The 128,977-nt window shown below is 40.5% G+C and overlaps 2 protein-coding genes across 2 annotated transcripts; one reads left to right on the top strand and one right to left on the bottom strand.

The window, feature by feature from the left end:
- Positions 1–11,146: 11,146 nt before the first annotated feature.
- LOC142152200 (zinc-regulated GTPase metalloprotein activator 1B-like) lies at positions 11,147–88,616 on the top strand. Its single transcript, XM_075208566.1, has 16 exons — positions 11,147–11,247; positions 21,861–21,986; positions 22,772–22,858; positions 23,631–23,727; positions 24,708–24,799; positions 33,307–33,366; positions 34,115–34,152; positions 38,573–38,619; positions 42,625–42,711; positions 43,829–43,873; positions 48,393–48,449; positions 63,129–63,177; positions 80,454–80,522; positions 80,816–80,881; positions 86,708–86,831; positions 87,632–88,616. Exons 2-16 carry the CDS (start codon positions 21,881–21,883, stop codon positions 87,697–87,699), a joined length of 1,092 nt encoding a protein of 363 aa, XP_075064667.1. The 5' UTR covers positions 11,147–11,247; positions 21,861–21,880; the 3' UTR covers positions 87,700–88,616.
- Positions 88,617–89,318: 702 nt separating this feature from the next.
- On the bottom strand, positions 89,319–126,145 carry LOC142107673 (cytochrome P450 2J4-like). The gene is made up of 9 exons (XM_075191246.1): positions 125,975–126,145; positions 125,370–125,532; positions 124,211–124,360; positions 123,158–123,318; positions 116,568–116,744; positions 97,027–97,168; positions 96,635–96,822; positions 92,680–92,821; positions 89,319–89,513 (listed from the first exon to the last, which is right to left on the bottom strand). The coding sequence occupies exons 1-9, from the start codon at positions 126,143–126,145 to the stop codon at positions 89,335–89,337; spliced, it is 1,473 nt and encodes a 490-aa protein (XP_075047347.1). The 3' UTR covers positions 89,319–89,334.
- Positions 126,146–128,977: the final 2,832 nt, after the last annotated feature.

Raw genomic sequence — 128,977 nt, 5'->3', positions numbered from 1 at the left:
GTGTTTTGTGTTTGGGATCCGGATTTTCTCGATGTTTTGGGTTCGGATTTGTTTTGCAAAACACCTGCCGAAACGTTTTGGTTCGGATTTAAGGTTTTGGATTCGGATTTTTTTTGAAAAAAAACTAAAAAGTGTAAAAATCAAGTTTTTGGGCTTATTTTCACTCCTACGCTATTATTAACCTCAATAACATTCAATAACAATAATTTACACTAATTTAAAGGCTATTCTGAACACCTAACACCTCACAATAATTATTTTTTTTTAGTACAAAACGTTGCAATGAGGTATCTTTCTGGACTGCGTAGAGGAGTGTTCCCCACAATACAATTAAAAACCCATCAACTGGTCTGAACTACACCCAAAAATAGTATCTGGACTGCGTAGAGGACTGGCCACTGGCCACCACAATATAATATATAGAAAACCTTCAACAGGTCTGAATTACACCCAAAAATAGTATCTGGACTGCGTAGAGGACTGGCCACTGGCCACCACAATATAATATATAGAAAACCTTCAACAGGTCTGCATTACACCCAAAAATAGTATCTGGACTGCGTAGAGGACTGGCCACTGGCCACCACAATATAATATATAGAAAACCTTCAACAGGTCTGAATTACACCCAAAAATAGTATCTGGACTGCGTAGAGTAGTGGACACTGGGCACCACAATGAAAAATATATAGAGAACCTTCAACAGGTCTGAATTACACCTAAAAATAGTATCTGGACTGCGTAGAGCAGTGGACACTGGGCACCACAATAAAAAATATATAGAAAATCTTCAACAGGTCTGAATTACACCCAAAAATAGTATCTGGACTGCGTAGAGGACTGGCCACTGGCCACCACAATATAATATATAGAAAACCTTCAACAGGTCTGCATTACACCCAAAAATAGTATCTGGACTGCATAGAGGACTGGCCACTGGCCACCACAATATAATATATAGAAAACCTTCAACAGGTCAGAATTACACCCAAAAATAGTATCTGGACTGCGTAGAGTAGTGGGCACTGGGCACCACAATAAAAAATATATAGAAAACCTTCAACAGGTCTGAATTACACCCAAAAATAGTATCTGGACTGCGTAGAGGACTGGCCACTGGCCATCACAATATAATATATAGAAAACCTTCAACAGGTCTGCATTACACCCAAAAATAGTATCTGGACTGCGTAGAGGACTGGCCACTGACCACCACAATATAATTTATAGAAAACCTTCAACAGGTCTGCATTACACCCAAAAATAGTATCTGGACTGCGTAGAGGACTGGCCACCACAATATAATATATAGAAAACCTTCAACAGGTCTGCATTACACCCAAAAATAGTATCTGGACTGCGTAGAGGACTGGCCACTGGCCACCACAATATAATATATAGAAAACCTTCAACAGGTCAGAATTACACCCAAAAATAGTATCTGGACTGTGTAGAGTAGTGGGCACTGGGCACCATAATAAAATATATAGAAAACCTTCAACAGGTCTGAATTACACCCAAAAGTAGTATCTGGACTGCGTAGAGTAGTGGGCACTGGGCACTGCTATAAAAAATATATAGAAAACCTTCAACAGGTCTGAATTACACCCAAAAGTAGTATCTGGACTGCGTAGAGTAGTGGGCACTGGGCACCACAATAAAATATATAAAAAACCTTCAACAGGTCTGCATTACACTGCACATACGGCTGCTCCTCCATCCTCTCCATCATATACATGTTGGAGTTTCAGCGTATGAAAACCTCTTGTTTTTGATAATGTCAGTGCATTTTGAATATTTTTCAATTTGCCCCACAACACTGAATGTACTTTATCTATGATACGCATCTATCTATCTTGACTGCGTAGTGTGGTGGCCCCGGTACACAATTTGGTACCGAGGCCACAATATAATTAAAAAACCCTCCACGGGTCAGAATTCCACCAAAAAAGGGTATGGACTGCGTAGTGTGGTGTGCCCGGAACACAATTTTTTACAGCGCCAACAATATAATTAAAAAATTGGGCATCAACTGTCACCGTTGTTTAATATCTGATACACCTAAATATGGACTGCACAGTGGAGTGGCCCCGGTAGTAAATTTGGTGCCGGCGTCACAATACCTCCTCCAACTTCCAAGTGTAGTGTTTATAAAGACAGACAGCGTCAAAGTGTTATTAGTTGACTTTCTTAACCCTAAAATTGTCCCTGTTGCAAATATTCGTGCAATGGACAGTTACTTTTTCATTGAAAGACTCAAGCTTTTAAGTGTAGTGTTTATAAAATATAAACAACAATACAGTAGTTTTAGAGCACGTCAATACCTCTTGTTTTAAATTATGACAGGGCATTTTACTTTTGGTTTAATTTCTTGACTTTGTTTAAATTTGGTTTTACTTTTTGAACATGGCAAACGACTGTTGATTGGTCATATAATGCAAAAAAAAAAATCCAAGATGGAATTGTCCTTGGGCCCTCACACCCACCCTTATGTTGTTGAAATAGGACATGCACACTTTAACAAACCAATCTTTTCAGCGACAGGGCCTACCAAACAACTTTGGCTGAAATGATTGGTTTGTTTGGGCCCCCACACCAAAAAAGCTATTCATCTCTCCCTGTACAGACTAAACAGTCTCTACTGAGGCAAGATGTCGTCCTCATCCTCAACCTCTGATTCCTCTCCCCCTACAGTGTGTACTTCCTCCTCATCACACATTATCAATTCGTCCCCGCTGGACTTCACAACCACAGGTCCCTCTGTACTATCTGGAGGGCAGAGCTGTACTTCATTGAGGAATTGATTATTCATTTTTATAAACATCATTTTTTCAACGTTATGAGGAAGCAACCTCCTTCGCCGCTCACTGACCAGGTTCCCCGCTGCACTAAAAACTCTTTCCGAGTACACACTGGAGGGTGGACAACTCAGGTAAAATAGAGCCAGTTTGTACAGGGGCTTCCAAACTGCCTTTTTTCCTGCCAGTAACAATATGGACTGTCTGACATGTCTACTTGGATGGTGTCAGCAAAGTAATCATCCACAATTTTTTCTATTGTGACAGCATCCAATGCAGCGAGAGTAGACATGTCTGCAATGGTTGGCAGGTCCTTCAGTCCGGATCAGATGTTATCAGCATCCCCGCCAGCGCCTCTTTTGGGAAAACTGAGCTTTTTCCTCGCAGCCATAGATGTGGAAGAAAATGAGGGTGGAGCTGTTGGCATGTCACTGTCCTCGTCAGAGGACAAACTCCTGACCAGCAGGTCTTTGCACCGCTGTAGACTTGTGTCCGCCGGAAACAGAGACACAACATACGCTTTAAACCGAGGATCGAGCACGGTGGCCAGAATGTATTCCTCTGACTTTAAAAGAGTGACCACCCTCGGATCCTGGCAAAGCGTACGAAGGGCTACATCCACAAGAGCTACATGCTTGGTGTAATCGCAATGGCTTACCAGCTCCTCCCTCACTTTCTCCAGCTGCTTCTGCAACAGCCTGATCAGGGGAATGACCTAACTCAAGCTGGCAGTGTCGGAACTGACTTCTCATGTGGCAAGTTCAAATGGCTGCAGAACCTTGCACAACACGGAAATCAGTCTCCACTGCGCTTGACTGAGGCGCATCCCCACTCCTTTGCCTATGTCATAGGTGGCTGTGTAGGCCTGAATGGCCTTTTGCTGCTCCTCCATCCTCTGCAGCATATAGAGGGTGGAGTTCCAGCGCGTCACAACCTCTTGTTTGAGGTGATGGCAGGGCAGGTTCATGGTTTTTTGATGTGCCTCTAGTCTGCGGTAGGCACTGGCTGAATGCCGAAAGTGTCCAGCAATTTCGCGCGCCACCGCAAGCATCTCCTGCACACCCCTGTCACTCTTGAGGTAATGCTGCACCACCAAATTAATGGTGTGGGCAAAACATGGGACGTGCTGGAAATTGCCCATATTTAATGCCCGCACAATGTTACTGGCATTGTCTGACACCACAAATCCCCATGAGAGTCTAAGTGGGGTAAGCCACTGGGAGATAATTTCCCTCAGTTTCTCTAATATGTTGTCAGCGTTGTGCCTCTTATTAAAGCCTGTAATACACAATGTTGCCTGCCTTTGCACGAGCAGCCATTTTGTAGATGCTGCTACTGATGCAGCTGTTGCTGCGGAAGGGGATGCATCTACCCAGTGGGCTGTCACAGTCATATAGTCCTTCGTTTGCCCAGAACCACTTGTCCACATGTCCGTGGTTAAGTGGACAGTGGGTACAACCGCATTTTTTAGAGCACTGAGGACACTTGATCGTACTTCTCTGTACATTTTTGGTATCGCCTGCCTAGTGAAGTGGAATCTCGACGGGATTTGGTACCGGGGACACAATACCTCCATCAACCCTCTAAATCCCACTCCACTGATGGTGGACACCGGGCGCACGTCTAACACCAACATTGCAGTTACAGCTGCAGTTATACGCGATGCAATAGGGTGACTACTATCGTATTTTGTGGTCATGGCAAACGACTGTTGGACGGTCAATTGTTTTGTGAAAGACTTAGCGGTCTTACGACTTCCCCTCTGGGAAGATGACCGACTAACAGCAGCAACAGCAGCAGTGGCAGTAGTAGGCGTACCGCTGCAGGATTCCTCGGATGAATCCCGTATTGAGGAGGACTCAGTCTGGCTGCTGACTTGGGCTGCAGGACTGAATCTGATGGAGATTGTGGAGGAAGTTGACGAGGAGGGTGTTGCTAATGTGTGCATCCAACTGGACCACGGGATTTAGGTGTCCCTGTACCGATGAGGGTCCTAGCCCCAGTTCCTGAACTAACCACTGAACTATGAAGGTTATTCAGGTGACGTATAAGGGAGGATGTTCCTAGGTGGGCAAGATCCTTACCCCTGCTTATTTGAGCTTTACATAAGCTACATATGGCTATAAATTGGTTGTCTGGATTTGGATAAAAATAACTCCAGACCGAAGAGGTGTATTTTTTGGTCTTCTGACCAGGCATGACGATGGGCTTTTTCATCCCATGGACATCAGCTGTTTCCCCCCCTGGTGCCTCATTTACAATAACCATATCACCATCCTCATCATCAAGTTCCTCCACAGCGCCAGCTACATCATCAATAGGCTCCTCCCGAGCCACCTCTTCCCGTACAGTGATGGGAAGGTCAGGCTTGACAACCACCAACACCCTTGGACTCGCCTTGAGGATTTGTGATAATTTCTCTTTAGAAGGCAGAGTTATTTGCTGTTTTGTTGCTGACAGCATAACTCTCTTCAATTTTTTGTGGGGGGGGGGAGGAGGAGGAGGGATAAGATCCGTGGGTGAAGCTGAACCACTAGTCATGAACACGGGCCAGGGCCTAAGCCGTTCCTTGCCACTCCGTGTCGTAAATGGCATATTGGCAACTTTACGTTTCTCCTCAGATGATTTTAAGTTTCTCTTTTTGCTACTTTTTCTTAACTTGGGCTTTTTGGATTTTACATGCCCAGTACTACGAGATTGGGCATCGGGCTTGGAAGACGACGTTGATGGCATTTCATCGTCTATGTCATGACTAGTGGCAGCAGCTTTAGCATTAGGAGGAAGTGAGTCTTGATCTTTCCCTACTTTATCCTCCAAATTTTTGGTCTCCATTATATGTAGCACAAGATACTGCAGAATGTGTGAACTTGGTAATATTGCAGTACCAATGGACTTATACTGCTGGATTGGTTTTGCAAATTTGGTTATAATTATTTTTTTAAAAAAATTTTTAGTTTTATTTTTTTTATAACTTTTTTTTTATTTTTTTAAAACTTGGGAATAATGGGGAAATAACTATGCCCTTACAAGCACAGAGCACAGGACACAGCACCACTGGACTGAACAGGACACAGCACAGGACCCAGCAGCACTACGGAACTCAGCAGGACAGAGCACAGGACACAGCACCACTGGACTGATACTGCAGAATGTGTGAACTTTGTAATATTGCAGTACCACTGGACTTTTACTGCTGAATGTGTGAACTTGGTAATATTGCAGTACCAATGGGCTTATACTGCTGGATTGGTTGTGCAAATTTTGTGGTAATTAAAAAAAATGTAAATTAGTTTTTGGTATTTTTTTAAATAACTTTTTTTTATTTTTTTAAACACAGGGGAATATTGGGGAAATAACTATGCCCTTAGAAGCACAGAGCCCAGGACACAGCACCACTGGACTGAACAGCACACAGCACAGGACCCAGCAGCACCACTGACCTCAGAAGGACAGAGCACAGGACACAGCACCACTGGACTGAGCACAGCACAGCACAGCACTAAACTGAACAGCACGAGATATAGCAGGACAGAGGACCACCTAACACACCCTCCCTCTACCCTGATCAATGCCCGAGTGAAGATGGCGGCGACTAGCGGGGAATTTATAGGATCCGAGTATCGCGAGATCCGACAACGGGATTATGAGTCAGAGCCTCAGTTTCAGATTTGAATTTGGCGCCAATACCCGGATCTGTCTCGGATCCGACTCGGATCGGCAACGTTCGGGTGGGCTCGGATTTCATAAATCCGAGTGCGCTCATCTCTAAACGGTAGAGCAATAACAAGTGATTGCTAAAGATTTTGAAAGTCTTTGGAATTTCCCAAACTGTGGCGGTGCCACCCTCAAACAGTGGATCCAAATTACAACTATAAAGGATTCTTCAGTATTATTATAATGGCCGTAGTAGATGCCAACTATGGATTCCTAGTTGTGGGCATTGTAAAAAATGGGATGGTGTCAAATGGAGGCGCATTGGAGCAGACTTTTTCCCATGAGAAACTTAAAAACAACTCAATTTACCATCACGAAGTGACACAAAATATGGACAATATTTTGTATGTGTGGCAGATGAAACGTTTGCGTTTCACAGTAATGTATTGAAACCTTACCCACAATGCAATCTGTCAACAGAAAGGAGGATCTTTTATTATAGGATGTCAAGGGCTAGGCGTGTTGTGGAAATGCGTTTGGTATTTTGAGCAACAGGTTCAGAATTTTTCATTCAGCTATAAATCTACGCCTAGACAAGGTGATGGCTTGTTGTGTCCTATACAGCTTTCTTAGACGTAAAAGCCCCACTGTGCCTAGTACGCTTACCAATTTATGGACAACATTGTAGAAATGGCGGAAGTTGTTGGGTTGATTTCACTAGAGTAAGGACAGACAAGAAATAGCAGTCACATGGCAAAATTAAACAGGGAGATCTATTTACAATATTTTAATGGTGAGGGTGCTGTGCCGTGGTAGAATGACATAGTGTAATGTATGGACAGTAGCACTGTATGCTTGGTAACTGTATTGTGAGGTATATTTAAGTGAATAAAAATGTTACGCATTTACAATATTGAATGTTTCACTTACTGTTCCACTTGGCAGTATGTCATCTGTTGGCACTGCTTCAGATGGAGAACTGCTGTCCGTCTCCATGTTGCAGGTGGACTGTCTAGCAATTTCCTGATCACTGGTGAAGCGAAGGAGGTCAAAGTGTCACAACTTAGGCACATACACATCCTCAGCCGCTGAATCAGAGTTTTTGGAGGCCTCTATTTTGTTTAATTCCTTTTTGAATACAGTCCTCAGGTTCTGTATCTTTCCCTTTGCCCATTCTACATTTTCTCTGGGATTAATTGTAAGACATGCTTTCACAAGCTCTTCCATAGCCACACTCCACTTCTGCCTGTTTGAATATTCTTTTGATTTAGTTTCCCACAGGCAGGGATGGGATCTGTAGGCCTCAGTGAAGTCCTTCATGAGCTCCTCATTTCGGTCAGATGCCAAGGCAATATATTTTCTAAACAAAATTAAAAATTTTAAAGGAATTATATTGTCATATATATATATATATATATATATATATATATATATATATATATATATATAAGGTTAGCAACATGAATGTGTATCAATAATAAATGCAGGCTGCACATTCATTTCCTCCTTTCTGGTAGTAATTCCTTTTTGTGCAAGCGTTGCCTAAAGGCTGCACATGCACAGTGAATAGGCCGGGACAGAAGCCGGAAGTATAGTGATAGCTATCACATTAGCTGAGACAGCCTCTTATCAGAGGCGCTGGCCGGTATGGATTTTATGATAAAAAGTTACCAAAAAGCATCTCTTACCGCTGCAATAAGCGACTATAAGAGATGTTAGTAAACTGGGAAAAAATGAAAGTTTTAAAAAATAGGCCCCTAAAAGTCAAAGCAGGGCCGGTGGGACACTGTAAACACGGCAGTAGGGCGCCACGTTTACCAGGGTGCACAGCACACATAAATAAATGATGATGATGATGATCCCGTCCATGGTGAGAAATTATTGGAATGGCGCCTTGGTCATGGGCGAAATTCCATGCAGGGTGGTGCTGGAAATGTAGCTGCCTGCCCTGAGACAAAATGTAGTTGGTTGTTATGGCTTACTGCATACTTTTGTAGTTTGTTAGTAAATACCGATCAATGATGATTAAGGGTCTAATGGGGCTAGATTTGGACTCATGGTTCATGTAGTTCAAGAACAATTACTTTAATGATAGTGTAGTGGATGTATGCAACAAATGTTCAACATTGACATTAAATATTTTGTAATGTGTTTATTAAAAGAAAATAAGCAATTCAGCCATCCTAGAATAAAATGTGTGTGTGTGTGGGGGGGTTATATTCATGGGTCATGACAGGAAAGAGAGCATTTTATAAATATTTTACCCTTTTTTGCATCAGACAATCTAGGACAGTTGTGGTGTATAGCATAGTGATTTTCTTGTCATCTGCATAACCAGTTAGTAAGTCATGTATTAAGGTGACTTTTGTGAACTCTGCTCACTGTTGATTTTATGCCATGATGCAGGATATATTGCCACAGTCACATAGCGTACACATACAACACGGCCTTTGACCCTACACTGCAAATGTAATGACTAGCTGCCACTTGTCCCAGATATACAGGGAAAAACGATTGGACCCTGCAAGCTTTTGTCCCTGATAATAACTCTAAATTTCTATGATGAACACAATTGTCAGTAAGTGTTCTTATTATATATGCTATTCTGTATAATTGATGTATATGTGAAATATGACATGTACAATTAACATACCTCCCAACTACTTAAATTGGGAAAGGGGGAATGGTCATGTCACAATGTCCTAGCGCTTTTAAAGTGCTATGCTGCCTCTTACGTCCCTCCCTCCAAACACTGATTGCTGTGTGTACCCGTGACAGGTGCGCTGTGCCACTCACTGCTGTTCTGATATACAGAGCAATGGTGACCCGGACATACTTCTCAACATTCAGGGCAGCAGGACAAAGATGTTCGTGGGCAGGATAGTGGACAGAGCTCTCAAATCTGGACTCGCCCGCCTAAAATCGTGAAAGGTGGGCGGAATGAATTTATGACCATATACCATACCACTGCAGATAGATTACATATAATCATTAAATCATATGCTAGAGCAGCGGTTCCCAAAGTGTGCACCGCGGCTTCCAGGGGTGCCACGGCGCTGTCCCAGGGGTGCCGCGGCCAGGAAGAAAAACCCCCCACAAAACTTAACAATCCGACGGCGCCCCTGACCCGACATCCTCCTCCTTCCTCGCTTCTCATTGAATGTCGGGCGTGACATCATCACGTCCGACATATTAAGTGAGATGCGACAAGAGAGAGGAGGATGCCAGGTCCCAGGCGCCGCCGAATTGGTAAGTTTTGTGTTTTTTTTTTCTTCCTGGCCGCGGCACTCCTGTTAAGAAAGAAGACCAAGAGTGGCAAGTAAAGAAAGGGAAGGAGGGGGCAGAGTGAGGATGAAGGTGGGCACAGAGTGTGTGGATGAAGGGGGGCACAGAGTGATTGTGAAGGGGCACAGTATGATGATTTTTGTACGTGTTGTCTTATTTTGTTTCATCTTATTCCTCTTAATATTAGCTGTAAATTATTCTTCGACAGAAATATAATTTAAAAAAAAATATCAAAATATTATTTTCCCTTGGATTCATGTGTATTATTTTTGCAAATAACTTACTAAGTATTTCTGTCCTGACCTAAATACTTATTACGTTATTTTGACCCAACTACTTATAAAATGGGACTGATCGGTAATTATTTTGGGGGGGTGTCTTGAAACAATTATGGGTGTCGCAAACTGAAAAAGTTTGGGAACCTCTGTGCTAGAGAATGTTATGCCAAATTAAGCTGACAAACTAAGGGGAAGAATACTTGACACATAAGGAAGTGGTAGCAGCGGCAGCTGCTGGTTATGTAATACATTCATAGACACATACATGACTATTACTGTATGTTGTTTTGTTTTGTATTGAACCTACACTGCACCACGACTGTTGTGTGGAGAAATGCATCAGCGTAATATGTTCTAATAACTGTATAGCATAACCACAAATTAACAAACTTCCTCTGTGATCTTCTGCTCTCATTTACCACTGATAATTAGACTGAATGTAATTGAGCTGAATTTAATAACTTATGTTATACCTCAGTTTCTTTATTTGTTGCATGTTTTGCAAAATATTTGAGGAGAACGGAAGTAGAATATTACATCTGAGGTGAAATGAGTCATGCTGGGAAGTATGGTATTCTGACTATGTCATTTTGGTCATCTTGTACAGCAGTGTTGGCTAACCTGTGACACTCCAGGCGTTATGAAACTACAAGTCCCAGCATACCCTTCCAGCAATAAGCTGCTATATATTGGCAAAGCATGCTGGGACTTGTAGTTTCACAAACACCTGGAATGTCACAGGTTAGCCAACACTTGTACAGGCAAGAACCACATATGATGTCTCCTGAAATGATAAGTGACAAAAGCCTATAATATAACCAAACATTTGTTTTTACGATATCATTTCAGAATATGCCCATCAGTATTAAACTCCTTAATTCTACAAAGTTATTTCCTCCCAAAATCTAAAAATGACATAATTTATATATTCACTGTGCACTGATAATGGTATTATTAGCTTTGATCTCAGAATCCTGATACGTTTTTCATAGATATATTGTTCTGCAGTGCTGATTTATGCAGAAACAGGCAAGCCAAAGATATCTACCTTGCTCATTGAATGCAGCCTACTAGTCTTGTTACTAGTTATTGCTGTCAGGGTGACAGAATGTGGATCGTGTTGCAGTAGGAAGCATTTAGCTGCTGCACAGGAAGACGCTGTGTGATTGTGTTCTGCACATGGGTTGTGGACTGTGATCATTGAATACTGCAGTGATCATCTTGGGGGTGATGTATGTAGTCATTTATTACGGTAGTGGGAGAACTATAATCACTTGTTAAAGACCCGTAGGGATCATAGCTATTCGAAACGTTTAACTTATTTTGCTCAACATACTAGCTCAGCATACTAAAAACAAGGATCTGTTGACTTTTTCTTTGTATGTCTTGAAAATGTCAACATTTGTAACATCTATTGTAATTGTTGCCAATCTTGCACCAATAAAGATACTATTGGAACTTTGGTAACAGATTGAGAAAGGTTACCTACCATATTTTGTGGATTTATTTAATATTCTTATCAATTTACACATTACATAAATACATCATTTTTAGACAGGGGTTGCTCTAAATGAACAGATGAGTATTTTATGTGCAAATCAGTTTTGTGATATGTGCCTAGTTTGTATTGAGGACACTCGTGTGAATATTTTAAGCACAATTGCAAAATTAGGCATTTAAATAAGAGTGCAGGTGTGTATGTGCTCCCTGTTTAGTAGGGGGCCTCAATGTTTTTTTTTACCCTGGCAACTATACTTTTTTTCAGTGGTATAGTATACCTTGTGCACCTTTCAGGCACACTTTATGTAGGAAAATGCATTTATAGGCGTATTTCTACCATTGTAAAAAACAAACCAAAAAATAACCAAACATTTCCAATGCACAAATGTATTAAGTGCAGATCTGATGTCCCCTTACTGTCTTGATTTATTTAACACATAGCCTATCTATTTAAGATAAATATTGAAAACATTTATGAAAGAGGTGGTAGTAGTCTGGACTTTGAAGTAACGTTTTTACTCTTTCTGCCATACGCAATTGTAGCCGAAACTGCAATCTCACAAAAGTAGAATAATGATTATTCAGAGGTTGTTCCAAAAACAGAAATTGTTTCATGCCCCTATGTATGCAGAAACAATTGGGGTCCATTTGTGCAAAACTAGATGCGCTGGGAGGGTGTATTTTTTAGGTTAGAAAATGTCCTTTACTGTCAGGAAAGCGTTGTGCTTTTATTTTTGTAAACAATACTAGCCAAAATGATCTGGCTATTAAGTTTGTGTTGGTTGCAATGTGATTTTGGTAACATATGCAAATGATTGTGGTATGGGTGAATATGCATTTAATAGTTAAGCATTCAACTACACGGAACGGCTGTTAACTGCAACAAAGTACTCCAAGGAGCATTTGCTTGCAGTTAACATTTTTTCCTGCATTCCGTGTGTACTTCTCCATAGAGAACAATTTACCCTATTTCACAGGAATCTAGCTATGTTCAGCAAGTGGCAGAATAGCAGCTCAATATTACTGTATAGTAGCCACTGAAGCAGTGCTGTGTAAATGCAGTCTTTATGTAATGGGCCAACACCAACGTAGGAAGAGGAGAGACACACTAAGGGGTATTACTAAATACTGGATATTTACTAAACTGTGGGTTTGAAAGAGTGGAGATGTTGCCTATAGTAACCAATCGGATTCCAGCTGTCATTTTGTAGAATGTACTAAATAAATGATAACTAGATTCTGATTGGCTACTATAGGCAACATCTCCACTTTTTCAAACCTGCAGTTTAGTAAATATACCCCTAAGACATTTTTAAAACTATGTGCCTCTTGCACCTCATATTGATTCATGTTGATTCAGTGTAAAATATTGGCACTTTAGTTTAATAGTGGATAATAATAATAATAATAATAATAATAATAAAACTTGTGCACAGGAAAAAGGGGGCGCAGCAATAATAACCAACCAGGTTCAGACTTATATTATTCTAGTACAAACTAGTTTGATTGGTTTCTACAAGTTTTCATGTGCACTGGACTTCATATATGTCCCAGACAGAATTGGGATCATACATACATACATACATACATACATACATACATGACAAGAGATGAGAATAGGTGCAAGCAAACAAAAAGAAAAAAAAATTAGGATTGTGCAGCTCAGGATAACACAATGTTTGGGGTCATTCAGACGAGTGTTTAATAAAAAATTTCTCATTTGATGTTCCAAATAGAATGTAATATGAGCAAACTGCTCAGAATATCACACAGGCATTTAGATCACTGATCCCTGTGCCTCCATGACTCTAGTTTTTTGATGAGGTATATGCTTGGTGTATTCATTCATGTGGACAGAAGAGTCCAGACATAGCGATAAATAGTACCAAAAACTGCTAATGTCTCCAGGGGGTATGGTAATTCCTCTCCCTTCTGTCATACATGTGAAGGAGGCTACCGTTCAGCCTATTGCTGCACTACACTGCTCACCTTCTAACAAGCCACGGTGCAAACAAGTATATGCAGCTGACAGGTATAGTTTTAATCCAAAGTCAAGCACTTAGTAGGTACTAAAGGCTGAAGAGTAGTCACCTGATATCACAAAACCAGTCTTTTAGTTTGTAAGCACTTGCTACTTCAGCAATTTTGCTGTTCTGTGTTTTTTATTTTTTGCACATTTCTCTACCTCACTGTACAGTCATGGCCAACAGTTTTGAGAATGATACAAATATTATTTTTCACAAAGTCTGCTGCCTCAGTTTTTATGATGCCAATTTGCATATTCTCCAGAATGTCATGAAGAGTGATCAGATGAATTGCAATTCATTTCAAAGTCCCTCTTTGCCATGACAATGAACTTTATCCCAAAAACAACATTTCCACTGCATTTCAGCCCTGCCACAAAAGGACCAGCTGACATCAGGTCAGTGATTCTCTCGTTAACACAGGTGAGAGTGTTGGACAAGGCTCTGGAGATCACTCTCTCATGCTGATTGAGTTAGAATAACAGACTGGAAGCTTTAAGGAGGGTGGTGCTTGAAATCATTGTTCTTCTTCTGTTAACCATGGTTACCTGCAAGGAAACACGTGCAGTCATAATCGCTTTGCACAAAAATGGCTTCACAGGTAAGGATATTGCTGCTAGTAAGATTGCACCTAAATGAACCATTTATCATATCATCAAGAATTTCAAGGAGAGAGGTTCAATAGATGTGAAAAAGACTTCAGGGTGCCCAAGAACGTCCAGCAAACGCCATGACCGTCTCCTAAAGTTGATTCAGCTGCGAGATCGGGGCAGCAGGCAGGTGTGAGTGCATCTGCATGCACAGTGAGGCGAAGACTTTTGGAGGATGGCCTGGTGTCAAGAAGGCCAGCAAAGAAGCCACTTCTTTTTAGGAAAAACATCAGGGACAGACTGATATTCTGCAAAAGGTACAGGGACTGCTGAGGACTGGGGTAAAGTCATTTTCTCTGATGAATCCCCTTTCAGATTGTTTGGGGCATCTGGAAAAACGCTTGTCCAGAAAAGGAAAGGTGAGCGCTACCATCAGTCCTATGCTATGCCAACAGTAAAGCATCCTAAGACCATTGATGTGTGTTGTTGCTTCTCAGCCAAGGGAGAGGACTTACTCACAATTTTGCCTAAGAGCACAGCCATGAATAAAGAATTGTACCAAACATCCTCCAAGAGCAATTTCTCCCAACCATCCAAGAACAGTTTGGTGACGAGCAATGCCTTTATTCAGCATGATGGAGCACCTTGCCAAAAGGCAAAAGTGATAACTAATTGGCTCGGGGATCAAAACATCGAAACTTTGTGTCCATGGCCAGGAAAAACCCCCCCACAAATTCTGACCAGCTCCAAGCATTGATTAGGCAAGAATTTTATCATCCATCGATCAGTATGTGGCCCAAAAGTTGATAGACAGCATGCCAGTGCGAATTGCAGAGATCTTCAAAAAGAAGACACACCAGCCTGCGCAAATATTGACTCTTTGCATAAACTTAATGTAAACTTAATGTAATTGTCAATAAAAGCCTTTGACACTTATGAAATGCTTGTAATTTTACTTCAGTATACCATAGCAACATCTGACAATAAGGTCTAAAAACACTGAAGCAGCAAATTTTGTGAAAAACAATACTTTTGTGATTCTCAAATCTTTTGGCCGTGACTGTAGAATAATACATCATTATCCAATAGTTTTATGCTCAGTAGAAACTCTCATATTTCATGACCATAGCACACAGGAGTATTGGGGATAGTACGTACGGCACTGTTCTCAGAAACATCATGGGGAAGCACAATTGTAGTTACTTTTAGTAGGCACTTCCCCTATAAATTGTCTTGGTTTGACTGTCACCGGGTTTTACTCCCAACCTTATCTTATTTAACAAAAGAAATATTGCCTTCTCAGTAACACTGGCGTGTAGTGTAGTTTATTTAAAATAAAAAGTATTTTTTATTGGTATTACTGTTGTCGCCATCTAGAGACCGCAATAAACAGGTGTTGTGGTACGAGTACTGCTGTGATATTAAGTAGGATTCCTCATGCAAGCATTTAGAAATCCTGCATTTGCCCCTGGAGAGCAGACACTTTGGTTTCCATTTATATTAAACAGTGGCGAACAGAACTTAGCAAGAGGTTACCTCAATACCCCAAAAAGGTGTTTTCACCTGCGGAGGGGTCTGAATAACACAATGGAGGCCTTTCACCTTCCCTTACTGATTGTTTCATTAATGCTAAAGTATTAAGACATAGAAGGCAAAAAATAACACCAAAGCTAGCAGTAGCTATGTGTACCATACAGTTTACTGAAAAGCTAATGACGTGATATAAGCCGAATAACAAAAAACATCTGCTTTGTTGTTATGTTAACCACCTTGACGGAAAACACATTGGCCAAACCACAAACTATGGGAGTGTCTTCTTGGCATAATACATTTTCTCTGAATACATTCTATGCTACTGTGCCTCACACAAATATTGTTTATTCGATTTAAGAACGTTTTTATATTAAGTAATTCTGAAAGCATATATTTCTTTAACAATAGTTAACGAAATTAAGTATTTTACATTAAATATTTTCTTAAATTTCACACATTAAAGGATGGTTAAAGAATATATTGGTGCAGCAGTTAGGAAATTGAAACACTTGTTCCTGTACCCTGGTTAGTTTTATTTTGTAAGATCACGGAGACCTTAGACAAGTCTCTGTCTCCTTGTCTCGTCACTACTTTCATAGTTTGATAGAGTTGTGAGCAGCAACCATGAGACTGTGACTTATTATGTCTGGGTGTTTTATGAAAGTAATCTGTTGGCTTTTCTTGAGCATTGAAAGAATGAATTCAGCATTTCTATAGCAGACATGGATATTACTTATTTAATATCTATTCGCTGTGGAATATATATTAAAATGCATTGCAATTAAAAACAAAATAATTCAAGTTTAGGGAATACTTGAATCAAGTTAAGTAATTTTTTTGTTATAATATTTGAAAGTCTGTGTACTAGTAAGCTGATAATACATTTGATGTTTTTATACTTCTGCTTAGTAATTGTAAAAATATGTCCAACTTGCTGTCCTAAAATAGACATGATGATTCTCCCCGATCTTGCAGCAATGCAAAGACAGAGATAGTTGGATTAGCTTACATGTCTCCAAGGTAACTACAATGCTTCGTATAGGCTGCACATTAATGGACTCCTATATATGAGCAAGGGCAGTAATTTCACACCCACTGTAACTGACCTGTTCTATTTTGAAATATTGTTGATCATATATCCAATCTTACTGGAGCAGTGTCCTAAAAATGTAGCATGTGGCTTTAGCTGTTCGTGATAGAGGAAAGAGCTAATGTTTTATCCCATTTTAGTGTGTAACATAGCTGTATTGGAGCAATGCGTTTTACCTTCTTCCATATATATGAATATTTAAATGTGTTTTAGTTGTCCTTTAAGATCATTGTTTTTTTATGAATTTGATTCAGGGCTGGATAAATATCAGTAAATAATTTGACACGCGACCGTACAATATCCCCCCTGCTCTATGTGCTCCTTTTCTTTGCTTGCACTGGAGACAGGCTCTGGATGGCAGCTTTCACTCCAGCACACTTACTGGGAACCATTAAAATCGACCCCGACACTTAGGTTTTACACACAATACTCAGTGGCAGAGCTACTTTAGATGGAAAGTCAGGTGACATCACAATAGAGTCCCTTTGTCCATGGCCATAGTAATTTTTCGTGGGGGCACAGGTTGCTGTGTAATAATTGTTTTGATGGCGCAAACTGGTCAGTAATTTTTTATAGTGGCCCAGCCTCGTATGTTGCCGTGTTGCGGGTGTACTGCCATACTGCGCAGGCTGGTGTGTTGCCATGCTGCGGGTATGTTGCCATACTGCGCAGGCTGGTGTGTTGCCATGCTGCGGGTATGTTGCCATGCTGTGCAGGCTGGTGTGTTGCCATGCTGCGCAGGCTGGTGTGTTGCCATGCTATGCAGCCGGGTGTGTTGCCATGCTGCGCAGGCTGGTGTGTTGCCATGCTATGCAGGCGGGTGTGTTGCCATGCTATGCAGCCGGGTGTGTTGCCATGCTGCGCAGGCTGGTGTGTTGCCATGCTATGCAGGCGGGTGTGTTGTCATACTATGCAGGCTGGTGTGTTGCCATGCTGCGCAGGCTGGTGTGTTGCCATGCTATGCAGGCGGGTGTGTTGCCATACTATGCAGGCTGGTGTGTTGCCATGCTGTGCAGGCTGGTGTGTTGCAATACTATCCAGGCTGGTGTGTTGCCATGCTATGCAGGCGGGTGTGTTGCCGTACTGGTGGAGTGTCACCATTTGTCTTTTTTCCTTTTTTTTTTTTTTGGTGAGAGTGTTTAATTTGTGAAGACTCAGACCAATGTACATTTCATATATATATATATATATATATATATATATATATATATATATATATATATATATATATATATATATATATATATATATTTTTTTTTTATTTTATTTTATTTTTTATTTTTTTTAATATAGGTTCATGTTGTTTCCCCTGTTGGGACGGGCCCAGGCTGGTGTGGGATGAGGGCCTCTGTAACCAGATAATATGCTTGTGTGAATTGTAAATGTTTTGGGGTGGCAATTCCTGGTTTAATATTTATTTTCGGGCACTGACTGACTGGTTGTATAATGTGTTAGGCATGAGCTATATATAATATTCTAGTCATTTGGGCTGTATAATATATAATATTTCCAGCAAACTTTGCTGGTAATTGTTAGAGATGATGCTGATACCGATCAGTGTGCATGCCAATGCCCCCACCCCTAAAATGTTTGTGTGGCTTGCATACCTTTTAAGAACAATTTTTGTGGCCTAGCTTTTGACCCCTGGCTCTCCTAACTTTTGTCCAGGCATGAATTGGTCCCTCTGTGCACATTGTTGTGTATTTTCTGTAATGCCTCAGGCACATTTGTTTGTAATTGAAGTCCTGTTCATTGAACCTGATTATCTAAACATTTCAAAAGGCTGTTTTATTTTTAAGGGAGATGTCTGATAGGTCTAAGATGATATTGCACTGCATTAGATCTTTATTATTATTATTATTATTATTGTAGATTTGTAAGGTCCCACAGTGTTCCACAGCGCTGTACAGGAGGAAAAACAGTACATACATAAAACAGTGACATACAAGATAGACAAAATAAACACAGATATGAAAACAAAGGGTATGAAGGAACCTGCTCATTAGAGAGCTTACAGCTTACATTCTAAGTGGTAGAGGGCACAGCTGAAACAAGAGAAGCAAATGTGTTTCAAAGTAGAGACTGGGACAGATGTGAGGGTATCTTTGTGTGAATAGTGTTATCGGGGATAAGGTCACCTCTAACAAAGAGATGGGTCATTTCTTTAGATGAAAACTTACACTTACTACTTGTTTAAAAACACTGTTTTTTTCATAGTATTCCTGACAAAAGGGGATACCACGGCTTCCTTTACTTTAATAGGAATATATTCTAATATTATAATTTCCATGTAAAATCAGGAACTCTTAAACAATTGTTCAATCTCAACCCCAGCCTGCTCTGTTAGATATCATTTTCCAGAAAAGGAAGTGATGTTTCTTGGGGAATGTATTGTGGAAAGTAAGATACATCTTACAGGTGCTTGCAGCCGGTGACCCAAATTGTGCAAACCGTATAGGAAAATGGTAGAGTAAAGTAAGTAAAACCATGATATACATTTAATTTGGTATCCGAAAAGAAATCCAAGTCAGACCTTCTTTTATCCCAAAGGGTAATCTACCCCCCCCCCCCCCCCCAAAAAAAAAAAAAACCCAAACAAAAAACACAAAAGACGGCAAAAACTGTTCTCTCATTTTAAAAAAAGGTATACTCGGAATGAGAGAAGAATCAATTAACCGGTGATCCTCTTAGTTGCTCAGCCAATCACAAGCGGAGCAATGTGATTGGTTGACCGGGGACACCCTGATTTGATCCCTCATCAATAGAGGACAACCGAATCTTTGATTGCTGTGGATGGGAGTTACCAGTACTGTGCAACACCATGCATGTCTATGAGTCATTAATTTCTACATGCGGCCATAGGCCAAGAGTTTCTCCGTATGCCCATAGAATTGAATGGGCCATAAAAATCAAAGGAAAGAATTCACAACACTTTGATTGAAATAAAATACAAGCTGTGTCCATGAAAACCTGGCCACAGACACAAGTATGAACAGAAATGGGTATGGACAAACAGCATAGTATGGGTTTTATTTTTGCACTTGTTGGCATGCGTTGATCTTTTGTGAAGTGTAATCAGCCCTAGGAACGCCTATGGTTCACCTATTGTCCTATTGTCCTGTCCATGTGCATGATGTGCTTGATGTCCTGTCCATCAAGCACATCATGCACAGTTCTGTATATGTAATTACTTAAATAGGCTTTCATGACAACACAACTGCACTTATGGCATTCTGCCCAATTGGGAGTTTGAAGTATCATATGCAATGTGTATATTTACTGAGGAATAATTGTAACAGTTAGATTATATTTTTTCTGCAACCGCACAGTGTTAGATGTTTCCTTGTGGATATTTGTACATACAAAACAGGGTCTGTTCGAGCATAGTCACTTCAGTTAACAAGAGCACTACAACCCAGCATCACCAAAGATAAATGCGTAAATGAAAACTGCCATGAACAAAGATTTATATTGTTGATGGTTCCCCTAATGCCAAGTAGAGGGATGTGTCAAACAATGTTATCAGCAAGGATTAATTCAAAAGTATTCGCATAATCAGCATGTGACCTGAAATGTTACTATATTCTAAGACTGCTTTTACTCTTACCCTCTTTTGTTATTCAAAAGTCCCCTTTAACCCTCATAAAGTGAATCAAAATGCTGTTTAAAAATAAATCATTGTACAGATTTAGGCCCCCTTAAACATTAGTGTTAAAGTCATGTTTTAACTAGCTTTTTATTCTAATAAACATATGTAAATGAATATAGGATTGAGCCTATTGGTTCCAGTGACCCCACACCAACTTGAACTTGCTCTTGGGTCTAGAGCCACGGCGAGACAACATTTTTTTGTTACTGTCTTCTCTGTTTTATTGCGTTCAGTATAGTATCTGTTAACTCATCCCTGACAACAAGCGCTGGTTACCACAGTATGTTAAAAGGGATCTTTGACATGAGGTGTCACTGGTGGTTTCCTAATGCCAGTGAATAACCAGCCTAACCAGGTTAACGTCCTGTGGAAAAGTCACTTTAAGCAGCAACCCTATTAAAAAATTAGGGTTTTTTTTGTGTTTTGTTTGTAAACAGGAATCACTATGGCTATAAGAAGCAGTGTGGTAATTATGATTTTGGTTCTTCAGACTATTATTTAAGATGTATAATTCTGCACAGTTTCCACAGTGTCATGACTACCATAGCAACCACAGTCACATGGCACATGTAGTGAGCAGAGAGGCTTTGGAAAGCCCCTCTGAGCTCTGTCTGCACTGTAGAAATGCCCCCCCCCCTTTTTTTTCCACTTTGCCTTCATATTGCAGGCTGAGAGTCTCAGTCTGTGGGGTTGGTTTACTAAGCTGTTAAAAACAAGACATAGTACATTCTAATACATTATAGCAAGAATCTGGTTGGTTGCTACCCACAACTCTGCCTTGTTAGAAAGCTTAGTAAATCTACTCATGTGTCTGTGACTGGCAGCCATACTTGTCTGTCCTTCAGAGATATTTAAAAAAAATGTATAAAGGTCTGTAGGATGACAGATAAGAAAAATCAGATGCATGCTTAAAAGGTACTTAACTTGCTATTTAAGGAAATAAAAACTTCTATATGGGATTGCTGCATTAATATATACATTTTTAAAATATATCTCTAGAATAAATATGTTTTGCTTCTAAATAACAATACCTAACAATACCTAAATAACAATACCTCAGTGATTTCAATTTTATTGAAGAAGTTAAAATTTAATTGAGATGGCATATCCTTTATCAGTCTTAAATGTTGCTCTATCCTTAACAGTGTTCTCTGCTTAATTGTACCTAGATCAGGGAATTGTACATAGTTGTATGATATTCTTCTGTGCAGCCTGTCCTATTTTTGGACCTTTCCATAGGTGTCTGCCACCTTTTTGATTGCTCCCTTATATTTTTGGTCCTTTCCGGAGTCTAGACCTTGCCACACCCCAAGTTATGTCTCTCATCCCTTGTCACTAGGATATGCCAGCAAGTTATTTTATTGTGAGAGGATTATTTCAGCTCAACGAAACCCCCGGGTCTTGTAGGATATTCTGTAATGAAAAATAATCTATTTCCCATAATCATTTTTGTTTGCAGTATAAGCTCCTGCTGCCTTGATGGAGGAAGAAGAAGACTGCCCAGAACTTGTTCCCATAATAGATTTCCTACAAACCAATCAGCCACAGTGCAAGATTCCAGTCACTATCATAACAGGTTATTTGGGTAAGAATCTGTACAAAAGTTCACTCCATAAAAAAAGACTTATAAGAAAAATTGAAAATTAATTTTTTGGGTGATGAAGCACATTTGCAAAATAGCAATAGTTTAATATTAATAAAGAAAATAAATATAACAAGCGTGATCCCATTTACATTTATTGTCTCTCATCAGAAGTTGTCACATAAAATCTTGACTGATGTCAGAATTTTCTGTGTTATAGTGGATTCCGCTAGTGCTCTTGTGTTTTTATATAAAACAGTTCATCATTTTATCTATAAAACTTATATCTTAAAATTCACGTGAGAATCCTAAGGATACAGAGGTAAAAACACATTGAAATATCAGTTGTCCAGGCAATAATGTATTTTCTTTTATAGGTTATTACACTGCTATAGCCTCTTATGATATATTTTACATCTTGTTACTTGTAATTAAAATCCACCTTCCTGTTCCTTTTTTTTTTCAAACTGATAATTTAGTTTTAAGTGGTACAACACTGCCTTTTTGTGGAGCCACATGATATAGCAACTGTTTAAAGCTGACCTATTCTAACCATACATAACACTGTGGTAACCACTAGCAGAATATATTTTATTTATTTGAAAGAAAAAGTCACCTCAGCTTATAATGCTAGTGATAACCTAATTGTGCTCAGCTGGAATGTTCCCCAAAATATACTCTGTGACAACTGTGTTTGTGACTCTCGGTGTAGCCTATGTAAGATAAGGAGGGATGTTTGAGTATTTTCTTCTGAATATTTAAATTATGTCTCTTTTTCAATCATTTAGGGGCTGGAAAGACAACACTTTTGAATTATATTTTGACTGAACAGCACAACAAGAGAATTGCAGTCATTGTTAATGAGTTTGGTGAAGGTAATATGTGATTGCAATTATTATGATAGAATGACTGTAGAGTGCAAAACAAAAACATTGTAAGTAGTTTGTTACACTGATATATAACATAGCAATCACAAGTGTACACATGAGCTGTTATTGTTTGTATTGTCCTTGATATGACCCAGATTGATAGCACCTGTAGGAGAGTTGCATGTTGCCCAAACCCATCTCACTCTTTCAGTGAGTTTAGTTTCTGAATTGTAAAGCAATAAAAAACTTATTAGCTATGTTTTTGGGTTCAATTAAACTATAGAGGTAAATGCAGCTTTTTGAAGTCTTGTCAACATGTTTAGTTCACTGTTTGCTGTCCTTGGTCTGAATCTTGCCCCTTAAAGTACTCTATTCTTGTGGGCTATAGTGGTTCTATGGCATCCAAACAATGGTAAATTGTTTTAAAATTGCATTAACAATTCTAGTGATGACACTGATCCCCATCTTTGCACCTAGGATCAACCCAGTTGGTTTTGAGATCTATATTTTGATGCTACTATGGCGACACAAATCAGGGTTCAAAATCTAGAGTGAATCAGGCAGAGGTCTACGTTGGGCGACATTCTTATATCCGATTCATGTTGTTTATTTACTTTTACATTACACCCCCATAACTTGGTGACAAGTCCTGTAAACATATATACAGAGCTCCCATTGCAATGTGAAAATGTAAATGAGGCTGTTTGTAGCAATATTACTTGTCATTAATTATAATATGCCATGTTTTCTGCAATTCTTTAATTTGTATGTTTTACAGGAAGTGCTGTGGAGAAGTCTTTAGCCATCAGTCAGGCTGGAGAACTGTATGAGGAGTGGTTGGAGTTGAGAAATGGATGCCTGTGTTGTTCAGTCAAGTAAGTGAAGTTTGGTAGACAGATGAATACCTATAATGAGCACATGTGAGAAACATCAGCTCTAGAGTTTGCATTAATTAATATTGAAAATTATTTATAAATGGTAAGGGTTGTAGATAGCTGAACATCTAATACAAGCAACTGTCTCAGTATGAATGTGATATAGATTAATAATTACTATTTCTACTATTGCTACTATTAAGTTTAGTGCTTTATGCAGTATCCCCCAAGTTGTCCTTTTTGATCATAATTACCATCTATGCTCCATACACAATTGTATGTCCATATCCTATGGAAAGGGCCAATCATAAGGATACGGGCCATCTAATTTGAGCTATTCTACTGCACTATTCCCTCCTGGGCCTACTTCATCTATACACTTCCTGCTGTGCGGTCTGGAGGAAATCCAGGTCAGGCTGGGAGTATAATTAGGCATTTGTCTAGAATTGTCTCTGGTGTTAGCTAAGTAAGGACTCGTACCCACTGGTGATTGTTACATGCGTTTTACCAGCATTTTTATTGCTAGCAAAGACGTTGCTGGGTATGTAACTAGAAACCATTGTTTCTAGTGATGTCTTACAACTATTACTAGCATTGCGGTTTTTAGGGCGTAACAGGTTTAATTTTTTGGGTTTAACGAGGGTAAATAAGTCTACCAGAAGATCCACTGAGCTCCTAAACACTAGTCCACATTACTAGAGACAAAACATTAAAGCAACTTCAGTGGGTCTGAAATCTGATTTTGTGCACAGTAATCAGAGTGGGGTTGGATGTAGTGTCCAGAAGCATTAATGGTGTTGATCATAAAACATAACATACCAAATTTAAATGTCATAATGCTCTTTCCATGCTTTCTGGGGGAAGCTATTTCATCTGCACTCCAGTGATTATAATTAGCCTCCTACCCTCTCCTTTGCCCTCAGCTAATGAAGTAATATACTCCTGTTTATAGCCTGTAAACGATGTACCTTTTGCTACAGGGACAATGGATTGAAAGCAATAGAAAATCTAATGCAGAAGAAAGGGAAGTTTGACTACATACTGCTGGAAACAACAGGTTTAGCCGATCCAGGTACCCACAATATAACATTGTATTTGTACACTAATGAAGAAGTAACATAATCGGTCTTCCCATTGGCATTTTCTGCCGTTTTAGTCTGAGTCTTGTTAGATGTGTACTGTAACTTCTCTCACTCAGCAGCTGCAGGTTTACTAGTTGTGTTACCACCTTCCTTGTCTGTTACAGGCTGTATTCAATAACTACTAATAACCAGCATCATTGCAAACATTATAAATGTTATTATACAGGGGCATGTGTTCAAGTTGAATTGACGTCACAGTGAATTTGTATTTGTTTTGCAGTACTGTTTCAGTGAAAATAGCTATTTGTGACTTTGTTATCTTGGTAGAAAATAATTAAGTATTTCAGCTATCCTGTAAAACATTAATATGGCACAATACTGGCTTGATGTTTCACAGGCATTTTGGAGTTATATATTAGAACTTTTCTAAGAGGAAAAGATAGGCTAGTTGGATGTTAAGCATTGTAACCCACTCCAGTGGGAAGGGGAGGGGGCATTCGTGGGGACTGGAGGAGAGGGAAGTAGGTAAGAGAAACAATTACACAATGGAGTTTAGGTTGTCGTTGCATAGGCTGCTCTGAGTTCATAGCAATTCATTTCTTAGTGTTTTAATGAAGTGAAATAAAGAAAATCTCCACTGATGCTAACTTTCTTTTTTACTATAAATATCCTTCTCTATTAACAGAATGACGGGGTTAACTGTCCTAGACCTCTGTAATTTGTGAGATACTCTCAACTACATTGTAAAGTTTTATCCGACTAGATGGGAAATGTTGTGTTTTATTATTTCACTGTCCAGCCAGATGGAATAGGATTTTACCTTCCCTCTTGGCACCATTAACATGATAAAAACTACCCTAACTAATTGTAATGTCCTTAAAATGAAAGCTGGTTGTAACCTTGTCACTATGAAACAATCCCTATTGGCACTCGAGTTATTTCTCATTTATCAGCCTGACACACACAGGTTCCTAGCCAAATAATTGTCATGCTAAAGTAATTTCATTTAAAAGATAAGCCATTGATTCAGCCCCTGTTACTTGCAAACCCCATTTCAGCCAAATTGGAAAACTATTAGGTTTTTTGGGACATGAATCAATTGGTATCAGAAAACCATCAGGATTGTGGTCCTTACTATATCCTGCATGGGTAAGCACTGCAAGCAGCTGACAGGTATTACAATGTTGACACAAAGTGATGCTTGGAGAACCACATCTGATCATGTCAGGAAGACGGCTGCAGACGCCTCAGCAAGCTCTGTTACCATTGCTGCTCATCTGTTTGGACAGGCCTGTCATGCACGGGGCCGTGATGCTTTTCAGAAAGTACAATGGCTATCTGCTGTCAGTGTTTGTCTCCTGGTGATGTTGCTGCAAAGAGACGTTTTAACGCAAGTTATTTAAATATAAAAGGCAGAGTTTTATTATTTACAAGTTCCCTGAAAAGGCACCTATCACTCAGAGCTTTGAGAGCTAAGCTTATTAAATTATGTTTAGGTGTCAGACATTGTGTATCAGTTCAGTTATGTTCCAGTGGTAAAATGATATGTGTTTAAAGTCTGGGATCATGCCTTCAGGATAAGAGATGGCATTGTAATAACCACAAGATCATTGGTACTTATGTAATTAATTTAACCTGTCATCCTTTAATTCAACAGGGCAATACAAACTGTCTATATATCATGCTAAGCCTTTGTTTAAGAGCTGCTCACATATTAAACATGCTAATGTAGTTTTAAACAAGGAGGCTGGTCACCATTTAGTGATTATTGTCACTGACAGGTAAAGCAACTATAACAATAGGTGAGCGACGAGCATCATATATTTGTCGCCTGGAAATTCAGAGGATAAGCTTCTAAAAAATAAGCGTAATAAAAGTAAGGCATGTTAACTAGTCACTGAATGTAAAGGACAATTGCAGTAAAACATAATTCACGGGGGGCGTGGCCTGGACAAGCATGGAGTAGCACGTACTGTTACAAGCTCTCCAGCCTGAACATCCTGATATCTCCTGCATATCGACTAAAATCGACTAAAACTGCTCACCGAGTGTAGAACGTGACTCCTGAAGCCCTGCAGATGAAAACAGGTAGACGCTGATAGCGTCTGCTGCGCAGAGGGGAGCGGAATATTGTGCCTGAGGTGCCGTGGGTGAAGCGCTGGTGGAGTCAGGAGGACAGAGCGCTATAAGTCTGCAGCGCGACCGCTGCTTAACTGTCTGGCTCATCTGGAGGGACTTACCTGTCCAGCAATCGGAGGCTCCTTGGCTGGGTCTGTCATACTGAGCGGCTGACCAGGGCAGTCGGTTCCCCTCATTTTGCGCCATTACACGCTCCGGGCGCCATATTGCCTTCTGGCTGAATTCAAGTGAGTCACTGCTTATGGGTTACAGAGCGTGGTGTAGCAGCCTGTGCACAATCAATCTACACTGGAGATATAGATGTTTTATGCTATTACTTGAGGATTAATCTGCATATTACCAGAATCTGTTTGGGCCTTTTAAAGTCTGCTACTGGTACTGTGACTGCTCTACATATACCATCTGGTGGAGGGTGATTATAGCTGGCGGCCATTTACCAAGTTCTGCGGGGTCAGACTGTATAGCCTGTTGGCAGTATAACTCTGAAGCATAACTGTCTTGTTGAGCCCTGATTCTCTGTCATATACAAGCTCATAGGAGAAATACTACCCACTTTGCTGTGTAAAACCATGGGGAAGCATGGTCAATCCGCCGCGGCGGGAAAACGAACGTTTTGCCCGATCCTTCACGAATGTTACTGGCTCAGGTGAAACATCACATTCTCCTCCTTTGTCAGTACCGCAGGCTGAACTGGAGGTCACGTTACAGCAGGTCCTGCAGGCCATCAGGGCGTCTGAGAAGCGGGCGACTGATAAAATTGCAGAAGTACAGGTGGATGTATCTCTTCTCCGGCAGGATGTACAGAAGATCAGGGAGAGAGTGGGCGAGGTAGAGGCCCGTGTGTCCACGTTGGAGGATGGTTCTGCACCGGTTGGAGGTCGGTTGGAGGGTCTGGAGTCCCAGGCCTCCCTTTTCAGGCAAAAGCTCACGGATATCGAGGGGCGACTACGTCGCAGCAACATTCGTTTGGTGGGGCTGCCTGAGAAGGTGGAGGGCACTGCTCCAGAATCTTTCCTGGAGAAATGGTTAATCCAATTATTTGGCACAGATTCGTTTACTGCCCAATTTGCAGTGGAGCGAGCACATTGCATTCCAACTCAGGCATCTCCGCCTGGAGCTCCTCCGCGGACATTCATAGCCAAATTCCTGCACTATCGTGATCGTGATGCTGTATTACGCCTAGCTAGGCAGAAAGGCCCAGTGGAATATACTGGTCAACGAGTAGCAGTGTATCCTGACTTTGCTCTGGATGTTCAAAAGAATAGGGCCTAGTTTATTCCGGTGAAGAGAAGATTGCGTGACCTACAGATCCCATATGCCATGATCTTCCCTGCTAGGCTGCGTGTAGTCTCAGAGGGTCGCACATCCTTTTTTCGATACACCGCGTGAAGCCGCTGCCTGGCTGGATCGACTGGCTGCTGGAGGACGCTGAAACGGGATGTCGGATGAGTACTCTGGCATCCCTCTACTACGTCCTCGGGACATTCTGGTGCTGAGTTACATTATGCATTATGTATAGTGTTCTTCTTGGTACTTATTACGCTTATTGAGGTTTAAAATGTGTCAATGAGAAATAAGGTTGCTCTAAGATTCATGTATGAGGCAACGGGCTGGAGAGCCCATGGCTTTAAGGCCTATTCTGGTCTCAGTTTGCCCCCCTTATCTCCCTTTTCTCATTTCCCTTGTTTTTTTTTTCTTTGTCCTTGTACTTTATTCCTGTCTACCCTGCTGGTTGGCGGGCAGCCTGTCTTGTTGAAATCGGGCTGTCTTGCACAGTGCGGGCTTGGCGGGTGGCTGTATGCTGGCTCGTTGGGTATTCTAAGTTAATTACTGTTTGGGTCTGAGGTATACTTTAGTTGGGTGGAGTATACAGGGTGGGGGTAGGGGTTTAGTGTTAAGGTTACTAATTTAGTCTGAGTGCTGTTATGTGTTCGCAAAAATATGACCAATGCTTTTGTAAGATTACATGTATACTTGAATGTGTATGCTCTGCGGGGTTGTGGGATACAGGGCAGTGGGTCTTGGGGGACCTGTTACAAGATTTTATGCTTAATGTATGTGTTCTGGTACATCTGACAGGGAGCTGAGAATTCTCTCCTGGAATCTGCGAGGTTTAAACAATCGTGTAAAGCGCTCCCTTGTTATACGTCAAATTAGAAAAAATTATCCTGACATAATCTGTTTATTGGAGACCCATCTGCATGGTGAAAGAACACTCCCTTAAAAAGTCATGGGTAGGTGGTGCGTACCACTCCACACACATAACTAATTCTCGAGGGGTTACTGTATTGGTTCATAAGCGTCTTAGTTTCACCCTGGAAAAAATACAGGTGGATCAGATAGGGAGATTTGTCTTAATGAAATCAGTCATTAATTGGGTTCCGGTGCTCCTCCTGGTGGTGTATATACCCCCTCCGTACAATAGTGAAGTTTTAAAAAAATGTGGTGAGTTTATGGCAATGTCTCCGGAGATTCCTACTATATGCATAGGGGACTTTAACAATGTGATGAATAAATCTATAGATAGATGGAGAGAACAAAATCTTGCAGTCAGTAATTCTGTGTCGGCCTTTGCTGCCCTAGTAGGTGAGTTGGGCTTGGTAGATGTTTGGCGCTTAAGATATCCAGAAGAGGTGCAATTCTCCTGTTTTTCTACATCATACAATGCATTCTCGAGGATTGATTTGGCTTTGCTGCCGCACTCTCTGGTGCCGGCGGTACGGGGGGTGGAATACAAGGCTAGAGGAATCTCTGATCACTCGCCTCTTCTTCTGAATATTGATTTTGCTATTGTTAGAGGTCAGTCCTTTTGGAAGTTGAACCCCTTTTGGCTTTCCTTGATGGGTACAGGGGCAACATTGGTGACACAGTGGGAAGGGTTTTTCATGGATAACTCTGGTACAGCACGACCCCCCCATGGTATGGGACACTTTTAAAGCTTTTCTGAGGGGGACATTAATTGTCAGTGTGGCGGAAATTAAAAAGTCGTCTAGGCATAAAGAAAAGAATTGGAGGACAAATGCAAATTATTAGAAGGGCAATATATAAATGGTAGAACCGAGGCTTCAAGATGTATTTGGCAGGTGGCTCAGAGGGAGTGGTTAAATTATGTGTTTGATAAATCCAAACGTAAATTTCTTTTCTCTAAACATGTGCAGTATGCTGAGGGAGATAGAAATGGCAGTTTTTTGGCATACCTGGCGAGGGTTGAGAGGGCAAATGCGGCTGTTCCAGTCATTTGTGATGAAAGCGGGGCTAAGAAATTCCTGATGCCTGATATTGTTGAGGTTTTTTACAAATATTACGCTAGTACATATAAGTCACAGGTTCAATATGATTTGGCTACCTTACAAGTATACTTGTATGCTATTGTTCTTCCCACACTCTCTGCGGCTAGTAGGGAGTATCTGGACTCTCCTTTTACTGAAGAAGAGATTGATATGGCCATTATGTCATTCTCTAATGGAAAGGCGCCTGGAATAGATGGCATACCCATTGAAATGTATAAAAAACATTGATCCTTCTTTGTAGCTAAATTGTTGGACACATTCAGCGGGCTGTGCGAGGCCAATGCCCTCTCCCCCTCCATTGTGGAGGCAGGGATGGTGGTGTTACCTAAATCAGGTAAAGATCGATTGTACCCAGAGTCATATCGCCCGACCTCACTCCTGACGTGTGATGTAAAGATCTTGGCTAAACTGCTGGCACTGAGGCTAAATAGGGTGGTGTTGGAATTGATTCACCCAGATCAGACTGGGTTCATGCCGGGCAAGTCCACATCTATTAACCTTAGGAGATTATATACCCTCTTACAGGTGCGGTCGCCTCCTGAGGAGAGCAAAGTGGTGGTTTCCCTCGATGAGGCTAAGGCGTTCGACTCGGTGGAGTGGCCGTACTTGTGGGAGGTGTTATCCCGTTTTGGGGTGGGTTCCAATTTCATAAAATGGGTCAAGTTACTTTATTCACATCCTGTAGTTCAGGTATGTGTGAACGGCCTTCTTTCACAGCCATTTCAATTGGAACGGGGCACTAGGCAGGGATGCCCATTGTCTCCTGCTTTGTTCGCACTAGCAATAGAGCCACTGCCCTGCCTGATTCGTAAGGACAAAGATATTAAGGGTCTTCAATCAGAGCATAGGGAGGATAAGGTGACGTTATACGCTGACGATATGCTGCTGTTTCTTGCTGATCATAAGGAATCTCTGGGTACTCTCCTGAGGGTGGTTGATCATTTTGGGTTATTCTCCGGTCTGAAAATTAATTGGGATAAGTCCAGTGTGTTCCCAGTGGGCTGGAAATGTCCAGTTACTCCAATAAAAGATCTCCAACTGAGGTAAACATCAAAATTTAAGTACCTGGGAATATGGATTAATAACACCCCCTCATAGTTTGTGGAACTAAATTTACAACCGCAGGTTGAATATCTTAAATCAAAAATACATGTGTGGAGGGAACTCCCTCTTTCTGTGTCTGGCAGGATAAACTTAATTAAGATGGTGGTGCAGCCAAGGTTTTTATATATACTTCAGCAGTCACCTATATATATATCCCACCCTCCTTCTTTCGTAGTGTTGACCGTTATTTGACCTCTCTGGTCTGGGGAGGGCCAAGGTTAAGCTCAGCTCGTTGTGCAGGTCCAGGGCTAGTGGTGGTCTTGCGTTTCCTAATTTAAAATTGTACTATATTGCCTCTCAACTGACCCACCTTAAGGCATGGATCTCTGATCCGGGTTACCAGGATCTGCACTGGGTATTAGTTCATCAATTTAATGCCAATCATACGCCTTTGCAGTCACTGTTGTCCGGGTGACTCAGCCCACAGGCTTCTCCGCTCTTGATTCAGGCAATTAAGGTTTGGGCAGTCAGTAATAAAATGGTGGGATTTACAGATATTGATCCATGTACTCCTATTTGGGGAACGAGGAAATTGAGGGAGTTGGACACAGTGGTGGGGTCCAGGCGGTGGTCCCGGTATGGTGTGGTAACTGTAGGTCAATTATATGAAGTAAATGTTCTCAAATCTTTTGAACAGTTGTCCAGGGAATTTTCTGTGCCTAGAACAATGTTTTTTTTCTACCTCCCAACTGAGACATGCCTTGTACACACAATTTAAAGGGGAGCCACCAGTGATTGCTATAGCCCCACTGAGAAAGCAGTTACAGGCTTTGAGTAACAGGGGTCTGATTTCATGTATGTACTCTTGTCTTTTGCATGAATCCACAGTGAATGACTTGAACGACCTGAGAAATCAATGGGAAATAGATATTGGTCCCTTAACAGACAAAGAATGGGGGATGGTCATGGATAGCACTAGTGGCTATACAGCATCATTAAAATTCCAGCAAATACAGGTGTTCATTCTGCATAGGGCCTACTTGACTCCTATTAGGCTGGCTAAGTTCCGCCCGGATAGCACTTCTAAATGTCCAAAATGTAACTCAGAAAATGGCAGTTTCTGGCATCTCATTTGGGAATGTCCCTGTATACAAACCTTCTGGCGAAGAGTCATACGATGTGTTCAAAAAACGGGAATTGAAGTTCCACTTAGATCATCGGCCACCTGTTTATTTGGGCTCCGTCTGAAGAGAAAGGTTAACAAGCTGACAAAAATGTATATTTCCCAGTTGTTTATGGTGGCTAAGGTTAGCATAGCCCGCTTATGGTTGGCCCCGACGAGTCCCACAATTAGGAGTTGGAAAATCCTGGTTAATGCCACTGTAGGGCATGAAAGATTTGTTTACACGAGCAGGCAGGCATTGCCAAAGTTTGAGAGTATATGGTACAGGTGGGTGGAGTCTCCATTTTATTTTGTATCCCCGAGTCATGATGTCCCAAATACATAATAATATTAATAAAGTTTATAACAAAAAGTAGAGCCCCGCCTCTGCAGCGTATGTATGTAAGAGCATTTACGATGTATATTCCTAATTGAGTATTGTTCAAATGTTATCATTATGCGATACTGGTGTCTTACAATGTATCTGACATTTTATATTTAATGTTGGCATATTTGCGACTGTATTTTCTTTTTTCTGTATTTGTTTGTTGTTGTTTGATTGTTGGTATGTATGTACCACGAAAATTTCGAATAAAAATACTGGAATTAAAAAAAAAAGAAAAACATAATTCACGGCTAGACCAGCAAGCTTTTGGGCTGAAAACTGTCTTCATTTTTAAAGCAATGGTTTATGTATCACTTTAAAAATCCTGCAGATTACCGTAGAACAGTCCTGATATGTGATTAGATGTGAATTGTGGGATGTATTGTCTCACATGCTACATAGCTGACTTTATGAAGAATGGAGTGACTTAATATGCCTTGATAATGATGGTTTTATTTATGTTTCATATGCTGTCAGGTGCTGTGGCTTCCATGTTTTGGGTTGATGCTGAGCTGGGAAGTGATATATATCTGGATGGTAAGCAAAATATGGTACAAGTATTTCCAATAGTATTATGTTCTGTTCATAGATAATTATAGATTTTATTTTACTTTTCGTCATATTATATCACTAGTGATATATTAGCATTTTTGTACAAAATGAAGGAAAATGAAATAATCCCAAGAAAATAAAATATTTAAACAAAAAAAAAAGTCTATAGCAGTTGTAAAAAAATAGAACTGTATTTAAATGAAAGCTTAAACAGATTAAAACATTAACAATAAATCCCAAATGTTGCTTTTGGTATCTCGTAACCTGTAGCACATACATTTAGTGTTTTGATGCTTTTGCTGTTGTGCTGCTTGCTTTGTTCATTTTTTTATTTTATTTAATTTAGAATGTGATTTTTTTTTTTTTTATTATATTTTTTTTAATCATGGAAACCCTTCTTATGAGAAGCTTCTGGGAGATTTATTTTCAGGTTGTTTTTTTTTTTTTACATTTTAGCCAATGGTTTGCCTGTGCATCACTTTGTATATCCTTACAGATGCATGTGTGTGGAGTAACGCATGACTCTAGATGTTGGCCTTTAAAGGAAATAAATGAAAACCTATTTATTTTAAATTATATATATATTTTGCATGTATCTGTAAAGTTTTGCATAATCTTTGGTGGAACATAACATTTTGTAAAGAGGATTTGCTTTTTGTTTAATATTTGCATTCTATTTGTGATGTTAGACAAAGCTACTACATTGCTTTTCAGCTCTATATTCCTTCTACAGGCATCGTATCAGTGGTTGATGCCAAGTATGCTTTGCAGGTAAGTAGCTAACTGTGTAAGTTTGACATATTGTAGGTGTTAAATACCCCAATAGCCTCAAAATGTAAACAAAATAATAGATGGCTATATGACTTTTTTTTTTACTTAACCTAATTTATAGTTGAATTTTCTCGGTTAGTCATTCCCATATAGATTATTGACATATATTTTAGGTATTCCCAAATCTCTCTGAACCACATATCTTAATTTAGATAGTACAGATACAAGGCATGAATTAAAAATCTGTATATAGGACCACAGTTGGTGAGTTTTATTATAATCAAGTGTTGAAAGGGCAGCAACATCTCATCATGTATCTGGTAAGTGTTAAATAATAACACACAAGAGCCTGGATGTATCATATGTATTCAGTCTGTAAATTTGTGTCGGTAGTCCCGGCTATGTCTGTTGTAAGTCTAAACTGCAGCATCTACCAAACTGTTTGTATTTTCACATGGCAGAAAACAGATATTCCCAGCCATAAAGTTTGTCTTTTGTTCTGTGTAGTATGAAAACTTCAGCACTGTCTATTGAAGAACTTATTTAGCAATTACATTTCACCTCCAAATTTAGAGGGTTATTTGCAAAAGTTTATTATTGTTGTGACTTTTTTAAACTGAATGTTCTTGCCTTCATCTTTCATTTTGCTCAGACTCTCTTATTTTAAGCCCAATCTTCTTTGTTTTCTTCCACTTCATTTTATGCGCGCTGCCATATTCTTTGTCATTTCTGACTAAAATGAGTCATATGGCTGTTTGGTAAATAATGCCAAAAAGGAAAAACAATATGACTAACAGATAAGTCTTAAAAGTTGAACATCTTTGTCAGCCCCTCCAAAACCTTTCTGTTTCTGTAACTATCCATCGCCACTAAATTGTAATTCTGTCATCATAATAGAACTCTTCAAAGCACGGCTGTTATAGAGAGAAGTAACTTTTCACTTTCCTGCAGTAGATGTGCTAGCTTGTTCAATTCCCTTGCCTGCAGGCCTTGACCTCAATAGCTGAAAATCGCTGGGTTTCTTTCAAGCCAATGCAAGCAGTGACAGTAGAACAATAGGGAGCAATTTAAAGAGTGTCATGCCTCACAGACCTGAATCACCACAGGCCACTCCGAGACCCGTTGCTGTGTCACCACACTGCTAAATTGAAACTGAAGTGGTAATTGATATCATTGGCGATCACTCTAATGGGACTGTCACCCAGAGATCTGAAATATTTATTTTTTCATCATGGACAAATGATTGGACAACATGACATGACAGGTGCATCCTCACTAGGCCTGACATGTCCACTCCTAGCATTTTTTTTTTTCTTCAATGGGTAAATGCCACAGAGTACTTTACAGCAATGCTAGTTTGGGTTAAAAAAAAAAAAAAAAAAAGAACAGAAGGCGCGAAAGGCCCCCCTACACTGAGGATAAACATATTTATTTGACAATATATCTCCAAGCCCAGTCACACTAATCACTGCCATACCATATACGCACGCACGCACACACATACTACATACACACACTGTGCTAAGGCTATAATAATAAACATAATTATGTACATCAGTTCAAACATTATGCTGTATATATGGTCACTCACACTTATGTACCCTCTTTCTCCCTCTCCTGCTCCCGTTGCAGAGGAACTTCAGAAAAATTGTTAGACCATGCTTTCCATATTTTTAAACATCTGATCTCAAGTGCATGAGACAAAGCAACTTTCACATCAAAATAATTAGATGTTAGGCATTGTATGGTTTGTTCCTCTACTAAAATCTTGAAATAAAATGTTGGTCTATATTCAAAACATCAGATTAAAAGTAGCTTCTGAAATTTGCTCCGTAATTCATTTAGCAAGATAAAGCAAATTAATCTTGTCTAGCTTAGCATTAAATTAACCCCTACTTTTGTGGATACCTAATGGTGACTGTTAGTTGCGACCTGTGGTATTCCTGTTACGAAGTCCATCACTCAATTACAGATTTTCTCCTTGAAAACAGTGTTTTAATCAGACTCCATGGCCCAGGTTAGCAGTGCCAGTCTCTAGTTGCATGGTGTGTTCTAATCTGGGATGTTTATGGAAAGGAAGCCTCAATGACAATGCAAAAGTTATTTGATCAAAGTTCGACTGCTTACCCGCTGGCATTAAGAATAGACCAGTGACACTGCATGTCAAACGAACAGACCTGTGGTTGGTGGAAGGCACTGGACCAAGCCATTTGTGTTCACTTTAGATAGGGGGGATACCAACTGCCTGCTGCTGTGCAGCCACAGAAGTACAGGGTATGATGGTGGTTAAGCATTATTATTATTATTATTAATTTTTATTTATAGGGCGCCACAAAGTATCCGTAGCGCCGTACAGGGACAAACAATGGCACAGTACAAGGTGAAACAGCACAGTACAAGTAACAGTAAGCACTATAACTCTGGGGGCTCAGGCACAGCATGAAAGAGAGGGAGGGAGGGGAAAAGTGAGTATAGGCAGGTAACTATGGCCCAAGAGGGTGGGCACAGATGACAGGTTGAGAGTCACTGAGGGGAGCGGAGAGAAGCGAGAGGAGACAGAGGGCAGAGGGACTGAGAGGAGGTAAGCAGAGTAGCTGGAGAGCGCAGTTAAAAGTGATGGAAACAGGAGGTAGGAGAGCCCTGCTCAAAGGAGCGAACAATCTAAAGGGAGGGGAAGACAGACAGACACATGGGTGAGACGGAGAGACGGGAGAAACGGAGACGGAGTCGAGGAAGGGGGAGAAGGGAAGAAGGGGTGAGAAAGAAAGGTAGCCGACCGGTGGGAGTTTAGGCATGAGACTGGAAGGCTTTAAGGAAAAGGTGGGTTTTTAATGTTCGTTTGAAAGAGGACAGATTAGGGGAAGTTCTGATGGAGCGGGGGAGCTTGTTCCAATGGAGGGGAGCGGCGCGGGAGAAGTCTTGGATACGTGCGTGAGAGGAGGTAATCAGAGGGGAAGAGAGACGACGATCATTGGACGATCGCAGTGGGCGGGAGGGAGTGTGAATAGAGATAAGGTTAGAGATGTAGGGAGCAGTGGAGTTGGCGAGGGCCTTGTAAGTCAGAGTGAGGAGCTTGAAAAGGATTCTGTAGGGGAAGGGGAGCCAGTGAAGGGCTTGGTAGAGTGGAGAGACAGAGGTGGAACGGCGAGAGAGGAAAATAAGTCTAGCAGCGGCGTTAAGTACAGATCTAAGGGGAGCGAGATTAGAGAGGGGGAGGCCGATAAGGAGAAGGTTGCAGTAGTCCAAGCGGGAGATGATCAGAGAGTGGACGAGAGATTTGGTGGCATCCTGGGAGAGGAAGGGCCGAATGCGGGCAATGTTGCGAAGCTGGAAACGGCAGGATTTGGCGAGAGAGTGAATGTGAGGGGCAAAGGAGAGAGAGGAGTCGAGGATGACACCTAGGCAGCGGAGTTGGGGAACAGGGGAGATAGATGAGTTGTCAACATTGATAGAGAGGTCAGAGGGGAAGGAGGTACGAGAGGGAGGAAAGACAATGAGTTCAGTTTTAGCAAGATTGAGTTTAAAAAATCTAGAGGATATCCAGGAGGAGATGGCAGAGAGGCATGCTAATTAGTGGATAGAGCTTGTCATTTGCCATTCAGTACAGAGGTTCCCAGGCATTGACTGGTGAGTGGCTGGAACTACCCACCAAGCACTGTGCTGACTACTGGGTATGATGCTGTCTTGAAACCGACAAACTCTGCAGAGCTGGGAGATAACTTTTGACTGTAGGTGGGGTATGTATAGAGGTCACTAGGATACTTTCTTCATTGTACAGAGTTCATTAGAATAGTCTGTATTAAGTACTAGTCATTTGGGACATGTTACATTTCGTTATAGCATTTTGACATAAAATGTATTCAAATATATAATATGGTTTGAATTAGACAAACCATGCCCAAATAGTTTTCTTCAAAACCATTTTTCCATTCTGCTGCTCCGGTATAAGAGCCTGGACCACTTGCTTGTGTTTGACCCCCCAGACCAAAAGTTGACTCCCCCCGATCCCATGCTCATACCTGTTTGCTTGCTTTTAGTAATGTTAAAAACACTAGTAAAAACATACTTTTTGGCACCAGTAGATAACTGTCTTTTTTTTAAGTAAAAATAAATAAATATCATATTCCATCTTGATAGTTGCTTTTTTGGTAACAAATGCATTTTTTTTTTACCATAATTTGAGGGTATTTTTGGCCACTATGTGGCACTGTTGTATTGCTGTGTATGGCTAATATGTCATTTTACCCTATGAGAGCTTCTCATTCTTAAACAACCTGTGTGTGCAGAATGTACAAATTGATAACTTTTTGGACTGACTAGTATAGATAAAGCAGATAGAACCTGCTAATTCTCTAAATTATACATTAATCTTGTATGCAGTAAACGTCTTAATAGTTTTTTGTTGTTGTATTTTTTTAAGCACCTAACGGAAGAGAAACCAGAGGATTGTATAAACGAAGCTGCTAGGTAAAATGGATATGCTTCTTGTTGTGTCTGCCATGAGTGACTGTTTTAGTTGTATCATTTATTGCATTAACTGTCAGGGTCTGATTATCCAATACGCTGCAAGGCTTTCTTTTGTTGGGGGTGGGGGAAGGGGGGGTGCTAAAATTTTGGGGTATCAAAATTGTGACCAGGAGAGTTATGAACCAAAATTTATTTTAAAATATGATATAATAGTTATTCTCCAAAGTAAAATGACAACATAGAAAAAGTGTAGTAAAGTTTTAATCTTGATGTATTGTCATGGTAAAGGCTGAAGACAGAGAGTCATCCTTCGGCCAGCATTTGCGGATAAAATAGTAGGAGACAAGGATGGTGACGGGCATGACAGCCCCCTCCCCCTTTTCATCTTCACCCTCAGTAGCGCTCGTGTACACCTCCTGATTTTAATGACAATTTAATTAGGGACAAAAGTTGCCGTGACCCTTTTAAAAAGCGAAGTGGAGCTAAGTTTTAAAAATGCAGGAACATAGACGTTGGTGATGGTGGGGGGGTGTGCAGGATTTTAAGTTAAAGTCGTGTTCGTTTTTACCTATCGCGTATTAGCCTGGCATGGAAGGTGAGGACAGCCTGGACATTTAATCAGACCCTGCTATCTGTGTTTGCTGCTTGCGTGTGGTGAATATGGGGCTAAAGTGTACTCCTCTAAAATCGAGGCCATCCGACTTGAAATCTCCTCCACTCTCTCTTCCACCCCTCCCACTCTTCCTTCCTCCCCCCCCAACCACCTTCCCCTCCACTCCTTCCGTCCCACCATCGGCGAGGAAGTCCACTCTCTCATTTCACCCCCCCCCCCTCCACTACCTGTTCCCTGGATCCCATCCCCTCCCACCTTCTTCGCTCCCTTTCCCCCACCACCTGCTCCCACCTCGCTCACCTCTTTAATCTCTCCCTCTCCACTGGCATCTTCCCCTCCCCCTTCAAACATGCTCTCGTATCCCCCATTCTTAAGAAAGCTAATCTCGACCCCACTTCTCTCTCGAACTATCGCCCCATTTCTCTTCTCCCTTTTGCCTCCAAAATTCTCGAGAGGCTCGTCTGCAGCCGTCTCACCTCCTACCTTTCTGAATACTCCCTCCTTGATCCTCTCCAGTCTGGTTTCCGCCCCCTCCACTCCACTGAAACTGCCCTGGCTAAAGTCACCAATGACCTCCTCTCTGCTAAACAGGGGCCACTTCTCCCTTCTTATCCTCCTTGACCTCTCTGCAGCTTTTGACACCGTTGACCACCCCCTCCTCCTTCACACCCTCCAGTCTTTCCTCCTCTCCGGCACAGTCCTGTCCTGGTTCACCTCTTACCTTACTCACCGATTCTTCTCTGTCACCACCTCTGGGTCTCTCTCCCCCCCCGTCCACCCTTCCAGTCGGGGTCCCTCAGGGCTCTGTTCTGGGACCCTTACTCTTCTCTCTATACACCTCCTCCCTGGGTGAACTAATCAGCTCCTTCGGCTTCAGCTACCACCTTTACGCTGACGACATTCAACTATACCTCTCCTCTCCTGATCTCTCTCCCTCCCTCCTCTCTAGGGTGTCCGCCTGCCTCTCTGCCATCTCCTCCTGGATGTCCTCTCGATTCCTCAAACTTAACCTTGCCAAAACTGAGCTCATAGTTTTTCCTCCCTCTCATACCTCATCCCCTTCTGACCTCTCCATCACTGTCGACAACACCTCTATCTCCCCTGTCCCTCAACTTCGCTGCCTTGGTGTCATCCTCGACTCCTCTCTCTCCTTTGGCCCCCACATCCCCTCTCTTGCTAAATCCTGCCGCTTCCAGCTGCGTAACATCGCTCGCATCCGGCCCTTCCTCTCCCAAGATGCCACCAAATGCCTTATCCACTCTCTGATCATCTCCCGCCTGGACTACTGCAACATCCTCCTCACTGGCCTCCCCCACTCTCATCTCTATCCCCTTCGATCTGTTCTTAACGCTGCCGATAGGCTTATTTTCCTTTCTCGCCGCTCCTCTTCTGTCTCCCCCCTCTACCTAGCCCTTCACTGGCTCCCATTACCCTTCAGAATCCTCTTTAAGCTCCTCACACTCGCCTACAAGGCCCTCACCAACTCCACTGCGCCCTACATCTCCACCCTCCTCTCTATACATGCTCCATCCCGCCCTCTCCGTTCTTACTCTGACCGTCGCCTCTCTTCCCCCCTTATAACCTCCTCCCACGCGCGTATCCAAAACTTCGCCCGCGCTGCCCCCCTCCACTGGAACAAGCTCCCTCCCTCCATCAGAACTTCCCCTAATCTGTCCAGTTTCAAACGGGCCCTAAAAACCCACCTTTTTCTTAAAGCCTTTCTGTCTCCCACTTAACTTCCTACCTTATCTTCTGCCTCCATCCCCCTACTCTCCCTCTCTCCCCTGCGTCTCTCTGTCTGTCCACCCCTCCCCTTAGATTGTACGCTCCTCTGAGCAGGGCCATCTCTCCTCCTGTTTCCACCACTTCTAACTCTGCTCTCCAGTTACTTAGCCCTCCTCCTCGAGGGTCCTCCACCCCACGTCCACTCTCGCTCCCTCCTGCCCCCTGGGGGTCTCCCTGTCTTCCGTTCCCTCCTTCTTGGGCCCCGTCGTTTGCGGATCCTCCCTCCCCCTTTCCCGCCCTCTCTAGCTGTGCATTGAGCTTACTGAGTTGCTGTGTTTACTGTACTGTGCTGTCTCCCATTGTATTGTAATTTGTTTGTCTCTGTACGGCGCTGCGGACGCCTTTTGGCGCCTTATAATTAAAATTAATAATAATAATAATAAAATCTTGCTGTAAAACCCACCCGTTATTCCTATGCAAAATTTCTAAAAGAAAACAAAACATTGTACCTGTTCTTAATTGCAAGTGCAGTTTGCCTAAAAACCTCGTGCAACACTTAATGATTGACATTTTCTACTGTAACAAAAAATAAAGTGGTGTAATTGTCTATACTAGGTTCCACCCAGGGCCGGATTAAGGCAATGGAGGGCCCCCCCCCCCCAATCCCCCAGTGTATATATACAGCACTTACATGGACCTCTTCTCTCACTGCAGCCTGCAGGCTCCTCTTCTTGTTCTGCTGTCTGTGCGGGCGCGGTGGGCAGCGAGCTGCTTAGTGAGGAGATCTTGTGTGACTATGAGTCTCGTGACCTTCTCTCTAGCAACGCGATGTGCACTGCGGCCATACTGACAGCAGGGCAGCTAACAGCATCAGATTTGCTGTTAGCTGCGCCTGCTTAGAATGAATGGGAGGCCGCCCCAGACCCTATTGCCTGCAGTATTACATAAAAATATTTGTTAGGGCCCCCCAGCTGCCCGGTGCCCCTTGGCTATTGCCCACACAGACCATTAGGTTAATCCGGCTCTGGTTCCACCACATATTGTAGCAGTGATTATAGCAGTGATTATTGTCACTTTAGTTACAGTAGTCCAAAAACGTTTAATTATGATTCTGTCACACCTAGGGCCTGATTTATTGTTAAACGTAAACATCTTAAGATATTTGTACCTTTAAGTTTAGTGTAAAGATACATCAGGCGCAAAAATTTATCTATTCTTATAAACCTGGAAACTTGCTTGAGGCCTGTGGGATGCACAAAGATACTCCTCAGTCACAATTGGATGCATCTCTATGGGACATGATTGACTTGAGCCCGTACATTACTAAACTACATGTGAATGTCCCTCACTTGTCCTTCCAAGCACAACAATAAAATCAAGTCACTTGAAAAGACGGGTGCAATTTTTGTGCATGTTCAGTTCGACACAGTCACATTTTTAAGTGGCACTAATGTTGAACTGTAAATTGGCCCTTAGTGTGCACATTTTTACACATATTAACCTGAGCTTGAACTTTTCCTTTACCATTGTGTTTGGGGGCTTTTGTTGTTGTTTTTAATGGCCTTGGTATTTGCAGTAAACATTTCAAAATTAATTTACTCAATGTTGGATAAAAGAGCACAAGTACTGACAACACAAGCAAAAACTTTTTTATTTTTGTCTTACAGGCAAGTAGCACTGGCTGATGTGATAATCATCAACAAAACAGATCTAGTCTCAGTTCAGGATCTGGATTATCTAAGAGCTGTTGTCAGGTAAATGTTACAGTACTCTGTACTGCATTGCAGAGTCCTATTGACCGCAGTGCACAATATAATAGCTGTTATGTATGATTGTGTAAGTTTAGTTATTCTTTCTGAAGGAAGTACAATACTTTTGTTTACCGGGATTGTTAGTGATGCAGTTGTAAAATTCATTTCATATACAACAATATATTTACTCTTTTACCATAAAAGCAAATACTAAAATTGTTTTGCTTTATAGAACTAGTGCAACCAATCCTTTTACAGCTGTATAGAAATTCTAAACTTTTATTGTTGAAATATTTGTGTATTGGACTACTAAAAGCTTCATTGGAATTTTGGTTCTCAAAATACTTGATTGGGCTCACTCCATACATAGTAATTTCTACTATGCACATCTGGTATGATGTTAAAAGCAATAGAAGAGGGAATTTCAATTTGTTACACCTATACCTGTGTTGGAGCTAAAAAAAAAAGTTAAGATATATCAAATATATATTCGCTCAGTAAGCAAAAACTTAAAAATAGTTATTTTTAAAATCATCCGGAGTACTGTACTGAAACTCAGGGCCTGTGCACCTCAGGCTTGGACTTAGTAATACCCCTGATTTTCATCATTTGCTGTCTGTCTTTCTCTCACCTTGCTGTATTTTTGTCTCGGTATCCAATTGCTGTATTTTTGTGTCACTGCCCCTGTGTGTTGTATTTTTGTGTCACTGATTATGGTAGCCCTCCCTTTGCTATACTTTTTCACCTTTACATATGTTTGTCTAACCGTACCTGTTTTTGTAGTATCCCTACTGCGATGTCTTTCATTTTGCCAAGTTGCAGTTTCTCGCTGTGCCTTGTTCTCTCTTGTGTTGATACTAATATATATATATACGGAAGTATGTGTGTGTGTGTGTGTGTATATATATATATATATATATATATATATATATATATATATATATATATATATATATATATATATATATATGTATAATATACACACACACACAGAGATATATAGATGAATATATATTGATAGTGGGAGACAATTGACCTAAGAAGAACATGAATTTGCCTTTTGTTTTAATTACTTTATGTATATTTGTGACTTATAAATACTCATTGTTCCCTTTTCAAGGTCAATAAATGGGGTGGTGAAAATTCTGGAAACTCAGAGGTCGAGGTACTAGTTTATACTCTGTACTGTATTAGATGTATATATTTTATGGATTTTAATAGGAAATTGAGTTGCATGCTTTTTTATTCTTTTGTATTGTCTCCATGCTGATAACATTGTTGAAAACAAAACTTCCCAGCTGTAGAACTCTCAAGGAGAGCTATGTGTTACACCATTCTGCCTTTGAAATATCCAACACACTTATCCTATTGACTGAAAGTTTGTAAAGTAACTGGTACTCATATTTGACCACCCTGAAAATGCCTGTCTTCTCCCTGTACATCATTGGGCAGAATCTTGCACAGGAAAATGCAGTTTCAAAAATAATTCCTAGGTCTGCACCCTCTATACATGTCGAATTGTCAGGGCTTTCACACAGCAAAGTCCAGGGAGAACACAGATGTCAGGACTGCGTACAGGTCCCAGCGTTTAAGCAGATGGTGGGGTTGGTGGCTAGAGATGAGAACTATTATTTTACTACAATTCTTTTCATTTCTTTTCTTTTTTTTTCTTTTTCTTATACTTTTAGAAGACTTTTCTGTTCCACCTATTGAACATATCTGTCTGGTAACATCACAGTTCTGATCAATTTTATGTATGGGAAAAGTAAATAAATGGTATAAAGTGAAAAATCAGTTTTGAATTTATCAGAATGAAATGTAATGCTTTCTATATAGAGATATGGTAACATCAATCTCCTCACAAGCCAAGTATTCAAAGGATGATTAAAACATGCATGGTATTTTGTATCAGTCTACTGCTCCACTTTTTAGATACTTTAATCCTGATGCATCCTGTGTTTTCATTGTCTCTAACTTGACACTTGCTGGTAAATCAGTATCCTGCTGGCGTGACTTTCCAGAGTTGATATCAGTTTCTGCACAGGCTGTCATGTCCGTTTACACGGCATACTTTCATGCTGGTTTCAGACTTTCTGTTTAATTTGAAATCAATGTACCTAATGCTTCATTATCACATTATGTCAATAGCATTCTCCCTGTATTTAAGATGTGCAATCTGCGTGAAAAGCAATTTTCTAATTAAACATACACAGTCTGAAGCTGGATAAGGCTGAGGTCAACATATATAAAGTGCTGCAACACACATATGTGGGGATATTGTAAGAGGTTTGTGAGACCTATATTGTGCAAGATGCTTTCAACACCTCTCACGATCCAGACTGAAAGTTTCTAGTGCAGATATCTTAGTAAAGTGCCCACCTGTCAACCTAGACGTGGTAGGGCTTAGCAGAAATTCTGCCCTGTCACTCCTTCAGAACTCGTGTACATGCATTTGCAATCCTGTAATCAGGAAAACTAGGCAATTTTGGGAAATGTGTAGGATTTTTTACTTTTTTGCTATATTTCTCAATTTTACACTTCTTCATGCTCATGAAATTAAAATCTATCTATTCCAATGTATCAAAACAGAGTACTATATTATTATCATTATTATTAATAATATTATCGTTGATTTGTAATGTGCCACAGTGTTTTGCAGTGCTGGACGGTGGGGAAAACAGGACATACATAAAACAAGGACATACAAGGTACACAAGATAAATGCAGACATTACAACAAAGGGTAGGGAGGGTCATGCTCATCAGAGAACTTGCCATCTAATTGGAAAATGGCACAGCTGATATAAGAGGAGCAAGTGTGGCTTAGAGATAGTTGTGGAGGGTGCATTAGTCTGGGTAATATAGGTGGGAGTAGGGTAAGCTCTAATAAATAGAGGGGTTTTCAGAAAGTGTAGTCGGATCGGGTGTGGTAGACAGGAGTGAGATACCAGAGGTGAGGAGAGGCGCAGTCAGAGATTGAGAGGGAGAGTATTTTAGATGCGATTTGAGATGTATGAAGGGGTGGTGGTGTTAGGGGCTTTTTTGGTAGAGATGAGTAATTTGGATAGCCTTCTGTAGGACACATGGAGCCAGTGTGTAGGGATTTGCAGATTAGTGTGGCAGATGTGGAGTTCAAGAGAGGAAGATCAGTCTTGCTGTGGCATTTAAAATGGATTGAAATGGGGATTTATGGTTAACGGAGTGCCAGATAGGAGGAGATTGAGCGGTGTAGGCGGAAGATGATGAGAAAATGAATAAGAGTTTTGGGTGTATTCTGGCAATATATCGAAGGTGGAGGCAGCAGGACTGGGAGCGAGACTGTATGTGAGGAATAAAACAAAGGGCAGAGGGTTTGGTAGACTGAGGTAATAGTGGTTTTATTGCTTATGAGGGAGACTTCAAGGTAGCTGATGACTCTATAAGGAGGCAAGATGATAAGCTCTGTTTTGGACATGTTAAGCTTTAGTTAACGTTGGGACAATTATATGGAGATAGTAGAGAGACAGAGGAAGAGAAGTACATTTGTGTATCTTCAAAGTGGAGGTGTAGCTGGAGAAGGAATAAAGGAATAAGTAAATTAGTTCACCAAGAGAAGAGGTACAGTGCAAAAACAAGAGGGCTGAGAGCAAAGCTTATGGGACCCCAATAGATATTTGAAGTGAAGGGGTAGGATGTATCAGAGATATAGATACTGAAGGAGCAGTTATATAGGTATGAAGTGAACAAGAAAAGAACTGTCATGAAGGCCATTGTGTTTTGGATTATAGAGAGTTGACAATGGAGTGAGAGAAGAGAAAGTGAGATAGATGATTGTAAACAAGTCGCTCAACTAGTTTGGAGGCAAAGGGGGGAAGAGAGAAAGAGGGTGGTAGTTGGATGGAGAGTGTGGGTCGAGACATGGTTTCTATAGGATCGGTGAGATGAGCGTGTATTTAAAGGAGGATGATAATGTGCCAGCGCAGAGAGACCAGTTGAAGAGATGAGCTAGTGGTGGGCATGCAATGGGGAAGAGGGGACAGAGAAGTAGGGAGGGAATAGGATCGATGGGGCAGGTTGTAGGGTGGGAAGATGAGATGACTGCAGAGACTTCACACTCCATTACTGCTGAGAGAGAGAACTGAGAGATGCAGGTGGGCAGAGAAGCAAATTGAAGGTGGCAAAGAGGCATCAGGTGTTAAAAGAATGGGCTTATATTAGCGAAGTGGAGTATATTTGTTTGGCAAGTGAAATGGCATTGCTGTAAGATGAAAGGATGAATTCTAGTGGAGGAAGTCTGCTTTGGAATGAGATTTCCTCCACTGGTGCTCAGCAGTGTGACTACAAGGCCAAGTTGGAGAAACTAGAGATAAAGCTGGAAGAAACAAAGTCAAGGGAGTGTCTATCACAGTGGATGGCGGATGAAGTCCACTGGGAGAAACTAAAGGAGTAAAAATAAGTTTTGTGGCAGTGGAGACAGTAGGGTTGTCAATTGAAATGTTGAAATTAGGTAGTATGAGTGTAGGCAGATCAAAGGATAGGTTAGTAAGCCAAGCAGCAAAGTTGTCAAGGAATTTGTAACTGGACATGTGGGGCGGTAAATGACAGCAGCAAAATAGTGGTTAATGTGGACTTAAAAGGAAGAGAAAAAGAGTAATATGCCTCTTAGGAGCCTCTACCCCCCTGCGTGTAAGATCCATGTTGATAATGATGATCATTATCACAAATCTAGTGATTGCTCTACAAGGTAAAAAAAAAAAAAAAAAAGGCAAAGGACCCATGCGGTCCTCCTGCCAAAATACCAACCCGCTCAAGTCTGGTCACCACAGGGTTATTTCCCTAGGTGGATTGGGATTAAAAAGAAATAAAATAAATATGCAGCCCCCCCTTCTAGGACAAACCAGCTCCTTGCTAATAGCACTGGGACTCTTCCCACACCCCTAGTGTGGTTGGTGTAGGGTAAGTGAATAAAAGAAAGAGTTAATATTCCATTTTGTTTGTGATGTACTACAGGTCACAGCATGCCCAGCCCTTGTTTAAGTGACTTGGCATGCTGGTGCTTGTAGTACTACAAGTACTACCATAACCATGGCTTCCAGGACACAAGTACCAGCATGTTGTGGCACCCAGGGCCTGCTGGGATAAGCAGTGCACCAGAAAAATGTACATAAACACATATACACACACACGCACACAGCTCTGGTTGACCCTTTCAATTTCTTTACCTAATTATATAGTTGGCACCGGGACCATTGGCATCTTCATCTAAAAGCAATCCGGTCTTAGAAACAACCATAATATATGCTGCACAGCTAGCTCCATTAAGAACTCTGCCGCAAATTAGATCTTAGCGACTGTGCAATAATATTTATACAAGGGAATTTCCTATGCTCTGAGTTCTGGGAAATTCCCCGGGTATAAATATTACTGCTGAGAGCTAACATAAATTGTGTCCAACACTACATAAGGCCCCTCATGTCTATGTATGTGCAAATTTAATTGCTTGAGATATGATATCTGTTTAGGAAATGTAAGGTCACTACTTTGGGAGACTAAATGTCGAACCTTTAACAAGCAAAATTAGACTTTAGTTGCTTATTCAATAGATGTGAAATTTTATATTTAAATTTTGTTCCTGTATTCATGTATGACTTGGAGAAAATCCATTTTAAGTTTAATTGCATTTTTTCTATTTTTGTTTTTATTTAGGGTGGACTTAACAGAGATTTTAGATCTGCACGCCTTTGACAATATGTCTGGGAAAAGGTAATGTCTATGTAATTTTTTAACCTTTTCTATTATTTAAAGTCTACAGAAATCTTGCATTGTAAGATATTTACAAGGTGTAAAGTGTAACTGGAAATCTTCCAATCTCTGTAATTCTCTACCTCAATTTAGCAATTTGTGGCTTGTGGCTCTCCATTGATGTTGGACTACATGTACCAGGATGCCCTGCCAAGTTACTGCAGCAGCTGCTCTGCTTATGTTTCCACCCCTGCTCTGTAAAATGCAAAAACTCCCTTAAAGCAGCAATCCAACATAGATTTTTTTTTTGTCTTTAAATGGCAAATGAAGTACTTTTTTTTCCCATCAATAGAGTTTTTATTGAAAAATTTTGCAAGGATATGGGGTACAGAACAAAAAAAGGGAATTAAACAATGAAAAGGGGGAGGGGGGAAGAGTCCCCCCACCAGGAGGCAGGATAAATAGTTGCTCAATGAGTATTGTAACACGACATAATATGCTGATAATAATAAACAATCGCAAAGAAGAAACATTGTTCGACCTGTGTATCAGGAATAGACATAACTTAGCCAAATGAAAAAGTATAGACCTTCCGAGAAGAGAAAGTGGAACCATTAACCTACTAATCGACCTGTGGGGATTCAAGTAGAGCTTGTGGTAAATGGGTAGGAGGGGGGAAAGGGGGTCAACCAGGCGCTCCGGCTCCCTCTGTAACATATATGTGCCACTTTAGCCACTTCATGATGGGGGCCGAAGCGGAGGTAGAATAAGGCATATTGATCATCTACATCTAGAAATTATGCTGAATTTTAAAGATGATTCTAGGTAGCGTAGGGGGAATAGCAACCTTACAGTTTTGGGCTATTGCTGCTCTGGTTGCTATCAGGATATGGCCCAGAAGATATCTGTCCTGTTTAGGAACGAGAGAGGGATATAAATGAAGTAAGGCCAGGCCTGGATCCATGTCGATAGGGCCAACCATAACGGAAGAACTAAATTCGAAACCTCTCGCCAGAGGGGGGGTATGATACGGCATGCCCAAAAGACATGAAATATATCGGCTATTTGGTCGCATTGACACCAGCATAATTTCGTCTGGGCGGGCCATATAACATAGAGCCTGGCCGGGGTGAGGTATAATCTGTTAACCAATTTAACGTGCATCTCTGTGTGGTTGATGCACTTAGATATATGGGGGTAAATGTATCAAGCTGAGAGTTTTTCCAGCGGGGTTGAAAAATGAATCAGATTCTAGCTATCATTTATTTAGTACATGCTACAAAATGATAGCTAGAATCTGATTGGTTGCTATAGGCAACATCTCCGCTTTTCAAACCCACCGGAAAACTCTCAGCTAGATACATTTACCCCGTGGTGTGAAGTAGAGTAAATAGTTACCCACTGTTGGGGGGAAAGGTTAAAGTGACGGTCCAATTCCCATTTGGTTTGGGATGGGGACTTTGTGGGGACTATGAGAGACTGAAGGTATTGGTACCAAAAGGTTATTCCTCCCCTGTTTGGGCTTTTCGTCAGTCTGTCAACCATGGAGTTAGGTGTCTTGGAGGCCGAGCTTATCCAGTGGCGAATTTGAGCGTATTTAAAAAAAATCTCTGGCAGGGATATTAAAACGCTCCTGGATAAGAGAGAAGGGAAGGAAAAAGGTCCTGAGCATATAGATCTTTAAGAGAGATCACACCCCTAAAGCACCAGGTAGTGAGGTTGATTTCCGGGATGAGTTTAGAGAAGGCCTGAAGGGAGATATTACAAGTTGGTAATGATAGTTCATGATGACAGTTCATTAATCTGTCCCAAATCAGCAGAGCATCCGAGATGGAGAGGAGACTATAGGGGGAAGGGTGGCGAGCGTTCTTAGGGGTCCACAGCATTTCTACTAAGGGAAAAGTCCAGTAGGAGTCCCGTTCTAGATCTACCCATGGCTTTACATTAAGAGGGAGAGACCAATCTCTAAGATAAGTTAAAATGCAAGCCTCTTGGTATAAGGCTAGGTTGGGAAGTGCCTATCCCCCTGTTGCTTGGGGAGAGTCATAAGTTGGTAAGCTAGGAGGGGGCGTTTTTGTTTCCATACATACGATGACATCAGCTTGTAGAGAAGATCCATATATAACGTTTGGGTACAACATAAGGGATAGTACGAAAGATATACATTAATTTCGGAAGGAACATCATTTTAAATAAGGCAATACAACCCAGCCAGGAGCCTCGTAGTTGATCCAATTCTTGGTCAGTAACGAAAGATGTTGGAGTAATGGGGCATAATTGGCTTCAAAAATATCAGCAATCTTAGGGGTAACCTGGATACCCAGATATGGTAAGGATTTTTGAACCCGCACTAAAATAAACATCTGCTGCAGAGATGCAAGGGAGGGGGTGGGGGGATATTAACAGGCAATGCTTCTGATTTAGTGACATTCAATTTATAAAAAGAAGCCTCACTATATCGATCTAAGATGAGTTGCAGGGCCACCAAAGAGGTCTCCGGGCTGGTAACAAATAGAAATACATCATCTGCAAACAAGCATAATTTATGGGAAGTTGAGCAAAGAGTGATCCCTGGAAAGTCAGGTGCAGAACGTATTGTTTGGGCCAGGGGTTCAATGGCAAGAGCAAGCATAAGGGGGGACAGAGGACACCCCTGTCTAGTTCCATTAGAGATGGAAAAGGGGGGGGACGGACAGGAAGCCATTACTAAAAATCCTAGCTGTTGGATCCTTGTATAACGCAAACATTGAGTGGAGAATATTGCCTTGGAGACCAAATTTGACTAGGACCTCCTGCAAATAAAGCCAGTGGAGCCTATCGAAGGCTTTCTTTGTATCTAAGGAGAGCAGTACCAGTTCGTCTGGGGTAGACTGTATAGAGTCCAGCACATTGAAGATACGTCTAGTGTTATCAGATGCCTGACGGCCAGGAATAAAACCTACCTGGTCTGGGTGAATAAGGTGAGGAAGAAAAGGGTTTAGTCCAGTAGCGAGCAGTTTGGCAAAAATCTTAAGGTTGGCATTCAATAAGGCTATGGGCCTATAATTTTTGCACTCTGAGGGGTCTTTACCCGGTTTTGGGATCGTGATAATCTGGACTTTAAGCATTTCAGCCGGGAAGCTGCCTCCATCCATCACACTATTATAAAGAGAGCTGAGAAGGGGAACAAGGGTTTCCTGGAAGTTGGTATAGAAGGTGTTAGTGCATCCTTCCGAGGCCTTATCTTTCGGGTGACTTTTTATGACTGCTTCCACTTCTTGATGAGAAAAGGGGAGGTTAAGAGATGTCAGGCTATCATTATCTAGAATTTAGAGATTTAAATGGGCCAAAAAAGCAGAAATCGTGGGGGGGGGGGGGGTTGAGGAATTCTGCTATCATCACTCAGGTTATATAGTTTAGTGTAGTAGTCAGCTAAAAGGTTTGCAGTCTCGGCGGGGTTATGGGATTTAGTGCCATGAGAATCGTGGAGAGCTTTAATTCTGATACGAGCCTGTTTTCCTCTTGGCTTACATGCTAACAACCTACTTTCCCTATTTCCTAGAGCATAGAATTTTTTACTTAATTTAGTTAAGGCAGTATTCGTGAGAGAAATAAAGAGGGCGTTTAGTTGTTTCCTTACAATGTTCAATTCTTTCTGTAGAGATTTAGAGGGACGTGACTGGTTTTGAGGCTCTAGGGTAGCTAGTTGAGACTCAAGGGTTTTTGTATAGCTTTACCCTTTAGAACTGCTTTTAAGGCACACCAATGTGTAGCCAAGGACGTATCTTCTGGACTATTAGTTTGGGTGTAAAGCAATAGGGCCTCCGAAAGAGCAGTTCTCAGTTCAAGGGAGGAGAGAAGGTATGAAGGCATTCTTCAAGGACTAGGGGGAATCCTAGTTTGGTGGAGGTCCCAGAACCATTCAACAGGGGCGTGGTCAGACCATGTAATTGGTAACATTTTTACAGAACCGTTGTGTTGTAGAGTCCACTTATCAGTCAGAATCATGTCAATCCTGGAATAAGAATTGTGTGCAGCTGAATGGTAAGTGTATTGCCTGGCCCCTGGTGAATGAACTCGCCATATGTCATAGAGGTCATATTCCGCCAGTAATTTGAAGAACGCTAATGAGGTTCCCAAGTTGGTCCGTGTACTACTTGAGGTCGAGGTTTGTGATTTATCTAATTTAGGATCGAGAGTTAAATTAAAATCTCCCATTATGATCAAATAGCCCTGTTGGGACTCTGGACACCTCTTTGCATAGTAATTTTAGGAAGGGGATCTGGCGGGAGTTAGGGGCATATAGTGAGACAATAGTTACTTTTTTCTCATCCAGTAGCCCCACAAGAATTAAATGGACAGATTTATCTTCTATTTTCGTCTGTAGGGAGAAACGTGTGCTAAATAAAATGGAGACCCCATTTCTCTTGAAAGGGCCACTGGCAGAGTAAACTGTGGGGAATCTTGAGTCACAAAACTTGGGGGAGGGGCGGGGAGTGGGAAGAAAAATGGTTCTCCTGCAGAGCTACTAAGTCTGCTCTGCATTTGTGGAAAGTTGTAGATGCTAGCCTGCGTTTATTAGGATAATTCAGACCCCTAACATTCAGAGAGAAAAATGTAACCATTAAATCAGTGTACCATGGAAATGGCTGTGAAAGTATTCGATCAGAAAGGTGGTTCTCACGAGCAACCATTGGAGGAGGGAAGGGGTGGAAGGGGGGGGGGAGATAAAGAAAAACAAAAGGGAACAAACAAAACTAGCCAGAGGAAAAGGGCTAGAGCATTTTCCACAGAGGAGAGGCAGTGGCAAAATATGCTACATGTGGGGGGTGGTGGAAACATTGGGCCCCACCCATGTGACGAGTTAACATTGAACATATGTAACACAGTCAAGGGAGAAAAGCAATATATAACCTGAAAGTATGTAAACGTTCCCATTTCAACAAATAAAGGTGGAACTTTTGGTGTATAAAGGGAAAAATTCCTATACTTTTACATAGGAATAGCATCTAAAACGTTATGACAAAGAATATCCCGTCAAAACTCACGAGCCCACCTAGAGGCCTATAGCTTGACCCCCCCGCCACTGGGGAGGGGGGGTAGGGGAAATCAACCCACACCCCCATCACCCCGCAGGAGGGACAAAGCAGGACCATATCAAGAGTATGCAAAAATATTGAATATATTGTCAATCCAACAGACCCCAGAGACAAGATTTAATAAACAAAGGCATACCAAACCGGCTCAAGGCAGGAGCAAGGATAGTCTCGAGAGAGACATAATCATGACTAGTCTCTTGAGACTTGAGTCCATTCTGAAGAAAGAGGCGAGTTCCGTAGCTCAGGACCCGCAGAAGAGGGTATCTTCCATTCAGCCAGAAGATTCAGACTAGCTTCTATTGAGGACATAACGTAGGTGGAACCCTCTCGATGAACCAAAAGTTTGACTGGGAAACCCCATTGATATGGAACATCATGAGCTCGCAATGCAGCTGTAATATATTGAAAAGATTGTATTTTATTGGTTGTCGGGGAAAGATCCTGGAACAACTGAAGATTGCCTAGATGATCAGAATTGTCAGGGTGTCGGACAGCCCGAAGGATAGCTTCCATGATGGGAAAGAACAGAACTCGTAGAAGAGTGTCTCTGGGCTTATTGCCTGATGCTGATCGGGGGCGAGGTAGCCTATGAATACGATTGATTAGAAGATCTTTGTCAGCAGCTGAAGGTAATAACTTTCTAAATAGTGATGTGGCAAAGCCCTCCAGTACCAGATCCAAGACCGTTTCTGGGATGCACCTTACCTTGATGTTATTCATGCGGGAGCGATCCTCTAGATCTGACACTTTATCGTTGCGGAAAGAGACCTCGCTTTGTAGATGATCGCGGGTGGTAAGTAGGTCATTATGAGAGGCAATCACTTCCTCCATTTTAGACTCCAGATGATCTGTATGGGCTCCTATTTCCGCAACGTCTATTTTCAAGATGCCATTCGATGCCTGAAGTTAGACAGATCTGTTCTGAGGGCAGTCAGCATCTGGTGTAGAGTGCGGACTGTAAGTGGGGCATACAGCTATAAGTCAGAACTCATGGCAGGAGGAGGAGAAGATATTGGAAGAGCAACAGCCTCGGAAGCTGATGCGAGTTGAAAACGATCCTTGCCAGAAGGAGAGGCCTCCGGTTTAGAGGAAGCTTTAGGTAGGAAATGGATCTGAGCAGTAAGAAAATTAGGTTTGTTCTTAGGTGGCATAATGGGCTACAGGAACCTGTTGGTAGGCAAGGGAAACGGATAACTGATCAGGCGCTATGACTGTAGAGACGGAAGTAGTCACATAGGTGGAAAGGTCAGCGCTAAATATCAGGCATATTGCATCTTGCTGTAGAAGCTCCCTTCCAAATATATAACTAGTTTCACCAGAAGCAGTAACGAATAGGTATTCAACCAGTTATAATTGATTATTACCAGTAAATTGTTATTAAGAGGGAAAATAAATAGATAGCTGCTTGCTAGATATATTGCTTCTTGATATTAGGTGCAGGCTGTGAATCTGTAGAATAGCAGCTGTAATATTGTAAATTAAGTACTTTTTTAATCATGCACTTTATAGTTATTTTTTGTAGCTGTCCTCCTGCAAATCATTGCTTCCTTTTCAAAATAACTCTGGAGGGCAGACAAATATGGCTGCCAGCTACATACAGAGGCTCAGACTCTCAGCATATCATGTGAAGGTAGAGTGGGGAGAAGGGGGAGGATTTTACAGTGCAGGCATAGCTCAGAGGAGCATTCCAAAGACTGCTCACTACATCATGTGACTGTGGTTGTCACATCACACTGTGGAAACTCTGCAAAATTATAAATCATTAGTAGCAGCCTGAAGAAACAAACTAAGGAAAATATCTGATAGCCTGTCGCAGTGATCTATGAAAAGGATTGCTGCCTCAATGGAAAATGTATCCTCTCTTTAGAGTTTTGTGTATATATAATGAGCGTAAACAATAATGGTGTTATTGTTTTAACTTGCTGAACTCCACCAAAATTGATTTTTCAAATTTCGGTGGCATTATTCTTTAAGTAGTCTTTATTTGTATTTATTTTTTATTGACATTTTTATTTAAATATAGGGACACACATTATTCTGCATATTTGGATTTATTATTATGAAAAAGGTTCCGGTATTGTTTGATCTGTTAGGGTAAATTTAGATTATCAATAAGTTAAAAAAGTGGTCACCAATTGCTAAAAACGTATTGAACATGATTTAATATTTACTTGGAATTATTAACCACTGTGCTCGACCATATGTATCCTGTTTTGAAGTGGATGAGCACAGAACAATTTATAGATGATTAGGTTATCATGTAGTTCATAGCTGAACTATTTCGGGAGATGAGTGTGTTGATCTTGTGGGCTGCAGTGTCCTGCCCACTAGTGTGATTATGTTAGTGTGGACTGTATGTGAGGGGGAACAAAGGAGGGTTAATGGTAAAAGATAAATAAAGCCACCCCAGATCCCTTTCCAAGTACACTAAAATGATGACACCCATTCTCTAATGCAGTTGCATTTTGCATGATTGGTACACAAAATGCATGTGATCCCAAACCTACAAAAAATTGGCCCATTTTTTATCCGCCCAATCACCCTTTGTTTCTACTTTTACCCTAAAGATTTCTGCATATAAATATTTTGCACCCGTGTGTATTCTTTCGTACTTTTGCTGGTATACCCCTTATAGCTCTTTAATAGAGCTCTAATGGCACTGTTCTGGAGAGTTCTATTGAAGAGCTCCAGATAGATTGCAGTGTACTCATATTCAAATGTGCAGCATCCACTGTAGTCCTGTCAAGGGGCGGGGGGATGTTGCCATCAAACGGAAACCCCCAATTTGATGACAGAAAAGATTTATTTTTATTTTTGTTTATTAATGGTGTACACCAAATAGAAACACTGTCTGTACAAATTTACCCTTTACTGGTGAATTGGAGAAACAAGTAACATCCCCAACATACTTTTTGGAAGGTTTATTCATATTAAGACGACTGGCTTGGGAAGCGTGTATCCTGATATGTGCTGTATTCTTTATCTCCCAGCATGTATGATTTGGGAGTCGGGACAGAGTGCCCATGCTGCATAAGAAGTGGGAAAGGCCCACTCCATACTGGGATTTTCATGCCACATTGGGGGCTTACCCACAGCACCCTTCCCCTACCCTAATAACACCCCTTCATTGCAGCAGGCAACTGCCACCAGTGTGCAAGACATTGAAGGGACATTACGCAGGCACATATCCTCTAACTGTCCCTGAATTGGACCAAAAGTCCTGATAATTGGGAAGGAGGGACAGTCGCCTCAATCGGGACTTTCCCACTTAAACAGGCATATTTGGGAGGTATGCATTCTCAAATTGCTTTTCAAACGGATTTAAAAAATGTTTTTGACAAAAAAAAGTAACTATGAATATGAGATTTTCAAAAATTGTGAAGTGAACTGACTGAACCTTTTATAACAGGGAAGACCAAGTTATGAGGTAAAATGTATTTCATTTATAGTTATAAGTTGTTAACAATTACTGCCTCTAAGAACCACAATTTTAAATGTTCGGTACCAGTTTGTGGTGCCCTATAAAAAAACACTAATAGTAAAAATTATACCTTAATGCTTACCGAATATGTGTTAAAGCACCGGGATGTTCAGTGTACAGCGTTAAGACTACTTTATGTAACAAAGTTGATTTATGTTGTGTTCTTCCTTACATGAATCAGTTACCACTCTCATCGTATCTATATACTAAATAATGTTTTGTTGTTCCTTACATGGGATATCGTGCTTAAATGGTGCTTGTCTCATCTCTCCTAAAACTGACCATTGTTTTGAGACATTAATTCTAAAATTGTTGTCAGCATAACTAAGTGTTATTTTAATTTGTCTGAAAATTAAATATATTACCAGAAAATCGCAAGGCAACTCTTAAATAAGATACAGGCACACAAAATGGTACAAATCCATCAGCTGGCGATTACCTTCATGGACTTGAATGCACCACTGCAACTGCCACCTTTGTCCTGTTTTCCTGTGTTTAAGGTTGTGATATTATAGTGTATGCATTGTAAATGTTACAACCATGTTCTTGCACGGTTGCGACGTCTGTAAAATAAAATACTAAATAGATTTTTATGCCAAAATCACTTTTGTGTAGCAACTAAAAAATAAAAATAGAAATGATACTTATATCCAATATTTGGTGAATGGATGTTCTCCGTGAGTTCTCAGTGGTGTAGTCCAAACATATTGAAAAGGAAAAAGAAAAAAATAATATTAGTGCAACTCTGTATATACGGTATGGTATTACTGATCAATTTGGCAGCTGTTATAATACCCCGATATACCCAGAGTCAGTTCGGTGGTATTCTTTAGGTAGATAGCAATTCACTCCCCGTATTACTTAGAAATTTTACTACTTTACAGGCTAATAGGTTATACCTTCTTAACCACGAACCTCGGTACTGATCAGTAATACCATAGCCTAATTTAACACAAGGGGAGGTTTTGATGTTAGCTTGATGTGGTTACCAACAATAGGAATATCTGATATAATAATTACAACAGCGCTACTATAATTCCTTACCAGCATAAGTCCTAATATTATAAGAGATTACATATACAGATAGCGAGTATTTTTATCTATTTTAACCTATATTTCGCTTAATTTTAACCAATACTTAATAAAAGTTATTTCTTACATTTACAATCTAATACGATCATCAGAAAGTGTCAGTGCACCTACAATATAACTTCTTTCTCTTTCATATTCTAAAATATTAGTACATAAAGTTAAGGTGGCACCCCCAGGTTGATATATATATGACAACGTATTCATTGGGGTTACAGTTTCAGATGATGAACTAGTGCGATAGAATCTCTTTCCCTTCTGTCCATATGTGTTACTGTTGTAACATTTCTGGGGTTGTGATTTTGAACTATTTAATCAACTATTTTATAATGGGACTTTGCTTCCCTCTTTAGTGTGGATTTGCTCTAGGTTCAGGTACTTAATAGCTAATGCAATCCTTTCAGGATTAACCAGCTGCGAGGGATTTAACTTGACACCCTTCTTGCTACAATTCCTGTAGAGTCTCATTCACTCCGGCATCTTGTCTACACATACACTTTCCCTCCCTTCTTTCAAGCCCACTGTTACCAATTTACCCCTCACCGATCTGCTTAGACCCTGCAGATGTTTTGTTTTGAAGTCCTTGCCAGCCCCCTGGAGATGAGGGTATTCTGCAATTCACATGGACGTAATCTGTTAGACAATATTTGGCTGCAAATCCCACTGTGAAGGCCCTAGATTGTCTATTTAGGAATTTAATTTAAGTATGTTCAAATGTGGTGTCTGATTGAAGAGTTTATAGTGTTGTTGTTTTTTTGCATTTTGTGTAATTAATGGTATGTTATGTCTATTTTTTTGATAGATAATAATTAGTCCTTTTATTCATTATGCTGTTGAAAAGCATTGCGCTAAAATGAGGAATAATTTTAAGGAAACCTTTATTGGGAGAGCAAAAATAAGTTCCTGCTTATAAAAACAATTAATTTCTGTTCAACTCTTCTCACAGAGTGAAAGAAAAAAACACTTTGTTTTAGATACAATGTTCGCTAATAAGATATAAAGGCAGAATATCTAGTGCACAATGCCTGAATAAAGCTATGTACGAATTGGGGTAAAGCCCACACGGGTCCTTTTTGTTACCTTTTGTGAACTGAACTAATTTTTTTAATATATTGATGTCCCATATTTTCAAATGTAATAGGAACTTGTTCATTTCAGCCCTTCCTTTACGGTTTTATTTTAGACATTTTTATTGTGCAAGATATATAAAAGAAAGAATACATGTTTGTGATTTGCTTCATTATCTCTAATGTAATTCCATACTTGCCAAATTTTATGACCTCCCCTTCAGGATCTCCCAGACGTGATTCCTGATTGTGAGAATCATGTCACGAAGCCCGACCTTCCCTGAAAATCGTCAGCGGATATTGTGGGAGAGTAGGCAAGCCTGTAGAATTCATTGGTGTTTGTGACATAAACTCATAGATGTAAACTAAACCCATTTTATAGATACAAAATATTCTGCGCTTAAACCTAAATAATGATATGTTCTAATGGATAAGGGAGGTAGTCTTTATCAACAGAGCGATAAAATCATAGGTTAACAACATAGGCATATAGACATATAAAAACATTGAATGCAATAGGCATATAACATGAGTAGTAATCAATACCAATTGACAAATCAAATCAAAAACCTTGATCAATGATGTGGTGCAGTGTTGCACTAATTACAGATAGGATGAAGTCTTCCAAATGTAGGATCAAAGAGAAGCAGTCCTTAGAGATACATAAAGTCCAGCGTGTTAAGGCTATATATCCAAAGATATTGAGGTGAGATACTTGCGCTTGAAGGCAGTCCCAGGTGGGGTGGCTGTTCCGGAGAATGTCCAATCTAACCAATATGAGATATTGATGGTAAACGGGTAGTCCTGACGGTAGAAGGTACAGTACCCGATGGAGAAAGTCTGTAGAGTGATAGTGATCTGCTGCACCAAGTGTCGCGGCGGCGTGCGTGCTTATCGTGGAACGCACGCCTGAACGGATGTCCAAAACCGGATGTGCACAAACTGGAAGTGGCGGGGGATTGGCCGACACGTTTCGTCACCTAGGTGACTTTCTCAAGGCGATGCTGGATGTGTACAGGGAGGCGGATCATTTATAGGGTGTTCTTGGGTGATTGACAGTGTATGCCGGATGTCAAATAATTGCCGGTTTGCTGTGAGTCCTGAATATCTGGCAGAATGTGGCTTGAAACGCTGTTAAATAACACATGATACACATATAATTAAAGGTTAACATTACTTAGGTTACATCATATATCGGAAAGTAGTATGCAAATATTGCAATATTGTACCTACATAACACATTATTGTTATTGTAGATGTACCAAAAGGTGAGAAATATCACATTGAATATATGGATACATGCAACGGAATCAGATCGATGTTTTTGAGTGAAAGTGAGTTCATTATCATACACATTTGTGTGCATATATAATATAGACCGCGTATGTTATGGACAGCATGTAAATACACAGGGATGGCATGTTAGCCAATGCATCCCTGATGGGCTGTAGTTTATGGCGGATCATTGAGTGTATATGGATCCTAATTATAATAAAGGGAGTGGTAAAATAGTGTGATGATCTAAAAACTGACCTTATGTATATATGTAGATATACATGGGATGTCTTGACCAAGGGAAAATATAATTGACATTGCAGATTGTTAACTAATTGACTTCAGTACTACTAGATATAGTGCTCTCAGGAGGGAATAATTCTGTATTTTTTTGTATGCGTCTGTTCTCCATCACTGGGTAGGGAGGTCAACTCTCCAGATTATGCACTATGCTGGACCTGATATTCCCCAGTGTTCGCACATTGGGTACTGATCAGGCCCACCCAGTATCGCTTCTGAGTTCAGTATGGGATCGGGCATTATTATTATTATTATTATTAATTTTTATTTATAGGGCGCCACAAAGTATCCGTAGCGCCGTACAAGGACAAACAATGGCACAGTACAAGGTGAAACAGCACAGTACAAGTAACAGTAAGCACTATAACTCTGGGGGCTCAGGCACAGCATGAAAGAGAGGGAGGGAGGGGAAAAGTGAGTACAGGCAGGTAACTATGGCCCAAGAGGGTGGGCACGGATGACAGGTTGAGAGTCACTGAGGGGAGCGGAGAGAAGCGAGAGGAGACAGAGGGCAGAGGGACTGAGAGGAGGTGAGCTGAGTAGCTGGAGAGCGCAGTTAAAAGTGATGGAAACAGAAGGTAGGAGAGCCCTGCTCAAAGGAGCGAACAATCTAAAGGGAGGGGAAGACAGACAGACACATGGATGAGACGGAGAGACGGGAGGAAGGGGGAGAAGGGAAGAAGGGATGAGAAAGAGAGGTAGCCGACCGGAGGGAGTTTAGGCATGAGACTGGAAGGCTTTAAGGAAAAGGTGGGTTTTTAATGTTCGTTTGAAAGAGGACAGATTAGGGGAAGTTCTGATGGAGCGGGGGAGCTTGTTCCAATGGGGGGGAGCGGCGCGGGAGAAGTCTTGGATACGTGCGTGAGAGGAGGTAATCAGAGGGGAAGAGAGGCGACGATCGTTGGACGATCGAAGTGAGCGGGAGGGAGGGCATGGACTGAGTGGTATGCCAGCACGGTGTGCATCTGACCTTGCCGTGCGTGATATGAGTTTTACAGACAGCTGCATACATCGAACTGTATATTAAGGCCTTTGGGAGTCCGCGTATCTAATTCAAAGATCCTTCTGTGCTCTTCCTTGTTAATGATTTTAGTGAGATTCCCACCTCGCCAATTTCTCTTGATTTTGGAGATCGCCATAAATGTGAGAAAGGATGGGTCACTGTTATGTTTCAAGTGGAAATGGTTCGAAACACTATGGGTATGTAGGCTCCGTTTGATGTTACGTACATGCTCTGACAGTCTTACTATCAGTGGTCGGATTGTTCGCCCTACGTACTGTATTGGGCATGGACATTGGAGGAAATAGACTACCTCTTTAGTGTCGCAGGTGATAAAATCCTTTATCTTGTATGTTTGGTTAGTGGTGGTGGATTGAAAGGTGTTAGTCGGCTTCGTGCTTCTCATGCCACATGTCCTGCATGCTATGCACTTGCCACAGCTATAGAATCCTGTTTGGTGTTGATGTGGGATCAAGGTAGTTTGTATGGATGTCTTAGGGAGGAAATGGTTCTGAACCAGCTTCTTTTTTAAGTCTGGGGCTTTTCTAAAAATGATACTTGGTTTCTGGGGAAGAATTGAGCGTAGTTCGGGATCTTGTTTGAGTATGTTCCAATGTGAATTTATGATTCCAAGTTATAGGTTAAAGCTTTGCATACCTTTAAATGTATAAAACAAAAGAACTTTTATGTTGGTGAACAAAAATATTATGTGCAGTATGGATAGATATCTGGTTTAGTTAGCATATTCACCGTATGATTTTTGCATACCTCCCAACTGTCCCGGTTTTGGTAGGACAGTCGATTCGCGGGCAGCAGAAGGGTCGGGGTTTAACAAAAAGTGGTTGAGTTTCACGCAAGCTTACCCATTTATGGGTGGCGTTTAGGTGGAATGGTGGCGGGGCTTGTTTTGTACTGATCTTGTTTTTCTAAATGTTGGGAGGTATGTTTTTTATATGTTTGTACAAACACAATTTGCAGAGAGTTAGTAAGGGTACATAACCACTGTCATTTTTTAAATGTGGTTTACATAATTTTTTTACTTTTGTAAAATACATGTAAATGTATCTGATACTAGAAATGATTGTTCCTAGTGTTACTGTACCCATTAGCATTTTTACTTGCGGTAGCAATGCCACTTGTTTCATTTCCGTATATTTCCGCATTTCAATTAATTGAAAAGCATAAAAATCAATCCAACGTGTTTACTAGTGTTAAGAAACACATCTAACATGCCAGTAGTTCTGTAACCTTAGAATATGTGTGACACATCAGTCATAAAACAAATTAAAAGAGACATGTATTTGTTAAGTGTGGCTTATTCATTTAAGAGACTTGTGACATTTGTGTAGGTATGTTATAAATACTGTAGATTTGTTTTATGACTAACCCATAAAGACTTTTTCTTTTCAGTTTGCAGGACAAGCTGATTGTCAGTACAGCTCATCCACATCTTGATAAAGTAAGACATGTTTTTTTTTGTTTTGTTTTTTTTTATGTGTTAGGATTACAACAATTGGCATTTAACATTAACTTCCTATATATAGAAAACAAATTCAAGACATGTTGCTAGCGGTGTACACTGTTTCTATTAGGGATGAGCGCACTCGGATTTATGAAATCCGAGCCCACCCGAACGTTGCGGATCCGAGTCGGATCCGAGACAGATCCGGGTATTGGCGCCAAATTCAAAAGTGAAACTGAGGCTCTGACTCATAATCCCGTTGTCGGATCTCGCGATACTCGGATCCTATAAATTCCCCGCTAGTCGCCGCCATCTTCACTCGGGCATTGATCAGGGTAGAGGGAGGGTGTGTTAGGTGGTCCTCTGTGCTGTTTAGTTCTGTGCTGTGCTGTGCTGTGCTGTGCTGTGCTGTGCTGTGCTGTGCTGTGCTGTGCTGTGCTGTGCTGTGCTGTGCTGTGCTGTGTTCTGCAGTATCAGTCCAGTGGTGCTGTGTGCTGTGCTCTGTCCTTCTGAGGTCAGTGGTGCTGCTGGGTCCTGTGCTGTGTCCTGTTCAGTCCAGTGGTGCTGTGTCCTGTGCTCTGTGCTTCTAAGGGCATAGTTATTTCCCCAATATTCCCCTGTGTTTAAAAAAATAAAAAAAAGTTTTTTTAAAAAATACCAAAAACTACTTTAATATTTTTTAATTACCACAAAATTTGCACAACCAATCCTGCAGTATAAGCCCATTGGTACTGCAATATTACCAAGTTCACACATTCAGCAGTAAAAGTCCAGTGGTACTGCAATATTACAAAGTTTACACATTCTGCAGTATCAGTCCAGTGGTGCTGTGTCCTGTGCTCTGTCCTGCTGAGTTCCGTAGTGCTGCTGGGTCCTGTGCCGTGTCCTGTTCAGTCCAGTGGTGCTGTGTCCTGTGCTCTGTGCTTCTAAGGGCATAGTTATTTCCCCATTATTCCCAAGTTTTTAAAAAATAAAAAAAAAGTAAAAAAAAATAAAAAATTTTAAAAAAAAAAAAATATATAATAATTATAACCAAATTTGCAAAACCAATCCAGCATTATAAGTCCATTGGTACTGCAATATTACCAAGTTCACACATTCTGCAGTATCAGTCCAGTGGTGCTGTGTCCTGTGCTCTGTCCTGCTGAGTTCCGTAGTGCTGCTGGGTCCTGTGCCGTGTCCTGTTCAGTCCAGTGGTGCTGTGTCCTGTGCTCTGTGCTTCTAAGGGCATAGTTATTTCCCCACTATTCCCAAGTTTTTTAAAAATAAAAAAAAAGTAAAAAAAAATAAAAAATTAAAAAAAAATAAAATATATAATAATTATAACCAAATTTGCAAAACCAATCCAGCATTATAAGTCCATTGGTACTGCAATATTACCAAGTTCACACATTCTGCAGTATCAGTCCAGTGGTGCTGTGTCCTGTGCTCTGTCCTGCTGAGTTCCGTAGTGCTGCTGGGTCCTGTGCCGTGTCCTGTTCAGTCCAGTGGTGCTGTGTCCTGTGCTCTGTGCTTCTAAGGGCATAGTTATTTCCCCACTATTCCCAAGTTTTTTAAAAATAAAAAAAAAGTAAAAAAAAATAAAAATTTTTTTAAAAAAAAAATATATAATAATTATAACCAAATTTGCAAAACCAATCCAGCAGTATAAGTCCATTGGTACTGCAATATTACCAAGTTCACACATTCTGCAGTATCTTGTGCTACATATAATGGAGACCAAAAATTTGGAGGATTAAGTAGGGAAAGATCAAGACCCACTTCCTCCTAATGCTGAAGCTGCTGCCACTAGTCATGACATAGACGATGAAATGCCATCAACGTCGTCTTCCAAGCCCGATGCCCAATCTCGTAGTACCGGGCATGTAAAATCCAAAAAGCCCAAGTTAAGAAAAAGTAGCAAAAAGAGAAACTTAAAATCATCTGAGGAGAAACGTAAAGTTGCCAATATGCCATTTACGACACGGAGTGGCAAGGAACGGCTTAGGCCCTGGCCCGTGTTCATGACTAGTGGTTCAGCTTCACCCACGGATCTTAGCCCTCCTCCTCCTCCCCCCCCCTACAAAAAATTGAAGAGAGTTATGCTGTCAGCAACAAAACAGCAAACAACTCTGCCTTCTAAAGAGAAATTATCACAAATCCCCAAGGCGAGTCCAAGGGTGTTGGTGGTTGTCAAGCCTGACCTTCCCATCACTGTACGGGAAGAGGTGGCTCGGGAGGAGGCTATTGATGATGTAGCTGGCGCTGTGGAGGAACTTGATGATGAGGATGGTGATGTGGTTATTGTAAATGAGGCACCAGGGGGGGAAACAGCTGATGTCCATGGGATGAAAAAGCCCATCGTCATGCCTGGTCAGAAGACCAAAAAATGCACCTCTTCGGTCTGGAGTTATTTTTATCCAAATCCAGACAACCAATGTATGGCAATATGTAGCTTATGTAAAGCTCAAATAAGCAGGGGTAAGGATCTTGCCCACCTAGGAACATCCTCCCTTATACGTCACCTGAATAACCTTCATAGTTCAGTGGTTAGTTCAGGAACTGGGGCTAGGACCCTCATCGGTACAGGGACACCTAAATCCCGTGGTCCAGTTGGATACACACCAGCAACACCCTCCTCGTCAACTTCCTCCACAATCTCCATCAGATTCAGTCCTGCAGCCCAAGTCAGCAGCCAGACTGAGTCCTCCTCAATACGGGATTCATCCGAGGAATCCTGCAGCGGTACGCCTACTACTGCCACTGCTGCTGTTGCTGCTGTTAGTCGGTCATCTTCCCAGAGGGGAAGTCGTAAGACCGCTAAGTCTTTCACAAAACAATTGACCGTCCAACAGTCGTTTGCCATGACCACCAAATACGATAGTAGTCACCCTATTGCAAAGCGTATAACTGCGGCTGTAACTGCAATGTTGGTGTTAGACGTGCGCCCGGTGTCCGCCATCAGTGGAGTGGGATTTAGAGGGTTGATGGAGGTATTGTGTCCCCGGTACCAAATCCCCTCGAGATTCCACTTCACTAGGCAGGCGATACCAAAAATGTACAGAGAAGTACGATCAAGTGTCCTCAGTGCTCTTAAAAATGCGGTTGTACCCACTGTCCACTTAACCACGGACATGTGGACAAGTGGTTCTGGGCAAACGAAGGACTATATGACTGTGACAGCCCACTGGGTAGATGCATCCCCTTCCGCAGCAACAGCAACAGCTGCATCAGTAGCAGCATCTACAAAATGGCTGCTCATGCAAAGGCAGGCAACATTGTGCATTACAGGCTTTAATAAGAGGCACAACGCTGACAACATATTAGAGAAAATGAGGGAAATTATCTCCCAGTGGCTTACCCCACTTAGACTCTCATGGGGATTTGTGGTGTCAGACAATGCCAGTAACATTGTGCGGGCATTAAATATGGGCAATTTCCAGCACGTCCCATGTTTTGCCCACACCATTAATTTGGTGGTGCAGCATTACCTCAAGAGTGACGGGTGTGCAGGAGATGCTTGCGGTGGCGCGCAAAATTGCTGGACACTTTCGGCATTCAGCCAGTGCCTACCGCAGACTAGAGGCACATCAAAAAAGCATGAACCTGCCCTGCCATCACCTCAAACAAGAGGTTGTGACGCGCTGGAACTCCACCCTCTATATGCTGCAGAGGATGGAGGAGCAGCAAAAGGCCATTCAGGCCTACACAGCCACCTACGACATAGGCAAAGGAGTGGGGATGCGCCTCAGTCAAGCGCAGTGGAGACTGATTTCCGTGTTGTGCAAGGTTCTGCAGCCATTTGAACTTGCCACACGAGAAGTCAGTTCCGACACTGCCAGCTTGAGTCAGGTCATTCCCCTGATCAGGCTGTTGCAGAAGCAGCTGGAGAAAGTGAGGGAGGAGCTGGTAAGCCATTGCGATTACACCAAGCATGTAGCTCTTGTGGATGTAGCCCTTCGTACGCTTTGCCAGGATCCGAGGGTGGTCACTCTTTTAAAGTCAGAGGAATACATTCTGGCCACCGTGCTCGATCCTCGGTTTAAAGCGTATGTTGTGTCTCTGTTTCCGGCGGACACAAGTCTACAGCGGTGCAAAGACCTGCTGGTCAGGAGATTGTCCTCTGAAGAGGACCGTGACATGCCAACAGCTCCACCCTCATTTTCTTCCACATCTATGGCTGCGAGGAAAAAGCTCAGTTTTCCCAAAAGAGGCACTGGCGGGGATGCTGATAACATCTGGTCCGGACTGAAGGACCTGCCAACCATTGCAGACATGTCTACTCTCGCTGCATTGGATGCTGTCACAATAGAAAAAATTGTGGATGATTACTTTGCTGACACCATCCAAGTAGACATGTCAGACAGTCCATATTGTTACTGGCAGGAAAAAAAGGCAGTTTGGAAGCCCCTGTACAAACTGGCTCTATTTTACCTGAGTTGTCCCCCCTCCAGTGTGTACTCGGAAAGAGTTTTTAGTGCAGCGGGGAACCTGGTCAGTGAGCGGCGAAGGAGGTTGCTTCCTCACAACGTTGAAAAAATGATGTTTATAAAAATGAATAATCAATTCCTCAATGAAGTACAGCACTGCCCTCCAGATACTACAGAGGGACCTGTGGTTGTGGAGTCCAGCGGGGACGAATTGATAATGTGTGATGAGGAGGAAGTACACACTGTAGGGGGAGAGGAATCAGAGGTTGAGGATGAGGACGACATCTTGCCTCAGTAGAGCCTGTTTAGTCTGTACAGGGAGAGATGAATAGCTTTTTTGGTGTGGGGGCCCAAACAAACCAATCATTTCAGCCAAAGTTGTTTGGTAGGCCCTGTCGCTGAAATGATTGGTTTGTTAAAGTGTGCATGTCCTATTTAAACAACATAAGGGTGGGTGTGAGGGCCCAAGGACAATTCCATCTTGGACCTTTTTTTTTGGCATTATATGACCAATCAACAGTCGTTTGCCATGTTCAAAAAGTAAAACCAAATTTAAAAAAATACAAGAAATTAAACCAAAAGTAAAATGCCGTGTCATAATTTAAAACAAGAGGTATTGACGTGCTCTAAAACTACTGTATTGTTGTTTATATTTTATAAACACTACACTTGAAAGCTTGAGTCTTTCAATAAAAAAGTAACTGTCCATTGCACGAATATTTGCAACAGGGACAATTTTAGGGTTAAGAAAGTCAACTAATAACACTTCGACGCTGTCTGTCTATATAAACACTACACTTGGAAGTTGGAGGAGGTATTGTGGCCCCGGCACCAAATTTACTACCGGGGCCACTCCACTGTGCAGTCCATATTTAGGTGTATCAGATATTAAACAACGGTGACAGTTGATGCCCAATTTTTTAATTATATTGTGGCCTCGGTACCAAATTGTGTACCGGGGCCACCACACTACGCAGTCCAGATACTTGTTTGGTGAAATTCAGACCAGTTGAGAGTTTTATTATTATATTGTGTGGACCACTCTATCTATACCACACTACAACTCTATACCACTCTATTTCATACTTTAATTCTATTTCATACTTTAATTCTATTTCATACTTTAATTCTATTTCATACTTTAATTCTATTTCATACTTTAATTCTATTACTAATTACCATAAAGAGGAACAAAATAAACCAATTTTACCAAAAGTATAATATGACTTAGACTTACAAACACTACACTTGAAAGATCGTGCCTTTAAATGAAAAAGTCAGTCTTCATTGCACGACTATGTGCAACAGGGACAGTTTTTTGGGTTTACAAAGTCAAACAATAACACTTTGACCCTGTCTGTCTGGGATCTCAATGACGAATTGTCTGTACCATGTTTGGAGGAGGTATTGTGGCCCCGGTATCAAATTGGGTACCGGGGCCACCCCACTATGCAGTCCAGATACTTGTTTGGTGGAATTCAGACACGTGGAGGGTTTTTTAATTATATTGTGGCCTCGGTACCAAATTGTGTACCGGGGCCACCACACTACGCAGTCAAGATAGATAGATGCGTATTGCGTATCATAGATAAAGTACATTCAGTGGTGTGGGGCAAATTGAAAAATATTCAAAATGCACTGACATTATCAAAAACAAGAGGTTGTCACACGCTAAAACTCCAACATGTATATGATGGAGAGGATGGAGGAGCAGCCGTATGTGTAGTGTAATGCAGATCTGTTGAAGGTTTTTTATATATTTTATTGTGGTGCCCAGTGCCCACTCCTCTACGCAGTCCAGGTACAATTATTGGTGCGAATCATAAAAGTTCAGGGTTTTTAAGATATTGTGGTGACCCACTCCTCTACGCAGTCCAGGTACAATTATTGGTGCGAATCATAAAAGTTCAGGGTTTTTAAGATATTGTGGTGACCCACTCCTCTACGCAGTCCAGGTACAATTATTGGTGCGAATCATAAAAGTTCAGGGTTTTTAAGATATTGTGGTGACCCACTCCTCTACGCAGTCCAGGTACAATTATTGGTGCGAATCATAAAAGTTCAGGGTTTTTAAGATATTGTGGTGACCCACTCCTCTACGCAGTCCAGGTACAATTATTGGTGCGAATCATAAAAGTTCAGGGTTTTTAAGATATTGTGGTGACCCACTCCTCTACGCAGTCCAGGTACAATTATTGGTGCGAATCATAAAAGTTCAGGGTTTTTAATATATTGTGGTGACCCACTCCTCTACGCAGTCCAGGTACAATTATTGGTGCGAATCATAAAAGTTCAGGGTTTTTAAGATATTGTGGTGACCCACTCCTCTACGCAGTCCAGGTACAATTATTGGTGCGAATCATAAAAGTTCAGGGTTTTTAATATATATTGTGGTGACCCACTCCTCTACGCAGTCCAGGTACAATTATTGGTGCGAATCATAAAAGTTCAGGGTTTTTAAGATATTGTGGTGACCCACTCCTCTACGCAGTCCAGGTACAATTATTGGTGCGAATCATAAAAGTTCAGGGTTTTTAAGATATTGTGGTGACCCACTCCTCTACGCAGTCCAGGTACAAATATTGGTGCGAATCATAAAAGTTCAGGGTTTTTAAGATATTGTGGTGACCCACTCCTCTACGCAGTCCAGGTACAATTATTGGTGCGAATCATAAAAGTTCAGGGTTTTTAAGATATTGTGGTGACCCACTCCTCTACGCAGTCCAGGTACAATTATTGGTGCGAATCATAAAAGTTCAGGGTTTTTAATATATATTGTGGTGACCCACTCCTCTACGCAGTCCAGGTACAATTATTGGTGCGAATCATAAAAGTTCAGGGTTTATAATATATTGTGGTGACCCACTCCTCTACGCAGTCCAGAAAGATACCTTGTTGCAACGTTTTGGACTAATAACTATATTGTGAGGTGTTCAGAATACACTGTAAATTAGTGGAAATGCTTGTTATTGAATGTTATTGAGGTTAATAATAGCCTAGGAGTGAAAATAAGCCCAAAAACTTGATTTTTAAACTTTTTATGTTTTTTTCAAAAAAAATCCGAATCCAATACCTTAAATCCGAACCGAGACCTTTCCTCAAGTGTTTTGCGAGACAAATCCGAACCTCAAAAATAACGAAAATCCGGATCCAAAACACAAAACACGAGACCTCAAAAGTCGCCGGTGCACATCCCTAGTTTCTATGCTTTTTTTCTAGTTTTTAATCTGAAATTAATATTTTTTTGGCAGCTAATTCAATATTTTTAATGAAATGTAGGTATTACTTTTTTTGTATTTCTGCATAGCTATTATATAAGCACTTCATAAATAAATAATTTAATTAGTCAAATTGTAGGAAACAAGATAAACTGGAATATACCCGCGTAAACCCTGGGAAAAGCATAAACACTACACACATGTAGGGCCCGTGCCCACAGCGGTGGGAGTCAGCAATGCTAACCACAGCAAACCGTGCTGCCTTTATATGTCTTTATATACAAAGTGGATGCCATAGAGAAAAGCAGCAATAAATGAATGCTTATACAAATCTATGTTGTTTTTTTTTTTAAGGAAAACAACAAATCCTATGACATTATATAACTTGTGTTCGTTTGTATGCAACATTTTAATTCATGTGTCACACTTGCTCTTTATCTGAAATGTTTTGCGTGCAATGAGTTGAATTGTCATTCGCCATGTAGTCAATGCTTCTGGTCCTTACATAAAACAAGCTGCACATGTACAAATGTAGCCTTAGAACTGTGGAAATAAAAAGCTTCCTGGCAACTGTGCCGTTAGCATCTCAATGAACCAGAAAGCACTGAATGCCATCGATGTGAAGATTTTAATGGAAAAGTTTATTGTACAGTTAGTTTATTGTACAGTTTCTGCAGGAGCACCACTTACGCTTTCCATACAAACAATTTTTTAGGTTTCTCTACAAACAGTTTAAATTATTTGCAATTTATATTAATATATAGTTGAAGAGCAGGTGTTACAATTTGATCTTATTGTTTGTAATCCTATTATTTTTAATCCAATTGTAATTATAAAGCACTTAGTTTGCACAGACTACAATTTTGATATGACAGAGCAGAAAGACATTTATAGTACATACATAAAGGAGGACAGTTATATGATTCTTCGATTTAAATATTTTTTTTAACAAGAGGTTTTTATTAAATTTTTCAGAGAAAACAAAAATGAGGATACTGACAATCGCAGTTTAAGTGACAGATGAAAACATCCGGTATCAAACACAAATATACATCAAACCAAATAGATAACACAGGGGAAGTCATATCCTACAGGGAAGAGGCAGGGAATGGAGAGGGGGGTGGGGGAATGGGAGACATCACCAGAGAGTGCTGTAGCAGAGGAGTCGATGAGACATACTGGGGAGACAAGGCTACAGCTAGTAGACAGCCATATCCGATTGATCGCTTGAATATCTACATATGATCATATATCTATATTATTGATTATTTAACAATTCGATAAAGGGAAATTAAATTGAATGATTGGATTAGCTCTCTCTTTATTGCCTTCAGAAAGGCTAGTGTTGATGTCATTCCTCGTCCCAGTGTCACTGAAGACACTTAATGGCGGTGTCGTCTCACACCATCATTGTGTGTGAGACATTGCAGACCCAGAGCCTCCCACCCTCTCTTGCTAAAAGTGGTATGTACGGGTAACTCCTGACGTTCACAATGACAGAAAGAGAGCAGGGTACAATAGGACTAGTAGTTTACTCCTTGCCTACAGCCAACGTGCAGCATCAGTGCATCCATATGTGCTTGGGTTTCAAATGGAGATAGGAGCCACTGAGGTTTCCAGGGGCTGACTGGCAACTTTTAGCCTGAGAGAAGCAAACACAATTGCCCCAGTCATTACTACCAGCACGCCGCAAAGAAAAAATTGGCTTGGCAAAAAATATGCAGACCTGTCTAATGTGGATGTAATATATATAGCCTGTAAAATATATGAACAATAAATTATAATCAAATATAATGCCTACCAGCCCCTTCTGACTAGTATTCAAAGCAGAGACTATTGTAGAGACCTCTGTACAATCCAAAACATTCTAGTACCACTATACAATACACAGAGCATTTTGGTAACCTCTATACAATACACAGATCATTCCAGTGACTTCTATACAATGCGGAGAGAATTCTATTGACCAATATATATTACATTGACTTCTATACAATACACAGATCATTACAGTGACCCTTATACAATACATAGAGCACTCTAGTGACCAGTTTACCATCCCAGGAACTTTCTAGTGACCTCTATACAATACAGAGTGCATTCTAATAGCCTATATGTAATACAGTCTGCATTCTTGTGTCCTATTTACAATACACAGAGCATTTTATTGACTGATTTACATTACACATAGCATTTCTAGTGTTACATGTTTAGTGTTATTCATCAGCCTGTATTGCAATCGTCATATTCCATTAGGGGTAGTTTTTTTTTTGAAAAATATCAATAATCTTGCTATGCTCTGGTCAAAAGCTTTATCTTTATCCTGCTAATAAAACTTGCCTGATAGAAGACATACATTTTGGTGCAGCTGAAGAAGATAATTTATGGGATTGGGGTTTGGTTTAATCATTAGATGCATAGCACTGTCTCATACCCAGGGTTATAGTTTATATACAAGTAATAATGACAACACTATTGTACTCAATTAAGGTGGTTGACTTCAGAGAGAGAAAACCTAGATTAAGGCAGAAAGCTGACTCCAGATCTTGTGTGGCTTTACTATACAGATCCCAAGTCTCTTGTGGCTTTATAAGGCATAACCCGTTCCCACCCTAATCTCTGTTGGTGATAAACAAAAGATCTGATATCAGATCTCTGGTGGCATTATATTGCAGACTCCCCTCCTTCTCTATTCTCTGGGTTGGTAAAAAATCAAACCACTGATCTCTAGCAGCTTTTTAATACAGACCACCCCCCCATTTTCATCATTTCTGTGGTGATAAGAATAAGACCCCAGATATTTGGAGGCAAATAAAATTAGTTACTTGCCCCTCTTTTGGTCCCGTGCTGTAGAGAGCATGTGAGAGCTTCCTGCACTCTGATTAGTGGATAGTTTCATCCATTCGTCCATTAGTGTGTGGAGACCTCCTACTTCTCTGAAGCATTAACCAGCAATTAGTTTACTAGCAGCCTGTCATACTGAGTGGCTGAACACCGTGGTTTGCTGTAGCCTAGCGGCTGAGAAACACATACAGGATGCATCTTCAGAGCACTGTCACCAGGTTTGGCCAGTGACTATGCAGCCGCAGACACCCACCTGGGTGAAAAACGTATTGGCCTGGAGGAAAGGTATTTTATTTCCTCAGGCATTCATTGGGGGACTCCAGGAAACATTGGGGTATGGTGTAGGGATCCTGGTGTGCAGGCACTTTAAAACCTATTAACAATTCACCATAGCTCCTCCCTCTCTATACCCCTCTCCTGGCTTTAATGGCATGGTTGTTGAAGCCATGATCCTCCAAGCAAAAGGATTGTCTGAGTGTGTGGTGCAGACCATGCTTCGGGCTCGGAAGCCAGGTTCATAAAAAATTCTAAAAATCATAGTCTTGGGGACGTATATTACCTAATGTGAAAAGAAAGCATTCCCCACCTCTTCTTTTCGTTGTCCAGGTTAACTATGTTCTTACAGGAAGGGCTGGATGCTGGCTTGAGTCTTAGCTTTCTTAAGGTTTAGTTGTCTGCTCTTTTGGGATTCTTTCAAAGAAGATCGCTCCTTGGGATTTAAACATGGTGTTATATGTTTTCAAGCATTCCCCCTTTGAACCCTTGGACTCTGTTGATTTGAAATTCCTTACATGGAAGCCTGTGTTTTCCTTTTGGCTGTTTCTATGGCTATAAGAGTTTGAGTTAATAGCCTTGTCCTGCATATCTTCTCTTCTAGTTTGTCATGAGGATAGGGCAGTTTTTCGAACTAAACCTTGCTTCCAACCTAAAGTGGTATGCAGATTCCACATTAAGATTCCATATTAAGCAGGGCATTTTCATTCTAGCTCTGACCAAGAGTAGGTCTTCAGAGGACGAGGGTTTTCTTCCTTCTCTGGGTGTGGTCAGAGCTTTGCGTACATATGTGCGTAGGACTCAAGATATGTGCAGGACTGAGGATCTTTTGGTTCTCTATGATATGCTTAAGAGCGGCTGGTCAGCTTCTAAAGTTACAATTGCTAGATTACAGGGTAGCCTGTTTCTGAGAAACTTCCTGCTCTCTCCACAAGGTGAGTGCTTCTTGGGTGGCACGGCATGGCCTCTTCACTGAGCAGTTGTGTTGGGTGGCTACTTTGTCCTCTCTTTTACTCGATTTACAAGTTTAATGTGTTTGCATCCAGAGATGCCAGGTTTAGGAGAAAGGTGCTTTGCGCTGTTTGTTCTGAACGTTGCCACCCAAGATGGCAGCTTTGGGACATCCCCAATGTTTCCCAATGTCCCCCAATGGATGCTTGAGAAAATAGGATATTTATACTTCATGTTAAATCCTTTTCTCTTAGTCCATTGAGGTACACCGGGCACCTACCCTTTATGCTTTGGGCTCTCCTTTTGTATGACATGTTGTGATAGTTGTTTTGTTTAGAAGCATTTTGTTGTTTCCTCCTTTTTGTTTGTCTCTCTTTCTTTCTCCTTCTCTGTGAGACTTGGTTAACATAAACTGAGGCCTTACAGGAGAGGGGGAGGAGCTACGGTGAACTGTTAATTAGTCTTAAAGTGCCCGCACGCTTGGATCCCTACACTATAACCCAGATGTGTTCCCCAAGTAAGTAAGTTTTAAAGTAAGTATAAAAATCCTGTTTTTCCATACTGTTAAACAAACATTAATGTATCCAGAACTTTTGGGAGGATACAGTACCTATTAAAAAAACATCTTAATAATGTCCACACTCTTGAATGTGTCTCTTTGCAAACAGTTGTACTATTATATAACCAGTGCTCAATTTTTGTATTCTTCTTCACTGTAGAATAACATTGAGAAACTATACATCAATGTACACAATGTGTTGTGCATCAATAAAATGTAAACAAATGTAATTTAATCATACAGTGTAATATAACACAGTGTAGTACAAAACAGTGTGAACTATATAATGGCATATAACCACTGCATACAATCCATAAAATGATTTTAATTTGAATCAGATTAGTCAGATAAATATACACATTGAGTATTAGTTCATCACCTTTAATTTTTTGTAATTTATTAATATGTGCATGTAATTTGCTAATGTAAGTAAAAAAAAAGCCCTTTGCTTTGCATTTCTTTACTATAGCTTCCTGTGTACAAATGTTCTCACTTTTACTATGTGTAGTGTGAAGAGGGATTAGCAGCAGTTTGTGCTTCATAGTGTTAACATGGCTGTGATCTGTAGTTAATTACCTAGGTGTTTAGGTCTTCAAAGATCCTTAAGATTAATCACCTTAAACTGCACCAATCTCCCTCCGAACAGCTATGCTGTTTGATTTTATTACCAAGAACAATAAGGATTTCATTCAAAAAACAAAAAGCTGAGGTGTTACTGGGACAGTCACCCCTCAATTATTCTGCTTTAAGCAGTAAGACTAAGGCGCACTGTGTACATATTTTAGCTTAGGGAACTTCCTTTTCCTACATGTAGCAGACTGTGTACGGGCTTAGTTACTGACACACGAGAGCTGATATCCTGTCTTGATCCATCCATAGTTAAGTTACTTCCCTTCAAATAGTGCCCTCTGCATTAGTGCTTTGGTGGAGTCATCTAACCCTGGACACATGACAGCAAAAAAAGACTTTTGTCAATTCCGTCCAATGCTATTAAAGTGCATTGTCCCTCTTACAATAATATTGTATCTGATCTGCACTAAAGAATCATTTTCTAAAGCTTTTAGCTCATACAACTCGTTACCAGTCAAAGTTTAAAACAAGATGGTCATTTTACTTTTTTAAAAAAAAAAGTACAATTCCTTTTTTGCATTACAAATTACTGTTGTTATTAACCGGTGCCAGTGATTTATGTAGCGCTTTACAATTTCTAACATACTAGAAACAAACTGTTATGAAAGGGTAAAAGGTCCCTAGTTGTTAGAGCTTGCAATGTACAATAAATAGGAATGCAAGGAGACAAAGTATGGGTAAGCAGGTTGGCACCATGGCCAGTAGAAAGTGTGAGGAGAATCAATCAATTGGACTCAATAAGCTCCTCTGGAAAAAGAGTTTTCATTGAATAATTAAAGGGTAGAAGTTGGGAGAGTAATGAAGGATAGTAGAGCCCTCCAGAGAATAGAAGCCATGCTGCAAAGTCCTGTTGATGCCCATTTGTGGAAGTAAACAAAAAAGGGGTGGTGAGCAACAGGTTCTGGGATGAACCTAGTGAGCGGTTAAGAATGTATTTTGAGCTGATACTGCATTTATAGGATGGTTCAAAATTGAGGATGGCTTTGTAGGTCAAGGATAATACTTTGTTATAATTAGGTGTATAGGAAGACAGTAGAATGATGTTGGTAGTGGAGAGTTACAGTAGTCAAGATTAGATATAAATTTGTTCTTAAAGTAAAAATAATATATTTTTATAGGCAAAAACAAGCGATATGGAACTAAATTAGTTCAGTATGTTTGAAAGAAAAACATCATAGCAAAAGGTGCAGTTGATTCAGTCTGTGAAATGAGCACTTGTGTTTTTTTGGGGAATTTATTTTTGTTTATTTAACAGAAACCTATTTAGGATTCTCACTTGGAAATGGATTTGCGTGTACACGTCACTATTTACTTTAGCACCCAACAGATTAAAGAACATTATTGCCTCAGATGAGGTGTAATGAGGGCAATATTTTCTCACAAAAAAGATCTTACTGTTTTAAGTCTTAACGAGTACAGACTCACATAGCGAGGGCGTGAAATACTGCTGCAACAACTTAGTGGTCTTTTCTCAAACCATCATTGATCCTTTACAGTTCCTTAAGTGATCACCACATGGTACTAAAAGCAACAGGCCTACTTCCTCACTGTATATTCACACACACACACAATAGAATGACTAGAGAAACAGCTGGCTCTTCATGGGGGAATTTCAAGAGAAAAATAATATAGTATCTTACCTATTTCATGGAAAGGCTTTAAAAATGTGGAAAAATCAATTTTGTGTCTGTGATTTCCTTTTTCCTTTAATGTGAAAGATTAAGTATTTTGTTCTTGTAGCATATGGGGGCAGGGGCGGATCTAGACTTTTCTTTTGGGGGGGCGGTTTATAGATTATCCCCCCCCCCCCCCTCTACAGTCACAGCCCCTCCCTTCTCCAGTCCAGACTACTCCCCTTCTCCAGTCCCGACTCCTCCCCCCTTTGCCCTACAATACTATGGGGCTGATCCAATTCAGCCACGTTATTCTAGGAATAACGCGGCGCTAGCAGTATTAACGTTTATACAGTAATTTTAACCCAGATTTCTGCTCGCGGGTCCCGCAAGAATTAGCGTTAAAGATTACCGTACTAACGGTAATAATGAGCATTATTACTGTAGTAATTGTTACCGTAGTAACAGTCAGGTTTGTGCATTGCTTTATTTTAAATAAAGCACTATATAGCTATACAATCACAACAATATGATGTATGCCCTATCATCACACTGCTGCCCCTTTTATCCCACCTTCACCACGCTGCTCCCACCTTCACCACACTGATGTTCCTCCCACACTCCAAAAACATACTAGTAGGTTAATTGGCTGCTATCAAATTGACCCTAGTCTCTCTCTCTCTCTGTTGGTGTGTGTATGTTAGGGAATTTAGACTGTAAGCTCCAATGGTGCAGGGACTGATGTGAGTGAGTCTTTGTACAGCGCTGCGGAATTAGTGGCACTATATAAATAGATGATGATGACCCAGGTATAATCCATCAATTTCCATTGCATATTCCTTAACCACCCATAAATGAGCTTTAAGTGACCCTTGCTGGGGCTTAGCGGCAGAAGTGGATGGACCCAATAATGCCTTTTATTTAATAATAGATAGATGAAGAACAACTATTATTGATGCCTATTTGGCTATTAAATATTGCAATTAAGGCAAGTCAAATTCAGGAGCTGTATTACTGCTCTCTCTGGTAATAAGCAGCCAAGATCAGCAGGTCACACCAAAGTTACATGGGTCCCATCGAATGCACTGAAAATGTGCTCTCAATGCTTTATTAATGCATAAAATTTTTATTTCAAATAGGTCAAATGCAAGTTAAAATCTATGTGCTGGATTGCAAAAGCACTGTTGATACATGTTAATGAGCCTTAGATATACATTTTTTTCATATTGTACATTTCATTTTATTTTTTGTATTGTAGATTTGTATTACTTTGTATTATTTGCATTAATTTGGATTTCTTAAGTTTATTTAAAAACTAATAAAAGTATTTTACGGATGGATTCAAACTTTGTGCCAAGCCAAGGTCCCATTACGCTTTCATCATTGGGACTTCATCAGATACGTAGCTTGGTGCCGAAACACGTTTAGGGCGTATGCTGATCCTGTTTGAATGCTTTGAAACATGAAAAACACTTACAAATATACTGTTATCTGTTTAGTGAGATAAGTATTTTATTCTAGTGATTTGTTTGGCTCATGGACATCTGATAATTAAAAAGAAGATGCAGAATGAAAATACATTTTGGAGGTGGATAAAAACCCTATAACGGATTTATGATTATATGTGGCTGACAAAAGAAGAGCATGCTGGACTATTATTCTTTGGACTTCAAGTAGAATTGGGTGAAAAGCACACTGTATTATACACAATAATACATATATGAATAAATTTGGGTATATTTCAGATATAGTGAAAGTTTGGTTGTTAATTTAGCTTTTAAAAACAGTTTTAGGCAACATGCATATACTTTAATCCAGGGTTTCAGAAACCCAGTCCTCAGGGCCCCCTACCAGGGCAGGTTTTCCAGGTCACAAGTGATATAAATCAGTACTGCCTGTGGATCTGCTACAATGTGTCAGTCAATACTGACTAAAGTACATTAGGCACTATGTAAACAAATGATCTCATAACTGACACCATTACTTCCACTTTTCCTAACCTTTAGTCGTGTTAAGCTAGGTACACACTACACGGTTTTCGTCCAACAGTCGGCTCAATCAGCCGACATACGACCGCTCGTTCAAAAGTCGGGTCAGTCTGTGTAGTGACACGATGGTCGAAAGTCTGCCCAAATGGACGATTGTCACCTCATTTGGTTTGTCGTACCGTTTAATATTTTCGTTCCAATCTCGTTTCCGTTGTGTAGTGTGTATAAGTTACCGACCAATCCACAACAGTGAGTACGAAATTACAGTCATAGTTCACGACAACATGGCTGCAAAAAGTCGCTAAAGGGACATCCGCTCTTCCCTTTATCGTCTAAAACAAGGCTAGTGTGTATGCAGTCCATGGACCGAGCGATCGGACCATCAATCGCATGTAAAATCGCTCGGCATAAAAAGTTGGTGGAAATTTCTGTAGTGTATACCCAGCTTTAGTCACAGCCCAGTAGCACTCTGGAAATAACCTAGAATGTAGCCACATGCTGTGCAGATGTGTTCATCCAAATTGGCCTAGCATAGCTGTGTGTATAGGCCTTAAACAATAAGGAACAACTCCTGGAAAATCTGGCATGTGTGCGGTGTGACAGGCTGATTAAAATGTGTGATGCTGTAATGGTGAACAACTAAATCTGGTAAAACTTGTGTGGACAAATAGTCAACAAATTTTATTGTTCCATGATTGTGCCACCTTTCAACAATGCACCTTTTATGTAACAAATTTACACTCTGCTATTCACTGTTGTGTGTTAATAATTTTTGTTTCTTTTCACAGAACATTGTGACTGTTACATTTGAGGTCTTTGGAAATGTGATTGAAGAAAAGCTCAATATGTTTATACAGGTAAGATCAGAAAAATTCATAGGGGCAGATTCAATTTGGCCACTTTAGTCTAGGATTAAAGCGGTGTTAGTACTATTACCTTTAACACGGTAATTTTAACCTGGATTTTTACTCGTAGCCCTGGGAAATGCGAGCAAAAATCAGCATTAAAATTACCGTACGAACGGTAATACTGCGCAGGCTGCGTTATTCCTATATTAACGCGGATAAATTGAATTTGCCCCATAGAAGATAATTATTTCAGGTTTTTTTGTTTGATAATATATTCACCATTTATGTTTTTGACTTTTCAGAATTTGCTTTGGGAAAAGAATATCAAAAACAGAAATGGGATTTCTATGGAGGTTATACGATTAAAGGTTGGTTGTACCAATGTTATGTTGGAGAACATTTTTTGTTACATTTCGTAACATAATGTATTTATAACTTAAACTAATTAACACCATATTAAAATAAATCAATGAAACATTTGAAAATACATATCTAAGTTTAAATGACTAAAGTCATGTGGTGACATTGTTGCTTTTCTGTTTACAAATAAATTTATTTTGTAAAACCTGCACAAGGCATACATATGTATGTAAGATGCAGATTCCAGACGTATGACGATCTTGGATCAAATATAATTCAGCCTGTGTATATATTTTAACTAGGTTGTGGCTACCTACTGTATTTGCATTTTTTCTTAGCAAAGTAGATGTGTGAACTGTAAAGTGAACAGAGATAAATCCAAAATAGAGCTAATTATGGCAGTAAAATGTTTACAGAGCTAGACTAACTACCAGCCTATGGGTGCATTAGAAAATGTTTGCCTCATTTGTAATAAGTGGAAACCGCTTCAAAATATGAAGGAAAAGTCTTATTGTGGATGTACACCATAAATCGTTTTGTTTTGCACCAGTGAACCCAGATTTTTCACATGGGTGCACATCTAGGGCTTGATTCATCAAGGCACACATCTGGCGATTTTGAGCATATCGTCCGCAAATCACTATGTGCATGCCCAGAACCAGGAGATACGTCTGTGAACGCTGCCCTGTTCGCTACGTGTTCATACGCAAAGGACACTTACTACAGCCAAACTCAAGCGCACGCAGCCACGTCTTGCTCCAGCTAAGGGGCTAGTCTAAATATTGATCAGCAGTGTTGACAATCTCATATGCATGCAGTAACGTGTTAATTAAATTAAAAAGAAAACACTTTTTTTTTTTGAACTGGTTTATCATTAATGCTTTTTTAGGGGACATTAATTATATATTTATTTTTATTTTCCTGTGTGTTCTTTTGCAAATTTATAATCCACATAGGTACTGTATCCTACAGGTTCCACTTTCATTACATTTAACTTTTGTACTAAACATTAGGGAACATTTGAATATACTTTATTACATGTGGAACTTTTATGTGTGTGTGTGTGTTTTTTATTTTTTACATTGGTCGGAATGTGCTTAAAAGTACACTTCTCTGCAGAACTGCAGAAGGATGGTGCAAAGTATGTTTGGCAGTTCTGAGCTGGTGCAAAATTCAAGTTGGTTTGGGGAGAAAATGGCCCCATGTCCCTCCTTATCATCATCATCGTGTTTAAAGGGCCAAAAAACACTGCAGCACCGGACAGAACTACATACAAGGTTGGAGAATGAGGTACATCGGTAGAGAGGGCCCTGCGGGTGAGAACTTACAGTCCAGAGGCAGAGGACAATACTGAAACAATAGGAGCTAGTGGGACTGAATTTTGGATTGAAGTGATAGAACCAGAGGGAATAGTATCATGGGGGTGTAGATTAGGCTATAGTGAAGAGGTGGGTTTTGAGTGAGCGCTTGCAAGATTGAAGGTTGAGGGAATTGAAGTTCCATAGGTGGGGAGCAGCATAAGAGAAGTCTTGGAGGCAGAAGTGAGAAATGTTTATCTGAGAGGTGATGAGAGGAAGATCTGAGAAGGAGATACATAGTGTCTCATGATGAGGTTAGAGATGTATGAAGAAGAGTACTTGGTGAGGGCTTTGAAGGTGAGGGTGAGTAGCTTGAGTTGGATTTTTAAAGGTAATGGTTAGCCAGTATTTTGCAATGGACGAGGATTGGCAAGAGAAGTAGATCAGTCTAGCCTTGGCATTCAGGGCGCGCTCTAAAGGACAAAGATGGGTGAGGGGAAGGCCAGATGGCAGGTGGATGCAGTAGTCAAGGTCGGTATATAATGAGAGCAAGAATAAGGGTTTTGGTAATATCCAGAGAGATAAAGATATTCTGGCAATATTTTTAAGCAGGTGACATGACAACACAATTGACTGAATGTGTGGAGTAAAGCTGTGGGTGGAGTTGAGTATCACACTTAGGCAATGGTCTTGTGAAACTAGGAAAATGTGCTGTTTTCAACCATGGATGAGACTAGCGTAGATAGTGACACTTGGAGGAGGGAAGATGATGAGTTCTGTTTTGGATAGGTAACCTTTAGGTAGCGTGGGAACATCCAAGTGGAGATGGCAAAGTGCCAGTAAGACACACACGATAAAAGAAGAAAACATAAGTGTACATAGGTACACTTGCACACAGTTTTTGAAGGAACTCTGCAGGGAGGTTGTTCCAAACATCTTGGAGAACTAACCACAAATCTTCTGTGAATATAGACTTGCTCAAATCCTTCAGTGATCCTTCTTCATGTAGTCCCAGACAGATTCGATGATGTTGAGATCAGGGCTCTGTGGGAGCCAAATCATCACATCCAGGACTTTTTTTTACGTTGAAGATAGTTCTTAATGACATTGACTGTATGTTTGGGTTGTTGTCCTGCTGCAGAACAAAGTTGGAGCCATTCAGATGTCTCCCTGATGGTATTGCATGATCATCATCTATTTATTTATATAGCACCACTAATTCCGCAGCGCTGTACAGAGAACTCATTCACATCAGTCCCTGCCTCATTGGAGCTTACAATCTAAATTCCCTACCATACACACAGACTGAGAGAGACTAAATGCAATTTAATAGCAGTCAATTAACCTATCAGTATGTTTTTGGAGTGTGGTAGGAAACCGGAGCACCCAGAGGAAACCCACGCAAACACAGGGAGAACATACAAACTCCACACAGATAAGGCCATGGTCGGGAATTAAACTCATAACCCCAGTGCTGTGAGACAGAAGTGCTAACCACTAAGCCACCGTGCTGCCCATGATGGATAAGTACCTGCCTGTATTTCTCAGCATTGAGAACACTATTAATGCTGACCAAAACCACAACTCCATTTGCTGAAATGCAGCCCCATACTTCAAGGAACCTCCACCATGCTTCACTGTTGCCTGCAGACACTCATCATTGTACCACTCTCCAGTCCTTCTGCAGATAAACTGCCTTCTGTTACAGCCAAATGTTTAAAATTTGACTCATCAGTCCAGAGCACTTGCTGCTATTTTTCTGCACTTCAGCTCCTATGTTTCCGTGCATAGTTGAGTCGCTTGGCCTTGTTTCCATGTCAAAGGTATGGTTTTTTTGCCATGAAGACCATTTCTGGCCACATTTCTCCGACCAGTAGATGCTTGTACCTAGGTCCCACTGTTTTTTTCCAGTTCTGAGCTGATGGCACTGCTGGACATCTTCCGATTTTTGAAGGGAATTAAACATGATATGTCTTTCATCTGATTCACTAAGTTGCCTGTTTCTTTGTGCTTCATCAAAAGAGCTTGAACAGCACATCTTGAAACCACATTCTGCTTTGAAATCTTTGCTTGGAAGAGAACTTGCTGATGCAGTATAACTACCTTGTGTCTTGTTGCTGTGCTCAGTCTTGCCATGGTGTATGATCTTTGACATGAAACTGTCTTCCACAGCCCCTCACCTTTGCAGCAGAGTTTGGCTGTTCCTCACCCAGTTTTAAGCCTCTTATAGAGTTTCTGTTAATTACTTTGTTTCAACCTACATATGAAAATATGATGATCATCATCACTTGTTTGGTATGATTGGTTAATCATACAGCTGGTTATAATTCTACGAAATCCCTGACTTTGTGCAAGTGCACCTAGAAGAATGGATGCTGTTTTGAGTGGTCACACCAAATATTGATTTGATTTAGATTTCTCTTCTGTTCATTCACTTTGCATTTTGTCAATTGAAAGAAATAAACTGTTAACGCTTCTATTTTTGAAAGCTTTCTTACTTTGCAGCATTTTTACACACCTGCCTAAAACATTTGCATAGTACTGTATGTACGTGCATCCAGTTCAAACAATAGCATTTATCACAGTGGTGTGCATGGCCATCATCTTAAATGAAGATTTAAAACCTGCATCTGTACAGATACACGGAAAGTTTAGATGTTTATGAGAAATAAGACATTTACCCTTTTTATATATAAGGTTTATTTATACTTTAGTAATACTTATAGATGGCAGTTACACTACAGAGAAATTCAGTTTAGAAGTGGAACTTTTTTTGGCAACACCTAGCAAAATGGTTTGTGGAGATGAAAATGTGTTATAGACGTGCACTTCCCCTGCGTGCTGTGTTTAAATGCCGAGAAGGTCAGGAGGGACCAAGGCATCTGCAATGTCGATTGCAGCAGTAGAAGTAGACTTCGGGAGAAGCTGAATGGTACATTCAGCCAATGCAGGGAGCAGTGTACATCTCCAGCTGCTGCCGCTTCAGCCAGAGGAGCAGCCTGGGGAGCTTAGAGTCTGGATGGGGGAGGGAGAGAAAAGCACAACCTGAGTATCTGGTGTCAGCTGAGGGAGGAGAGGAGAATGGCAGTTGCAGCCAGGGCTGGAGAATGGTGGTATTCATCACAGTGGGAGAGTGGGCCATATAGCCATTGCATGGTGGGAATATGCATGTCTCTGTAAAGGCCTAGTGCCACCATCTTCGCTCATTCAGCTTTCATTCTCTTCCAGCATACTGTGTACTGCTGGACTCATCAATGCTACCCTGTCTTCGCATGTGCTAATTAGGCATGCTGCCTCCTCAGCACATTGTCCCCCATACCTCATTCACTACTCCACTACATTAGAGTGTACTGAGCCTGTAAGGCAACAAGGGTTATTTATGTGATACAGTGTGACAGTGACAGCAATGCAGAATGAAAGCACCATACTACCCACAGGACCAGCAGCCACACTGGAACAATAACAATATTGCAGCACACAACACTGCTAGCTCCCATTGGGCACTAATAACTGTTTAGGGTATGCACTAGTGGATAAGTAATATACACAGAATTATGTCATATAAACATTTGCATGTAATGAATACAGGGAGATTTTTTGATATATCCGATGTGGCTGAGAGTGCCCTCTCCTGACTTGTGGAGCCACTCACCTGTGCCCTTCCCTGGCTTGTGGAGCCACACACCGGTGCCCTCTCCTGACTTGTGGAGCCATACACCGGTGCCCTCTCCTGGCTTGTGGAGCCACACACTGGTGTCCTTTCCTGGCTTGAGGAGCCACGCAGCGGTGCCCTCCCCTGGCTTGTGGAGCCACGCAACGGTGCTCTCCCCTGGCTTGTGGAGCCACGCACCTGCGCCCTCCCCTGGCTTGTGGAGCCACGCACCTGCGCCCTCCCCTGGCTTGTGGAGCCACGCACCTGCGCCCTCCCCTGGCTTGTGGAGCCACGCACCTGCGCCCTCCCCTGGCTTGTGGAGCCACACTCCTGTGCCCTCCCCTGGCTTGTGGAGCCACACTCCTGTGCCCTCCCCTGGCTTGTGGAGCCACACTCCTGTGCCCTCCCCTGGCTTGTGGAGCCACACTCCTGTGCCCTCCCCTGGCTTGTGGAGCCACACTCCTGTGCCCTCCCCTGGCTTGTGGAGCCACACTCCTGTGCCCTCCCCTGGCTTGTAAGAAAAGTCAAAGAAGTGTCACTTAAAATGCATGTACTTGGCAAACATATTGTACATGTGCATGTATTAATAAAAGTAATAGCTACATTCTGCTTGCTCGGTCACAGAATGGTGCCATATTTTGCTGATGTGTCGTTAGAAATTGCAAACTGCTACTTTGTCAAGCAATGACATTTTATGAGCATCACCTTTAGGGCCTAAGAGTACCTTTTTGTTACATTCTACTATTTCCAAAGCATTTTTTGTTTTTGAAATAAGAAATGTTTGTTTCTCTAAATATAAATGTCTTTGTTCCCAAAAATATTAATGTATTCTATATGATGCAAATAAGATGTGTACAGTTATATTATCTTCTATGTCTGAGCAGGGTCTAGTGTCATTGGAAGATCAGCCACACCAGGTGATTCTACAAGGAGTACATGAGCTCTATGATCTAGAAGAGACACAAGTGGTTTGGGAAGGGGATAGATTGAATCGCATGGTGTTTATAGGTAAATATTGTGAGACCTTTCTCCTCTGTGTTCTTTTTTTGAATCAAATATTTTTATTCAAGTTTTCAGATAATACAATTAAAACATAACAAAAGTAGCTTAGCACACAGTTCCAGTTCTTACAGTATATAGGCCTGCAAGAAAATGTGTTTAAAACGTTTAGCATATAAGCAATGCACAGTTCAAGTGAATGTCCAATGTAGTGTTTGGCCGAAACATATATGGCCTCCCCTCCCACCCCCACCAAGCACTGTGACCCCTGAACCTAGTATCCAGTCGTCCAGCAGGTGCATATACACAAAGGAGTAGGTTTATAAAGGTAAGGGGAAGGAGGAAAGCACACTCAAGGTACGTCAAAATCTGCCGCCGACATACCTAGACTTCACCCAGAGAGACCAGGCCTTATAGTACTTAGGCATAGTGCTTCTGGATTGGTAGGTAAACTGTTCATGTCCCACAGCCTCATTCACCAAAACCACCCAGGCAGCAAAACTAGGTCCATCACTGGCCATCCACTTTCGGGCTATAGTGACTTTAGCCATGCACAGAGGTTGGTGACATATCTGGTAGCACTCCTGCCAAGCAGCAAATCCACTCCGAGACCGAACACACAAGTCTTAGGAAATAAGAAAGGAATCCTGATGCCCGTATCTTGTATCCCCTCCACCACTTCCTATCAGAAGTCCCCAACCACAGGACAATCCCAGAAAAGGTTAGAGAAGTAGGCCTCTGTGTTCCTTTTAATTTATTTTTGCCAATGAAAACTTTTTCCAATTAACTGTTTTACTTTTCAATCACAGGTAGACATCTGGATAAGGAAGTTCTCAAACAGCTGTTTTTATCTGCTCTGAAAACAGTTTGTAGCTAAGATGACGTCCTCTTCCTGGATCAATGCAGATAGGACATTTCTACTACAACAAGCTCATGCTGTTATTATAATCACAGTTGTTTAGAAACAGTGCTACATTTTTATCTGTAGATATTTCTGCTACTATTAATGTTTCTTAAATAATAAATAAATGAAGACCTACTAACCTTTGTATTTTGACAAAATCTGACAGGTGATACTTATTACTCTGTCACTCGCTTGCTATCTAATCATGGAGAAGCATGTAAATGAGTACAGAAGTTAAATGTACAGTACTGTGGGATAGGATGGAGACTTGTATATCTATAAATATAAATGTAGTACTACGGTAAGTAATGTAGAGCTCTTGTTGAGGATAGATACTCCCTCATGCTTGAGATATGCTTTATTAGATACTGTTTATGTCCACTGTCACAATGAAGGTAATATTTCAATTTACATTAGACCAGGATTCAATAGAACAGTTCCACTCGTGTAAATAAGCGGAAAGTTTTACTCACCTGGCCAAAGTATTGTGAATCTGCTTTTGACTGTACTGGGGCTATGATTCCCAATATTTAGGATTAGAGATAAAGTCTGGGATTTTCACAAATGGCTAATTGTAGATAGAAATATAAGTACAATTTGGCTATTATTGACATTACAGAATTAAGTAAGAGGGATTTTGATCTGTTATGATTATACTGCAGTAGATGGTAGCACCATCAGGTAAAATAACTAAATGTTCATTTCACTAGTACTAATTTTGTGATGACTTTTAAAAATAAGCTTTCAAAATGATTTTTTGCTTATTACTGATTTGGTGCCAGAAATCATTAATGTCTAAACACATATTTTACTATATACCTGGATTCTGTTTTATGTATTGACATATTTGCTCTCACACTTTTGTTCTTGAATACATTTATGTAGCTGAAAGTACTAACATTTAGTTCTTTTAAGCTTTTTGTATGTGATTCATGAATAAAAAAATATGTAGTTCATACATATATATATATATATAAAAATATATATTCTTTATTTGCAAAATATACATAATTCACCTAATATCAAAGAAATTAAGAAATTAACTTTTACAGAACTTGTCATTAGGAAAATAAAATGTATTGGGGAATCTTGTAATGTAACTGGTAGAATGTTATGCTTGTAACCAACAGGTCTGATCCCACTCCTAGATCATTTTTTGAGATGGTGCAAATGTACATTAATCAATTGCAATGTAGCAAATAACCACCTGGGGGTAAATGTATCATACCCCGGTTTCTTCAACTCGCGGGAGTTTGGCGAGATGACAGCTAAAATTTAAAGCAGCGCTGCCTTGTAAAGGGAAATGATAATTGCAGTAAGGGTTCACTCAGATCCTAGAATGTATAAGCCTAAAGCCAGATCTTTCACCTTCACATGTTTTGTAATGGTTATGGTATTAACTTTTTTATTGTGTAATACATTTCACCCTTTCTTACTTCAAAATCATACAGTGCATAATACAGAAATGTGAGATATTTCTCATTAACCTGAATGTGAACATTCCAGAAAAAATACACCGTTTACTGTCTGTAATAAAGAAGTGATGATTTGTTCCGCTTTTGATAGTTCGAATGACTTTTCATCTTGGCAGGAAGGATGAAAGAATCCTCAGCGTGGAAGGGCACAGACTTTGTAAGGGTGCGGCTTTAGTGTAATGCTTGGTATATAATTTGTATTGACTTTTGTCACTCCTTCTGGAAGATGGAAGTTGAACGCCCTCAATAGAGTGATTAAGAAAATGACCAGTTCAAATCGTGCCAGTTGCTCCCCCAGACATACTCTGTGTCCTGTGGGTAAATATATCAAGTATATCAAGTGACTAAATAATAGAGCATTGAAAATACAAGTCAGATTCATTATGTTTTAATGAAGCAATATGTAATGTCAATTGAAAAAACATTGCTTGCTTGTGATGACACTAGCCTTGTTGGACAGTACATACTTCTCTGTTCCAGTACTTTACTGTGTCTATCACATAGTGGCACTTTTTACAGTTTATCTTAAACTCTGTTGCTTCTTCTGGACGATATAAGATGAATGCCCTCAATAGAGTGATGAAGAAAATAGCATATACAATTTGTGCCAATTGCTCCCCCTGAATTCCTTCTAGAAAATAAGAACCAAGAAGCTTCTACTTAGTCAAATGAAGGAACAAGTTGTCCCATCAGATTTGTTTTTTTCCAAAACAACCATAGTGTACAATATTTCTGGAGCTCTTCTTCTTCCTTGGGTTACAGTATTAATTATGCTTTTAAGTAGTAAAAGCTACAGTTGTAAACATTTGATCAACTGAAAATAGTTCTATAACTTATAGAATATTATTTTTGTAGTAATTGGGAATTTAGTATATCTGATATCAATTTTTTCCTGGATAGATGTTAATACACTTCCACACCATTGTGATAAATTATTGTGAATCAGTGTATAAAAAACATGAAATATTCTCACCTTAATGTTTCCTATATATAAATTAATATTATGTTTTATATACAATATCAAGCAGGTATTATAGACAAGATATATGAACAACATTTTATTTTATTTACATTTTCCATAAAAAATGTACACCATCTCTTTAATTTAAATTTCAATGGGTTTTATGCATACACAGGGATTTACAGAATGAAATTGAAATAATTGCTTTTATGTACTCTAATAAAGATTTAAAATTTTAAATTATTTGTACCAAAGAGTGCCTCTATTGTATATTGTGATTATCAATGGTTGTTAGTAGACACTCTTGGAAAAGGACTGGGTTAGGTATATAAAGATGCCCAGTGTGGATGGTTTCAATTAAAAATGGACCAGAATCTATAAAGAAATGTTTCAAGTACCTTGTTGAATCCATGCCACGAAGAATTCACGCGGTTCTGGGGGCAAAGAGGGTCCTACACAGTACTAGAAAGGTGTACCTAATAAAGTGGCAACTGAGTGTGTGTGTGTGCGTGTATATGTATATATACACTATATAGACAAAAGTATTTGGTCACACCTGTTAATTATAGCATTGAGGTGTTTCATTCAGACCTGTTGTCAGAGGTGTATAAAATGAAGCACCTAGCTATGCAGTCTCCGTTTGCAAACATTAGTGATACAAAATGGGTCGTTCTGAAGAGCTCAGTGACTTCAAGCGAGGTACTGTGATAGAATACCACCTTTGCATGAAGACGGTTCGTGAAATTTCATCCCTGCTGGATATTCCACAGTCAACTGTAAGTGATGATATTATAAAGTGGAAGCGTTTAGGAACAACAGTATTTCAGCAATGAAGCGGAAGACCACTTAAAATCACAAGCGGAGTCAACAACTGGAAAGGTGGATGGTGCGTAAAAGTCGCCAATGCTCTGCTGATTCCATATTTGAAGGGTTCCGAACTTCCACTGGCATTAATGTAAGCAAGAAAACTGTGCGGCGGGAGCTTAATGGAATGTGTTTCCATGACCGAGCAGCTGCATACAAGTCTCGCATCACCAAGACCAATGCCAAGCGTCGGATAGAGTGGTGTAAAGCACACTGACACTAGACTGTGGAGCAGTGGAAATGTGTTCTGTGGAGTGACGAATTGCGCTTCTCTGGCAGTCAGATGGGCAAATCTGGGTTTGGTGGATGCTGGGAGAACGTTACCTGCCTGACTGCATTATGCCAACTATGAAGTTTGTTGGAGGAGGTATAATGGTATGGTGCTGTTTTTCAGGGTTTGGACTAGGCACCTTTTCTCCAGGGCAATCTTAATGCTTCAGCATACCAAGTCATTTTGGACAATGCTATGCTTCCAACTTTGTGGCATCAGTTTGTGGGAGGCCCTTTTCTATTCTAACATGACTGTGCCCCAGTTCACAAAGCAAGGTCTACAAAGACATTGGTTGATGACTTCGGTGTGGAAGAACTTGACTGGCCCGCACAGAACCCTGATCTCAACCCCATTGAACACCTTTGGGATGAACTGGAACGGAGATTGCAAGCCAGGCCTTCTCATCCAACATCAGTGCCTGATCTCATAAATGCTCTACAAAATGAATGGTCACAAATTCCCACAGAAACACTCCCAACATCTTGTGGAAAGCCTTCCAAAAAGCTTTTATCGCTGCGAAAGGAGGACCAACTCCATATTAAAGTATATGTATTTGAATATGTCATTACAGTCCCTGTTGGTGTAATGGTCAAGCGCCCAAGTGTGTGTTTGTGTGTGTGTATATATAATATATATATTGTAGCGCATGATATATGGTGAGTGGAGAAAAGTGCCAATGTGTGCAACTACTTTTTGGTGTTCCAAAAAACTGAGTTTATTTGAATCTGCTCTAATTCTTATCTGTAGACCTATTATTGGCCCTGCCTTCCACAAGTCTAATATTCTAAGAACAATTTAATTTTTGTATATGTTTGCAAGGTACTCACTGTGTTTTTTAAAGTGGCATGTGGACCTACTAATGTCTTAATGTGGTCCTTTTAGTAATTTCAATACATTTATTTTGGGAGATATGCTTTTCAGATCTATTCCAGGTTCCATGCAGCCTGATTAAATAAAACACTACCTGGTGATCACCAGTCTACTACTTTCGGAAGCAGATCTGGGGGTAAATGTATCAAGGTCAGATTTTTTCAGCGTGTTAAAATCACGGCAAATCGCGGGTGATAACCCGCAATTTTAGTCCAAAGTTTCTCAAATGTATTAAGCTGCGATTTTTTTACCTTGATCTTCAAAATCGCTAGTCATCTCTGGCGCTTTGCTGCGATGTAAAACACTCCTGTGTTTAACTATCCTGTGTTGTCCTTATCTAGCTGTGAGATTAGCTGTGAGATTTTACCAGATGGTAAATGTAAAACATTGATATATTCATGTGATTTTAATAAATGTTATTGTATTCAATTCTTAGAGAGCAGTGTATTTATATGCCTTAAGTGCCAGCGCATCCAGCTCTCCTTTACCTCTTCATTTGTGATAATACTCACCTGCAGAGAATGGTAAAAAGGCCTCATTTGCTTTAAAGCTTCCATCTTTAGTCAAGAAATGGTTGGGGTTGAATTCGTAAGGAGTTTCCCAATATTGTGAATCATGCAACACAGAGAACAAATTGGGCAAAATCAGTGTGTCCTGAAGAGGTGAAAACAAATGTTATAAGCTCTGAATTACTAGAAAACTAAATTACTAAATATTATTAATAAATGATGAGCAGCATGCCACCCAAATTGAATATTGTAGTGTTTTGCAGAGGTGCAAAATTTCATGATACAATCATTCGGCATGATGGCAATCCTGCACTACGCGTAAATTTGCATTTCATGGACTTTATAGTCTATGACTACAACTGGGACAATGACTGAGTGCATTCTGCAGTGTAGTTGGCATTGGCCAAAATTATTTAAAGCAAAATTCCACCTGCAAAATGTGAATAATTTCATGGCCAAATTTGGAATGAGGGTATTTTGGGGAACAGTTTTGATTCTACTCATAAACTACATTGGTATCTATATAAGCTATAAGCCTCGTATTGGCAGTAAATACTAAGCTTCCTGTTCATTGATATGTAAGCTACCAAAATGTACGGTTCAGTGAAAATTTAATTGTAGGCCAATTACTTAAATGGGTCCAACTTTTTCAGAGGTAAATATTATTTTCTTCATAGTGGGGCCTAGCTTAGCAGGTTGTTCATCTTTTGCTATGATGAAACAAATATGTATGGGATCTCATATCTGGAAAACCTTTATCTAAACAGTTCCGAAAACCAGAAATGTAGAGAGGTCAGTAATTGCTTCTAATTGGTGATTATGTCATACACACATACATTACTCCAAAGTGCCTTTTCCTACAGTGACTGCTATACAATTTCATGAGGTGGAGAAATCAGGCACACTGTGGTGAGACAAAGGTCCAGTAATTATTGTACTGTAGTATATTTAAGGCATGGAGCTCCAAATTCTTGGAAAACCCATTATACAGAAAGTGTCAACTCCTGAGTGCTTCCATATAATATATAGCCATAATTCAGCTGCAAATTGTACAACTAAAATGAAAATATTTTTTGAATCTTTTACACTGTCTCTGATGCTCTCATAATATTAATATTAGGCTGGAACTTTTAAATGGTGTTTCCAACTTATTTATTTGTTTCGCTTGTGCCTTCCTGCAAATTTGACTAAATACATTGCCATATTTAGCTTCCTTCTGTCCCTCTGCACTTTTTTTTGCCACGGATATATAGCAACAGACTGTTGTCTTTATTTTATCTCTGTCTAAAATATTAATACATGGCTATAAAGCACAGAAGAAACTTACAAGTAAAAAAACAACAGGCATAACTACATCTATAGCTGTCCATGCCAGTGAGGGGGGGGGGGAGAAACGACATAGAGGTGACTATCATGAGTTTGCTCATGGGTCGGGTGGAACTAAAAGCCACTTGAAATGCTCCATTGCACATATGCTTTTCCCATGTTCAGAAGAGCAGAACAGGAGTCTCCTGAGCAGTGCCGTAACGAGGGCGGTGCCGTCGACCCGGGCGCAAGGCCAAGGGGGCGCAGCAGCCGCCGGCTACCTGCCTCCATAGCTTCAGCCCTAAGAGAGAGAGAGAGAGATACTTACAACAGTTGGACGCTTCAGCCCTTAAGTCTGTCCCGCAGTGGAAGGCATGTGCGTTCCAAATGACGAACTTCCTGTCAGTGGAACTAACATGCCTTCCACTGCGGGACAGACTTAAGGGCTGAAGCGTCCAACTGTTGTAAGTATCTCTCTCTCTCTCTCTCTCTCTTGACGTTATCAAATATGCCACAAGCTGTCAGAGGTGCACGCTGCGCAGTAAGCATGGCCCAGTTCAGAATACTTCACTGCATGCTCAACCCCAACTAGAGTCTACTCTGCAATCTGTACTGTGCTTGGAGCAGTCAGGTCAGTACATTTTTTTGTTGCACACAACTGTTCTTTATTCTGTCAATTATTATTGAGCTAAGCAGTGGCACAAGAGGTCTAGCCTTATTTTTCAAAAAATAGAGGGGGACTAGTACATCAATGAGGAAGTATAGGAAGGGTTACAAAAAGGGAAATGGACACAATATTAATACAGATACATTAAAATATGTAATAATTGATCAAAAATGGTCATAGGTTTAAGTTGTTCCTAGCCATATTATGTAGATGCTGTATGTTGAGGTTCCATTAAATTGAAATGTGTGGGGTCTCAGTATTTGCCAACATTTCTTGTTTACCTGTTACACTCTGAATTAGTGGTGAACACCTGGAGTTTACATGAATATTGTAAAAACTGATTTTTATATACTCTGTACATTATTCAGGTCTTGTGAGTGCTTCATATCCTGTGTGTCTCTCTCTCTCTCTCTCTCTCTCTGCGTGTGTGTGTGTGTGCATATATATATATATATATATATATATATATATATATATAGAATTCTTTCAGTAAAGTGCTAGCCACACCCACATTAGGTTGGCACACCCACTTGTCACATGCCACTCCCACTTAGATGGGGGGCGCCGGTGCCCTGTCTCGCCCAGGGCACCAAAATTTCTAGTTACGGCACTGCTCCTGAGTGCTGAGTAGATACAGATCACAACCTCTCCTCCCAAAGAAGTTTTGCTCTGCTGCCCGGTGACTGCTATATATGCCCTAACAATGGTGCAAATATGCACTGAAACCATAGCAAACAATTGCCTTTTTTGTTAGCTAATTTTAATGCAATTTAGAAAATGAAAACAAATACTGATTGCTGTGGGTTTTAGTGCAGACTTCCTCCTTTGAATATAATCTTTTAGTAAATAAATATTCATATTAAGGATTATTTACAAAGTTACAGGAATAACACCATTTTAATAATCTCAACATGGAAAACCACTTGAAATGCTCTGAAATGTTATATGTATAGAGGCGCATGAAACAGAGAGACTGTGGAATAGTTACTATGCGGCGGTTCCAGCAACTCCCGGTGCTTTTGAAGTCATTTTTTAAACCGGCACTTTTATTAAAGACAAAGCCCATCGGGTTTTGTCTTTAATAAAATTGCTGTTTGAAGAAAGTTACTTCAACGTGCCGGCAATCGACAGTCTTCTGGAACCGCCGCATAGTAAATATACGCTCGGGTCTAGTCTGTTGTCATGGCCCACAGCATGTTCTTTGCATCTTGTGCAACAGAAATTTATGTTCTAAAAATAACCCCAGATCTTTGCTGGAGATGCCAATTAGAACAGGGGACCCGGCTACATATTTGGTAGGCATGTTCCTCTCTCAGACCCTTTTGGATACAGTTATACTCCTTTTAAATGCAATAATGGGTACCACTTTACAAAATTGTCCGACTTGGCTGCTAAACAACACCAAAATGCCCATTTCCCAATATAAAAAATCTACTGTGAAATACCTCAGCAACGCAGCAAAGGCTGTGATACCGGTTTACTGGAAATCAGCAGCAGCCCCATTTATCAAAGAATGGTTTGAACGTTTAGGCTTTACATGTCCATGGACGATTTGATTTACTCCTTGGGTGTTACATACAGGGTATTCTATCTATTATGGTTTGATTGTATGGAGTTCAAGGAGACCGCACTATACACCCAATGGAATAAATAAAGACAAAGTCCTACCCCCCTAACTTTCCAACTTTTCCCTCCCTGTCTTCCCCCTTCTTCTATCCCCTATCCAAAAAAGTGTTTAGGCAACTATGCATCTTTTGATAAGTTATATAGTACAGCTATGTGCGAGATGCCTGTTGTTAAATATCTAAACGCATTTTAAAGAATCATACTACAGGCGCTGTTTGATATCTATATGTTGTTAATTGACAGATGGTTAAAGATAATACTTGATTGTATGTATAATATTGTTCAAATTTGTATAAGCTGCACCATTTTCAATAAAAAATAGAATTTTAAAAAACATAAATAACCCGCAAAAATTCTCACCTGCTTTAAAGAATATCCATCAAGTGTAAAGTCCTTTATATTGCATCTTGCTATACCCACAGATGCGATGCTCCCAAACCGTTGAATTTCATGAATCACTGCATTGGTGTAAGGAAGCTTCGTTCTGTCTTCGTATGTTATGGCTGAAGAAGCATCAAGTGCAGCATCTAGCTCCTTATGGATCTTCTCTGTGAAGATAAACTCCAGCTTTTTACTGTCAAAATTAGTTTCACCATTCTGTTTCTGGAATATTTTTGCAATGTTTAGTTATTTATGGACTGTAGACATTTTCACTGTTGACTTTTCATACCCAACCTTTATTTATTTTAATATCAATTTATTTTATTACAGTAAAATAAACGACAATGTCACTAAACATTACATTTACATACCTTGTATGTCAGGATAAGACAAAATTAATAAGAGCGCCCACTGCAAGGTTGTGGCTGTAGTTTCAGTTCCAGCAATGAATAGATCGATCACCACTTGAATCAGATTTGCTGTGTCAAATGTGGAGTCAGGCTCATCCTTTGTCTGTAAATAAAATGTGGGATAAACACATGCTGGTTGTGATTCATAAGGGCACACAAAACAAACGTATTGTGTTTTTTGGGGGGGGTTTTAACACACGTAATTCGGGGATATGCACGTTCATAATCAACTACAAGGGGATCTGAAGAAAAGTCCAAGCAGTACGCAAAAAAATAAATAAAATTATTGATACAAGTTTATAATATAGGGCCTGATTCATTAGCGATCGGATCTGCCGTTGTTTGCGGAACTTATGAAAATCTTCTCTGCGCATGCCCAGAAAAGGGAGATACGAAGGAAATTCCGTTGCGTATGCTAAGAATTTCTTAAGTTAAGATGAAAAACCATCGTAACTGCACTTAAGTTTTCTGAGCACTTAAGAAAAAAGGGTTGGGAATGGGAGGGTAATGGGATATGAAAGAAGTGAAGAAGAGTAGGCGTTACCTCCGGATCCATTGGATAGTTAAGAAAAAAACCTTAGTTTTATCTTAACGCCTTGCTGAAATTTAAGGAGGCTCAGGGTCATGTTTAAATCCAAAGCAGCTACAGCAGCAGCGCTGAGTAACAGCAATAAACTATTCTAAAAGCATTGTACGTTTAAAACACTCACAACTAATTATGCACAACAAACATCTTATTACACTTCACCAGAAAAATTATTTTGTTTGTAAAAATAATATATTTTTGATTTATATTAAACATTATGTTCATTTTTGTAAAAGCAACCTCTTTTTAATTACAACCACAATTGTAGTAAATTGCATTGTAAAGTGGCTGATGTGTTAAGTCTGTTGCTGATATTTGTTAAAAACAGCTAACAATACGCTATTAATAATATAAACTTCATAACAGCTTACTTTAAGAAAATTGTACGGTTAATGTGTGTGGACTTAAACCAAGCGTACGCTCACATAAGGGACACATAGTAAATCCACACAAACATGGGGAGGATATATAAACTCAAGAGAGATGAGGGCATTCGTGAGGATTCAAACTCAAGTTTCCACTGTTGAAAGGTAGATTGTCTAACCACTATGCCAAACGTGCAAGTAAAAAAAATATGTGCATGAAATAGACTAGAAGGAAAAGCTGATCATCAATTTCTCTCATAACAAGCTTGTTTACTATTTTAGTTTTTATTAATGCCAATGATTATACTTTCAAATATTATAGACATAAATCCTTGGTATATGCACAGTTTAATTTTTGGGATTTTGAAATTCAGTCATGTATAATAATAATAATAATAATAATAATAATAATAATAGGACTTTCATTATTTTATTTATTTTTTATTTTTTTTCTTGGGCACTTAGGTTTTTTGAGCTTTCATCTGTGGATATTTCCAATGTCTTTGCAATCAAGTTATTTCTAACAGCTGCTTTTCTGTGTTGTAGCTGCACACAATTTTTAACATGCCATTTAGCCATATTCCACAAAATGTAGCTGGAATCAAACTCATGAACCCACTGATGAAAAGTGGATTGTCTATCTAACCACTACGCCAAAGTACAAGTGGACTCTATAGTGTGGTTTTCTGCTGGGGAGTTGTATAGTGGTCTTTTATTTGTGTTGAGAGTTATATTTTAGTTTACTTTTTTATAGACACTTTAACTGTTTGTGTTTGTAAGATATTTTATGTTACACAATAACAGTGCATCTCTATTTTCATATGTAATGTGCATTTTAATTAGGGATGAGCGCACTCGGATTTATGAAATCCGAGCCCACCCGAACGTTGCGGATCCGAGTCGGATCCGAGACAGATCCGGGTATTGGCGCCAAATTCAAAAGTGAAACTGAGGCTCTGACTCATAATCCCGTTGTCGGATCTCGCGATACTCGGATCCTATAAATTCCCCGCTAGTCGCTGCCATCTTCACTCGGGCATTGATCAGGGTAGAGGGAGGGTGTGTTAGGTGGTCCTCTGTGCTGTTTAGTTCTGTGCTGTTTGTTTAGTTCTGTGCTGTTTAGTTCTGTGCTGTTTAGTTCTGTGCTGTTTAGTTCTGTGCTGTGCTGTGCTGTGCTGTGCTGTGCTGTGCTGTGTTCTGCAGTATCAGTCCAGTGGTGCTGTGTGCTGTGCTCTGTCCTTCTGAGGTCAGTGGTGCTGCTGGGTCCTGTGCTGTGTCCTGTTCAGTCCAGTGGTGCTGTGTCCTGTGCTCTGTGCTTCTAAGGGCATAGTTATTTCCCCAATATTCCCCTGTGTTTAAAAAAATAAAAAAAAGTTTTTTTAAAAAATACCAAAAACTACTTTAATATTTTTTAATTACCACAAAATTTGCACAACCAATCCTGCAGTATAAGCCCATTGGTACTGCAATATTACCAAGTTCACACATTCAGCAGTAAAAGTCCAGTGGTACTGCAATATTACAAAGTTTACACATTCTGCAGTATCAGTCCAGTGGTGCTGTGTCCTGTGCTCTGTCCTGCTGAGTTCCGTAGTGCTGCTGGGTCCTGTGCCGTGTCCTGTTCAGTCCAGTGGTGCTGTGTCCTGTGCTCTGTGCTTCTAAGGGCATAGTTATTTCCCCATTATTCCCAAGTTTTTAAAAAATAAAAAAAAAGTAAAAAAAAATAAAAAATTTAAAAAAAAAAAAAATATATAATAATTATAACCAAATTTGCAAAACCAATCCAGCATTATAAGTCCATTGGTACTGCAATATTACCAAGTTCACACATTCTGCAGTATCAGTCCAGTGGTGCTGTGTCCTGTGCTCTGTCCTGCTGAGTTCCGTAGTGCTGCTGGGTCCTGTGCCGTGTCCTGTTCAGTCCAGTGGTGCTGTGTCCTGTGCTCTGTGCTTCTAAGGGCATAGTTATTTCCCCACTATTCGCAAGTTTTTTAAAAATAAAAAAAAGTAAAAAAAAATAAAAAATTTAAAAAAAATAAAATATATAATAATTATAACCAAATTTGCAAAACCAATCCAGCATTATAATTTATAAGTCCATTGGTACTGCAATATTACCAAGTTCACACATTCTGCAGTATCAGTCCAGTGGTGCTGTGTCCTGTGCTCTGTCCTGCTGAGTTCCGTAGTGCTGCTGGGTCCTGTGCCGTGTCCTGTTCAGTCCAGTGGTGCTGTGTCCTGTGCTCTGTGCTTCTAAGGGCATAGTTATTTCCCCACTATTCCCAAGTTTTTTAAAAATAAAAAAAAAGTAAAAAAAAATAAAAAATTTAAAAAAAAAAAAATATATAATAATTATAACCAAATTTGCAAAACCAATCCAGCATTATAATTTATAAGTCCATTGGTACTGCAATATTACCAAGTTCACACATTCTGCAGTATCAGTCCAGTGGTGCTGTGTCCTGTGCTCTGTCCTGCTGAGTTCCGTAGTGCTGCTGGGTCCTGTGCCGTGTCCTGTTCAGTCCAGTGGTGCTGTGTCCTGTGCTCTGTGCTTCTAAGGGCATAGTTATTTCCCCACTATTCCCAAGTTTTTTAAAAATAAAAAAAAAGTAAAAAAAAATAAAAAATTTAAAAAAAAAAAAATATATAATAATTATAACCAAATTTGCAAAACCAATCCAGCAGTATAAGTCCATTGGTACTGCAATATTACCAAGTTCACACATTCTGCAGTATCTTGTGCTACATATAATGGAGACCAAAAATTTGGAGGATAAAGTAGGGAAAGATCAAGACCCACTTCCTCCTAATGCTGAAGCTGCTGCCACTAGTCATGACATAGACGATGAAATGCCATCAACGTCGTCTTCCAAGCCCGATGCCCAATCTCGTAGTACCGGGCATGTAAAATCCAAAAAGCCCAAGTTAAGAAAAAGTAGCAAAAAGAGAAACTTAAAATCATCTGAGGAGAAACGTAAAGTTGCCAATATGCCATTTACGACACGGAGTGGCAAGGAACGGCTTAGGCCCTGGCCCGTGTTCATGACTAGTGGTTCAGCTTCACCCACGGATCTTAGCCCTCCTCCTCCTCCCCCCCCCCTACAAAAAATTGAAGAGAGTTATGCTGTCAGCAACAAAACAGCAAACAACTCTGCCTTCTAAAGAGAAATTATCACAAATCCCCAAGGCGAGTCCAAGGGTGTTGGTGGTTGTCAAGCCTGACCTTCCCATCACTGTACGGGAAGAGGTGGCTCGGGAGGAGGCTATTGATGATGTAGCTGGCGCTGTGGAGGAACTTGATGATGAGGATGGTGATGTGGTTATTGTAAATGAGGCACCAGGGGGGGAAACAGCTGATGTCCATGGGATGAAAAAGCCCATCGTCATGCCTGGTCAGAAGACCAAAAAATGCACCTCTTCGGTCTGGAGTTATTTTTATCCAAATCCAGACAACCAATGTATGGCAATATGTAGCTTATGTAAGGCTCAAATAAGCAGGGGTAAGGATCTTGCCCACCTAGGAACATCCTCCCTTATACGTCACCTGAATAACCTTCATAGTTCAGTGGTTAGTTCAGGAACTGGGGCTAGGACCCTCATCGGTACAGGGACACCTAAATACCGTGGTCCAGTTGGATACACACCAGCAACACCCTCCTCGTCAACTTCCTCCACAATCTCCATCAGATTCAGCCCTGCAGCCCAAGTCAGCAGCCAGACTGAGTCCTCCTCAATACGGGATTCATCCGAGGAATCCTGCAGCGGTACGCCTACTACTGCCACTGCTGCTGTTGCTGCTGTTAGTCGGTCATCTTCCCAGAGGGGAAGTCGTAAGACCGCTAAGTCTTTCACAAAACAATTGACCGTCCAACAGTCGTTTGCCATGACCACCAAATACGATAGTAGTCACCCTATTGCAAAGCGTATAACTGCGGCTGTAACTGCAATGTTGGTGTTAGACGTGCGCCTGGTGTCCGCCATCAGTGGAGTGGGATTTAGAGGGTTGATGGAGGTATTGTGTCCCCGGTACCAAATCCCCTCGAGATTCCACTTCACTAGGCAGGCGATACCAAAAATGTACAGAGAAGTACGATCAAGTGTCCTCAGTGCTCTTAAAAATGCGGTTGTACCCACTGTCCACTTAACCACGGACATGTGGACAAGTGGTTCTGGGCAAACGAAGGACTATATGACTGTGACAGCCCACTGGGTAGATGCATCCCCTTCCGCAGCAACAGCAACAGCTGCATCAGTAGCAGCATCTACAAAATGGCTGCTCATGCAAAGGCAGGCAACATTGTGCATTACAGGCTTTAATAAGAGGCACAACGCTGACAACATATTAGAGAAAATGAGGGAAATTATCTCCCAGTGGCTTACCCCACTTAGACTCTCATGGGGATTTGTGGTGTCAGACAATGCCAGTAACATTGTGCGGGCATTAAATATGGGCAATTTCCAGCACGTCCCATGTTTTGCCCACACCATTAATTTGGTGGTGCAGCATTACCTCAAGAGTGACAGGGGTGTGCAGGAGATGCTTGCGGTGGCGCGCAAAATTGCTGGACACTTTCGGCATTCAGCCAGTGCCTACCGCAGACTAGAGGCACATCAAAAAAGCATGAACCTGCCCTGCCATCACCTCAAACAAGAGGTTGTGACGCGCTGGAACTCCACCCTCTATATGCTGCAGAGGATGGAGGAGCAGCAAAAGGCCATTCAGGCCTACACAGCCACCTACGACATAGGCAAAGGAGTGGGGATGCGCCTCAGTCAAGCGCAGTGGAGACTGATTTCCGTGTTGTGCAAGGTTCTGCAGCCATTTGAACTTGCCACACGAGAAGTCAGTTCCGACACTGCCAGCTTGAGTCAGGTCATTCCCCTGATCAGGCTGTTGCAGAAGCAGCTGGAGAAAGTGAGGGAGGAGCTGGTAAGCCATTGCGATTACACCAAGCATGTAGCTCTTGTGGATGTAGCCCTTCGTACGCTTTGCCAGGATCCGAGGGTGGTCACTCTTTTAAAGTCAGAGGAATACATTCTGGCCACCGTGCTCGATCCTCGGTTTTAAAGCGTATGTTGTGTCTCTGTTTCCGGCGGACACAAGTCTACAGCGGTGCAAAGACCTGCTGGTCAGGAGATTGTCCTCTGAAGAGGACCGTGACATGCCAACAGCTCCACCCTCATTTTCTTCCACATCTATGGCTGCGAGGAAAAAGCTCAGTTTTCCCAAAAGAGGCACTGGCGGGGATGCTGATAACATCTGGTCCGGACTGAAGGACCTGCCAACCATTGCAGACATGTCTACTCTCGCTGCATTGGATGCTGTCACAATAGAAAAAATTGTGGATGATTACTTTGCTGACACCATCCAAGTAGACATGTCAGACAGTCCATATTGTTACTGGCAGGAAAAAAAGGCAGTTTGGAAGCCCCTGTACAAACTGGCTCTATTTTACCTGAGTTGTCCCCCCTCCAGTGTGTACTCGGAAAGAGTTTTTAGTGCAGCGGGGAACCTGGTCAGTGAGCGGCGAAGGAGGTTGCTTCCTCACAACGTTGAAAAAATGATGTTTATAAAAATGAATAATCAATTCCTCAATGAAGTACAGCACTGCCCTCCAGATACTACAGAGGGACCTGTGGTTGTGGAGTCCAGCGGGGACGAATTGATAATGTGTGATGAGGAGGAAGTACACACTGTAGGGGGAGAGGAATCAGAGGTTGAGGATGAGGACGACATCTTGCCTCAGTAGAGCCTGTTTAGTCTGTACAGGGAGAGATGAATAGCTTTTTTGGTGTGGGGGCCCAAACAAACCAATCATTTCAGCCAAAGTTGTTTGGTAGGCCCTGTCGCTGAAATGATTGGTTTGTTAAAGTGTGCATGTCCTATTTCAACAACATAAGGGTGGGTGTGAGGGCCCAAGGACAATTCCATCTTGGAACTTTTTTTTTTGCATTATATGACCAAGCAACAGTCGTTTGCCATGTTCAAAAAGTAAAACCAAATGTAAAAAAATTCAAGAAATTAAACCAAAAGTAAAATGCCGTGTCATAATTTAAAACAAGAGGTATTGACGTGCTCTAAAACTACTGTATTGTTGTTTATATTTTATAAACACTACACTTGAAAGCTTGAGTCTTTCAATAGAAAAGTAACTGTCCATTGCACGAATATTTGCAACAGGGACAATTTTGGGGTTAAGAAAGTCAACTAATAATAACACTTCAATGCTGTGTGTCTTTATAAACACTACACTTGGAAGTTGGAGGAGGTATTGTGGCCCCGGCACCAAATTTACTACCGGGGCCACTCCACTGTGCAGTCCATATTTAGGTGTATCAGATATTAAACAACGGTGACAGTTGATGCCCAATTTTTTAATAATATTGTGGCCTCGGTACCAAATTGTGTACCGGGGCCACCACACTACGCAGTCCAGATACTTGTTTGGTGGAATTCAGACCAGTTGAGGGTTTTATTATTATATTGTGTGGACCACTCTATCTATACCACACTACAACTCTATACCACTCTATTTCCTACTTTAATTCTATTTCATACTTTAATTCTATTTCCTACTTTAATTCTATTACTAATTAATTACCATAAAGAGGAACAAAATAAACCAATTTTACCAAAAGTATAATATGACTTAGACTTACAAACACTACACTTTAAAGATCGTGCCTTTAAATGAAAAAGTCAGTCTTCATTGCACGACTATGTGCAACAGGGACATTTTTTTGGGTTTACAAAGTCAAACAATAACACTTCGACCCTGTCTGTCTGGGGTCTCTCAATGACGAATTGTCTGTACCATGTTTGGAGGAGGTATTGTGGCCCCGGTATCAAATTGGGTACCGGGGCCACCCCACTATGCAGTCCAGATACTTGTTTGGTGGAATTCAGACACGTGGAGGGTTTTTTAATTATATTGTGGCCTCGGTACCAAATTGTGTACCGGGGCCACCACACTACGCAGTCAAGATAGATAGATGCGTATTGCGTATCATAGATAAAGTACATTCAGTGGTGTGGGGCAAATTGAAAAATATTCAAAATGCACTGACATTATCAAAAACAAGAGGTTGTCACACGCTAAAACTCCAACATGTATATGATGGAGAGGATGGAGGAGCAGCCGTATGTGTAGTGTAATGCAGATCTGTTGAAGGTTTTTTATATATTTTATTGTGGTGCCCAGTGCCCACTCCTCTACGCAGTCCAGGTACAATTATTGGTGCGAATCATAAAAGTTCAGGGTTTTTAATATATTGTGGTGACCCACTCCTCTACGCAGTCCAGGTACAATTATTGGTGCGAATCATAAAAGTTCAGGGTTTTTAAGATATTGTGGTGACCCACTCCTCTACGCAGTCCAGGTACAATTATTGGTGCGAATCATAAAAGTTCAGGGTTTTTAATATATTGTGGTGACCCACTCCTCTACGCAGTCCAGGTACAATTATTGGTGCGAATCATAAAAGTTCAGGGTTTTTAATATATTGTGACCCACTCCTCTACGCAGTCCAGGTACAATTATTGGTGCGAATCATAAAAGTTCAGGGTTTTTAAGATATTGTGGTGACCCACTCCTCTACGCAGTCCAGGTACAATTATTGGTGCGAATCATAAAAGTTCAGGGTTTTTAATATATTGTGGTGACCCACTCCTCTACGCAGTCCAGGTACAATTATTGGTGCGAATCATAAAAGTTCAGGGTTTTTAAGATATTGTGGTGACCCACTCCTCTACGCAGTCCAGGTACAATTATTGGTGCGAATCATAAAAGTTCAGGGTTTTTAATATATATTGTGGTGACCCACTCCTCTACGCAGTCCAGGTACAATTATTGGTGCGAATCATAAAAGTTCAGGGTTTTTAAGATATTGTGGTGACCCACTCCTCTACGCAGTCCAGGTACAATTATTGGTGCGAATCATAAAAGTTCAGGGTTTTTAAGATATTGTGGTGACCCACTCCTCTACGCAGTCCAGGTACAATTATTGGTGCGAATCATAAAAGTTCAGGGTTTTTAAGATATTGTGGTGACCCACTCCTCTACGCAGTCCAGGTACATTTATTGGTGCGAATCATAAAAGTTCAGGGTTTTTAAGATATTGTGGTGACCCACTCCTCTACGCAGTCCAGGTACAATTATTGGTGCGAATCATAAAAGTTCAGGGTTTTTAATATATTGTGGTGACCCACTCCTCTACGCAGTCCAGGTACAATTATTGGTGCGAATCATAAAAGTTCAGGGTTTTTAAGATATTGTGGTGACCCACTCCTCTACGCAGTCCAGGTACAATTATTGGTGCGAATCATAAAAGTTCAGGGTTTTTAATATATATTGTGGTGACCCACTCCTCTACGCAGTCCAGGTACAATTATTGGTGCGAATCATAAAAGTTCAGGGTTTATAATATATTGTGGTGACCCACTCCTCTACGCAGTCCAGAAAGATACCTTGTTGCAACGTTTTGGACTAATAACTATATTGTGAGGTGTTCACAATACACTGTAAATTAGTGGAAATGCTTGTTATTGAATGTTATTGAGGTTAATAATAGCCTAGGAGTGAAAATAAGCCCAAAAACTTGATTTTTAAACTTTTTATGTTTTTTTCAAAAAAAATCCGAATCCAATACCTTAAATCCGAACCGAGACCTTTCGTCAAGTGTTTTGCGAGACAAATCCGAACCTCAAAAATAACGAAAATCCGGATCCAAAACACAAAACACGAGACCTCAAAAGTCACCGGTGCACATCCCTAATTTTAATGTGTGTTATTTGTCTTATAAATTGTAACCCAATTTTTTTTTTTTTTTTTTTGGGGGGTGGTGGTGTTGTGAATCTTTTCAATCTAATATCTATTAATTTAAATCTTATGTGGTTTTTGAAATTTTCCATGGTGCATGTTTATCCAACAGATCCCCAGCCCTCTAGAAACTGTGGAGACAGGACACTTCAGATTCAACATTTATTTGCAAGGTAAAAATCTTTTCAAATATGGTTTATATCACTTTTTAAAATCTGTCATCCACAAAAAAACAATTGTATTGTGATGAAAGTAAAGGTCTGTAACATTTTTATAAACATATACAAATGCAGGCACCAGATAGTTTGGACTTAAACAAAAGTGTACCTTTGCATTCTGCTAAATTGAAATTGTGCTGTAAGGGCTGCCTCAGCCCCTGCTGAGATTATCAGATGTGACTTTTATAGCCATAGCACTTAGAAAAATAATGATGAAGCTTGATTGGTAGAGTTTTGTTTAAAATAGACTAAGTTTCATTTCATGGAGAAGGATCAAGAAATGGAGGAGTTGCCTTTTGCAGCTTGTAAGTATCTAGTTATGTTATTCCTTTTAGGTTATTGGGAGATCTGTGTTAGTTAAGGCACCAAATTGTAGATTTTACTGCTTGAAAGAACAGGTGTGTACAAAGAACACAGTCAACGAATTTAGGATTTCCTAATGGCCTAAGGTTGATTGTTTTTTCTCTTATATTTTAAACAGAGAAAGAAGACAGGCATTATGGGTTCCAGCATGATCTGTCTTACAACACTTCTAACCAATAGTATGAAACTAACGTGCATGTGGTTATAATTTTTAGTTTACAAGGGAGTTGTTATTTTCAGTTTGTTCTCATGTTGTTTAATTTGATAACTGTAATTGTCTATAATTTATTTTTTTGTGCTCATTCTACTGTAACTTTCTGGTTTTGGACAGTGATTAACACTCTCTTCTCCTACACATCCTTCACTCCATTGTCCATCTAGACACAGTTCTCTCCTGGGTCACTTGCTACCTCTCTAACTGCTCCTGTAGTGTACCCACCTCTTTCACATTCTCCCTTTCACTCTCCCTCTCTATTGAGGTGTCACGAGGCTCATTTTTTTGCAAAATGTTGTACTTTAATATTGTACATCTCTAGTGTTGGGGTACTAATTTGGTCATTTGCCCTAAAATACCATCTCTACGCCAAGGACACCCAAATGTACATTGTTTTTTCAGATCTATTTCTTTCAGCACTATTCATTGAACAGCACTGTCTTTCTGCATTTGGCTGATAGATGTAAATAACACCACTCTACCCTGTGTATTGCTTAAAAGTTATTTTTTCTGTAAGTTTGTGATGAGGATAGGAGGAGCAGATTCATGAGACAAATTAGGGCCCAAAAATGTGTTACGTTGAACCTTATCAAAATCAGATCACCAAGTTATGTTTTAAATTCCAGACCCCTATTTTAAACCATAAGTAAATTACTGTATGCTTTTTCTGGTAGTTACCTCTAAATGTTACACTTGCATTTACATCTCAGCTTTGAGAAAAACTAGTACATTTTATAAATAGAGTGCCTATAATTGCGAATAGCTGAGTACAATTTCCATTGGGCCACTCCCTGTTTGCAAAATTTCTGTATGTCATTCATTCCTTGTATCCTAGCAAAGAGATCCGCGAGTGACGTAAGCACGCCCACATGTGCTCTAAGAACCAATCACACAGTTGAATACTTGAGTTACAAAATGAGGTCGGCTACATTTGCTGGTAGAGAGCTGTGTCTGTTGGTGGAGGGCATGGACAGTATGCCTTGTGGCAGATATGTCACCAACTAAATGAAGCTGCGGGCCTACAAAATGGTTCGCCGCTTCATATGGTTGTGATTCCACTGTCGCAGGGCTGTAGTCCAGCTACAGCGGCGGTGGAGTGATTTGCAGAGGCGTCAACCACAGCTCTTGCAGAAGCTCAGGGAAGAAATCAGGAGATGTGAGTTCTCTAGTAATTTGTGAAAAAAAATATAAATCAAATACTTGATACATTTTTAAAATGACTTTCAAAGTTGTTCAAGGACATGTCCTACTCAAAATATAATAATCTGTCTCCAGATTATAAATGCAACTCCCCCTCCAATGCAACATGCTTTTGGGCTTTTTTTTAAGAGCAATTTGATTTTTGCTGAACAGTTTGTTTTGTATCGTTACTGGTGGAGGCCCAATCTCCAGACCAATAAGTCATGTTTGGGACTCAAATTCATGATCCCAGTGCAGGGAGGCAGAAGTGCTAACCACTAAGGCAACGTGGTGATGTCCACTTCCAGACATTTCTAATCTAACTGTGGCAGATGCATTCTATTGCAAATATTTGTCCACGTGGTTTGGGGGGCCAACGCTCACTGTTGACCTATGCTTATTAAAGCATATTACAAGTCCTGACACAAATACCTCCTGTAATATGTCTCCATAATCTGTCACTATTTAGAATCTCTAATTATTTTGGCAGAAAACTATAATATTAATGTACTACTTGTTATTACATTTGCAAATGTCACCTAAGACAAATCCAAGATTTGTTACAGGACATCTGTAATTTTTGAGTTTTTGGTTTAAAGACACTCAATTATCTATGTTGCTAAATGTATGTTTCACGATGTCAGCTCACATTATTATATGACTACATGTAGGTAACTGTGAAACCGGGAGAACATTTATAAACAAACTAATGTGTTATACTTAATCCGACAGGCCGTCAGAGACGTGGCGCCACAGAAGCCAGAGTTCAGGCGGAGAAGGAGGAGCCGGAGGAGGTTGATGAGGTGCAGGAGGAAGAGGTGGCTGCCACACAAGCAGTGTTGGAGGTGGCAATGGGTGAATGTAAGTATTTAAATTAAACCCTCTTCCTAATTGTATTACATTAGAGGAACATTGTAGTTGTTCAAAAATCATGATTATCCACATGCCATTTTCCAAATAGGTAGTTATCCATTTGACAGTTGACAACTATAATGTGAAGAATAATTTTTTTTCTGTGGTTTCAAGTAAAACCCATTCCCCCAGCCACCACACACATGTGTATATATAAATTAGAGATGCTCAGGCTCGGTTCCCCGACAACCGAACACACCCGAACTTAGCATATCCGAGTACTGAGCCGGCTCGGTACTTTCACGCTTTTTCGGAATTGAAAACGAGGCAAAACGTCATCGTTACATCGTCGGATCACGGGAGTTTTGAAATCTATAAGTACCGGCCTCCACGGTGATCTAGCACCATTTCACAGAGGGACACAGAAGGGGAAGCACAGTCTGTAGAGCAGTTGGGCAGCAACATAGATAGAATAGAAAGAGGAAGGGGTAGCAGTGTTCAACAAAGTCTACAGTGACATGCAGGAGAGCTCCATTGCTAATTGTCATTGCTGAAACACAAATCCTAGTGCTGGCAGGCTTGCGGTAATTCTGCAGTCACATTCTACTGTGTTATATAGGTAAAACACAAAGAGGACATCTCCATTGCTAATTATCATTGCTGAAATACCAATACTAGGGCTAGCAGAGTTGTCTTCTGAATTTGTAGTCAAATTGTATTGTGTTATTTAGGTTACACACAAAATTGTCATTGCTGAAATAGAAATTATAGGGCTGGCTGGCTTGGTCTAAGTCTACAGTTACATTTTACTGTACCAGCAGCTCACTCAGAAACAGGAGAGGTGGGAGCGTTCAGTGCTGAAACAGAAATTGTAATAGGGCTGTCAGTGTTCTTAAAAGTCTCCAGTGACATTCTACTGTGCCATAGCTCATACAGAAACAGGAGGGGTGACATTGTTGTTGTCACTCTCCAGTCTCAGTCATGATGATACTAATCCCTCTACCTCATGTGCTAAAGCTTATGTTCAAGTGCATAGTGGTTTTAAGTCAGGGAAACAAAAATGTAAATAAAAAGCTTGTACCTTTTTTAAAGAAAAAAAACAATGCTCTAATAAAGGTGAAAGTTTACTGTAGAAAAACATAAAATTGCCAAGATGCCGTTCTACCCAAAACATTACCAAGCATACCAGCATCAGCTAGCTCCTGTTACAACTCACCTGTCCTCGCTCCAGCGCCGCGATACTCTCTTCCTTCCGGGTCGCGGTGGCGCTGTCACATGACAGTCGGGGTGGGGAATTCAAATCTGTAGACTACTAAAGTCCTGCTCTGACGCCTGGACAGCGTCAGAGCAACTTCCTATGTACCCTGACTAGGTGCTTCTCGTGTGTCTCCCGTGTACCAACTCCTTACAGGCTTTCAGTCATTAACTCCTCGTGTACCAGACCCAGGCTTGCTGACTACGTATTATCTTCACTCCAAGTGTACCAGACCCGGCTTGCTGACTACGTATTATCTCCACTCCAAGTGTACCAGACCTCGGCTATCCTGATCCTACCTTCCAGTTCCAGTGTTATCGTGGGCTACCTCCTAAACCCTTACCTCTAGAGGCAGACCAGTGGGCCGCGACCTGCGATCCTCCGCAGCAAAGCCCATCCCGCCTTGCGGCGGTTCTTGGCGAACACCAGGGGGTTCGTTAGACTCTGCACCCCCGGCCGGCCAACGCTAATCTAGAGTAAGGCAAGTACTCCATATTCATTACTTACATTGCTATATAATTGTTACAGCTCCCTTCTCTTAGCTAGATTTCAGCACCTGCAATCTACACTGTCATCATATTCCCCCTCATCATTGTGTACTCATCCTCAAACAATACTAATTCATCCCCGCTGGAATCCACCTTCACAGAAGTCTGTGTACTTTGATGTAATTGCTGATAATGGCCTTCTTCATGGAATTTGTAGTTCATTTTATGGCAGAGCTCTCATGATTTTTGGGCAATTCTTTTACACCAGCCCAAATGTCAAAATTTTGTGCTGACTAATCTGCATCACCAGTTTACTTTTTTCCGAGAAGCAGTTGCCAGAGAAACTGAAGGAGGAGACGTTGTTGTGTCATGTACCACTTGAGCTGTCAGCCTGCTGACCAGGATCTCATTGCATCTCTTGTGATCTGGGACAGTGTGAAATAAAGACATAGCTCTTAAATCTAGGATCAAGCACAATTGGCAAAATGTAGTGATCCAATTTCAAGATGTTGATAACTCTTGGATCCTGGCGAAGCGAATTAAGTGCTTAATCTACAATTACAATATAGTTAGCGGATTTGCTTTGTTTCATTTCCTCCAATTTCTCTAGCTGCTTCTCAAAAGTCTAATTAGGTCAATCACTTGACTCAAGCTAACAGTGTCTGCACTCTATTCACAGGTGACTACTTTGTTGGACTAAAGTGCATTTCCCCTCAAATTCTATTTTTCTTGCAGCTGCTGCATTCTCCTACATGCTGTTGCACAATCCCGAAAATTATCCTAAGTATTTTGGGACATAGACAGCATCTCCTGCATGTCATTGTCTTTTTTTAAAAAGTCCTGTACCACCAAGTTGATTGTGTGAGCAAAACAGGAAATGTGATGACACTCCCACCGCTGTACTGCTCTAACAATATTGGTGGCATTATCAGAAATCACATATCCTAAGGAGAGTCCAAGCAGGATAAGCCATGTTGCAATGACATCCCTTAGTTTTTCAAACAGGTTGTCAGCGGTATTACCTCTGACCTGCGCCTTGTCTCGTCTCTGATAACCACCTCACTCCCACCTTCAAGACTTCTCCCGTGCTGCTCCCCACTTATGAAATTCCCTACCACGCTCAATTAGACTTTCCCACAGCCTTCAAATCTTTAGATGCTCTTTGACCCATCTCTTTTTTAGAGATGAGTTGCACCCTCACAACTATCCCAGTCTCCACTCTGAGACACACTCGCTCCTCTTGTTTCAGCTGTATTTTCATGTCTCCATTCATTTTGTCTGCCTTTTCTGTGCTTGTTTTATGTATGTGTTTGTCTTCCCTACTGTACGGTGCTGTGGAGCACTGTGGTGCCTTACAAATCTACGATAATAATAATAATATGCCTTAGTGAAGCAGAACACAGAGTAGCCTACCTCTGACAAATGTGACGGACTTGGGTACATGCTTCTGCTGTTCCTGCTGGCGAAGACGAATAACCAACCCAGTGGGCTGTCACAGTCATATAATCTTTAGTTTGCCCAGTTCTGCTTGTCCGCATATCTGTGGGTAAGTGTACAGTGGGTAGAATGGCATTTTGTAGCTTAATAATTACATTTTTACAAACCTTCTGGTAGAGGTGAGGAATAGCTTTTCTAGTAAAATGATGTTGTGATGGAATTTGGTAATGGGGATACAACCTCAAATAATTATATAACACCAGCTGCATTAACAGTGGATATTGGACGCAGATCTAATACTAGCATAGTCACCATGGCGTCTGTGATCCGCTTTGCGACTGGGTGACAGCGTTCAATCTTACTAAGGATTGTTTAACAGTCAATTGTTGTAAACTAATAGTAGTCTTCTTCTTGGTCTGCTTCTGGGTTGTAGATTCACCCCCAGCAGCAGGAGCAGCAGCAGTGGGCCTAAAGCACAAGGATTCTTATGAGGAGTCCTGGATAGGGGAGGAATCATTCCGCATTAGCAACTTGAATGCAGGACTAACTCAGATCACTTGTGAGGCTATTGATATTGAAGGTGTTGGGGTTTGCAGGTGCTGGAATCTAGATGAGAGAAGGGAGGTAGCTGATGCTGGACTGCTTGTTGTTATTGTTTTAGCATAAGTTTCTGATTTTCCCAAGAGCTTTCCATGAACTCACTTCAAATGGCGTAACATGGATGAGGATCCTAGATGGTTAAGGTCCCTACCTCTACTGACTGTGGCTTTACAAACGCTATAATTGGCTAGCCAACTGTTGTCAGGGTTTGGGTAAAAATAATTCCACACATAAGAGGTGGATTTTTTGGTCTTATGCCCAGGTATGACAATGGCCTTTCTCTTATCACTGGCAAGAACTGCTGCAGTCTTTGCTTCAAAGTGTATGAAAATAATACTGTGACCTGTGAGGTGGTCAAAATTGACTGCAAATGACTTGAAATTAGTGTTATTGAGGTCAATAATAATGTAGGCACAAAAAAAGAGCAAAATTATGTGATTTTAGCCATTTTTCTAAAAAATACAGATCCAAACCCAAAACACACGAGGGTGGTTTTGCCAAAACCAAAACACGAAGCTAATCCAGATCCAAAACCAGTTCACAGGGGTCAGTGAGCATCTCTAATATAAATACATCTGTCAACCAAAAGTATTAATCCTATGCCTAGTACTGTGTTTAGCATACTATTAACTGTTTCAAACAATGTTACGTTATGTAACACTTCATGGCTCTGCTTATCCCATCAAATGGGTTAAACAAAGTACATCCTTTTGAAGTAATATATGTTGTAATAATTCGCTAAACATGTTTTTTATTTTATTATCTTTTTTCAACAGTTCAAGAAGACACCCAGGCTGTGGGAGAAATCCCACACTCCAAACAAGACATCATTCAAGATATCTTAAAGTATCGTCGAAAGATAAAAAAAATAAAAATGAATATGTTGTGCTAAAATTATTAGTTGTTTAAAAAAAGTTGTATTTTTTTTTTTTTTTATATTCTGGTTAAAATGATTGTTAGACCAAAAAAATGTGTGGGTCTTTTGTAATTTAATTCCAATAAATGTGTGGAGGTTATTTTAGCCAATAATGGCTGGACATTTACAACATACCTTTAATATTTAATTTACATTGGTCCCTTTGCACTACATTGTAATTTTTATTTATTTATGATTAACAAGTGATATATATGTAAAATATACCCTCATAAATGGTGAGTAGTGATTTCATGTGTCACATGACTAATTTTGAAAAATGTTTTGTGATGGAATGCATAACTTTCAGTGACTTGGACAGAATATGAGGAACATCTCATACATGCATTTTGAGAGATTTAGAAGTTGCCTAGGAGTGATTTATATGCATATGGTCACAGAACTCTTTGTGGCTTCTAATATACTTATATATCTTATAGTAGACTTTGTTAAGCTGAGTACATAACATAACACATACAAGCTGTAGATGGAGAAAAAACAAGGATTCCATAAAATGTTCCATTATAGTCCAAGGGAGAGTCCTAAAAATTAAGCCACCCCCTCTGTCTCTTAGGCCATTCATATGGATGCACATAATAATGTGAATGTGACCTGTCATCCTTTTTGAAAGAACAACATTTTAATAAACCAAAAATGCACCTTGCTTTAAGAAGGTTGCATTTGAGGGGGAGATAAAATATGAGGACAGATTTATCATTGTGGTAAAGCATGTAGTAGATCACGTTTGAACGACAGAGTAAAAACAACAAGTGTTTGTGGGTTACCTAAAAACAAACCATTACATTACTTTATCTAAATAGTATCCTGATTGAACACCTTGCAATTGGGTTTAAAAAAAGCCTGGTTGGGCCAAAGCTCCTGTTGTGCTGGTTTCCTTAATGATTCACGGCTGCAAGCTGCACACAGATGCTAAGGCTATGTTTGGTATTTGAACTCATGACCCCAGTGTTGTGAGACCAAAGTGCTCACCACTAAGGTACCTGTGCAGATTGAAACTGGCATATATTTTTGGTTAATACGGAAGAGTACTATTATGTAGCTCTTACATCTGTTTCAATCATGCTGTATTGTTTTACTTCTCACTCTAGTCTTTAGAGTGTATTGATAGTTCCAATTGAACGTTGCCTTAGTGGTTAGCCAATCCACCTTCCAACAATGGAGTTATGAGTTTGAATCCTAACTCATGCCCTTTATCGTTATATACTTTGCTATGTATCCATTATGTCAAAATAAGCTATGCATTTTCTGTAACAGAAATTATATATATTTTTCGACATACATTACTGTTATTCTTATATTCCGTTGCCTAAAGAAATGAAGGTAGGTGTGTTTTTCAATTTTCCATTCCATATTGAATTGCGAATTTCTTATCTTACCCATTTCTTCTTAAAGTACTCATCGCAACTTAAGATGAGGAAAAATAAGATTCGACCGCTAATGAATCAGGCCCATAGTCATTAATGAAAAAACATTAAATGATGCATATGTGAGCGTCATCACTATCACTCGCCACTTACACCTGACCTGTTGCTGGTGTAAATTATACAACTGAAAATTACATACCTGAGAAATGCCCAAAGCTTGAATTGGACGCTGTTGCATGCGCTCATCCTTGGCACGCCCTTAACATATATTTACTACGTGCATACACCCCTCCCTCCCCCTTTCCACCCATAAAATCGTAGAATGTTGGAAGAGTCATTTGCATTAGAAAATGAATTGAATATACTTGTGTTCACTGGCATATAGTTAATTTCTAGGCATACGTAGTGCAATTTAAAACAAAATATGGCATACATGGGCATTCCTGAATCAGGCCCACTGTATTTAATTCTAATTAACAAGTGATATATATGTAAAATATACCCTCATAAATGGTGAGTAGTGATTTCATGTGTCACATGACTAATTTTGAAAAATGTTTTGTGATGGAATGCATAACTTTCAGTGACTTGGACAGAATATGAGGAACATCTCATACATGCATTTTGAGAGATTTAGAAGTTGCCTAGGAGTGATTTATATGCATATGGTCACAGAACTCTTTGTGGCTTCTAATATACTTATATATCTTATAGTAGACTGTAAATTATTTCCATGATAATGTAATGTTATTCATGTAAATGTGTAAATTTCCTATATACTCAATGTCAAACTCTAAATATTGTCTTGGTTTAATAAATCTAATATACCTTTGCAATCTGTGCCAGATAGTGGTCAATCAGGTCATCAGGTTCCTCTGGTGATCCATTTTCTTGGTGAATTCTGATCTCTTGTTTCACAAACTTCTCCAAATATTCTTTACTTCTAAAGGTTTTTTGGTGGGGACCCGGTAAATGTTTTATGAGCCATGGGAAGGAATCATAAATCTGTTAAACCAAATCAGTGTTATTACATGAAACAACCTCTGATTAGATGAGATAATTCATAGATACACTCTGGATAAATAATGTTACCCAAAGGTTTGCAAGTGTAATAAGCAAATTGTAATATAGCAGTAACAGTGCCACCAATGACTATCTTCTATGATGTAAATAAATATTTTCACAACGAAAACATAAAAAGCACTTTTAATCCCAGAGTTTTAAAAACATTTGGAGCAATTAATTTTAAAAATACGTTCTGCATTGACACAAAAATTTATTTAAAACAAGCTCATAAAATTACATCACAGATACTGTATTCAAAGTATTAGTTGGGTGATTAAACCAAATTCATGCTCAAGGAGGGAAACTACATATGAAAATAAATCATTAATGTTAAAATATCTGGATGACCAATCAATTTTAATTGAACTGGTTATGAACTAGTAGGCAGCTACAGAAGAAGGGATGAGGGTCTCCTAAAATATGTCAAGCTTTTGAACTGAGAAGCATGGCAAACGTTCTTAGTGTTCCTGTGAAACTGAAGTTCAAAGTGATTTTACAGCATGGACTGATCTCCCTCTCTGCTAGCAAGTGAGTATCTGTGATAATATATACAGCCTGTTGGCTTGGACCGACATAGAGAGCCAAGGGATTGATTCTTCATGGTGTTCCAGTTATCCGATAAGTATTTTGCAACTTCTGAGCTCCATGCCTTCTGTTCAGTCCTCCATGCCAGCTATTATAATGGGTAGGTTTTTTTTCCAGTTTAGGTAGAAAGAGGTTAAAAATGCCCCAATGATGTTATATAATATATGGGCTGCACGATGGCTTAGTGGTTAGCACTTCTGCCTCACAGGACTGGGGTCATAAGTTCGATTTCCGAACAGGCCCTTATCTGTGTGGAGTTTGTATGTTCTCCCCGTGTTTGCATGGGTTTCCTCCTACGCTGCGAAAACATACTAGTAGGTTAATTGGCTGCAGACAAATTTAACCCTAGTGTGTGTGTGTACTTGCATTCATAAGCTTGTGGGGACATTCACCTGTTTACACACCAACACTGTGGGGACCTGAGTCACAGTGGGGACAAAAATTGAGGTCCTCACAAAGCTTCCCAAGGGTAATCAATTCAGTGACTTTGTTGATATGCTCAGCATAAAAATCTGGCATGTTTCCCCCACAAGTCACATTTTTCGGAACAAAAGTGTGCGTGTGTCCAATGTGGAGGGGAGAGTGTGTGAGCATCCCACCGCCAGAGTCCAGTATACTGTCCAAATGTATAGCAGGAGCAGTAAGAGGAAGAGACTGCAGCCTGCTGGCGCTTTATACACCAAGCAGGAATCTGTCTGCTGCTGAAGGTAAAGCAGGGACAGTGAAGCATGACAGAGCCCACCAGTAGCTTTGACTATAGTCCGGAGAGCACAGTGAAGATGAGTATGCCCCTGACAATTTGGAGGAGAGCTGTTCAGAAACCATCGGTGATGCCCAGTTGACCACCAGCGCAGCAGAGTGCGGGTACCCAGAGATGAGTTCTATGTAGGACCATTCTCGACCTTCAGGCAGGAGGGGTTTAAACACAGAGGGTCAGAGAGATGATGCAGTGTCTATCCAAACGCTATCCAGAAACAGTGATGGCTCCAGGACGTATAACAAAAAGCAGTATTGCCTGTACTGTGAGAAGTCCCCCTTAAAAATTGCCCGGCACATGGAGCATGATCACTGCAATGAGACTTGATTGCTCTTGAAAAAGTTCTGTGATAATAACGAAACGCGTAGAGGTGCTGCATTTACCACATAACTAGCAGTTTTACCATAGATTAGCACTATTACAGTTAATTGTATGAACATTGTTATGAAGTTTGATCTGAATAAAGTTATTGTATTGTCCCGCCTATCTAATCTGTGGAGAAACCGCAAACATTCTGCTCAGCTACGGAGGTCTTTCGTTTTGGAGGTTCTGATCTGGACATCTATTTGTTTGGCAACAATGAAAGGAATCCGATCTATTCTACTTACAATTTGCGGAGAGGCTGCTGTTATTTTATTCAGCTACGGGGAATTCTTCATTTTGGAAGTTTCTATCTGGTTATCCACTTTCTGCGACAACGAGAGGAATTCGATTCATCTTACTTATATGTAAGTTATTAAGTTCACTTCTTTAGGTTATTTATATTTGAAGCTGATTTTGTTTTCCTTTTCATCCGTATATACCCAACGATACCTTTTTCCGGCGAGATCTGCTATTTGTGAGGAAGCATTAGTCTCAGTTCAATTCATCATAAGATATGGACAAAATTGGACTTCAGTCACATATGTGAGACATTTTGTGTATACATATATTTTTCTCCTATATATAAGAACTCAATGTTGTATACGCTATTTAATTGCAATTTTCCCGTTGTATGTTGGCTAGTAGTGTAGTTTCTCAGATTGGCTGTGCACTGTAGTAGTATTAAATGAGACTGAAGTAGCCTGGGCCCTGAAATTCCCCAAGCACTCTAAAGAAAGGTGCATGCAATTGGCACATCTTCGCAATAGGGGCATGTTTGCACACAACGCTGATGCGATTAGGCAGGCCATTGCGTTCTGTTCCCGTGCAAACTTCCAGACAAAGAGATGGATGCCAAAGGCTTCATGCACTTTGTAGTCTTCCAGGGCTTGTTTGCAAGGAAATACCTGTGGTGACACATGAAGAGATGTAAGCTAAACAGAAGGAGCAACAAGCTCACACTTGGCAAGAACAGAGTCCAGTCATTGTGCGCCTTTGCTCAGCCTGTTCCACCTGATACCAGTGGTGGCTTTTGGAAGCTCTTGAGAGACATGACCCAGTTTGAAGTCTTACTCACAGTCAGAAATGACCAATGCATCAGGCAGATGGAGCAGCATCTCTTCAACCGGTTCAGATCAGATTAGAGAAATGGGCAGGCTACTGCTACAGGCCAGAAAAGCTACCCCTTTGGGGAGAATGGAAGACTTTACCACTCCATCGAACTTTCTGCACGTAGTAGACGCTGTGAAGCTGGTAGCTGGCTATAACAAGGAGACAGGTACATTTAAGACACCCTCCCTGGCATTCAAGGTCCCGAGCATTGTGGAGTGCCGAGCCATGATGGAGGGCTGCACTGCTGCGATTGAAAAAACACAAAATATCAGGAAGATATATGAGACGAGATGGAACGAGTTGATCTCATTGGCTGCCTTGAAAACTGTCTAAGTGGAACATGTCTCAGCTCTTACCTTTCACAGAAGATGTGAAATAGATGTACCTCGATGAGAAGCAGAAAGACTACTGAAGCGGTCTATCCACTGAGCCTACGGTTAACCACTGGGCACTACTTGCAAAAGTCACCCTGGCACAGGTGATCTTGTTCAATCGAAGAAGGGAAGGGGCAGTTTTAATAATGTTGCTGTCTACTTTCTCCTCAAGAGATACTTCGGATCTCCACGAAGATGAGTCCCTAGCGCTTTTTGGGTTTGAGAGGAAGCTCTGCCGGCGCTTCTCTCGCATTGAAATCCGAGGAAAGCAAGGGAGAAAATTCCCCATCATGCTGACAACAGTCACTCAAGCTGCAATGAAACTTCTCGCAGAAAAGCGTGAGAAATGTGGAGTGGATAGCCAAAATGTCTACATGTTCGCCAGAACAGCTGCCTTGTCACACTTCAGAGATTCCGGTTGCATACGATTGTTTGAACGAGAGTGTGGGGCCAAGCATACTCACACGCTGTCTTCCACAAAGCTTCGAAAGCACGTTGCCACTCTCTCGAAGGTCCTCAACCTAAATAACACAGAACTGGATCAGTTGGCAGACTTCCTTGGGCACGACATCAGGGTGCACAGGCAGTATTGCCACCTCCCAGAAGGTACCCTCCAACTTGCCAAGATCAGCAAACTGTTAATGGCTCTCGAGAGTGGCAGCCTGGCCGAATTCAAAGGCAAGAATTTGGACAAGATGCACATTGATCCAGACGGTAAGTAGGAAATCTGGTGTCTGATGTATGCTTTTGACTTTTACCTCGTCATTTACATATCTGTTTCTTTTCAGAACCGGTCCAGCTACAGAGCAACTTGTCGGATGATGAGCAATCCCCCGTGACAGAGGGACACGTGGCCAAGCGTTTGGTCGACACTTACATCATCATCATCATCATCATCATCATTTATTTATATAGCGCCAACATATTCCGTAACGCTTTACAATTGGGGACAAACATAGTAAACTAATAAACAAACTAGGTAAAACAGACAAAGAGGTGAGAAGGCCCTGCTCGCAAGCTTACAATTCCATGTCAAAAGAGAGGTGGTGTATGGACCTGACAACATGAGACCAGTGCCCCTCCATGGCTTTCACAGTGTAGCACAGTTTTGCTAGGCAGAAGAACTTTGCCTTCTGTTACAGCTAACAGTGTAATCATGGGCTTGTAGAACCAGTAGAAGAGGTCTTCACCTATTGCAGCAGTCTTTCCCATAGAGCTGGTTATGCTCACAGGGACTAATTTCTCTTTCTCTTTCTATCATGATATGCTCACAGGTACTCAGATGCCCTCAGGACTTACATTCAAAGTAGTACAAGCTTATGAACTTACTGCTGCCTGAGATAGCAGGAAATGGTACAAGCGGAGTAAAGGGCAAGCCAAAGGTCTAGGGTCTGAAGCAGGATACATAGTCAGGTACAGGCAGATAGTCAGGGCTGGCAGAGATCAAAGGAGGTCCGGGTAACAAAGCAAAGGTCAGGGCAACAAGCAAACATTCAAGGTCCAAGTTCCAGGCAGAAGGTCAAACATGGTAGTCAATCCAAAAGTTTAGCAAACAGCACATGGCATACTGACAATCAACTTCTGGGTCACATACTGACTGATGGCCGCCCATTCTTGCCTAATCAATGCTTGGAGTTTGGGGGTTTTTGTTTGTTCATTCGCATGGTTGACCACAAGTTCTCGATGGGATTACGGTCTGCAGAGTTTCTTGGCCATGGACCCAAAATTTTGATGTTTTCATCCCCGAGCCACTTAGTTATCACTTTTGCCTTATGGCAAGGTGCTCCATCATGCTGGAAAAGGTATTGTTCGTCACCAAACTGTTCTTGGATGGTTGGGAGAAATTGCTCTTGAAAGATGTTTTGGTACCCTTCTTTATTCATGGCTGTGTTCTAATGCAAATTTGTGAGTGAGCCCACTCCCTTGGCTAAGAAGCAACCCCACACATGACAGGATGCTTTACTGTTAGCAAGACACAGGACTGATGGTAGCGCTCATCTTTCCTTCTCCTGAAAAAGTGTTTTTCAGATGCCTCAAACAATCTGAAAGGGGATTCATCAGAGAAAATGACTTTACTCCCTGACCCTCCTTTTAAAGCTTCCAGCCTGTTATTCTAACTCAATCAGCATGACAGAGTGATCTCCAGCCTTGTCCTTGTCAACAATCTCACCTGTGTTACCAAGAGAATCACTGACCTAATGTCAGCTGGTCCTTTTGTGGCAGGGCTGAAATGCAGTGGAAATGTTGTTTGAAGTTCATTGTCATGGCAAAGAGAGACATTGAAATTAATTGCAATTCATCTGATCTCTCTTCATGACATTCTGGAGTATATGCAAAATGCCATCATAAAAACTGAGGCAGCAGACTTTGTGAAAAATAATATTTGTGTCATTCTCCAAACTTTTGGCCATCTATAATATAAAAGCCTAGCGGCGTGTGTTAGTCTGTGTGTGAAAAAAAAAAACCAAGCTGCAGCGCCACCTGCTGGGCGGAGTTATACACTGACCTACTATATTCTTAGCATTATCTAATATATAAAAGTAAAAGCCTAGCGGCGTATGTTAGTGTGTGTGTGTGTGTGTGTGTGTGTGTAAAAAACTATTTTCTCAGAAAGGACGCATCCAATTGACCTGAAATTTGGTATACTGACATTATTTGACAAAAAAAATTAGAATAGTGAAGTCAGTTAACTTCCATCATCCCCCCTTCCCCCCCGTGGGAGGGGTAGTAAAGGCTAAATTTACGAGTTGAGGGGTCAAACTCATTTTCGTGAGGTAATTTTACCTCATGAACACACATTAAAAAGGGCGCTTGTGTCGGGAAGTAACGCTCTTCCCCTGAGGAGCCCTGGGCTAGGCCCAAATGCATGACAAGAACCTTTTTAAGACCTTAAGTAGCTTGATTTGACTAGAATGCATGAGTATCATGCACGGGTTAACTTGTGATTGTATATGTGCTGTAATTTTAAGAATTTGTTTTGAAGGAATTTTCAATGTGATAATATATATTTTTATAATTATTTGCTCAGAGTGTTTTTAAAATGTTGGAATAAATATTTTTTGTGCCTCTAAAAATATATATTTAAATTATGCAATTTCGAGCTTAGCCATTGGTGGTATTTCTAATACTACATATTGCAATTAAGCATTTGTACTGTTACTCACTGTTCCCCACTTAGAGCCCAGGCTATTAACTAGATTGTTGTTTCCTGCAACCAGTTTCTGGAAAGTGATGTCATCAATGGAGAAACGATGTCCAAACACAACAGCAGATATGACATTGGCAACCGAATGGATAATGAAGAATGATGTATCCATGGGTTTCCCTAATGACATTAGACAAATAATGAGTGCTGGTTCATAGCCTAATACTGTGTTAAATTCTATATTCTAAACAGATTCATTGCTCTATTCCCTATGTCATAGTTTCCGACTTTGTGACTCTGTCCTCTGGGAGGACAGGTCAAGTAACAGGGATAGGAGGGGGCGTGGTGAAGTCTTTGCATCACCTTAGCCACGCCCCCACTATAAAATGCGTAAATTCACTGCATTGAATAGCGGGGGGCAGGGCTTAATGACGCGATTAAGCCCCGCTCCCCGTTATTCAATGCCGTGAATTTCAGCATTTTTTAGGATCCGGGAGGGTTGGCTACTCTTACGGGAGTCCGGGAGGACTCCCCGAAATTCGGGGAGTATGCAAGTATGCACTATGTGTGTTATACCAGCTACTATCCCATCTCTACTCTGAGTCTCACTTGCTCCTATGTCTCAGCATTACTCTCTGCCTCTAGAGTGTAGAACCTGCTTTACTCTCTGCCTCACATGTGCACCCCCTTACTCAACTTCATATGTATTTGTACTTTGTATTATTTGTCATTTTGACTGTCTGGCACTGGTGAGTGTTGTGGCGCCTTACATATAAACGATAATGATCTGTAGTAATGGTTCTCAAGTTCAGTCTTTAGGCCTCACACAGGCCAGTGATTAAGATGGAACCATTTGAATATGGTGAGATTTGACCTCTACTGAGAACCTCTTGTGTACTCTGTGAACTTTAACATGAAACTGATACCCTACATTGCAGAATATTTTAACATTCACTAGAGGAACAGATTGTGTGTTTTGTACACAAACATAAACTGCAAAAAAAAGACACTTTTCTAATCCTATCTTATTAAGAGTGTGTAGATGTAAATATAACATGGCTATTTGACTTACCGTTCTGGGCTGCAAAGGATTCTACCAGGCACTGAGCTTCTTCCTGAATCCGTGTCTCTAATCCACGTTTCCCTAGTCCAAGATTCCTTAAAGTCATGAGTCCAAAGCGTCTCTGTTGTTTCCAGTTGTGTCCATTAGATATTACAATGCCTACAAGAGGCAAGAATAAAAAGAACCTTTTGTCATTTTTTTAAAAATTTAAATATTTACATTTTCTAATTTTATATTTGACTTGGAAATGGATAGTGTACAAGCCGTACTCCTTTGTCCTGATTTACGAATGCACAGAATCAATGTTGTTGACAAAAATATACTTTAAATAGCTTTCCCAATATCAAAATAAAATGAAATAATAAACAAACAATCTCAACCTCTTAAAATTACTCACTGCTCCACCAATTTGGAGGTATAGCAAGTTTTGTATAAAAAAAAAAAACCCACAAAAAACAAACATTTTTCCCGTTAATAAAAGGTCCCTTATATTATCTATAAGGGAAATCCTATGTACTGTATATACTCGAGTATAAGCCTACTTTTTCAGCACATTTTTTATGCTGAAAAAGCCCCCCTCGGCTTATACTCGAGTGAGTGCCTGTTCTCCGGTCCCTCAGCTCTTATCTTCCGCAGTGGAAGTTAAGGGCTGAAAAAAATCCCTCCCTCCCTACCAGGCACAGAGGATAGTAAACACAGGGGGACATATCCAGAGCTCCTCGTCAATGAGAAAGAGATGCAAGATGTGTGTACTGTCCTAAAGACAGCCTAGTAGGAGACGGGCGCAGTACCTGGGGTGAGCAGTTTATCTAGTAATTATTTATAACAAACATATCCTCTCCAATATTTTCCAAATTGTGGTATCTGCTATCCCATGTGAACGCTATATACACTATATATACACAATATATACACCTTACTAATATGGTTGCTGATTTTTTGGTACATTTGGAGACATTTTGGGAGCCTGAGTTTATTAAAAGAAGCAAGTCATTTCCCACCCTAGGCTTATACTCGAGTCAATAAGTTTTCCCAGTTTTTTGTGGTAAAATTAGGTGCCTCGGCTTATATTCGGGTCGACTTATACTCGAGTATATACGGTATTTATTTTTCTGCCAAGCCCTGTCTATTGTTGCTCAGTCGTTACTTTGAAAATAGATAACTGCACCTTTTCCACTTGTAATGTCCTTCAGGAAGTTGGAATTTGGACGTCCAGACATCTCCTCGGAGTGAGAGATGATGGCATTCTTCACAGCCCGGTATCCATGTAGCACCACGATAGGCGTGTGGCCAAGCCAAACGGTGTAAATATTCCCATAAACCTTTGCCAACTATAAAAAAGAGGTAGTGATAATGAAACCCAAAGGTGTCCTTATTCAGGTCTGTATCCAGCTCTCCAACACCAGTTTGATATGCCTACTTTCAATATATGTGCTCAGCAATCACTCTGATGTGAGAAATGCACAGTGTGATCAAGTAAGAAGATTATCCATGAATGCTATATCTTTCTGGGACCCACCTCCAAAATTCCCTTCCTTGTACAACACTTACCAGAACATGGATTAAAACTGCTGCATAGGAAAAGGTTGCTGAAACCTATAGCTATCAGTCAAACATTTATGTTCATTTTCTAAACTGTAGCAGAAAAATCACTGAACCTTTACACGTCTTCCCTTGTCTACAGCTATTTTTTAATTCACTTTATTGTAATGATTAAATATAATTAAGTGAATGCCAAATATGAAATAGATATACAAAGTAAAAAGACAATACCTTACTGAGAGTGTCTGGATACAGATTAAAGCTGAGGGCCCACAGATTCCCAATGAATGGCAGTGGAGAAGGTCCGGGTGGGAGACTTCTTGCCTTCCATATTATTTTTAAGTATTTGGCAATAAGAATACAGGCCAAAACAGCCAACAACAGCTGGTGAACAAACCACATAGTCTTGTTCAGCCACAGTGCTTTTATTCCTTTCCTATCTGCTTGGCTCCTTTTGTGTGTTCACAAGCCTACATATGAGACTTTTATACATTTCTGTTGACTGGTACCCCTCCCACTGTTAATGTTCAGCAGAGTAGCACATTGTAAATTCTCAAACATCTGTACATTCATGAGCTTTAAGGAAGCATATAGCATATATATATATATATATATATATACTGTATACATACTGTGCAATTTTTCACCTATGTAAATGACCCTCATTGTCATGATGTGCAGCACTAAAACTGGGTAAGTTTATTTCTTTTCATTAGAATCTAGATCTACATCAGTGCTGACCAAGAGGTATATTTACTAAACTGCCGGTTTGAAAAAGTGGAGATGTTGCCTATAGCAACCAATCAGATTCTAGCTGTAATTTTGTAGAATGCACTAAATAAATGAAAGCTAGAATCTGATTGGTCGCTATAGGCAACATCTCCACTTTTTCAAACCCGCAGTTTAGTAAATCTAGCCCCAAGTGTTTAAATGAAGAACTATGTAATTGTGGGTCAAATATTATTAAAAAATTATGTCATACAGTGTAGTGGACTGCATCTGTCTCATGGGCCCCTAGTTGGACAACCATGATCTATATTAATGATGGACAACCTGAAGCATGGTACATCTTCTAGTCTTCAAAAGGCCACACATTACCCATAATCTCATGAATAAGTTAAAACAAATGATGTAATCAAAGAAATAGAGACTGAACTGTAATATATCGGCAGGCATTTTAAACAAGTTACACTCTATAACAAACGTCACAATAAAGCAGGAAGGAGCTGGGGGGCACATGCCTACTCATCAGTTTCCTTGTTACAATCAGTCCTATGTAGTCCTAGCCACAGCAGCCTGTAGTTACACAAGTACCAGCTACAATTCTCTGAAGTGCTGAGGGCTGCATCACCAACAGGACAAGAGGACAACGGATTTGTTGTTTTTGTTTTAATAATAACTTGGTTTTAATTCAGAAAGATGAGACAGTATCTTATATTAGTATGGGGCATAATGACTTTTTTTTTGCAAATCTTTTTATTCACTTTTCAAGATACCTAACCAATACAGTTGCACATAAAGTATAAGCCAACTTTAACAACACATTAAAGCAGCACAATACCCCCCCCCCCCCACCCCCGCTATGATGATTTTTGTGAGAAAGGTGTGCTCAACTTTAACTGACTGACCAATGAGAGGAAGCTTGGATCTTCCACGACACAGCTCATAGATCCACATTTTAGATGTAAGCCACATACTTTCCTAAAGTGTAGATCATGGTGTCCTTAACATTAGAAGCAACCCCTCCTCAGAGAAGCTAGCTCCACAGTTTATATTTCACCTAATCCTCAGTGTGCTTGTCTATAGATTGGTAAAACTAGACATTCCTCTAGTGCGCTTAAGGCTGAACTGCTGTATAGGTGACATGTATGTTTCAATAATGGTGGGAACACACCAGGGAATAGGGAGACACACAGGGATAACTTCACCCACTAGGGATAAAATTTTGACCTGATTTTTAATTTCTGAACACAATTCAACACACGTGAAACCATTTTTAGCAATGTAGAATAGTTCAAGTTGAAATAATTATTACAATATACATACTTCACTCAGACATTTTTTAAACCAGGAATATCAGATTTATGATGGATTTTAGTCCGCTATAGTAGATTTTAGTTTAGTTGTTTGATTGTCACACACAACATTTTTGTGCATTTTGATACAACCAAATTAATGTGTTGTGTCCCTATCTTAGGACTTGCCATTGAACCCTGAATTTACAGTTTTTCACAAGTGACACTCCATGAACTTTTGAAGTTGAACATTTTCTATTTGTATTTATTTCACAATCTAATGCTTTGCTTTAATATACCTTGCCCTCAAACTGTGCTGAACTCTGGTATTAAACTCTGATGACCCAACTCAGGAATGTATTCATTCCACAAACTCACTTAAACCCTTTTCTTATAAAGAAAAATAAATGCACACAATATTGAATGCAGTTATTCTCATATTCCTGCACTGGTGGTAAGGAAATAGAACACAGCTAATCTCTGCCTCCCATTGTCTGCTTTTAAGGTGTCAGTAGTTTTCTTGATTTGTTCACCTCAAACAACTGGAATAAGCTCTTAATTATCTAAAATTGTTTAACCATGAGCAAAATTACTCTGAACACACACATTTATTTACACGTATGACGACGGGTTGTAACTCTGCTGTATTAATATAAATAAAACATAAATAAAACAAAACAAAACAGAATACTTAAGTTTACAAAGTAGTGATCTCTACAAAACATGCATCGCTTTCGTTATTATGGGATATGCGCCAATAACCAGTTAATACATTTAAAGTAGAGATGTGCGCAGACCCCCGTGTTTTGGTTTTGATTATAAAGCCATCTTCGTGTTTTGATTTTGGCCAAACATCCTCATGTGTTTTTGTTTTTACAAGTTGTGAAAAACAGTTAAAATTATGTGATTTTGAGCTGTTTTTGTTCCTACAATAGTATTTCTAGCATTAATATTCATTTACAGTCTATTCTTTAAAGATCTCTTCACAACTGGCAACATTTTCACCAATTTTCACCAATTTTGGCCAAACCCTGCAGTGAGCTGGCTGGCTAAACTTAGTGACAGAGCAGTTCAATAAAAGATACAATCCCTATGAAACATTGTGGCACAGCAGTGGCAGACAGGATAGCAGTTTGATAAAGTAAGGACAGCATAAAAGCAGAGCACTGGCTGATAGGATGTTAATTTTAGAAAAGAAGATATCCCAGAGTATGGCCAC

Source organism: Mixophyes fleayi, chromosome 1, assembly GCF_038048845.1.
Source record: "Mixophyes fleayi isolate aMixFle1 chromosome 1, aMixFle1.hap1, whole genome shotgun sequence".
Lineage (NCBI taxonomy): Eukaryota > Metazoa > Chordata > Amphibia > Anura > Limnodynastidae > Mixophyes > Mixophyes fleayi.
The sequence above is the reverse complement of the archived record's forward strand: the minus strand, read 5'-3'. Positions and strand labels throughout refer to the sequence as shown.

Bases quoted from the DNA above. Each gene is read 5' to 3' on its own strand.
- LOC142107673 (XM_075191246.1), bottom strand. From the start codon at position 126,145: ATGTGGTTTGTTCACCAGCTGTTGTTGGCTGTTTTGGCCTGTATTCTT. The intron at 96,823-97,026 runs GTATGTAAATGT...TTATCTTCACAG, and splicing joins GTCTTATCCTGACATACAAG to AGAAGATCCATAAGGAGCTA. The intron at 89,514-92,679 runs GTGAGTATTATC...ATTTACCCACAG, and splicing joins CTTTTTACCATTCTCTGCAG to GACACAGAGTATGTCTGGGG.
- LOC142152200 (XM_075208566.1), top strand. From the start codon at position 21,881: ATGGAGGAAGAAGAAGACTGCCCAGAACTTGTTCCCATAATAGATTTC. The intron at 23,728-24,707 runs GTAAGTGAAGTT...CTTTTGCTACAG, and splicing joins TGCCTGTGTTGTTCAGTCAA to GGACAATGGATTGAAAGCAA. The intron at 43,874-48,392 runs GTACTAGTTTAT...GTTTTTATTTAG, and splicing joins CTGGAAACTCAGAGGTCGAG to GGTGGACTTAACAGAGATTT.